This window comes from Ursus maritimus, unplaced genomic scaffold, assembly GCF_017311325.1.
Source record: "Ursus maritimus isolate PB19 unplaced genomic scaffold, ASM1731132v1 scaffold_31, whole genome shotgun sequence".
Taxonomy (NCBI): domain Eukaryota; kingdom Metazoa; phylum Chordata; class Mammalia; order Carnivora; family Ursidae; genus Ursus; species Ursus maritimus.
Genome location: NW_024425675.1, coordinates 8,592,758 through 8,731,049, shown reverse-complemented (window position 1 = coordinate 8,731,049; position 138,292 = coordinate 8,592,758). Strand labels below are relative to the sequence as shown.

The 138,292-nt window shown below is 39.5% G+C and overlaps 1 protein-coding gene and 1 long non-coding RNA gene across 2 annotated transcripts; both read right to left on the bottom strand.

Moving 5' to 3' along the window:
- Positions 1-16,611: 16,611 nt before the first annotated feature.
- On the bottom strand, positions 16,612-77,906 carry MKX (mohawk homeobox). Its single transcript, XM_040645300.1, has 6 exons — positions 77,719-77,906; positions 75,801-75,960; positions 67,399-67,552; positions 66,636-66,974; positions 19,244-19,277; positions 16,612-19,138 (listed from the first exon to the last, which is right to left on the bottom strand). Exons 1-6 carry the CDS (start codon positions 77,904-77,906, stop codon positions 18,952-18,954), a joined length of 1,062 nt encoding a protein of 353 aa, XP_040501234.1. The 3' UTR covers positions 16,612-18,951.
- Positions 77,907-128,135: 50,229 nt separating this feature from the next.
- LOC103656485 lies at positions 128,136-135,589 on the bottom strand. Its single transcript, XR_005838909.1, has 2 exons — positions 134,781-135,589; positions 128,136-128,940 (listed from the first exon to the last, which is right to left on the bottom strand). It is a non-coding gene; the product is annotated as an uncharacterized LOC103656485 (long non-coding RNA).
- Between the last annotated feature and the right edge of the window lie 2,703 nt (positions 135,590-138,292).

Here is a 138,292-nt window from a genome sequence, read left to right as displayed (position 1 = left end):
CCCCCCCCCCCCCCCCCCCGACAGGTCGTCCTCTCCTTCTGTGGTCCCAGCCCCCCGTGCGGCCGCTGCCCAGGAGCCTGGCTGCCGGGCTCCACGAGCGCCTCGGCTCTCAGCTCGTCCCTCACCCCTGCAGCCGGTTCCCGGTCTATAATGCCCCTGTTTAATATCCAGGGTGTTTATGCTTTCCTGCTTGACCCCTGACTCATACAGGCCTCGGAAGAAATTCTCCAACACAAGAAGGAAAACATAGCACTCAAAAGGCAGAGGAACATCATTTTGTAAACGGGTTTATTGCAGAAAAAGGAAGTCGTATTTAGGTAGCATCTGCTATGGACTCTATCAAATTTAAGAAAACACGGGCTTTATGAAATGGGACTGAAATCAGTCATCCAGCTAAGATTTCCTTTTTCTTTTTAAAGTTTTTATTTATTTATTTGAAAGAGAGAATGAGTGAGTGAGAGAGCAGCAGCGGGAAGGAGGAGTAGAGGCGAGGGAGAGGGAGAGGGAGAGGGAGAAGCAGGCTCCCCCCAGAGCAAGGAGCACCATGTCAGACTCCACCGCAGGACCCCAGGACTCTGGGATCATGACCTGAGCCAAAGGCAAATGCTTAACGGACTGAGCCACCCAGGCACCCCAAGATTTTCTTGAAAAGCTAAATGCGATAAGGAAAGAATGCTGTGAAATACAAAATGAAATAAAAGGTCTGAATTGCTATCTTGGAATACCAGCTTCATAATATGGAAGACAGGCTTTACAAAACACCCTCAGAAACTCAAGAGGAAAGGAGGAAAAAATATTCTGAGAGAAGAAAGCAGTTTTAGAAGCCATCTTTGTAAACTTAGGAAAGGGTTTTATATTTTGGTAAATACAAGATGGAACATTTATTATAAAGCCGAGGGACCTTTAGTTAAATTTTTTTAAAGCTGGATTTTGAACAAAATATAAATGTGTGTCATAGTTTGTATCAGAGTTCTAAAAACTTGTGAACCAAATTCACCTGAGAACTGTTAAACAAACAAAAATTTATGAACCCTGTCCTCAGACCTTTATTGAGTAGGCCTGGGACAGAGCCTGAGAATCTGCAATTTAAAAAATTATCTCAGTTCATTCTGACACAGCTGGTCCTGACCAAAAAGTTAAATTACTGCACCACTTGGCGGGGGGCAGATAGTATACCCTAATTGCAAATTCTATGTGTGGGGGATTTTGGGGGTGGTTGCTGGCTAGAATAGGACCTGATTTCTTTTTTTTTTTTTTAAAGATTTTATTTATTTATTTGACAGAGATAGAGACAGCCTGCGAGAGAGGGAACACAAGCAGGGGGAGTGGGAGAGGAAGAAGCAGGCTCATAGCGGAAGAGCCTGATGTGGGGCTCGATTCCAGAACGCCGGGATCACGTCCTGAGCCGAAGGCAGACGCTTAACCGCTGTGCCACCCAGGCGCCCCAGGACTTGATTTCTTATTATTCCTCTTCTTCTTCTTCTTTTTAAAGTTTATTTATTTATTTATTTATTTATTTATTTATTTTTAGTAACCTTTGCACCCAACATGGTGCTGGAACCCATGACCCGGAGACTAAGTGTCCCACCCTCATCGCACTTAGCCAGCCTGGTGCGCGGGGCCTGATTTTTAACTGAATTAAATCTACAGAGCAAAAATTAGTAACTGGCTGCAAATGTGGGAAGGAAGAAGGAGATTATTAAGTGAATTGGGCATGAAAAGGCAAAAGAAGTACCAACTGCCATAATGAATTAAGGCCCAAATACTCTTCAGTTGGTGTTAGGATGGGAATCTCTTTTTTGAGGGAAGTCCGAAGCCTGTCCCTGCCACAGACCCTCCTCCGTAGGGGCATGCTGGCCTCAGGGACTCATTGGATTTTTAAGACACTCAGACCTAAACAACGTCAAAGAGGTGTTTTCTTGACTCCCTGAGAATAATTCTTTAATCACGGACGGGGAGAGCCTGAGGCCCAAAAGTCACAGCCGCTGGTGGGATATCTATCGAATCCAGCCTTGTTTTGAGACTTTCTTTTCTAGGTGTCAGTTGGGAAATGCCATATTTAACAGCCACCATTCAGGAGTGGGTTCCCCTTCCCCCGCAGACGTTAGACCCTGTGATGTCCAGACCAAGAAAAGCTGAACCCTATTTCACACCTACCTAGGTCCATGCTCTTGGTTCCAACTTCCTTTTTGAAGCCCAAGCTTTTCCCCCAAAAAAGCTGGCCGAGGAATCGCTCCATCTTTCCAGTGAGACTCCACCTACCAACGTGGGTGCCGTCCAGCCCTTGTAGATTCAACAGTAAAACCGTGTTAAAACGCAACACGATCGTGTCATTTTCATTCTACAATATACCCAAATACCATAAAGAGCTGTTTCCAGAAAGCAGTTTTCACATCGGGGCTGTTGGTGCGTGCGTGTGTGTGTGTGTGTGTGTGTTAAGTTTGTTTTTAGTATCAGAACGTTGACTTCAACTCAGAGACAAATTACCAAGTAGCTACATAGAGGGAAAAAAGGAGAGAGAAAGAAAGGGAAAAGAATGAATTAGAGAGTGGTTAGACAGTAAAACAAAAGTGTGGGATCCGGTTAGAGAAATTGCGTGCTTGTCTAGGGTAATTCTGAGGACAACAATGGCAGAGGAGCGAAATGCGATTCCAGCTACGCTTTGAGCTGAGAGTGCAGTGCAGGAAGCAGTCAGCTCCGTTCTGGTTTAACGTGATCAGGAGCTTTCCCTCTGGGATGAGATGCTAAATCCACTGGCTCCTTTCTGAAAGGTCTTAATGAGCCAGCTTGAAGCTGAGGCTGTTTCTCCATTGGTCAATAGCAAAAGCATGGAAAATTCCAGACAGTGGATAAACAAAAACCTTCCAATGTATTTGGCTTTGGGGGTGCATGATATACGCTGGTAGAGTTTTCAGTAGCAGATTTCCTTCCTAATGATGTTTTTCTTAGGCTAATAAGGCAGTCCCCCTCTATGTGCCAGCACACTCGTGGCTGCACCAGCCTGCACTGCCTCAAAAGCTCTGCCACTCTGGTTTTTGCCACTGTCACCTGCTCATGTGCAAGTTCCTCTGATGATTCTTAACACATGTAAGCAGATAAATGCAGTTAAGCTCTGCTTCTCATGTTCCTGGGGACCTGGGATTGTCTGTGGGGACTAGGTGAAATAACTTAAATATTTGTTCTATATATTGGCATGTCATCTTTCTCTCCTGCTTGTGTCTGTGTGTCAAGTACTATTGTCTGAGAAATCTGAAAATACGCCTTTTTTAAAAAAAGATTTTATTTATTTATTTGAGAGACAGAGATAGTGACAGCATAAGTAAGGAAGAGAGGGAGAAGCAGTTTCCCTGCTGAACGGCAGCCGGATGCGGGACTTGATCCCAGGACCCCAGGATCATGACCTGAGCTGAAGACAGATCCTCAACTGACTGAGCCACCCAGGTGCCCCTGAAAATAAGCTTTATATGAACCAGCATTGGCTCTAACTGGAAATCACTGGGTAGAGACTCCCATGACCTGAAAGCAAATTCACTAAATATCAATTCACTTAATGACAATTTCCTCAATTAGTGAGGCTTTCTCCCCAAGTTCGGTTTTGCTTTGGCTTCTCCACAGGTCTCTGACCCTGCACACCTCTGTCCTTGTCCCTGCCATTTTGTATACGGATAGGTGACTTTTGGGTAACTACATAAGACACTTACTGTCTTCTAGGCCGACAGATTTTGCCCCTGGCCTGGTTTTTGCTTTTTTAGCAGGATCTGTCCCTGCCTCTACAGCATTTTAGAAAGAGGAGCCATCCTTCCTTAAACACTGTTAAGGGCCTTCTCATTTTTGCTGATTCAGCCATGCAGCCCCTCCTGAGGCCCTGCTCTTGCCAGGTGCCTGTCCCTGTCCCCTGCCTCCGGCAGTGAACCCACCACCTGTTGTCAGCAGCCCACTATGTTATTCGGAACACTGGTTCCATGCTTCCTAGCCCACCGCCTGCCTAGGCTGCTGCTCTTTCTGGTCACGGTCTCTCTGTGAGCCTATTCCAAAGGGGCTGCAGACGGACAGGAGCCCCTGTGGTGCCTGCCCATGTCTTGGTTCTCGCACAGACCTGGGAGTGTGCTTTTGTTAAATCTCAGCTGGTGTTGGTGGGAATTGTCACACCCACCTTCCACCACAGGGAGGACTGCTGAAGGGAGTGTCACAGCCTGCATGTTGTGCCGTGGCGAGGGACCTGGGGTCGGACTGTTCCGAGGAGGGGAGGGCGGGAGAGAAAGCAAGGTAGGCCCTCCAGGAGGGACGCCCAAGAATGGAGAAACGGGGAGTTGGGGGGCGGGGGATCCATCTGGACATAGTCAAAGGGCCTCCCATTCTGAGTGAGGAGAAATGATCCCGGGGCAGGACCCTAACCGCAGGCATTTATTTACTCAGGTTGGCTCAGAAGAGGTAAATGTGGAGGAAGTAGAAGTCCTGAAGTTCCTTTCTGATCTCTTCTTTAAAAACTAATACATATCTTTTTTTAAAAGCCACGTAAATACCATTTTTAAGGGTACAATTAAGTGGCATTAAGTACATTCACAGTGTTGGACAACCATCACCCCCCTCCATCTCCAGCATTTCATTACTCCCAAAAAGAAACTCTGTACCCACTAAGCAATAACTGTCCCCTGCCCCTTCCCCACCCCTGCTAACCTTTAATCTACTGTCTGTCTCTACGAATTCATCTCTTCTAGGTACCTCAGTTAGGTGGAATCATGCACTATTTATTCCTTGAGCGCTTGGCTTATGTCACTTAGCATAACTTCTTCAAGGTTCGTCTCTGTAGTAGCATGTGTCAGAATTTCATTCTGCTTTATGGCTGAATAATATTTGATGTCTCTTTTTCAACCACTGGATTTCTCCCACTTTGCAAAAACACAGAGTGTTCCGTGGCATATGTGAAGCCATGCGTCTCATCGAAGTCTTTGTCTTCAAAAAGACACCAGGGCAGGTAGAGAAGGGGCCCCTGGCAGCTTCGGCTGGGGAAGAAAAGAGTTGCCATCTTAATGAATCCGCTCTTTCTTTCCACGGATGGTTCCTCCCCTCAAGAACCGACCACACTTGACCTTTTTGAGTTGGGCAAAATTGGAAGAATGACCCGACAAGGAGTTAAATATATGGAGAAAGATGATTCAGAATCCATTTTAATCTTTGCCTACACCTTAAAGGAAAAGAAATGTTCCTAATTTGTGGTTATTTACAGCACTGTAAATCAAGCAAATGCCATGAAGTGCCAATAAAAATTTTTAAAAATCAGCCTTAAATAGCTAAACTCTCAACAGCAGCTCATAAAGTGAAGCTTGGCAGTTGTTAGGTAGTTATGGTTAAATTGACAGTCCTTTGGGGAGTTAAGATATCCAAAAAGCAGAGGTAGTTAAGACTATAGTGATAAATGGTTGGGCTTGTTGGTTGAAGAGATTTTATAGCACACATTTAAGCTTAACCGCCTGTGAGAAGGTGAACAGGAAATCGAGGTTATCGCTTCTTCATAGCCACTCCGTTCATTATGGACCTCAGGGGGTCTTGCAGCACACTGGGAAAGGCAAGACGGAGGCTACTTAAAGGAGGAAATCATTTCTAGGTAATATGATATTGTCAGGCAGACAGAGATAGGGAGGGAGGGAGGGAGAGAGAGGGGGGTGCAAATCTAGTAAAGGTACCAAAAAAAAAAAAAAAGGAATATCACAAAAGGAATTTGTAAGACCACAATAAAGAAAAATAACAGGAATGTAATTTCCTCTGAGACTTCTGACAGAAGATGGTGGTGCAGAGTTATACTCACTCCACTCCCTTTGCCAGAGCCTCCGCCAAGTACCAACAAGAAGAAAAGCAGAGGGCAAAGTTCCATATTTGATGAAACTTGGCTTGGGCTCAACCACAGAATATGATGAATATCTATTGTCGGCAGTGACATTTTGACCAAATGAGTTCTGCATCTCAGGCAGGGTATAGATTGCTTTAAAAGTAGGTGAAACAAAATCCTAAAATAGCCAACCGACAAACCCCTACTTAGAAAGACAAGGATTGGGTCAGGAGCAGACCACAGGAAAAGGGGTAAATCCTGACGGGCATTTATTTTCTTAACATAGAGTTAGAAAGGGGAGGGGGACTGTAGGACTTATTTTCTCCTATCCAGAAATGGATTAGAAGCGAGACAGACCTGAAAAAAAGACAGAAAACGTGATCTGGTTTGCAATTGCTGACCTGAGTCAGTTGAACGAAGAAGTAATCAGTGAGAGCTGCCGTATTTCACTCCGAGCTTTTTCAAGTCCCGCCTGGGAGACAAGCTCATCCTGGAGAGGGGAGTTATGCCCTCACGCAGACACAGCAGATTTGTTGAGAAATATGAGCATGCTGTTGCTTTGAAGCACGTACCTGGACTGAAGCTGCCAGGGACCCTGTGCCCTCCCTGGTCCCGCAACCATTTCTGAGCAAAGAGTAGCAGTAACTATAAAGGACAAAAGGTGGGACCCGAATGTTATTTTCAAAAAGGACAAAACCAAACATAACAAGCAAAAAGCAAATGAAGAACCTATATGAAAAGAAGTTTTCCAGGAAAAGAAGAATACTTATGACAAATATTACTCTATGTACTCTATCTAGAAGCTAAAAAGGAAATCGATTTTGAAAAGCAATCTCTAAGAGGACATATATGATTTAACTATCACAGCAGAGACAGTAATAAAAACATAAAAAGTGAGCCTTCTAAGGGCGAGAAAGAAATACAAGATAATTTAAAAAAACAAAACAAAACAAAAAGATGTGAAAACAACAAAACCCGATGCCACTAAACTTAGGTATGAAAGACTGATATAGGAGATTTACCTGGAACTCTGCTCTAGTCTGATAGTACTCATTACAGATACCCAACACCTAGTGGAGTGTCGGTGTAGTACGGGGGTATAACTGAACAAGCGAATAAGGGAAATGGCAATTTTGAAGAAGCAAACTGAAAAGGGAACGAAGAAATAATTTAGATATAAGAATTTTTTTTTTCCTGAAATAAATTCGATTTCAGTCTGTAGATCCAGAAGACATGGAATGCTCCACAATGCTTCAAATACATTCTGGATAAGTTAGTGGACATTAAGTATAAACAGAGAGTGTATGGGCATTCAGGCAAAAAAAACCAAAAACAAAGACAAGTAGTGTATTGGAGGGAATATAAGGCGGCATCAGAGTTTCCCACAACAATATCTAATGAGTCAGTTAGTAGTGGAGGAGTAACAAGAGTTCTAGGCGTGAAAGTAAGACTCAGACTTGTATGCTTTTCTAGGTATTTTGAATGTATGAAGGACAGCTTCGATCTCATGGAATATAACATTCATGAGCTCATCTTAAAAAAACAATAATAACAAAGTCTATCCAATCAGAAAGTAACCAAGAATAGAGAACTCAGGAAGGGGAAGTAGCATATGAAAGGACTCACAATAAGCATTAAACCCATTTCTGTGACAGTGGGGGTTATGATTTCAGAGAATAATTTAAGTAACACAAATATTGACAATGCAAAATTAATAAGAAAATTGTTTAAAAGGCATGTGAGAATGAAAGGATGTATAAGAATTTTAGGGACTTTATCTTTCATATTCAGGATTCAGCAGATAGTACTTAGAGTTTGTTTGTAGCTCGAAAAATAGAGATGGGGCAATGGCAGTCCACATGTGAGTCTCAGCTGCCCTGTCCCTCCCTGCCGGTTCCCATTCAATGTCTCAAGAAGCTGCTCTGAAGTCATTAGGCAGAACCTATGGAGTTAAGAGGAAATAGAGAGGAGAAGGGGGAGTGCAAGGAGGAGAGGAAGAGAAGAAAACCAAGAAAGAGTAGGAAAGGGAGTAGAGAAGGAAGGGTGGAGGGAAATTATTTATTTCCTTTTGTCCAGACTAGAACCTGGAGAGCTGCAGAGAAGAGCCCAAGGCGAGCATGGAGCTCTAAGTTTTTAGAGAAAGTAACTTGTGAAAATAGATCTCTGAGAAGAAGGCAGTTCAGCCAGGGTGAGGTCCTGACCCTCAAAGCACTGTGGGATTGCTAAGCAATTAGCCAAGGTCTTCCTACTTTTTGCAGTTCTGCAGGTCTGGAGAGCAGAAGGGATGACTCTAGGTGCCTTAACAGGGGATTATAGCTTGCCAGCTGGTCTATCTCCTGATCACAGGGGCTGAAAGTGTCTGCCCCACCCGCTCCCGACTCATAAGCTTTCCACTGCCTAAGATGAACTTGGGCTTCATGTTGAAGAAAATCTTGAGCACACAATGAAAATGGTGATTGAACAGCCAGAGAAAGAATAAAAAACAGAATAAAAGGAACAGGCAGTTTCTACTAAAATGATGGATGAAGAACTTTTACAACTGGATAATAAACAGACAAACAAATGCATTTAAAGAGATTTAAGCATGGTATTTTACAACCTATTTTCTGGAAGATACCTGCTGCATACACACACACATACGCCTGAGCACAAACATGTATACATCTGATAAAGGATTCATATCCAGAATGTATTAAGAAATACTTTGAAATCAAGAAGAAAAGAACAGACAACCCAATACAACAATGGGCAAAAAAGTTGAATAGGCACTCCACTATATCCAAAAAGTCCATACATATCAAAACCACAAATTACATATTAATTAAATATTAAATAGTATTAATACTAAATAATATAAATATATTTAATATATTTTGTTTTAATGTTAAAAACACAAATTAAAAGCACAGTGAGATGCCTCTGCAAATCTACCATAATGGCTAAAACATTAAAAACTGCCAAGTCTGCTTTGTGATTGAAAAGGAGCACCTGCACCCCAAGGTCCACAATAGCCAAACTATGGAAGGAGCCCAGATGTCCATCGACAGATGAATGGATAACGAAGATGTGGTATATATAATGGAATATTACTCAATAATCAAAAGAACGAAATCTTGCCATTTGCAACATGACGTGGATGGAACTAGAGGGTATTATGCTAAGTGAAATAAGTCAATCAGAGAAAGACAATTATCATATGATTCCACTCATATGTGGAATTTAAGAAACAAAGCAGATGATCATAGGGAAAGAGAGGGAAAAATAAGACAAAATTAGAGAGGGAGACAAACCATAAGAGACTCTTAACCAAAGGGAACAAACTGAGGGTTGCTGGAGGGGAGGTGGGTGGGGGAATGGAGTAACTGGGTGATGGGGATTAAGGAGAGCACTTAATATAACACTGGGTGTTATATGCAACTGATGAATCAGTAAACTCTACCTCAGAAATTAATAATACATTATATGTTAATTAACTGAATTTAAATAAAATCAAAATAATACATAAATTTTTTTTAAAAACTGGCAAGTTTGTAGAGCAAGTAAGTATCTCATATCCTGCTTTTGGAGATGTAAACTGGTATCACTATGATGGAAAATTGTTTGATAATATTCACTAAAACCAAAATATAACTCAATAAGTCCACTTCTACCTAGCAGAAATACATACATAAATTTATCAAAAGAAATGTATGAGAATGTGTTTACAGTAGCATTATTTGTCATAGCTCCCCAAATGGAAAACAATCCAAATGTCCACCAAGAGTAGATGTATTGGGGTGCCTGGGTGGCACAGCGGTTAAGCATCTGCCTTCGGCTCAGAGCGTGATCCCAGCGTTCTGGGTTCGAGCCCCACATCAGGCTCCTCCGCTATGAGCCTGCTTCTTCCTCTCCCACTCCCTCTACTTGTGTTCCCTCTCTCGCTGGCTGTCTCTATCTCTGTCAAATAAATAAATAAATAAAATCTTTAAAAAAAAAGAGTAGATGTATTAATAATTTGTGGTCTATTCTATAATGATGTAGTAGTATACAGCAATAAAAAAGAATGAATTGCTGCTATATGCAATAAGATGGATGAATCTCACCAATCCAATAGTGAGGAAAAGAAGACAAGAGCATAACTCTTTGACTCCATTTATTTAAATTTCAAAGGTAGGCAGAAGTCAGAAAAACGTTTACCTTTAGGGGGATTTCTGGAATACTTTTAATGCTTTTTATCTTTATTTCTGTGTTGGTTATACAATTATATTCTCATTGTAAAAGTTTGTTGAATTATACATCTATGATTTGTGAAGTATTGTTACAATTTAATTAAAAAATTTAGAAAAAATCATCATCTGTTTATAATAAAATCTTTTAGTAAATCAAGAACGAAAGAATATTGTTGTAAAATATAAAAACGGGTAACACCTCAAATCAGCATCTTTTATTACATATAATATTTAAAGACTAGAGGTGAGACCATTAATGTAAGAAAAAAATACAAGAAAGCTCACTAGCGCCTCTGTCATTAAAAAATTATTCTGGAAATGTTAGTCAATGCCACAGGGCAAGAGAAATAGAGTACAAATATCGGAAAGGGGTCAGTAAATTTCATTATTTAGAAATAATATGATTGTATCCTTGGAAATCCAAATGATAGATCTGGAAAATTAATTTAAAGAATAGAATCCTAATTGAGGTGGCTGACTAAGAAAAACAACATTTAAATATCAATAGTTTGCTTATAAAAATGATAATTAAGATTATAAAAGTGGAAAAATCCCATTCACAATGTAATTCAAGAATAAATACCAACAAATAAAAATTAAGATATATGAAGGAAAATAAAACTGTTGAGGATCAAATGAAAGAAGAAAATTGGACAATACTACTCAATATTGCAATATGTCAATTGACTATATATTCATGCAATCCACAAATGCCCACACAATTTTGGGGGGAGTGGGGATCTAGTAAAATAATTTATCATGTATATCTTTAAAAGTTAAGATGGAGAAAGAGCCAGGAAAATTATGAGAAGGAATAATAGAAATGAAGGATTTTATACTCATTACCATAATAAGAAATTGAATAAAGAATTCAAAAGCAACTATTTAGATCAGTGGATTATTTAGCAAATAATTTTGAGACCCCACTATGTTTCCTTTTGCAGGATGGGGGCGGAGGTGTTCAATGAAGAACCAGATAACTAGTTCGTTTTTTAAGATTAAAATTTTTATTTAGACTTTATCTTTTTATTTTTATTTTTTTAAATGATTTTATTTGTTTATTTGACAGAGAGAGAGCACAAGCAGGGGGAGTGGCAGGCATAGGGAGAGGGAGAAGCGGTTCCCTGCTGAGCAGGGAGCCCTAGATGCAGGCCTCTATCCCAGGATCTGAGCCTAAGCAGACGTTTAACCGACTGAACCATTCAGACACCCCATAAACTTTATCTTTTTAGAGCATTTTTAAGTTCACAGCAAAATTGGGGGGAAGATACAGAAGTTTCCCATATGCCCCATGTCCCTACACACGCATACCCTCCTTTATGTTCAAAATCCTCCACCAGAGTGGTATATTTGTTACAATTGATGAACTGGCATTGAGACATCATTACACCGAAGTCCATAGTTCACATTACAGTTCACTCTTGGTGGTGTGCATTCCGTGGGTTGGACAAATGTGCAATGACACGTGTCCATCATTATGGTATCGCACAGAATGTATTAACTGCCCTAAAACTCTCTGTGCACTGCCTATTCATCCCTCTTCCACCCCAGCTCCTGAAAACCACTCATCTTTTTGCTGTCTCTGTAGTTTTGCCTTTCCTAGAATATCATATTGCTGGAATCATACAGTAGGTAGCCTTTTCAGATTGGCTTCTTTCACTTAGTAATATGCATTGAAGTTTCCTCCATGTCTTTTCCTGTCTCGAAAGCTCATTTCTTTTTAGCACTGAATCATTCCACTGTCTCGTTGTCCCACAGCTTATCAATCCATTCACCTACTGAAGAATATTTTGGTTGCTTCCAAGTTTGGACAATTATGAATAAAGCTTCACCTTTGTGTATAAGTTTTTTGAGGACATAAGTTTTCAATTCCTCTAGGTAAATAACAAGGAGCATGATTACTGGTTCACATGGTATGCTTAGTTTTATAAGAAACTGTCAAACTGTCTTCCAAAGTGGCTATTATCATTTTGCATTTCCACTAGCAATGAATGAGACTTCCTGTTGCTCCACAGTCTTGCCAGCATTTGGTGTGGTCAGCATTCTGGACTCCAGCCATTCTAACAGCTATATAGTGGTATCCATTGCTGTTTTAATCTGAATTTCCTGATGACGTATGATGTGGAGCATCTTTCCCCATGTTTATTTGCCATGTGGGTATCTTCTTTGATGGGTTTTCTCTGAAGGTCTTTGTCCCATTGAAAAACAGATCAGGTTTTCCTATTGTGAAGTTTTAAGAGTTCATTGTATACTTTGGATAACATTTTTCAGATGTGTCTTTTGCAAATATTTTCTTCCAGTCTGTGGTTTGTCTTCTCGTTTTCTTGGCATTGTCTTTCAAAAGTTTTTAATTTTGATGAAGTACAGTTTACCTTTTGTTTCATGTATTATGCCTTTGGCGTTGTATTTAAAATGCCACTGTCATCCCCAAGGTCATCTTGATTTTCTTCTATGTTATCTTCTAGGAGTTTTACAGGTTTGCATTTTACATTTAGGTCTCTGGTCCATTTTGAATTAATTTTTGTGAATGATGTAGAGTTTGGGTCTAGATTCTTTTTTTTTTTGCATGTGGATGTCCAGTTGATCCAGTAATTCCAATTTTTGAATTTTATCTTTCTTTCAAAAATTCTTTTTGAATTTTACCATTTTATCTTTTCTCCATTGTATTGCCTTTGCTACTTTGTTAAATATCAGTTGTCTATATTTGTGTGGGCCCATTTCTGGGCTCTGTATTCTGCTTCGTTGTTGAATTTGTATATTCTTTCACCAATACTATGCTGCCTTGATTACTGTAGCCTTATAGTAGGTCTTAAAATTGGGTAATGTTGGTCCTCCAACTTTGTTGTTCTTCTTCAACGTTGTATTGGCTATTTTGGGTCTTTTGTCTCTCCATATAAACTTTAGAATCAGATTGTTGATATCCACAAACTAACCTGCTGGGATTTTGAGTGGGATTGCACTGGATCTATAGACCAAGTCGGGAAGAACTGACATCTGAGCAGTATTAAGTCTTCCCATCCGTGAACATGGACTCTCTCTCCATTTACATAGTTCTTTAATTTCATTAATCAGAATTTTGTCGTTTTTCTCATATGGATCTTGTACATATTCTATTAGGTTTATACATAAAGATTTCATTTTTGGGGGGGTGCCTAGGTCATCTTTTATGGCAAAATAAATTACCAACGGATATAAGGTTTACACATACAAAAATAAACCACAATACTAACAGTAGAAAAGATGGATGGGATTTTTTTTATAATCTTGGCACTAAGTAAGAGGTACTATGATTACAAGTGCTTTATATATAATAACTAATTTAATCATCACAACCCTACCATTTATTATAATCCATATTTTACAGATAAGGAAACTGAGGCTAGATAGGTTGAATGTCTTGTCCAAGATTGTAGAACTAGTAAGCAAGAGAGATAAGATTTGAATCTCAGAAGTCTAGCTCTAGAGTTTGTGTTCTGAACTACTATACTACAAATACATGCAGTACCCTCCTAGACATTCTATGTATATGTACAGATGACATTTAACCTTCTGAATTTAAAAATATCATAAGTAAAAAATATATATAAAAACAGCTGTTGAAAATATTTACAGCATATATTATAGACAGAATAGAATAGATTTTAAAATATGCAAATAATGTACAAATCACTAACAAATGGATGAAAGGAAGGAAAGAAGGAAAAAGAAAGAAATAAAGAAACAACAAAAAAAAGAGAAAGACATGAACGAGTTCATTGAAAACAAATACCAATGGCCAATAAGCTTATGTGTGCCACTCATCCTGAAAAAGTACCAGTTAAAACAATGCCAAAATATCACTTTCCCCAACCACATTGTCTAGTATTGAAAACTTTATTAATACTCAATGTTTTGAACAATTTGAAGAAAAACAGACACTCACATCCCGTTGAAAGTGTTAATTGGTAGAGATTTTACTTGGTAATTTGGCAGTATCCACCAAAAAATTTAATTTACCTATCACTTGACCCATTAATTCCACTTTTAGGTACTTGTTCCATAGATGTATAAGTGGCTGAAGACACATATACACAAGAATGTTCACCGTATCAGCATTTATATCAGTGATGTTGAAATACGGTCATTATGATGATGACGATTCACCATTTGTTTATTACTAGTCTGTGAGGAGATAAGGAGTCAGAATATAAATCAACTAAGAGCACTGTGAGTTCAGGTGATAATTTTTTTTCATAGAAGTTTTTCTTGCAGTATGCTAATTTATATTCTGGTGTAAGCTCCTTATCTCAATGTAAAACAGCACTTTGAATAGCACTAGTTTATAATAACTAAAAATTGTAAATAATCCAAAAGTCCACCAAGGAGGTATTTGCTAAGTAAATTACAAAAGATCCAAAATAAAATCCTATGCATTCATTTAAATAATGAAATCTAGATATATAGATACAGATATGATACATATACATTCATACACATAGTAGAATGGAAAAAAATATTGCAGAATAGTATGACTATAGTAAGAAGTGCAAGATGAAAAAGTACAAGTTTGTATATGCATCGAGTTTCTGGAAATAGACACAAGATATTGTTAACCATGGTTATCTTTGGGATGTGGGCTGGGGATTGTGGAGAGATAGGGTACGGGGTTTTTATCTTATGCCCTCCTACACTGCTTAAATGTTTCTACAGCTAGCATACGTTATGTTTATACTTTTTCAAAACATGAATTAAAATTTTAAATTTTGTTTAAAAGTCATGAATACAAGTCAGATTAGACTCACTGCAGATCAAATTTCCAGAAACTGGCTTTGGGCTGAAATTTATTTCAGAAGACTTACTGAGACAAACTTTACATGACTTTCCATGGAGTCATCCGTGTAAAGATGTAAAAAGCACATCAGCTTGTTTGTCCAAACTCAGAAATTGGTTTTTCTCACCTTAAAAAAAAAGAGTTTATTATGGGCAATGCATAAACTTCTCAAACCAAATTTTTAGTCCATCTCTAAGAGGTGCCTCAAACCTAGGAAGTGATGAAGTTAGAATTCTCTCCTTGCAGTGCGACAATCAGTCACCTAATTCTGACCACAACTGTTAAAAAAAAGTAGAAGACCGGAAGACTCTGCTCAACAAGGCTCAAAGATGGTAGATCACAATATGAACTTGACAAAATCTGGGGGTCTTATATGCTTCATGGAAACCACAGTTTATATTGCCAAAAATTATGGGATATTAGGTCTTTCAGAGTCATCTGGAACACATTAATAATCATTAACATTTGTACAGTGCAAGCAGTTTGCAAAGTACTTTTATATTCACTGCCCTATTTAATCCTCACAATAGATCTTTGGAGTAGGTAAATTTCATAGATCAAATTTTATAGATGCAAACACTGGGTACACAAGGCTTATGCTTATTCCCCAAAGTCACTAAGCAGTGAAGAGGCAAAACCAGGTTATGCCAGTCCAAGGCCTTACCACCACCCCACACTGCTTTCCAAAGCATGGCCGACCTAAGCCGCCCCAGGGAGAAGAGTCTGGGCGGCTTGCTTACTCCCTCTGTTTATTTGCATGATGTTATGCTGTTGAGCTGGATGAGTTTAAAAGCAGACCATGGCTGTTGCCACTGTTTGTTAAACATTGCTACTTGGAGCAGGCATGAATACAGACAGCAGCTTGAGTTCTTAGTCATCTTGAACAGGATCAAGCAGGATGAATAGAGGGAAAAGCAATTCTAGGTGATATGGATGAAGGAAGCTCTCCCACATGCTATGTTTTCTGTTGGCATGTCTGTTCTTTCCTACCTTTGTTATACTTTATTCTTTTATCTGGGACATTCAAGGTAATAATAGTAAAATGATCTTTCTTGAAGTTCTCTCCAACTCTGATCCCAACTATTACTACTCCACAACAGTCTTTCAGGTCAGACATCTTTCCTTTCCCAAGGCTCTTCACTAAACATTCCGTATCTCATACGCTATGTGTATTTCTGCTTTCTTGCACACAAACTCTATATAGAGAATTATAATTATGTGATAATACCTTCCATTTATTAAGCACCTGTTAAATGCCAAGCACTGTGGTAGGCACATATATATTGTATGTGGTCTCTAAACCTTGTAGCAAATCTACAAGGTATGACTCATTCCTCTCACTTTGCAGATGAAGAAAGCCAAGCCCAGAGTGACTGAGTCTGGATCTTATGTAGTGAATGGCAGAGCGGAGATTCAAACATAGATCTGTCTAACTGCAAGGCCAAGATTCTCTCCAGTACATAACACACAGGAATAATGCTTGTTGTGTTAGCTACTGAAAGAAGGTATTTAGTGAAAATGTTCATTTTAAAGTTACGCATTTTAACAGTTAGCATCATACTCTCTTTTCCTCGGCTCTTAAAAGGTAGGTTGGTGGTCTAAGGTGATGAAAATCAAACCTAATACAAATGCAGTGCTCCCATATCATATCCCTTACCAACCTAAAGAGACTTGCAGCATATAATGGACCCTTCTGTTCTACTTCTTTCTCCACCTGGTCAACTCTCAAAGGAAAACAAAATTCATATGATCATTGAGGTCTAGAAATTAACTTTTATTTTCAATCTGTCAAGAACTCCTGGCAGTTATTAATTTTATTAAAATGATTACATATGGCAAAACAAAGAATAGAGGTAATTCTATTTCTCTACAACATAAATTATGAGTTAGATTCTTAGCTGCTGGCTCAGCATTGTTCAAGATTCTTTAAAAGGATTGGGGGGACTTTAATTTCCAGAAAATGTTAAAGCAGCAAAAGAAAAAATAAATTAAAAGTAATTGCAATTGGAGATATTGCCAAGGATGTGCTAATTATAAAATCTTCTTGATGTGTTTATAGGCCAGATTCCAAGCTTTGGTATTTAAAAAAAAAAAATCATGTGAAAGCTCTGCTATATTGGCTTTTCATCCATAGTTTATAACATAGGACAAATTTGCTGATTATTTTTAAAAAGATGGCAAAAATGAATTATGACTAACTCAAATAAAAAACAACCAGCATCTATTCATCTAACTGAAATACGTCAAACAAAATCAATTTTATTAAAATATTTAATACCAGAATAACTTATAATAGTATGAAAAAGAGTGAAGTACTTGTCCTTAGTTTTCTCTGACATGATCACATTTTGACAAAATTAATTTATAAAGATTCCGAAGTTTTTAGAATGGATCTGTGTCTATTTAAGGATGTAAACCAAAAGAACTCATACTTCATCTGATCATACAGTCATAACTTAACATATCTTGCTTTGCACTTACTGTTACTGCAAACAGCAATTTAGAAAACAAAGTAAAAATATATATATACAAAATATTTTTATATCAAATTATTTTCATTACACTAAATAAACCCAATCCCCAAATGCTATGTTACATGAAAAAAGTGTCCTACAATTCATATCAAGATTGATACTGTCTGCATATCAACTAGAGCAGCCTTTGGTTTTAAAAGTGTTTTGCAAAATAAAGAAAAATATCACCACATGGCTGCACTACTGGCTCTCATTCACACTCACAAAAAAGCTTTCCAGTTTAAAAAAAAAATTACAAAATAGATTACATACCCAGAAAAAACATCCCACCATAAGAGAGTCAAATCCTTTTTACTTCTCTGCAGCACATATACTCTGTTATATTTGGCATCTCCACTGTTTATTCAAGTTTCAAGTCTCCCCAAGCTGATTAGAATATTATTGTTTGATTGAAAACTATACTCTTCTTTCTTGATATTGATTATTCTCACTCAATGATAGTCTAATTTAGAAACAAAGTGTTCTTTCTTTTAATGCACGATTTCACTTAATTCTTACTTTAAATGTCCTACTTGGCAAAATTCAAAGACTGTCCATGTTTTGTTTTCCATATGTTTTAAATTTAAAAACCAATTTTAAGTGTGTATATGTATATTCACATAGAGATACATTTCTTTCATTGTCTTGTTCTCGTTGCAATGCAAATTGTCCATCAGCAATTAGATTTTGAAATGAACCAACTAAAAGGTTTTTTAACCATTCCATATGAAAAAGTTTCCATCACAAAAAGCACTGAACTCTAATGCAAACAGGATTACGTGTGAAAACTAAACTATAGGTTTAGTTCTACACGGGAACATTTTGAGTCATTTACATAATAAAATTTTTAAAAACTTCAGCGAAACTTAAGAAAAAGAAAATCCAAATTAATTCTAAAAGGGCATTGTGGTATTTTCCAGCAATGCTTGGAAAAAGTTTTTCAGATCACCACATGTGCACTGGGATTCTTCTTACGTGTACATATTACGTGATCGCCGCTCCTTTCATTTTGGAACTTTGTAGTGTGTCAGATAGGCAGGCAAGATGCATGCATGAAATTCTCACTGTCACTCTGAAAAGCATGCTGAACAACTTTAAAGGCTGCAGAAGTTTTTTTTAGAGGAATGTTTCATTTGGGCTGAATAGATTTCCAAGTTTCAACATGTGAATTACTGAATACATTGTGAGGGCTTTCAGCGATCGTGGTTTTAGTCCTGGAATGGTTACGGGCCCATCTGGAGGGACACACACAGACTAACAAGCGTTGTGGTGCTGTCGTTTGAGGCATAGCAGCTCCACTATGCCCACGTTGTTGCTGAGTTTGGGGAAGCAAGGCACTTACTGTAATGGCAATGCAGACACTTGATGCATAGTTTGAGTAACATAAAATAAGTTACTATTTTTGATTAAAGTGAGGTTTTTATAATTTATATGTCTTTTATAGAAGCAACTAAATGATATATTTAGGATAATTAAAAACAAGAAGAGGTTCGAAAGGGAGTCATTTTCACTTCTGCTTCGGCTCTTAGGAGGAGGATTTATGGGAAAACACTGACGTGAAGAACAGCCGTTGGTCTGAAAAGCAACAAACCCTTAAAACTGCTGGGCCAGTGGCACTTTGACGGTCTTTACTTCTGCTATATGGGACGACTTCTGGATGATGCAGCTGGTAGTTCCCTGCAGTGTGTCTTTGCCCTGTGCAAGATTCGTTAAGGCCATAGCTGCATTAATCTCCTTCCAGTACGTGTCATCCTTGCTTGGTCCCTTCCTGTTGGCTGCACTGGATTTAAGCAAAAAAAGAAAGAAAACGATCAAAGGCACTGCAATGTACACAGAAAATGGCATCAGTGGAAAGCACAACGGCGGATAAAAACATATTTCTCACCTGTCGCCCTTATTGGATCCATTTTCCAGAGCGTCTGTAAAAACAAGCAAATATTCAATTATTTTTCTTTTCTTCTTTGTTTTTTTGTTTAAAAAAATTTTTTTTAATTTAAATTTTTTTAAAAAGCTTTTATTTATTCATTCGACAGAGAGAGACAGTGAGAGAGGGAACACAAGCACGGGGGAGCTAGAGAGGGAGAAGCAGGCTCCCTGCCAAACAGGGAGCCCGATGCAGGGCTGGGCTCCATCCTAGGACGCTGGGATCACGACCTGAGCTGAAGGCAGAAGCTTAACCGACTGAGCCACCCAGGCGCCCCTTTTCTTTATTTTTTGATCTCCGGAGTTGCATCATTAATGACCAGGAATAGAAGCTCATCAGGAAATCTGGTTGAAAATCAGTTAATTTTTTTTCTTTTTACCAAGATAAAGTAGTTTAAATTAAGACACAAAAGAAATCTCTTTGCAAAGAAGCAGGAATAAGATGAGAACAGGAAATAAAAAATACAAAATAGCTTCCATAAATAAACAAAACTCTGACGTTGATTTATTCTGAGAAATTGGGCCTTTTCATGAGGAGGCAAACAGAAGGTTAACTCTTCCAGAGGGACAAGAACACTAACTCTTCCTGAGGCCAGGTTCTGGTCTCACCCCTCCACTCACCTCCTGTGCATCTCTGGACAGGCTATGATGCTCCCACAGTCTGGGATGCAGTTTCCTCAACTATAAAATAAGGGAGTTCCTAGAATTTCAGAATGCCTCTGATTCAATATTCTATGACTTCATGGGAATCGAACCTTCATCTCGGAAAAAGGACTGACAAATAGCTCCCTCTGGCTAGCTAGCAAATGAGTGACCGATTCAATGCAGCAGCACAGGACTTTGGCCATATTGGAATAAGCAGGCACGAGTTTTCTAGCTGCAAAGGAACCCCTCATGCTGCAGGAAATGAGCATTACGGTGTGAGCTTTGCTTATGCACTCTCTCTTTTGGTGTAGATTTCCTCCCTCTCTCGGGTACTGATGTCTACCAATGCAAATATCAATATCAAGAAAGATGAAATGAACTATTGATCTTGATTAAATCTCCCTAGGTAGCTTTGAGGCTAAAAGAATATGGTATTGGGAACACAAAAATAGACGTGCTGGACAGAAAATGTACAGAGGGTAAAGAGGATCTGCTAGCATGGCATGGGAAGTGGGGACAAAGGAACGGGATTGGGACTCCCCATCAGCCTATGAGACTCCAAAACTAGGCTAAGTCACAACCACCACCACCACCATCATCAACAACAATAAATATTACCAAGTAGTTACAAAATGAGGCACTTTGCCCTACACAGGAAACATGAAAAGCACAATATTTACTCAAGGCCTTCTGGTTCTATGGCTTTTGGAAAGCTGTCTTTTCCTGCCCTCCATCCTCTCCCTTTGTTTTACCTCCCCCAACCCAATATTTTTGAGGGCATTTTTTTTTTTCCCCTCTGCAATGCTCAAGGCTAGTAAGGCCAGGCAGCATAATTTTCCAGTTCTGGGCTCTAGGACAGTAATGGGACTTGAGAATAGGACTCAACATGATCATAATATGGTAAATTTTCCAGGGTAAAATTTTCCAAGGAAGATATGGTCAAGAGAAAATGATTATATGTCCATGGAGATGAGGCAGCTAAACTCCTGTGTCCTCTAGGAAGGAAAAGAATTAGGAAAACCTGTTAGTGTCTCCCGAGTCAGGCCTCCTGGTGTGGACCTGGGGACAATAATGGGTCACTATGGGCTCCTTGTACAACCCTTCCCAGGGACCCCGGGAGCTTAAAAAAAAAAAAAAAGAAAAGAAAAGAAAAGAAAGAAGGCAAGCAAACAAAACAAAAACACGTAGTGCATAAATGACAAGGTTGTTATGAGGAATAAATGAGATGCTATGTGTCTGGCCCAAAACAGAACAACAAACATTAGTCCCTTTCTTTGATCTCCTTTCATTTAGGGATCCTTTGGGGAAATAGCTCCATCTGTTAGCAGCTAGATGGTCACCTTCTAGATCTTCTGGTCCCTTCTAAGTTGGCCTGGATGCTCAGCTATATTTCTGCTGCTTTTGGTATTTTTGGAACTATACAATTACTTACGTAATTGAAGGAAGAGGATGACAATTTTTAATTCACAGAACTCCAATAATCCTAGTTTACAGATCACTTCCTATGGGCCTGGAACTATTCTAAGCACTTTGTGTCTTAGCTTATTCCATATTAGTGACTCTGTACGTGGACAGCATGTCTCTGTTATGTCTGTTAAGTCATTCTTTGTTTCGTACTACTATCTGTAAATCTCTACTCAGGAATGACAGAGACAAGGCACTACCAAAACAGAGACCAAGTCAAGGCCTTTGTTTAGGAGGAGGAAAGCCAGCAACATTGGATATTTTACAGAGAAAAAAAAAAAAGAGTTAAGCCTTTGCTCAATTTTGCCCACAAATTGCAACAATTCTGTTGCCAAAGTGAAGCAATAGGTTATGGAGATATTTATTCAATGGAAAGACTTGGCAAAAGCAGAATAAGTTCCATGAAGCTTAAATAACATTAGGGAAATAACAAAACATAATTTAGAAAAGACCATGTAACTGATGCCCTGGCTTACAAACAAAGCAGCCTCACATATTCAAAGGGGACCCGAGTCGGATTCCCTACCTGAACGGTCAACCCGAGAGTGATTACTGCACAGAAGGAAGCCTGTGGCTATCAAATATGTAATGGGTTACAGAACCCAGAAATGCCATAAATGAGCGGAGCCTGCATGCAAAAGGAGAACATGTAATTCACTCTTAAGGTCCACGGAGAGCTTCTCTTTAAGAGGAAGAATGAACTTGGATGTCCTGCAGCCAGTCAATGGCTAGAGGCTGCTAGCACTCGCTGTGGCTGCCTCCCTGAACTTGTTCCACTGAGAAACCAGCTTACTACAGCCAGCTGTGCAATTATAAAATTCTGCCTACTCTCTGGGTGTACGTGTGTTACAGTTTGGTGCCTATGAAAATACCTTTTAAGTGTAAAACATAGATTCCAATCCCCGTTGGGTATTCTTAATTAGTTTCACGAATTCCAACAATGTCCCCAGCAGCATTCAAAAGACTGCATCCTGCATTTTATTTCTAAAGCTGATGGGTACGTTCAGTGTCCTTAGGTATGGATTCAGGTTCTTCTCCCAGCAACAGAAAAAGGTCTTCATAAAAAGTAATGAATAGAAGAGACCTTCTGCTTCTCTATCAATAGCAATGCGAAAACAGTGTGTAACAAAGCTCAATGTCAAACATTTCAAACCAACAAGAAGGAGGTGACTTACTACTATTTGGGGCGGGGGGGCGGGGGAGGGGAGAGTCTCTGTGTCCAGGGTGCTTTTGGTTCAAAACATAAATTGGTGTTAGAAGGGCATGTTTTTTCTATTGCTGTTATTGGTGGGTTGCCCGGTGTCACTAGGATATTATGCGTCCAAGAGCCATCTCCTGCAGGGCAGTGTGTTCTAGTTCCCAGAAGAACTCACAGAAGGAAGATAGCAAACAGGGGTCCTTTTACTCTGAAACATTTGTGCTTTTGTAGGAAAGCAAATGACAATACAGTTCTGGTGGCTTGGGAAGATTGTTTTTCTAGTCCTTTTGCTGAGATGAAATCTGGGGAAATACCCCAGCTATTTTAGGGAACTGATATCATTTGAGGGGAACTCAGAAAATGTACAATCTACTCATTATATGAAGTGACTCTATTAAATGTGAAGATGTTTTTTTCTTCTGCTTTTTTCTTTTGAAGTGTAAACTTGCTGGCTCTTATCTGATTCAAGTATTTTGTGTCTTTTCAGCCAATAGATAGGTGTGGTGGGTCTACTGACCCAATACCAGTGCTCAGGGGGCTCACACCACTTCTGCCCACTGCAGACAGGTCGTCTCACGGGCTCCTGTCCAAGAGTGGCATCCTGTCACAATCGGACAGGGGAAGGAAGGATTCTGAATGCTGCTGAAAAGACAGAAATCTTAAGTGAGCCAGAGTAGACGTTTCACTGCTGGTAATTAACATGCACAGACTTAGGGTCTGACTGCCCTACATTCAGCTCAGCTGTATCTCTCACTCTGCAAGTAGCTTGGCTCGGCCTCTCCGAAGTCTGGGCTAAAATGCCTTTTTAGATTCTAAGGTTCCAAAAATCAGCTACGCTGTCAATTACCATAAAAGCAACTGGTTGGCAGGAACAACCTACTGAACCAGCCAAAAGAGCGTGTTTTAAGACCAAAAAAGAAAAGGAAAGGAAAAAAAAGAGGTGTGTAGTTAGGAAAATCTTGGATGCCGTAAAACCCAAACCATGTTGAAACTTAAAGTGGGGCTATCCTCAGTTTGGACATGTGTTTCCTTATAAAGTTACGTAGAGAAACAATTATACTGAAAACCACTTCTATTGCAATCCGAGATGTGTAAGCACCAAGCTCTGTGGGCAAAGTGTCCACTCGACTTTGATAAATGCAATTTAGAAACGTATTAGTTCTGATATATATTCCTGAAGTAAGAGTTACGGTCATAAAAAGAGACGAAAATATGGCCAAATCTGTTTCTCTGAGATTTTTTTTCAAATTTAATCAATAAGCCCTAAAGTTAGGAATGTTTAAAAATATTCCACAAATGTGGAGCAGTAAATCACATCACTGAAATGTAAATAAAGAATATGAGAATTTAAAAAAATTAAATAATCTGAAAATCATGGACTACATATTTCCCTAAATTGAAATGGAGTGAGTCAGAGTTCCAGATGCTTGACAACTGTGCCCCCTCCCACTGTGTCCGTTTGGGGCCATCACTGGGGACAGCTGATGTGGACAGCCAGGGGTTGGTGTGCTTCTGATCTCAGAGGTCCCAAGAGCCCCCAGGATACCAGATCAGTTTCTGGAGTTATTTACATACTTGGAAGAGTTGAGATAAAGAACAAGACTCTGGCAAACCGGGCAGATGGAAAACCTCTCTGACGATTATGAAACGCCGACGGCTCTAAATCTACAGGACCTTATCCCAAATGGACGGAGCGATCCCTGGGTCTCCCTGCTCCCCGCTCCACAGTCTCTATCTTTACTTCCCTACATACTGGGTCCAGGCGGGGGTCACACACACCTACAGATTGGTTCCACTGTGACTCAACACTTTCCTTTTAAAAATAGCATATGGTGTGTTTCTCTAAGAAAGTCATACAGGTTCACTGTAGAAAATCTGGGGAAAAGTATAAAAGAGAAAATAAAGGAAGTTTAGGGATAACTAGTATATTCTTTGAATATATGGCTTTCCAAGCAAGTTTATACATGTTTTCAAAAATGGGGTCATTCTATACATGTTTGCTTTTTCCACTGAACCTCTACTTTTGCCTTATTAATAAATAAGATAGTAATCTTGTTAATAAATAAGAGAGTAATCTACCATGTGGCAGTGGTTTTTGCCTGTGAAATATAAACAGATTGGAAGAATTCAAAATCCAGCTTCATCCAGTTTAAACTTGAATATTGAGAGACTCAAATGTTAGGAGAAGGGGTTATCTTTAAAATAACAATTACTAACATTGATTGGATGCTTATTCTTATGCCAGGCACTCTAAAATGTTATCTAGTTAAATGCTTACAATAACCCTGTGAAATAGCACCATGGGCCTTATTTCCAAATGACACTGCAGCTTAGAGGGGTCCAGAAACTTGCAAAGGACTCAGTTTGGCAATGGGGGTGGTGAGTCTCAGCTCCACGTCAGCCGACTCTGAAAGTCATGTTTTTAACTATGGCATTCAATTATTCGAGTGGTCTCTGTCGATAAAGCCACCTTTGAAGACCATGACAAGGCTTAATGTACTGTTGACACAGAAAGCCCGTCGAATGACAACCTATTAAAAATCTATTAAGCACCTTTTCTGTTCTTTCTGTTAGTATTTTAGACCACAGAGATGCAAAAAGAGGCTTTTTTTCCTGCTGATTTGATCTATAATATATATATTAAAAAATCTGTCCAAATCACAGAATAGGGACTCTAAGCTCTCTTGAGCTGTCTCCCATGCTTTAATTGGATTGACATTTTAACAGACGTGATATCCTTATAATCACTCTTCCATTGCACAAAGTGAATTACTGCTCAATAACTCCTAGACAGCTGTGGCTGCATCACTTTTAGAGGAAATTTTTGTGGTTAGCCTCTCTTTGGGGTAGTCAGAGCTTCTGAATGAGTAACGATAAATCATTCTAAGTGATGTTTGCCCCAGCACGAAGGAAAAAAGTACCCAACAACCTGCAACACATATTTGTTGATGACGGAACTGCTTCTTCAAGTTCCACTACAACCAAAAGTGAGTTCTACTTTAAAACTTCAGCATGGCAGGAAGACTGCATGTGAGCCTGTTGAGTACCAAGGACACTGCTTGCGAAGTGTTACTGGAGCCCGAGGTTTGACAGCCTGGAGACGGTGGTTGGGGGTAGAGTTTTCAGGCTTTCTGAATAGTAAGAATTATAAATGAAACCCACCTCATATTCATGGACAGAGTTAGTATTTTTTTTTTCCTTTTTGCAATATACTAGCTCAATTATTTATCCCGAGGCCTAAAAGAATGAGTGGCTTCCAAAATCATTTCAGAGTTTAAAGAAAAATCTTTTCCAAAAATTAAGCCAGTGTTTCCTCCAGCCATGACTTCGACCATCTGGCCAAAGATTCTTTTCCTTCCTGCTACCTCTCATGTGGGCTGGCCCCTCACTATGGCTAATGATGCCCAGATGTCCTGGATCCACAGGATCCCCACCTTCGGCTGCCTCTCTGTCAATGCATCATCTCCTCTAACTCCTGCCAGGAAATAAAAATTAGAAACCACACCCCTCTCTTCTGAACCAATAGCGAAGAGCTCCTTGGTCAGGGTGGGGGTAAGCTGACATCTCAAAGCTTTCGGGATAGGTTATATTTCCATTAACAACGATAGAACATCTTTATTGTTCCAGCAGTACCCATGTGTGTGTGCAAACCTGTGAAAGTGTTGCTTGGCTCCCTAACAGTTAGGGAGTAGTGGGCTTGATGGCTTTCCTTATTAGGCAGAGCATAAGACCTTGAGACTAATGGCTCCTTGTGAATTCCAGGTGGTACCTTTGTTACTGTAAAATGCACAGGTACTCCGACCTCATCAATCTAGGCTGGAGGACTAAAGGCGTAGGAAGCGGGATTTATTACTTGAAAGTAACTTTTCAAACAAGCAGAGTACCACCCAGTTATAATGGCTCTACTTCACTTTCAATCTTTTTCACTAAATACATTAAATATTCTTGATGCTAAGTTGTTCTGCATGATCCCATCTACCAAGATTGCTCCTCTGTGATCTCAAAGGCTCCACCTTCCCAAAGTCTAAAACTTTCAGTCTGAAACTTCACTTTGAAAATTAGAACGCAGTCTGTGGGGAGGAAATTGTTGGTGAGTGACCAGAAAGGGGGTCTGGAAATGTTAAATATTCTCATTTCTGTTCTTAGCTCATCGTTATTAACTACGAGGGTGGTCTGGTATGAGACACAGAGGCAGCCTAGTGCAATGGTTGGAGCCCAGACCCTGGAACCAGACAGCAGGAGTTGGACCCCTGCTCCACCAATTACTATCTGTTTGACAGCTGACAAGCTGCTTGACTTTAACTTTCTCACCTACATAATGGGGCTAATGGTACTATAATAATACGCTTCTTCTGAGGACCACCACGTGATTAAATATTTTCTAAAACAGAAGAGAACTTGAGCATGTATACCAAGCACTATATGAACCGTCGTAAAATTAAAAAAAAAATTAACCTCCTCTCTCACTTTACTTTTTACATCTAGACTATGGGGTTGAATATAGTCACCAGAAAAATTAGTATTGTTCAGAGATTTAATAAGAAAACCATTATGTAAGAACAAAATATTTCAACTCTGGGCAAAGCCCATCATCTCAGATTAATGGATTAAGTGTGCAGAATCTATCATCCTCAAGGACAAAATGGCTTTTCTGATGCTCTTCTGTGCCAAACTATCACAACAGGCCAAGACAAAGAATACTGGAGCCACATGAAAGAAGAGCTGCAAACTTTAAGTGTCTAATGGATTTCGTTACTTCATTTTTCTCAAGGGGAATATTGGAGATGTTACCCAGAATGTTTCATCCATGAAAGCTAGGTTTCCAGCCAAAGTCTCAGAAAATGACTTCCTAACTATGCATGAATAACTTCTGTGTGTGTCTGTGTGTTGCAAGGAGCATTAATTGTTTATAAAAGCGCTCCTTTTGCATGTCAGTTGGGCTACTAGTTTTGAAAACTGGATGGACTTACCAATTCTTAGCTAAACCGTAATTTTGGCCCAAAGTTGATATCGATAGTCATCCCCTAAGTTCTTCAATAGCACCAGAACTCATTCTCCTGAGATCGGTTTTATAGTCGCTACCCTACCTTTCTAGAAGGTTGACTTGTTTAATGAATATATATCTGTATAGTGTTAGGTTATGAAGTATTAATATGTCCTTCTTCAGCAACAAGAAATGGAAAAATATGCATTTGTAATAACCTAGAAACTGGCTGGAGAGTCTGGCTCCATCTATGTATTTTCAAGCTCTTCAGTATCTCTGAAAAACCATCAAAAAGTATTTTTCCTTTGATATATGAACCGTAGTGTATCTTTGAGTTGGCTCACATTTTTGCCATGCTTTTCAAATTCCTCAAATTACCATCTCCAGAAATGGCACTTGAGACGAGGAGACCTTGCTGTTAAACCTGTCTGACTGCATTAACACCAGAAATGACACAATAAAAGAGATGACGCTCACAAACTTCTTGGATCTTTCCGAGGAGTAGGAAATGACAGCTTCTCTACTCACAGTTCATCTGCTGTATTTATTAATAGAAAAGAAACATATTTTAGACATAAGATGAACAGGATTTCCAGTCCTTCTACTTTTCAAATACATTTCAATGTTCTTAATACACTTAAAGTGTTAAAACTGTACTTGGCATGTCAGCATTCTATGTTCACACATTTCTACATTTAAAGGTTCTGTGATTTTCTGCTTTTCATCTCAGAAACAGTCATTTAAAGTCTAAAGTAGGTTGGGGAGGGGCTTTGAAATGAAGACTGGGAAGATTTTTGCTGATGATATTGAAGGGCATGCAAATTTTAAAAAGGAACTAGGTGTAAAGGGGAGATAAAATGCCTTCTGGGGACTTGGTTGCTGCTGGAGGTCTCAGAGTACTCCTAGTCCAAAGGTCTTCTGATGACCCTTTGGGTCAAGGGCATACTAAATCTCCCCTCCCCCCTCATTTAAATCTTGTCAGAGGTATCCACTTTAAATTTTGTCCAGGAATCTACATCCCAAAGCATTTATTAAATTCCAATAGTGTAGAGATTCTAATCCACTGTTATCGCCTAAATTTAGAATACAAGAGACATCCAGGAAAAAAAAGATGCGGGACAAATGGCTGAATAGTAACAAGCTGATCTGTTTGGAGGCAAAACAAAAACATTTTATAAATCAACAACCATCTTCTTGTACCATAATTTGTAGAAGCACAGGATGTATCCAAATAGCCAATTCACTTGGGCAGGATATTTATGCACTCTGCATCTACGTGTCTTCCCTACAGAATGGGGACAACAGTAACACCTACTTCCCTGGGTTGCTGTGAGGGCTAAACGAGGTGGTGAGTGTTGAACTCTTGGAACGGTGCCTGGCCCATAGTAAAGGCTATGGCGTTGCGATTCCTGAAGTAAAGAAGCAACGTTGTCAGTCATCCTTCACCAGTCACAGGGGCTGCTCCAAGTGCCACAGAGATGCTGGCCTCATGTGAGGTTCCCGCTATCACACCCTAGCCTCTAACCCATCTTCTTGAAATGCTGTAGAGAGGAGAATAACGTACACAGGGGAACTTCTCAAAAGGGCAGGCTCCTGGATCCCATCTCAGACTGTGATTCTGTAGGTCACAGAGTTGCTAAGGAATGTGCCTTTGAATGAGCTCCCCAGGTGCTCTAATGTAGATGGGGAAAGGGTTGCCCCCACGGAAAAACTGCTGTGGAACATTCAGAAGTGGTTGTGTTTAGTGCTGGAATTCCTGGGGGTTCACTCCAGTGTTGCAGCATAAGGCAGAATTTCTTCAGTATGTTTCAAAAATCATTATGGATTCTTAGTATTCCAACAAGGGTCAAATAACAAGGCTGTATTTAACAAACCAAGTTCTTGAGTCTACCTTCATGTGAATAGGAGATATAACATTATTGTTGGAAAATATTGTTCAGAAATGGGCTTCAGAGATACTTTCCATTGTCTTTTTGCTGAAACATGAATATAATACCACTAAAAATGTCTTTTTTGGGGAGGATAAAACATTTCACTTTACTTGCATTGCTTTTCCCCAGTTATTATAATTTTTAATATATTATATAATTCAGGGACAGTCATTATAAATACAAACTGGAGAATAAAGAAACCCAAGATTTTCACTGTAATATATTACAGAATACTTCAGAATAATCAAATCATCCTCCTTCTAATTGGAACAGTGATGGTAACAATATACTGTTATAAGATCTGTGTTTTTTGTTTTGAAAATAAACATATTGGCCCAGCTCTATATTGCTGTGATGGTGGGCCTTTTATTTTTGAAACTCTTGTATTTTTTTAATCTTTCCTTTGGGAAAATAGGGTGACAGATAGTAATCCACATGGGGTCATCAAAAACTAATTATTCAACCTAACATAGAATTTCTTCTTTCTAGGGTAGGATAACAAGCTTTTTTAAACTAAAGTAAACTTAGTTTCTGCTGCCCTTAGTAGAATGTTTTATTCAGGCCTGCCTCAAAAAGAACAGAGCATTGTTTTATTATACAGCAACATGGTGATGAGGTTTTACAAACAGTTTTTGGCTATTTTTAATGTTATTTTTACAGCAGCCCTGAGACATAGCTGGAGCTATATGATCTCTAAAGAGGAACAAGGAATAAGGGGTACAGAACCACCATGCAAAAAGTAGGTCACCACCAAGGCCAAAATCTCTAAAATTGAATGCAGTGGTCATGATGTTGAATACAGTTGTGAAGAAGGATTGAGAGGGTTCTGTCCAGGCCTGCCAATGGCTCTTAAACAGTGGCAGAATGTCAGAGCATCTTGGACCAAAGGATTGAAGAGAACCAAAGTCCTAACTGTGATCACCTCAAAGCCACCTAATGGTCGATGGGCAGGCTGAGAACTGAGAACAACTCTTGGCTGGGTGTCTGCAGGAGGGTGGGCTGATAATGTTCTTTTCCCAGAGCACACAGACTCATTCTATGCTGAGACCACCACTGCCAACGGCCTACCAAATTAGATGTAGCAATTCTAAAATAATAAGATCCCACACCAGGGCTTAAGAAATGTAATATTAAAAAAAATGTAATATTCAGGAAGGGTACTTCTGTGAGCATCAAAAGATATTAAAAATATAGTACTTAAGCGCAGAAACAAAGAAATGATAAAGAGAAAGCAAGCACCCTTATTCATGCAACTAATCATGCGTCAAACAAAACAAAACAAAACAAAACAAAACAAAACAAAACACCAGAGCTCAATGACTACCAGGAAAGAAGGAGAGAACAAGTATAATATACAGAAAAATTCTTGCAAAGCCATTTCATGAAAATGTAAACACAAAAGAATGGCATGTTTTCATGATTTAAATATATTTAAATGCAAGCAGCTGCCATACATATTGTCTTATAAGTGTCATATGCTGTTATAAGTAAATAAGGCACCTTAAAAATAAAAAAGAAAACATTTATTTTAGTCATTAAAAAATTATTTATTTGGAGAAAGGAACAATGAACCTAATACTTTTTCCAGGCTAAAAGTAATCCTCTGCTCTTCTATTTTCTACCATTTCCCATACTTTTTGAGACATTGGAAAGAAATGTACTATTTTAACAATCAGTAATATAAGCCAATTTTAAACAAAAGAGAGAAAGGGAGGGAAAAGGCAGAAGGCTGTGCAAAAAGGAAAAGAGAGCAAAAGTTACATTTCCAGAACAAACTAGATGCACTTATTCACATTTTTGTTTCTGGTGATGGAATACACTATACATTCTCAAAAATAATTTAAAAATTAAATTCTCTAATTCTAAATTCTCTCCAGACATCCAGAAATAGATTGTGAATCAGCAATGAGAAAAAGATAGTAATTATTGCCTTGAATCAAAGTATTATATAAAAGAGCCTGGCTCTCATAATAAGCTATACATTTTCATCATGAAAGCAAAAAAAAAAAAAAAAAAATCATCCTTTTCGGGGGTGGGAGTAAGGAAGGCTAATAATTGCCAGGAAAACCATACATTCCTTATAAGAGTCCCAAGCTCTTGTAGGTAAGTAGCTCTCTCCCCTTCCTAACAGGATGTGGTAGTTCTAGTCGCTTTTCCACACTCAGGAGGTGGAAGCCAAGAGGGGTCGGCATTCAGGGGCAGACTAGTTTTTCACAAGAAACCAAGAGCTGTGAAGGGCCCTGACCCTAGAAAAGTGCCACAGCACCACTGTTCATGACATCTTCTATTATTTCAGATGTCTGTCTACTTAGACGCACACCCAGTTAATGCCCAGCATGAGCGCACCACTCTCTGTTATGCATACCGTTCACATATGGGAGCTGAGGGCATCTACTGAGCATAGGAGGAGTAACCATCCTTCCCAGGCCACCCACAAAGGGAGCTGAACACAAGACATTACAAAACACACATGAAGAAGTGAGCCATTGTTTCAGGCTTCGGGGCAGCAGTAAGACGAGAATAGGAGGGGAAAAGGTGGAGTTGGCCAGCAAGGCTTTTTAGAAAAAGTATTTCTCTTATTTTCCAAACTTGAAGTAGCTGGATACATTATCCAGTTGATTTTCAGCCTACGTTAGGAGGTTTATAAAAGCCATTCTATAGGATAGTTTATTAGACAACATAATATATTGATTCTCACTTGGACAAGAAGATGGCCAATACTCTCACAGTGAAAGAAGCAAGAAATCTGTATTTCAGTTGACTTATAGGAGCTCCTAGGAGAAGAATAAAGAAATGAAAGATGAGCAGTGATAATGAGCCCTAGGTGAAAATGCATTTAATTAATTATTCACACAACTAATCCTTATAATAATAAAAATTGGCATGGCTAGGAAAAGCAGAAAGTGGGCCCAGAAATAGAAAAGAGATTGTTTTTACACTGAAGAAAAGAGGAAGTAATGGGCGTTTCATGGGGCAAGTGTTGGAAACATCTATCAAAAGTTGCTTTAGAAACGGGAGTCAGAGTTTATGATTAATTGAAGAATTTTTCAAGTGGAATTCCAAGCTAATTTTAGCAGTCTTTGAGGCACAGAGAGAATAAACAATTAGTTACTCAATTCCTCCAGCTGCTTTTAATGGGCTTCGTGTCTTTGTTTTGGTTTATCATGAATTGAGTACACCTGTTCTCTGCTAATCAGTGCAAACTGTGAAGGGTACATTCACTTAACCACACTCGATTCCCCCAAGAGTAAGGTACACTGGAAAGAGAGTAGATTTGGAAGCAGAGAGCTTGGGGTCTGAATCCCAGCTCTGCTACACATTAGCATGTGGCAAGTTACCTAATCTCTCTGAGCCTCATTTTTTTCATCTGTAAAATAGATACCAAAAATATTGAACAATGAGGACTATTCTAGAAATTAGAAATAATCACTATAAGACACAAGGCACCCAGTAATCCTCAATACACAGCAGCTACAATTATTCCACAATTGGAAATACTGTGTAGTGGCAGCAACCTTTAACGAATGTGGAAGATTTACCCTGAAGTGGAGCAGATAACAAATAACACAACAATCCCAAATAGCTTTTGTATTTGAATTATCTAAGCTGGGTCAAGGGCAGCCATGTTATGTCTATGATGCACGAGTGTGGAGAATTCTCACAGGAGCAAGACTGCATGTTATGAAGGCTTCGGTTTTGCAATGGCTTGGAGAATATCACTTCTGTTGCTTGGTAGCCATAATATGCAAAATAATGAGGACCGAATCTTTGGTGAGACTGAGAATGAGCATACCAAGGCGAATTCCAGGATTATGTCAGCAACTGGTCTTTTGCTGCTCATTTTGGGGCTGGCACATGTCATAGCTATTGGACATGTCATAGCTATTGGCACACATGTGTCACCCACGCAATCATATAGGTATGTTGGACTGTTTACTCTTAAATGCTTGGAGAAAGTTTTACATGTGAAGGCCCTTACTCGAGATAGAATATAGCGCTTGAATTTGGGGAAACAGCTTCGGAAATTCCCAATTCTTATAAGCTACTTCTCTAATATTTGTTATTAAGAATTTTCTATGAAGATCTAACTAACTGGTATACCTGTCCTTTTCACAAGGAATAAAATAACGACTTAAATCATATTTAAAAGACCTTAACTGTATCACGGCTTCATCTTAAACAACTGTATGTGATTTCCTTAAATTCTTGATTGACTGGAGCAAGGATGTATAGATTATTTTAAATACTCCTGATATTTTACAAAGAGACTGATAATTTTTAAAAAGTTCTTCCCACTGCATGGCAGAATGGGAGAAATACTTATTTTCTCTTGAAAGATTTTTTTGCCATCTTTGGATGGCTGGCACTTAGATTGAGAATGTACAACTACATTACAGTGAGTCCGAACTTATCCGGGTGAAAACCGAATTATCTTTTTGTGTTAAATGGAAAAGTATCTTTACATATATCATTTCATCCCCCCAAACCCTCCCTGCCTGTTTTGGGGCATAATTAAGGGCTAGGTCAAGTTAACACAATTCAGATGATGATAATATTTATTGAACATTTGCAAGTCATAAGTGTGTAATTTACCTCATTTCCTTTTTGTATACACCTATCATTTCCCCCATTTTCCAATATGGAAATTGAGACTCAGAAAAAAAGACTGACAGGTCCAAGGCCAAATTGTTAGTAAACAACAGGACTAGTACTAGAAGCCAGACCTTTGAATTTTAAGTGCAACAGAATTTGTTCTTCTCCAAGTTGTCTTTATTTACTTATTCACAAGTCCATGGGTCACACAGCAAACATAACTGACCGCATCTTATATGACAGGCAAATGTGGTAGGCCCTAGAAATACAAATCACAAATGCATCTCGTCCCTAAGCAACTCACACTTTGATAGAGAAATGACAACAGCTCCTTATGGGAAGTACTGTGGGAGGGAGCAAAGGCAAGGGCAGCGGGTGGGGGTCCTGAAAGGAGAAGATATCCCTGAGCAGCAGGCAGAGGCTCTGGGCAGTTGCTTCCAGCTGCAAGCAGCCTCCCCCACTCATGCCAGCATGCCCAGCCAATGTTATCATTATCTGAGTGCCAAGTCCTGGAAAAGATGGGAAAGCACAGGCCTGGGGTAAAGATAAGCAGGAGTTACTCAGGTGAAGAAGGTGCGGAGAAGCATCCCAAGGAAAGGGAACGGCTGACTGTGTGAAAGCACAATGTCATGACATGGTACAGCTCCTTTGGGAAACTTTTTGGCGTAGCCGAAATGAATGAGGTGTGTGACAGGGCAGTTGGGAAAGAAACCAAGAGAGATTAGCAGAGGCCAGGCACCGAGGGGTTTATGGTTTCGTGTGCAAGGTAAGGAGTGGGAACTCGGTCCTGCAAGGTATGGGAAGCAAGCAGAAGATATTTAGCAGTGGTATGATCAGATGTGGATCTTAGAAAGCTCCCTCTTGCCCTAGTGGAAGACTAGGAGGAGCCAGGTGGGATCATGGCAGGGACCTAAGGCAGAAACGAGGAGTCCTGGGATTAAGGAGGGAACAGTGGAGATGGCGAGCCAAGATTTGAGAGATAAGGGGGCAGTCTTGTTGAATGACTAGATGGGTGCAGGGATGGGAGGCAGGAGACTAAGTTGCCCCTTAAATTTCTGCCTAGGATGACGGGTGGGCAGTGGTGACATTCTCTGAGTGAGGGAAGAAAGGAAGAAAAACAAATTTCCCTTTGGTGGAGGCAGGCCATAATGAGTGATTCTGACATGTACAGAGTCTGAGGTGTTTGAGGACCTTCAAGTGTGGACGTTGATGTACTCTTAGAGATGTATGACACCACCCTTAACATAAAGAGCAGACTGTTTCTGAATTACTTTTAGAAATTTTTTGATATTTGCTCCTCAAAGCATTTATTTTAACACGGAAATTCATCAGCATATAGGAAAAGCAGGTATACAAATAAATACAGATGGGTCTTATATGAATCTCACTACGGAGTAATATTTTAGTGATAGATCTAAATATTTTCCCATATGCTCCGTTAATATTATTCAACGTGATTTAAAAAAGTGTAAAATACCAAAGTCTTGAAAGATGAATTATTTAAAGATCTTTATTAGTCACACACCCTTAATACATACTGCATTGCTCTGAGAAGGAAATGTACACCCAAGGGTGAAGGGGAAAAAATAGTTTCCTTAAGTGAAGGAACGGGAAGAGCAGAGGACCTATCTGGCCGCTCGCCAGTCTGAGAATATTGAAAAGCTAGACGTTTCAAGACAAATCTCCAGTAATCCATCTTTTACCAAAGTTCTCACTTAAAGTCCACTTTTTGACATGAAATATTTAATAGGAACTTATTTTAGCCACAAAGTGCCCTTAAAAAAAATGTAATATTGGACCCCATACTAGGCTAAAAGAGGAAGGTATTAGGTGACTGAAACGAAACTTGCTAAAAAAAAAAAAAAGGTAAAAAGGGACTTGTAGAAAGCTTAAAGCAGTTAATGAGAGCTTCTCCTGAAAACTGAAAGTAATGACAACACAAAGTTTCTTTGCTATTGAGGACAGGTGCTTCTTAAAGAACGGATAAATCAATAAAGTTCGTTTTCTAGTGGCATCTGGAACCACAATTTTAATCTGTTGAAATGGCAGAAGGACAAAGAACAAAATACAAATAAACACAAAAAGATTTCCTTTTAGAAAGAAGCCCCATTTAATTGGCTTCCACCCTCGCAGTTTATATTCAGCTCCCTGGCGAGGAATAATTCCCTCACGAAGGTAGCTTTTTGTTGGGTGACTGATGATGTTCATTCGTCTGGCATCTAAAAATTAGAACATAACAAGCTTCTAATCACCACTTGTTAATTCAAAACGAAAAGAATTCTTTTTTTTTTTCCCATTGAAAGCAGATTGTAGTAAAAAAGCAGCATTCTCCAAGGTCATATGCTGTTGGCAAAGCTCAAAAAAACCTTGTAGTCCAACTTGCTCATGTTCAGCTGTGTTTACTTAGACTTAACATGACAAAGTCTGCCTCTGATTATGCTGTGCAGTCATCTGCCCACAGATAAATAGATATTACACAAACTTTTGGAGAGAATGACATTTGGCCTCCATAATTTTGGAATAATTTACTTTGTACCTTCAACTTAAAACGCCAAAATGATCCACAATATGTTTTGGGAATGAAACATAAATATTTCATTTTACAAAGGGAGCAGTCTCCATGACCTTTATGGATTTTAGGTGATTTACTAACAAAGCATGGTACTGGTTTGGAAGGTGTGGGGTAGTTCTGCAACAGGCAGTTTGAGGCAACATTTATTTCAGCCTTTTCAATAACCATCAAGATTTCAAGGAATTTCTGTAAACAAACTGTCACTTAAAGAAAATAACTTTCCATCAATTTTTGCAACAAGTCTCCAGAACAGAACATGCATATAAAAATAAGAGTTAACTAAATTATTTCCAGAGACTGCATCTTGGAGTAATGTTTACACTATCGGTAGAAAGCAAAAGCTCAATGTTTTACCACCATATCTTACACTAAATGCAAAATTTTGCTTTTGGAGTAATGTAAACCATTTCCACAGCATACAGTCTGTTCCTGATTACCAAAAAATTGATTCTGGCCCATCTTATTTACTTTGCTTGTTGTTGTATTTACATAATAAGAGATACACATACTTTCCTCTCCAAACTGAGATTGTTTCAAAGGTGGAAGTACTTATTATATTCCCCAGCTATCAATCAATAAACCAATCAATCAACAGATCTTTACTGCATTTTGCTAACAGCTGGTAACACAGTAGTGAATGAGGGGGAGGTGGTTCTGTCTTCTGAAGTTTATCTAATGAGAAAAATGATAAATGGAACACATGCTGTCACTTTCTGGGTTACTCAGCTTAATGTGAAGAATTATGAGTTTTCCTCCATGGAAATGAATATATTTTCAACCCTGAGTCTTGTTTTAGTATTGAATTAACTTAGCGACGGAGCCCTTCATTAGGAGTGGTGGTGCTCTGTGAAGGGAGCCATGACTATTCTGCTGTGCCAGGTCACTTTACCAGTTCAGACCACATCTGTAAAAGGGTTAGTTTTTGACTGATTCCTTTAATGCTTTCCAGGGTGGCCTTTATTCTAATTTACTGAATTTGCTTTGATAAGCGCTCTGTAAAGTGAACTAACGTAAAGGATGGCACTGTTGCTGTTCTAGCAACTGTCACTTATATTTAATAAGCAAAGATTTCCAAAAGCCTTTCCCTCTAAACAACTGAACTGATCCATGTACCTTATGCCACATTCCCCCATTGTTTTCTCTTACTGACATTGAGATCTATAAAAGATGGTTTTAGGTATATATATATATATATATGAATATGTTTTCAAATGTACGTGCCTTTAAGGTCAGCAAACAAATCCATGACATGTGCCGGAGACTAGTGTCCTGCTCATACCAGTCTCTGCAAGAGCATACATGTAGGCCTCATTAGCTTTTAATGTAAAACTGCATCCGCAGTCATTCTAGAAAGGGCAGATTCCTCAGATTCGACATGTAGTCAGAGAACTGAATCCAGGAAAATGAAAGAGTATGAAATTTTCTGCTGAAGCCCAGCCACATGCCCAAGTCACTGGTGAGACAGCAAGCCCAGTGAGGAAGGCTGTTGCTGCTCGAAAGAAATTACTTTCACAGCTTGATTCCGCGGTCCTGTGACGGCTGCCTCAAAGAGGAAGGTAAGTGGTGTTAGAAAACATGGGGGACAAACAGATGACCACACAGTCTACTTTCTGAGCATGGGGCTGTGGGACCGGTTGATATATTAAAGTAATGAAAACCCTTTAAGGTATGGAGCCAGTTGCTGGGGGATTTCTTACAAAGGAAAAGTAAATTTACCAATCTTATTAGATTGGATCAAGACATAACCCTGCACAAAAACTAGTACAGAAGCTCATTTTAAAAAAGGAATACAAAAACCCTATATGCACAAATTATCTGAAGTTCAGTCAGGGCTATCAGGCAGCAATGTTATGTCTAAGAAAGGAATGGCATCTCCAGACACACAGTTCACGCTCTAAAACACAGAATTTAACACGGAAGAAAATGTTATTTAGCGGATCACTTGATGGGAATTAGCTCGCAGAAGATATGTAGTTGAATCAAGTTTATATGGCTCTCTCAGTGTTAACCAAAGTTGGAAGAAGAAAAAAAAAGGAAAGCTTTCACAACCAAAAATCTTGAAAAATTTCCTATATTTTTTGGTTTCATTTTTCCCAGAACTGAAACACCACAAAATAACACCACCTCAGTGCACTCACTTCCAGCTCAGTCAGGAAGTGCTGAGGTACATAAACATTTTTTATTTCACTTTTTTACAAGAAGGTGACCAACATTTTCTTAGCCTTCCAAAAAGCTTCAGGTTTGGAATACATTTTGGTTAAATGTCAGCAAAGGAATTTGCTCATCGTTCAAAAAGCACATTTTCTTTCCAACCTTGGAATATATGTAGAAACTGTGTTGTGAATGGAATTACAAAAAGGGCTCGGAGCCACAAAGGGAAATCCAGTTTTACAATTCTGAAAAGAGTTGTGTAGGGAAGCATTCTCTACAGGAGGAAACAGGAATAGCAAGGGACATTCATATCGCACAGCCTGTCAAGGGCTTTCAAGACTGTTATCAACAGCTCTGAGAGGTGGGTAATTTTCTTTCCCTCATTTTACATATATGGAAATAAGTCAGAGAAGTTAGATGACTTATCTAATGTTTTTCAGTTAGTTAGTGGTAGAGAGAAAAATATCTGAACCCAGATCTTCAAAATCTAAAGCCATAATTTGAAGTCATGGATTGAAAAGCAAAAGCCAGCATCGTGCATGATGGGAGAAAACTAGAAGTGTTGCCATGAAGGTCAGAAGCAAGATAAGAATGTGCTCTGTCATCACTATTATTTAACACTGTACGTGGAGGTACAAGTCAATGCAATAAGCCAGGGAAAGAACTCATGGCAAAAATTTCAACAGGAGGTAAAGCCATCACTGTTTGCACGTCCTGTTACTAGAAAACACAAGGAAGTCAACTAAAAAACTGCCAAAAATAATTAAGCAAATTTATGGTGGTAGCAGCGTATAATATTAACATATAGAAATCAATGGCATTCTCATATAAAAAACAACTAGTTAGAAAAATGTGATGGAAGAAAGGATTCTACTTACAACAATAAAACAGCAAAAAGATAAAATACCTTCAACTAAGTTTAACAAGAAATATGCAAGACCTATTTAGAACATTTTAGAACCCTACTAATGGCCTCAAAAGAAGACGTGGACAGACATACCAAGCTTTTGGATAAGATGATTCTACATCCTAAAGATATCAATTTTCTGTAATTAATTTGTAAATATAACACAATTCCAAGAAAACTAACAAAATGATTTTTTTAGTAGGCAAGTTGATCCTAAAATTAATACGGAAAAATAATCAAGCAACAATAGCTAGAAAAACTATGAAAAAAAATGAATGAGAATAAACACAGCCAGCTATTAAACATATTCTAAAGGCTCAATAATTAAAACAGTGTGGGACTGGGACATGAGTAAAAACAGAAGTCAGTAGTGGAGAATAGAATGATAAGATAGGCTCAGTTTAAAATGTGGTTTATTAAAACTAATGATGTACTATACAGTGGCTATATGAACATAATAAAAAAATAAAATAAAATGTGGTTTCTTTCCACCAGGGAAGAAGGAGAAGGATCGATCACTAAGCGGTATTAGGATAACTGAGTAGCTACGTGGGAAAAAAAAGTTGAATATATTTTTCACATCATCTGATACCATATGTCAAACGAAGATGCATTCCAAATAGATTAAAGATTGAAGGTAAAAATTGAGACCCATAGAAATATCAGAAGAAAACTTGTGACGCCCCCTTTAAAGTTGTGAAGTAAGGGAGTTCTAGCACTTAAAATCTAGAAGCCATACAGAGAAAGATTATTAAATATAATTACATTTTTAAAAAGGCTACATGGGGAAAAATCAAAAGGAAAATCAGAACATACATAGTTAATCGAGACAAAATATTTGTTATTCACAAGTATCTCCCTTCTCCATAAAGTGTTCTTCAAATTAATAAAACGTTATCTACAAGAGAGTCCCGTAGCAAAAAGAATATGAATATATATACACACAGGGAGAATGAAATTTTGTGACTGTCTTATTTTACTTAAAATAATGTCTTTAAGGTTCATCCATTTTGTAGCATGTGTCAGAATTTCCTTCCTTCTTAAGGCTGAGTACTATTCCATTGTATGTATATACCACATTTTCTTTATCCACTCATCTGTCAGCAGACACTGCGTGGCTTCCCCCTCTTGGCTATTGTAAACAAGGCTACTATGAATGTGGGTGTTACACACAGCTGTTCGAGTCCGTTTTCTGTTCTTTTGCATATATCCAGGAGCGAAATTGCTGGATCATATGGTAATTCTATTTTTGCTTTTCTGAGGAACTAGCATACTGTTTTCTATAGCGGCTGCACTATTTTATATTCCTACCAGCAGTGTACAAAGGTTCCAATTTTTCCACATCCTTGACAACACTTGTTAATTTGTTTTTGTTTTGTTTTGTTTTTTTAATAGTAGCCATCCGAATGGATGTGAAGCAGTATCTCATTCTGGTTTTGATTTGCAATTCTCTAATAATTAGTAATGTTGAGCATCTTTTCATGTGTTTATTGTCCATTTGTGTATCTTCTATGGGGAAATGTCTGTTTAAGTCCTTTGCCCAATTTTTTTTTTAAAGATTTTATTTATTTATGTGACAGAGAGACAGCCAGCGAGAGAGGGAACTCAGCAGGGGGAGTGGGAGAGGAAGAAGCAGGCTCCCAGTGGAGCAGCCCGATGTGGGACTCGATCCCGGAACGCCGGGATCACGCCCTGAGCCAAAGGCAGATGCTTAACGACTGCGCCACCCAGGCACCCCCCCTTTGCCCAATTTTTAATTGAGTTGGTTTTTGTTGTTGAGTTGAATAGTCTAACTTTTATATAAAATAGGGAAAATAATAATTTACATTCGCATTTGCTTTTTAATATTAAGGAATCTCTGTAAGGGTACATTGAAAGTTAAATATTTAAAAAATGTACTTAGATGACATTCCTCCGTTCCATATTTATAGTATCCTGTATTTCTTTGTAGTATTTGGCATACTTCTTTGTTCGGTGCTTGTCTCCCACAATATGCTGTCTGTCATGTTCATTGTTTTAGCTCCAATGCATAGCAGAAAGGATTCTCAATGATTATTTGTTACCAGACTCACTAACCGATGAAGAGAGAATAATTTATCAAGTTAGAACGTATTATGTTATTAGGATGCTAGACTGTCAGATTACAAAACAGTAGTCATGCCTGAAAGCATAAAGAACTACCCGAGGGAATTAAGCAGTAGGCTCAGGGCTGCATTATGATTTTTGCATGCTCTAGGTACTTCTGTCTTTGCATGCTCTTTCCTACATTAAAAAATATTAAAATTATATTTTATGACTACATCAATGTATAGATGTATATAATCCATGTTTGCTACGTATTCATTGCTATTATGTTCATTTTTCTTTTGATTTTAAAAGAAATTAAGATGGAAGTATTTCCATGTGTCCTGGGAATTGTGCTACTGAGGGAAGTTGGCCCTCAGGGAGGTAACCAAGGAAAAAGCAGTGGATGTGAGGTATTTCTTAAAGAAAGCAGGCCTAAGATGCCAAAGACTCGGTCCCAGCACGCATGAAGAGAAGTAAAAGGAACATACAAATTCAACCATTTTGAGGCTCACCTTCTCTGCTTCCACACCACTGTTCCTCTGCCCTCTTTGACAATTATTTGCCACAGTAGTTGGCATCCATTGGCACTAACTAGGGGTTAATTCTGCAAAACTAAGTTTTGAATTTCAAAGACAGTGAAAAATAGAACTTTCTTCCCACCCTACTCTAAAATCTTCCTCTAGTTAATTCACTTGAAATTTCAAGAGAAATTTATTAAGAAAAAAACAACTCTGCTTTTCTAAATGGAAGCTTATAGTCTATAAGAAAAATTCTATTTGAAAGCCCAGTGACTCATGTCGTACATGTGCAGATTAAGTTAAACTGGCCTGTGTGTTATTCTGTCAGAAATAAGCAGCAACAAACCAAGGTCAACTTTGTACCCTTAAAAAACTGGAAAAGTGGATAATGTTAGCTTTTGTAAATTTTCTAAATAATTTTCTCCTACAATCTATCCATGAAGAGGGAAACTAACCCCCTTCATTGATTTAAAGAATTTTTTAAGCCTAATTCTTCCAACCAGAGAGTATTAAAGTATTTAACAGCTGGTATGGCATGTATGCCAACCACTTAGAAGACAGGTTGGCTATAAAGACAGGGACCACTGGTGTGCCCTACTGAGTGTTTTGCACTTCGTTGTAGAAAAAACTTTGCTTCCAACTTCACATGCTTTCCTCTGATTTGGTCCACTCACCATCGTAAAGTCTTTGATCCTTTACCTGAACCTATATTTTTCTTGTGCACCATTCATTTATTTAGTCATTCATTCATCTATGCATTTTCTTTATACCTTAACACACACAAAAATAAACTACAGACCAGCTTGTTGCGTGCAGGGATGAAAGACTGCACCTTCAGAATCTGTATTTTAGGGAAGTCATAGTCTAATGAGGGCAACAAACTAGTTCTTTTCTTCACACTGATTTCTGGCAGCTCTGGTGACAATAACAAAACAAAGGCGAGCTGATACAGATGTGGCTCTATGCCATAAGCAGGAGTGACCATGAAGATGGCAGGGTTTCCTTAAGAGTAGGATTTGCCGCTCTTCTGGAGTGGGACTGGAGGTGTATCAGCCAGTTTTCAGCCAAACAGAACTTTGACTTCCTTCTCCCTGATGCTTCTTCCTTGACATTGGCAAGTTGTAATAAGAAGCTCTTTCCCTAACTTGCCTCTTACCACAACCACTAAGGAACTCTTGTCCAAAAGAATCACAATGTGAGCCACACATGCAAACCATATAAGCAATTTTAAATTTTCTAGTAGACACACTTAAAAAATTAAAAGATAAAATTATATAATAATATATATATATAATTTTATCTTTTAATTTTTTAAATTAATATATAATATATATATATAATTTTTTAGAGAGAGAGTGTGTGTGCATGCAAGTGGGGTAGGATGGGATTGGGGGAGGGGCAGAAGGAAAGGGAGAGAGAGAATACCAAGCAAGGCTCGATGTCCATCGCGGAGCCTGACATGGGGCTCGATCTCATGACTCTGAGATCATGACCTGAGCTGAAATCAAGAGTCGGACGCTTAACTGACTGAGCCATCCAGGCATCCCAAAGATGAAATTATTTTAATATTTTCTTTATCTCAATATAGCCAAAATATTACCATTTCAACATCTAATCAATAAAAAAATTAATGAAATATTTTCCATGCTTTTTTCCCCCCATACATTTAAACACATCTCAATTCGGACTAGTCACATTTTAAGTGTTCAGTGGCCTCAGGTGACTAGAGGCTACCATATTGGATGGCACAGTTCTAAGTGACTCTAGATAAAATAAACCCATGAACCACTCTATGAGCTATTCCTCAACTCTCATAGTGATATAGTGAATTCTTAGGAATCTTCTAAAGTACTGAAAATGTCCATAGTTTCCTACAACATTCCTAGAGATTTCTAGAATTGCCCTACAATGAAAAAGTTGAAGATAAGACAGGGCTTGACTGTGGCCATGTATTTTGCTTTCTATTCTTAGTCCCTGGTTTAAAGAAACCTCTTATTCCAGATTCATTGCTAATTGGTCACGATGACCAGTTCCCCGGTCTACCAGCTCGTCTTCAGTTTCCGCATTAGCACAAGAAAGAAAGAATCCTTGATGTTGCTGACTCCATGCACACTTTAACACAGTCTTTCCCCCTTAACAGTATCTTTTTATCTTATTTATGAGACACTGGGAGAAGACTGAACGAGGCTTATAAAAAGTTTACACGTAAGTCCCACAGTACTCAATAAAGAAAGAATACCAGTTTAAAGACTCACCCCACACTACTCAACATGGAATCCACGAATTCCTTCAAGACCCCATTCAGGCCTAACTTGTCAATAATTCCTGCTTTTTAAAAATTCTCTGATCCTTTGGCATGCGGACCCTGATCTGAAAAATCTGGAAATAAGAGTCATTCCTCTGTTCCATTCTGATTTTCCTTTCTACCTCTAGCTCTCTCCTTTCTCAATCCAACTAACTTTTCAACGTTCTTTCTCCCACGTCACTATGAAGTGGTTTTTTTGATGTTTCTCCTCTAGATTTTCTTTCCTATTACACATTTCTTCTATTTCTGATATCATTATTTCTTACACCTGGCATGTAATCATATTTATACTTTCTATCTTTCTAGATGATTCTCTCTCAAAATCAGATTCTCCAGCTCTTTATCAAGATAGTTATCTGATCCATAGTCAAATATTAAAACAGCTCTTCTTTCCGAGGAAAGAAATTTATATATAATTTACCTCAAGTGCCCGAGTTTAAATGATTGGTGGTTAAAACAGAGGTGAATGAAGTGACTTTTGACCCCGGCTGAGTCTTTTTATGATGGCAGAAAGCACTTGAAGAGCACAGTCTAATTGTGATGAGCTGGTTAAAGAAGGTAAATAAAATGTATCTAAAGTTGCTCCTTTGATTTAACATCCTCCCAGCTTTCCTCTGGTTGATAAATCAGAGAGTAAGCTAAGGGTTGGGGATCACAGAAGGTACTCCAGTGCTGGAGGGAAGCATGGACAGGGTCTAATTTTCACTTTGAGGATTTCTACCTCTTCAACACAACTTCAGAACTCTAGGGGTTATAATGACATTTCTGGTCGATCCCTAACTCCATACCTCTGCCAGCTTCTCAACATGTGTTTACCAGTGATATTTCTAAGTCATATCATGGAACTGAATGGAAAGCTTCCCTGAGAAATATGAGAAACTGTAGCCCAAACATATCACTGCTTTCAAGTAAGATGAAAATCTTTTTGTCCTGCTCAATCGCAGGTAAGAACAAAACTATACATGTTAGAATACCCTAGAAATGGAAATAGAATGAAAGCAGCAGTGCTTTGAAATCACAGACCATCACCAAGGAGGGAAACTCCATCACCGGGGAAAAGAATGTATCTCTTAGAATAAGGTAGTTGCAAATTTAAATCAAATGGAAGAAATTACCTAATCGATTCTTTTCCTGAAATCATTATCCACTTTTTCTTACCAATTTCTATTCCTATTTCATGTTCCTCACTTTTTACGATAATACATGTATCATTTTCTTAATAGAACATAAACATGAATGAAAGTGTTTTCTGTTGGATTCATTGATTTGTTTTCTTTTTTCCCAGAAACTTTAATGCCATCCTCAGTTTCCAGACTGGCCAGGAAGGCGGAATGGGCAAATCCATCAGTACGGGCTCCTGAGTCCAGAGGTGACCTCCACGCCAGCTGTCCTGACCTGGATTCAACCCTGCAGAGGTTATGAGAGCACTCTGTGCCTAACCACCAACTCTGCTCCAAAGAAGAACCCCAAGAAAGTTCTAAACTCACAGTCCCAAGAAGACTAGAAACTCCAGAACTATTTCCAAACCTAGGGGGAATGATGGTTGGGTTTTAGGGAATCCTTGAAACTCCTAAAATTATAAACACATATAACTGAAGCAAATAAGGTTTCACTTAATATCATAAATACCTTATAAGGAAAGTGAAGGTAATGAACCACAAGGCCCCATAGGTTTGCTTGGCATCTTGGTGGGTGGGTTTGAGCATGCAAAGGTAGGCTTGGAGCAGAGTTTGGGAGCTGATGCTGGAAAGAGCTGGATTCTACTACACTGAATGAAAAGAACTTGGAGATTTTGAGACAACTGGGGAAATAGGGAGTGAGCAAGAAAGGGAGGAAGGCGGAAACATGGAACTAGTGACATGCTGTGAGGCTGGGGGCCACATCAGGCATAGCAGGAAGAGTCCCATGTGGGATGTCTAAAGGACATGTAAGAACAGGGAAATATAGCGTTCCATATGAAGCTATGTGAACTGCTATGATATAAGGTCCTCTTTTGTTCCTTCCAAATTTTCCATAATCTACTACATGTCTGCATTTTCGGAGTGGAAGGACACACTGGCATTTGAGAAAGGGAGTACGTTTCATATATGAATCAATGTGATGCAGAACGGGGACCACATATGTGAGATGGCAATGCAACCCATAAGCTGAACGCAGTTTGGAAAGTGCACAGTGGCATATGCTTTGAAGACAGAACCCTCAGGCATAGTCAGGAATCCTCAGAAGGGCCCAACCTTCCACAGCATGAATAAAGTGTCCAAGAGAATCCTTTTTAGATCTGAAGAACCAAAGATACCCCTTCTACCATCTGGGTTACACTAAAGTGTGGGGTGGGGAGAATGGATGTGCGTTCCTCTGCACAAGGATCCAAAGCTTTTTATCCAGTTTTCAAAGCAGCCCATGTACAAAAGGAGGAAGAGCTCCAAGAGTTAAGAGTCACTGTTCTGGAGAGTTCTACTCCATACATGATTTTTTTATTTTGAGTATACTTAACCAGGATGGAAAACACCGTAAAATCGAGTGGAAAAAGCCTGAACGAGTTGCTGAGAGACTCAACTTCTCTTTCTGGCTCTGTCATTAAGTAGTTGTGCCTCAGTGGGTCACTCCCTCCCACCCTGCGAGAAAGCAGGAATAATTATCCTTATTTTTACCTCACAGAGTTGTAATGACGATCAAATAAAGTAACAGATGTTCATGTACTTTCTAAAGTACATACAGCAACACAATATATTATTAGATCTAATCTGGCGTTAGATTTGCTAACCTAATACCAGAATAGTAAGTACAAAAATGACCTTAGCAAAAATATTTTTACAATTCAATCATGGATATTATCCCCTTTTCTTGCCATCATAAACAACAGCATTCTGCTTTAAGGGATATTTTTATCGGTCATCCAACTTTTGGAGTCTCACTGTGTTCTAGCCTCACTTCACAACTTCTATTTTGTGACTCTTGCTACCTACTGCCTCGCTCCTTTGCAGGCGAGCACGGCAAACCTGTGCACGGTGGGGGGGAAAAGAGCCTTTGCTTGCTTCTTCTATGCACGGCCACGGGCATGACATTTGATCTTAACACGGGGACTAAGTCATTCATGAGTAGAGCCCAAAGGGAGGAACAATTCCAAAAAAACAACCAGCCTCGCTGGTACTACAACATCCAGAAATTCACAGTCGCTTCTGCTACAGTTATAATTTGTAGTCTGTCTGGCACTGAGAAATCCAACTGCAGTCTCTGTGGTTTAAATAAAATGTATCTACGGCAGCTTGGAGCCATGTTTTAAAATGTTCCATGTTATTTTAGTTCAAGGACAAACTTTTAAAATTAAAAGAAAACTTTGGCTTTAATTATAGATTAAAAGTGAGGGGTTTGTTTTGTTTTGTTTTGTTTTAAGGAATGCTATTGAGTCCAGCTTTTGGAGAAAGCATCTAAAATAAAAAAAAATTAATTCTTCCCCTAAAGTAATGATCTTCGTTAATATAGGAAGATCAAAAAGCTGAGAGCATATACTCACACATAAAGACAACATTCTTGTGGTTTTAAAACTATGATAGTCACAGTTCATCTACTCAGTATGATATTTTCCAGTAATTTCAGTTACATTTTATGACCAGGATGCAATACTTTAATAGGCATTACTGCTGACACAATGACAGGCCTAATAAAAGGCAGTTAATATTGTTGTTTAACCATAAATGTAAGAAAAACCCAGTATCTTAGAATATAAATTTATGAAACACAGAAGTTGAGTTATATTGTTCATGTAACCAAAGGATTCAACGCAGGAGTATTTGAAGACACCAAGGGTTTACACTGTTCTTAAAACTCGATTCAATTTAAATCTAAGTTTGTGGAATGTATCTATTCTGCAATTCAAGGCACAACTGTATTTCCTGTGGATTTCTACAGAGTGGCTTGAAGTAGAAGCCTGAAGTCAAATACACTAGCAGGGGCTGTAAGTGAAGCCTTAGACCCCAGGCCCCAGGCAAGTGCCGGCTCCTTGCCTGCCCTCAGTGCTCTGGGGTGCTCAGGATGCTACAGGAAGGAATCTGACTGTAGTCCTGCTTTTTTTCTCAACAGATTTGTTGCCCCTTTCAAGGGAACAGCTCCCCCTGATAAAGGGCCCCATCACCCTGGTTCGGCGTGATTGCTTTATTTACTTTCTCCACGTTTGGACTCCATAGCTCTCAGGAAGATTGCTTCAGGCAGGTGCTTGCTTCCCTCTGGCTGCTGTTGCGTCCCTGGATTCTTTCTCCTCTCTACAGAGATGCTCTATGCTTCCTCTTGGAAGGCTTATGGCTTGTGTGCCATTGAACTAATGGCATCATCTCAAGCCTTACATGCCCATACTGGATTATGACAAAGGAAGTGATGAAATAAATTCTGGACTGAAGGTTGTAATCAAAGATGAAGGACCCACAAGACTGATAATAATCTTCCGGAATGGGGAAATGATTAGGATGGCCCAGAGTAGCCAAGTGGGCTCCTCTGATACTCTCACACATTCAATCTTAGAGACTTGCAAGTTCTGCTTTCAAAATACTGTTTGGGAAATGGGGATGATAATGGTACCTACTTCATGGGGTTGTTATGAGGATTAAGTAAGAAAATGCATGTCAAGTACTTGGCACAGTGCCCAGCACTTGATAAATGCTCAATAATTACCAGCTACTATTATCGTCATTATTATGCCCTAAACTATTTTGACCATGCTGTTTTCATCACCTCACAGATACCAGCTGTCCTGAGATAAAGGCCTGCAGTTTTTGATGGAGAACTGTTAACTCTGGAGGACTGAAGGGCTAGACAGAGTACTTATAATGATAGGTGGGGGACTGAGCACAGCACAAGGACATAGACTCCTTAGGAGCCAGGAGGTAGAAGAAAGCTTAGAAGAGGAGGTGGGAGGGGACACCTGGTGGCTCGGTCAGTTAAGTGTCTGCTTTCAGCTCAGGTCCCACATTGGGCTCCGTGCTCAGCAGGGAGCCTGCTTCTCCCTCTGCCTGCTGCTCCCCTTGCTTATGCTCTTTCCCTCTCATTCTCTGACAAAGAAAGAAATAAAATCTTTAAAACAAAAAAGAAAAGAAAAGGAGGTGGGAGGATCTCTCAAAGATAAACTACCATCTTTGTAACTTTTCCCAGGTTTGGGAAAAAGTAAAAGATAGTGGTCCAGAGCAAGATTTTAGAGTCAAACAGATCTGAGCTTGAATCCTGGCTCTGCAACATCACAGGTTTATGTGGGAAAATTCTATATAACTCTGTTCTCTCATCCTCCAAAGAAGGACAGTAAGACATACATCATAGAGTTATTGTGGAGGCTAAACAAAATAGCACATAGTAAGTGCTCAGTAAATGGCAGCTCTTGTTACTACGTGTAGTAAACATTCATCAACCCACGGGGAACCATCTAGGAATCTACCTTGGAAATACACTTGTCAATTCTCTGATGATTGTCTGCATGTTAAGATGCCAGCTTCAGGGCACCTGGATGACTCAGATGGTTGAATGTCCAACGTGCGGTTTCTGCTCATGATTTCAGGGAGGCTGCTTAGGATTCTCTCTCTCTCTCTGACCTCCCCCTGCTTGCATTCTCTCTTTCTTTCTCTCTCTCTCTTTCAAAATAAATAAACAAAATCTTTAAAAGAAAAATGCCAGCCTCATGTTATCAGATAGAATGTATACTCTTAAGGAAAGTAAGACTAACGCATGTACAAAGAGAATACCTAACGTGTGATTTTTGTGCTCATATGTAACTAATCATGTAAATGTCAACGATTTTGTTTGGACAAAATTTGATTTCCCAGTTTAAAGGCTATCCATAACAAAGCAGTATATTTTTTATACTCTATAATGAAAAGATCGCACTAATGATACTGATTATTTTCTTTTTTTTTTTTTTAAAGATTTTATTTATTTATTCGACAGAGAGACAGACAGACAGCGAGAGAGGGAACACAAGCAGGGGGAGTGGGAGAGGAAGAAGCAGGCTCATAGCAGAGGAGCCTGATGTGGGGCTCGATCCCAGAACGCCGGGATCACGCCCTGAACCGAAGGCAGACGCTTAACCGCTGTGCCACCCAGGCGCCCCTGATACTGCTTATTTTCTAAACTTTTGAGACTGAATGGGCAAAACCTTATCTAAATCCCCCTAAGGGATCTCTGCTGGGATAGGCAGAATTTTGCCCTCCTGACTTTTTCCCCACTGTCACATCTGTGAATATGTTATGTTACATGTTTAAAGTGGCACTGCAGAGGTAATTAAGATTACCAATCAGCTGACCTTAAAATATGGAGTTTATCCTGGGTTATCTGAGTGGGTGCAATTTAATCATATGCACCTTTAAACTCGGAGCTTTCTCCTGTGGGGGTGCAGGACAGAGAGATTCAAGTGTTAGAGGGAATCCATGTGCTGTTGCCGGTTTGAAAAGGCAGGGAAGGAATGGGGCAGCTTCTAGAAGCTGAGAGGCAAGGAAGCGGGGACCTCAGTCCCAAAATCACGAGGAAATGAATTATGCAATAGCTTAAATGAGCTTGTGAGTGGGTTCTTCCCCAGAGCCCCCAGATAAGAGCCCAGTGTGACTGACACCTTGATGTCAGCCTAGTGAGACTCGGAGCAGAGAATCCAGTCACGAGCGCCAGACTTCTGGCTTCCAAAGCTCAGAGATAATAAATGGTGTTACTGTTTGTGGGAATTCCTTATGCACCAATATAAAACCAATACATAGGCATATGAACTGTTCTTCCCTTTATAGCCACAGTTGTCCCTTTCAAATCTGTCATGGTTCAGTAACTAAAACAGATTCCTTTCTGGACTGTGGCATATAAGCAACGTATGTGCCATGATCTCAAGCTGGCTTTCTGCTATTTCTCTTCTCCTTCTTAGTTTCAAGGCCTTCACTGAATATTTTCTTCGAGTAAGTGCTTGGATATACTGCTGCCCGTGAGCATCTCCAACAGAGGGTATGCAGGCTCACTGGAAAAGAAAGCCCTTCAAATCCCTATATTCCAGGAAAACCCTTGTGAAGGGATCTGCTGCAATGTCTGGCTAAGAATTCGTTCTGATATTTACTGTTAATTCGTATCAACCAGTGATAATACGTAAAGCCCTTGGCCTCATCGGAATGATTCTAGTGCTTCAAAGCATTTGCTCTATAATCCAGGGAAAGACCCACCCAGTATAACAGATACTGCCTAACGCAATGACAATAAAGTCACCACAAGCAAAAGACTCTGGAAATGTTGGGTGCTCTAAAGAAGAGAAGGTGCTGCTCTAGAAAAGACATTAGAAACGGTGGCCTATTTTAAATTAATTACTCTATAAATAGCACAGTTTCCACATGTTGACAGCTGGACAATCAAGCATATCCCTGAGGGAAGAAAGAAAATTCCTAGAAAAGTACTCTGTGGTCAGTCCACTATTGCCCAGAGACATGGGAATGTGGCAAAATACGCAGCTCAGCCACAGTCAAAGAATCTGGATAGCAGGGCCCTGAACAAAGACCATGCACTTTACTGTTTAAAAAAAGAGAGAGGGAGAGGAGAGACAGAGGGAAGAAGGACGGGGAGGGAAGGAAGAAGGAAGGGAAGAAAAGAAGGAAGGAAGAGAGGAAGGAAAAGAGAGATATTAGAGAAAGCCAAGATATTCTGACATGTTCAAAATAAATCAAATATGCAAATTCTAATATACAATTCATTAATATGATATTTTTGAAATATAACCCTCTTCCTCCCATGGTATCTATTTTGATGTATAACTTTAGTCAGTTACATTTATAGCACTAGCTAAAAATTATTAAAGTAATCCAAGTACAAAAGGGTAAAAAAAAAACACCAAAACCCAAACAACCTGAAGCATATGATTATTTAATGCTCCATTAGTTAAAAATTTTGCTTGAAGGAAAGATTGGAAAAAAGGAATGGAATTCTTAGCTCCTCGTTTTTACTTAAAAATTCCCAATAGTACTTACTCAAACAAAGAACTTAAGTTTTCCACTGGAAGGGTGAAAAGAAAAGTTAGTTCTAGCATGCGCTGCCCCATGCTTAACTACAGGGTAAAATGTATCCATTCAGATTCTAATCACTTTGCAAAAGTGTAGTATTTATTAGGCCTATGACTGCCAAGTACTACTATATCATATTATAATTACAGGCATTTTTTAATTTAAATTATATTTAGCTCTTTATTTCGAGCACTGTCGTTTGGAAAGAGTTACCATCATAATGTGTCATGTTTACATACGAAATCTAGCAAAATTTTCCAGGAGTTCCCATGTTCCATTCTGTATATACTCTTCATTTATTATTCCTTTGATATTCAGAATCTGTGCCTAATTCTGAATGTGTGCAAATTCCCACTAAGAACTAACAGCAACAAACATCTTCTCTGATAAAATCATTTACTGACAACAGTTTATATTACAGAGTTCCCTTCAAGATGGTACACTGAATAAGCTTTATTTACTTCTCTCTCAAAAGCCCATTAAAATTACAGATTGTAAATTTTAAAACAAATAAGTGCCTAGCAATGCTTGAAAACAATAAAGGGTACCATAGTCAAATCAAAAAAGTCGGGAAATTCATGAAAGATGAAATGCATGTGGCATTAAATTGACGAGGAAATCTAAACAGAGAACCACAACTCAAAACAGGTGGAGGCCCAGACTGTGACAGAGTGTGAGCTGCTTTCCCACCAGGGAAGACACTGCAAATTAGCAGTTCACAGAGAATAAAGTAGGCCATGGGGAGAATCATGAAGGTTACCAGTTAAAACACAGGCACCAAATGAGCTAGGCCATGCTCTTCCTTCCTGAGCCTACAGAGCACCTCTAGGTCACCTGAACCCAGGACACAGTTTCTACGAATGTTCTTTAAACAAGTTAGGGGGCCTATACAAAGACAACTCCTAGCAAAGGCATTAGGCCATAAAGAGATGCAGAGTAGACATTCAGGTAACTTCTGATCTCCACAGGGGTCATGACTGCTATGAAAAAGGAGCCGTAAGAAAAAAAATGATGTTCTTGGAAAATAATAACAAGACACCAAAATTAAAAGAAAGACTACAGTAGAAAGGTTGGTCAATAGAATGGACAGGGCAGAGGTGAAGACCAAATGAGTGATCTGGAAAGGAAAGCTGAGATGACTATTCATGACATGAGAGGGAAAGATGAAGAGTGTGAGAGGGAGAGTAGAAAACCAAGGGATCCCAGGCCAAGATGATTTCACAGGTGAACTCTTTCCAACCCTCAAGATATGCAGGAAAGCTAATCCTTACATTGTTTAAACTTTTCCAGAGTAGAAAAAGATGAAGTCATTTCTTGCTCATTCCCTAAGACTGGCATACCTCTAATATCAAAATTGTGCAAGGAGAGCATTAGAAAAAAAGAAAATTATAGACAAATCTCACTTGAGAATTTTGATATAAAATGATTAAATAAAATGTTAATAAATCAAATCCAGAAATATATTAAAATAATGATATATTGTGATGGAGTAGAATTTTTCCCAAGAATTCAAGGAAAGTTAAACATTAGGAAACTTACTTTATGCGAGTAAATTAAAAGAGGACAGTCAAATGGTCTTAAAAATTGTGGAATTAGCATCTGATAATTATAATAACCTATTTGTTATGTGTGCATTTTGGGAGGAGGGAGAATCTCTTACTAAATAATCTACGAATGGAAAGAGAATCCCTTACCTTGATAAAGTCATTATATCAGAAATTTTCTGCAAACATTATACTCATAGTAAAATATACGAAAAATTCCCTTTAATGCCTGCCATCACTACTATTATCCAACATTGTTTTGGAAAATTTGGTCAATGGAATGTAATAACTGGAGGGAGGGAGAGAAATAGAGAAAAGAGGAGAATAAATACATAAAACTATTACTATTTGAAGGTTGTATGTTTGTGCATACTCTGACAATCCAATAAAAGAAAACATAAGACAATATAAGAAAAATACACAAAACCCAATAGATTTCCTATTTATCAGTGATAACTATGATAAAATGTAATAGATAGGAACTCATCCACAATGGAAACAATAAGAATGACAAAATAAAACATCTAAAAATTTAATGAGAAGTATGCAAACCTTATGTAAAGAAAACGGTAAAAATTTGCTGAATGTCCTGAAAAATAATCAGAATAAGTGGAAAAATATGCTATGCTCCTGAGGGGAAACACTTGACATAAGAAGGATAAAAATATTCCCCAAATTAATACATAAATTCAGTGCAATCCCAGATGAATTTTCAATGAAATTTTTAAAATGGAACTTGTCAATCTTACCCAAAGTTCAACTGGAAAAGCAAATTCAAGAGCCTTGATGAGAATATTTTGAAAAAATTGAGAGCAGACATACCCTGCTATATGTCAAAATGCACAATAAGGCTACAGTCATGAAAACAGTGTGCTACTGATGTAGGAGTATTTTAAAAGTTTGGTGGAATACATTAGAGTCTAGAAATAGACACATAGGAAGGTAGCGTATAAGGGTAGCATTTCAAATCAGTAAGGAAATGTGGAACTACTCAATAAATTGTGTTGGGACAAATTGTGTTGGGGAAAAAACAGAAGTCAGATCATTACTTCATATAATTTACAAAAAAAATTTAGGTCCATTTTAAGTATATAAATGTACAATTAAAATAAGGACAGTAGTAGAAGAAAATGTAAAAGCAAACTTTTCTAATCTTGGGATAGGTCTTCCCAAAAATGACACAAGACATAAAGAACAGATCGACATATTTAATTACAAGCCCTCGCCCCTCTTGGGCTCCTAACCTACTCTCAGGGCCCGACATCCTCCCTGGGCAAAGTCCTTTACCTGCTACCATGGGGACTTACTGTTGCCATGCTCCCTGAAGCTTTTTGGAAATGTTCCTGAGCTCAGAGCCCAAGCTGGGAGTGATAAAATGATAGGCACTTAACTATGACTTTCTGTCAACCTTAGGCTTCCTTTTCTCCCTATACTTTTTCACAGAATCTCAGATTATCAAAGGCAGAAGGTACTTATGCACCCCTATTTTACAGATGAAGGAACCAAGGCGCTGGCTAATAAAGGGACTTGCCTTGGAACGCATACCTAACTGCTAACAGTTCCAGCTGAATATGGTGCTCCTGGTTTCAAAGGCAATGCTCTCTGCTCTTTCTACATTATAACTTCCTGTGGCCTAATCTACAGGTGGGTAATTTCAGGTCAAGTAAGGAGGCTCACTACAGAGAAAATTTAAACCCAGCAAAGTCATTTTCCAAACCATATATGAAACAGCAGGAATTTAACTACAGTCAAAATACAGATTAAACTCGTATTGCTTCCACAGAGCCCTACTCAGACCTTTACACTATCATTTTAGTTAGAGCACTTGAGAGACAGGATGAGGTCGAATAGAACATAGATAGATCATTTGCCTTTATCTTTCTGTTCTGAGCTTCCTATTAGCATTTCACTGAGTGTGTATGTCGGGGGTGGGGACTAGGAACGGTATTTGGGGGTTGGTAATATGTCACGAAATCATAAAGTTGAGCTTTTTTATATTTTCCTAATGAGAGGAAAGTTATTGTAACTATAAACTAAATTTTACTGCTTCAATCATAGTAACCATGAAATAGTCCTCAAACACCTTTCAAGATAGTTGAAAATTACTATTCCAGATGATTTGTGTTTATACTTTTTAAAGCACATTTTAAGAAAAAAATATAAACAAAAAAATCTTCCAAAGGAAAAAAGTACCCAGGTTAGATAAACCGGAGGCCCCATGGGTTATGAGTAAATCTGAATTGGTGTCATATTTCTGAAAAGGTCTGAAGTAAAGGAACCCAGGAGACCCAAAACAAACTAAGACAAGACCAGTTGCACTACTGACAAGGTTGTGAAAAAACTCCTTGATCCAGCTGGATAGACTTAGCAGCTCAGAAAGCATTAAAGGAGAGGGGGAAGGGGGGTGGGGTACAAACAAAAAACAAAAAGCAAAAAAACACCAAGAGAGAAAAAATGCGGTCAAGACAACGATAAAAGAAAATGCAAAACAACAATGGCACTCAACCTCAGTTGCAAACTAGCAAAAGCTATGTGGGTTCTCAAGCAGCCACAATATTGCAACCATCTAGCTTTGTGCTCTGCGAAGACATCACACCAAAGGCACTTGGCACCAAATAACTTCTGGCCAGGGATTTTACATTTAGAAATGTAAGACCCAGTAACATTTAAGGAATTCTCCCTCTTGCCAGATAGCCATCCTCTTGCCCTGAAGCCATGTGACAAATGACCCCGAATACCACGTTGCCTTTTATGCATCTGTTGTCTAAATCAGTGTAGAAACTGGAAGGAGAGACTGAATTCTGGCCCTTAGCAAAAGGGTACATTTTAGTGTCATAATGACAGTCTTGGCAGAACAGGGCATTCTTACTTGAAATGTCTCTGCCATACTGAGAGCTTTGTCCACCATAACCTGAGTCTGGCTCAGTCAAAGGGACTATCAGTTCTAAGTTTTGAATACACAAGCAACGATGTGAAAATTTAAAGACCAAACTCTTTCTTGGAAATCCCACTTCATGAATGATTGTCTCTGACCACCTTTTCGGCACTTGAAAAGGTTTCATTTTCATTTGTGTTGTTTTCTGTTTAATTTTATATTAACAAAATATATCTCCCAAAATCACCATTTAAAACTTTCTTGTTCTCTTTTTATTTCATGACACTGATCAAAGGCAAAATTGCTTGTGTGTACTACGTGGTGTGTGTGTGTGTGTGTGTGGGCAGTGTATATAATGGCACCAAAAAGGGAACGCATTCTTTTTGTCAAAGATGTTCACCTTGGTCACTGTATCAAAGATGCACTGGAGCAGGTGGGCAAGAGATTGTTTTTAACCTTTTCTGCAGTTCAGGGACAGTGGGAGACACAACACGTGCTGGAGAGCATCCTGGCCACAGTGACATCACTATGGGGCTGCCCAAATCTGAGAGACAGAGAAGTCCAAACTTTAGTTTTGTTTTTTTTTTTTAGGTTCATCTAGCGATGTGCCTGGCCCGAGGAAATGCTGGAGGTGAATTCGACTCTGTAGTAACTCAGCCTATCTTGCACCACAGTGTCCTACTTGCCTGAGAAAAAGAGTTCATGGCTCACTTTTCAGACGGGGAAGACCTCAAATTGTTGGAAGTGGATGAGCAATGTGGCTGCTTCAGCCTGAGACTAAACCATTTCCCCCCCAAACCATTTTCCATTTGGGTTGTTATTATCACTCAAGTTTTTTCTGACCATTATCAGGTAAGGACTCAATGTCTCCAGTGTTCATACAAGGCAGAGGGAAGATACCACCGGTCAGTTTCAAAAGACACTTTATTTTCCTAACTACACTCAGTTTCTATTACACACACATGCAGAGAAACACACAAACCAGCCATATTAACTTTTAAGCATTTTCTGGAAACTACTCATGCTTCCCTTAGCAACCAAAGGATGACCCCTAGGTAACGATGTCTATTACCATCTGCAGTCCATAAACCTATGTAAGGATCTTTCCACTGCAGCCATTAAAATAGAGAAAATTTTTAAAAAGCACACATACCTAGCCTAAGTTCTCAAAAGTTCAACACCAATGACTTAGGTATTTACTTTTATTTAAAAGTAGAAGTCAATTAAGTACCTGAAATTGCCCAAAGCAATTAGACTTATTGTGCCAAGATCTGGATCATATCTCCAAGCAACCAAGCAACTCACTTCCAAAAAACTAACAATTTCAACGCCTAGGATAGTGCCTAAAGCAATTTTCTAACCTGCAAATTCAAGAATTGAACTAGAGGATCCTTTAAATTTCACTGTTAGATTTATAAAAATCCTTGACTATTTCCTTCTTTAGTATAATGAAAATGAGAGAAATTGGGTAATAACGTTGTTAAAGCAGAAGAGGAGAAAAGGACCACTATGCAGCTGTACCTTAAACGTGCCATCCTTCACCCAAACTGAAAACTAAGAGAAAATTCATAATTTGTGAAAGAACGATTTCTTTTGTGTGTGAACAAAATTGTTACTTTTTTGCTTCCCCAAAACTCACAATTATAAATGATATAATTTCTAATAGAAAACAAGAACAGAAGCTTCCAAAATTTAAAAGTACCAAAATTCTAGTCTGGAAGAAAACACGTATTTATTCTGAGTACAAATTCTGTTACATCAACAAGACACATTTTGACATAGAAAAATACCTGTTTAATTTTAGAAACAAAGTAGGGAGGCAGAAGGGAAAAACTCACTGCAGCTAACCAAAAAAGAAAGAAAGAAAAGAAACCACTTCCATATTCATTAAATAGAATGTCTTGTTATTTTCACAGACAGTACAAACTTTTTGACATCCTTTTTAGTCCCAGACTGGAGAGGTGTCAATGGACCTTATTCGGTCTCTCCAGTGTGTAAAGAGTTTACAAACCTACCAAATTTAGAATTAGTGGGAGTTACGTACTTATGTTCCTTATACATAAGAGAAGAAAAAAAGGCCCTTTTATGCCAGCTTTGAGTTGGGCTTGAATTTTTATGACTTATTTAGAAGCCCTAGGGAATGAAAAAAAAAAGTTTCTTAATGGAAATACTGACACAGGCTTAAATATAGTGACATGAGCAAGCACTCTATGGAACAGCACCAGGAGGTGACTGACCACTCCAGCAAGTTTGAAATGCAGACAGTTTCAGACAGTCGATGACAACTGACCGAATGGCAGTAGAAAGGTAACGGCAAGTTAGAGAATCAAAATTTCAGGTTGATAAACTTGTTTTTAACAGGAAAAGTTGTAAAATGTACAGGATCTTTACTCCAATATACGGAAGAAAAAGGAAACGTAAAATGTAAAATTTCTGCCTAGACTTTCTCCAATTCTGTTACTGGATTAAAAACAGTCATTCTTAAAAAGTCAAAGCTGTCCTATCGATCCTGAGAGACGTGGCAGAAGAGTTGAAGTCAGTGGGATCTAAATCTGTGCTTTGATTCTCAGATCTGACTTACAAGGCTATGTGCTAGATAGAGACAGACAACAAATATTTGCTTTTATTTGTCTATCTGCTACACTTTTTATTCTTTGGCGGATTTTTAAAAACTAGGTCATCTTTTCCACTTATCATCATCCTTGCATTTTCCTGAAAGTCGCTTTTTTTGTTTGTTTGCAAAGCGGGTTAGTTTCATTTTACACTTTCTAAATTATTGTTTTGAATCTCTTAAACATCTCATAGTTTTCAGCTACATTTTGTTTAATACTTACCTCTGGCTTTCACTTTTTTGCAATTGCCTTTTTTGTAAAGCTGTTTAAACTGATTTGAGATCATTTTCTTTCTCTTGTCATGTTCACGGACACAGATCAACATATATCTGTGTATATTAAAATGTCTTTTATGGTTTGGAAGGCAAACAGACCAAATCATTAAAACACTAACTCATTTAAGGAACAGTTATGGGGCAAATATGGGCAAGACACTGTACTAAGTGCTAAGGGGGCTATAAAATGAATAAAACGCCACTTCAGGGCCTCAAGGAACTTTTAATACACATAAGGCAGTGAGTAGCAGCACAAAAGAGAGACAGAATGCAGCTGTATTTCAGAAAAATAGCATGTCTAACCTTCACACACATGTGATATTAGTGTTGCCATCATTCTTGGTACTGCATGGAAGAAAGACAATGTGAAAGGACAGAAAGCATCGGGACCAAACCTAGTCCTAAAAAATGTGTACATTTTCTAAACTAAGCTGCCATATACTTTCGATTTGTTTGTAAGCCATGCTGTTTGTAGGGGCTGTAAGTCTCAATATTTACATTCAGGTTTTTCAGACTCTCATATGATACCAAATAACAAAGAAAAGTGAAGGAAAATCTACCCCTGAACAGTTGTTCTTTTTTTCTATTTTTGTTTGCCATTACTCTCTCAATTTTTAACAGTAGGTGGAACACTTATGCAATTTCATTTAAATTTTGCAAGTGAATCCGTTAGGGAAATTTAATTTTAAAAATCAAGCTACTTTTAAATAGTCCATATAAATGTGTTTGGTCTTCATTATCACTGATAAATATTTAAAAATCTATGGTGTTTAGAATATCATGCTTAAGTTTTAATAATTCTAGAGAAACCCCACACCTACCCAAAAGTCAGAACTTCTATAGATCTTATTTATAAGATTACTGCTTTGGAATCAGTAATTAGGAAAGAACCCCTTTCAACAGGCTATCAGAAAGACATCATTCTTTATTCAAAGGTGTTAGGGGCCAGTTTAGGATTGTGGCTAATCCTAAAATTACTGATTTGAAAGGGTAGAATATCATATAAAAAGCAATAGGAGGAGGTAGTTGAGAGAAGAGAGGATATTGAAGTACACCCCACATGCTGTGTTTAATATTATAAGCTTAAGAGAGCAGAAAATGCTATATTTTTAAAATCAGTACTTAAGTTTCTATCTGGAAATTTCACTTATGTGGAATACCTCATTCCCAGATGGTGTTTGATAGGTGAGGTATTATTGTAGTAAGGATACAAGACAAGAAATTGGATAACCTTTCAAGTATCCTTTAAATGTCACTAACTGGGCTGGTGATAGAGGGTTTTATTATTCTCTGTTGGAGTACATCAGCAATCATTTGCATGCCAGGAAAAGAATGTCTGGAATAATCCAAAAGGGCAAAGCTTAGTTCTTTCACTAAAAACAAGGAAGTGACAGGCACAAAAAGGGAAATAAAAGAAGATAAAAGTATCCAAAGCAGACTTACTGGTCAACAAAATCCCACAGAGAAACTAGCATGTACACAGAAACACATACTATTTTAACAGCTGGCTCTTGACAAAGCCTTCTTTTGACCATGAAGCTTTTTTTAAGCTACCCACAAACACAAAACCTAAAATTGATGAAACATATAAATTAGTAGTGATTATTCACTGTTCAAAAAGATCTGCCAAGACAGCCGTTTAAATCTTTCTTCTGCTTCATTTAACTATGGTTTCTTTGATGAGCAGCCTAACACAAAACACAGGGCTCCAGTGAGCCTAGCACAGGGCCTGTGTAGAGTGGCTCTTAATAAACATTTCTGTATGTGGAATGAATGCATGAAAGAGTATGTCGTGTATGAGTGGATTGTATCTCAGAAATGCACCTGTGAAGTCAGCTTTTAGAACTGAGAGTGCACTTCTCCAAAGAAGTCTTGCTATAAATTAAGGTTAAATCCCAGGGTAATCCAATGCTTTATTGAACTCATGTGCATACCTGGGTTTTACCACTGATAATGCCAGCTTAGATTCTAAAGTACATGCATATGCAGGAAGAGAGAGAAAAAAAGAACAGCTCTCTCCTCTTGGGGGGCATCCTTTTTTTTTTTTTGGTGTATTTATTTTTGCTTTTTTGAGATTGTTATCTTTTTTTTTTTTAATGATTTTTTTATTATATTATGTTAGTCACCATACAGTACATCCCCGGTTTCCGATGTAAGGCTCGATGATTCATTAGTTGTGTATAACACCCAGTGCACCATGCAATACGTGCCCTCCTTACTACCCATCACCAGCCTATCCCATTCCCCCACCCCCCTCCCCTCTGAAGTCCTCAGTTTGTTTCTCATAGTCCATAGTCTCTCATGTTTCATTCCTTGGGGGGCATCCTTAGCCGAGAAAAAATGTTTGGAAATGGCATTTACCCTCTGCCATCTTCCCAAATTTACTTTCTACTTCCTAGCTCCTCTTTCCTTAGTCACCAAAATCCCTAGTTCTGTCATTTTGCTCCAACTGTGGCAGGCCATCCAAATGGACTCTACCTTCCAAAGAATTCCATGCACCAAATAAGTGACTTCTTTCTTCTCTCAGTCAAAATCTCCATTTCTTCAGGGATATTCACCTCAGTCAAGTAGAGGGGAAGCTAATCTAATTAATTCACACTAACATAGAAAAGAGTTCTATCCGCCTATATGTTTTTGCCACACCAGATGTGTCTAATTAAGAGGGATTTTAGACAGTTTAACAAGATGAAGTTTAAACATTCTGCCTGTGGGAGCCGGTTAAATTTATGAATTATATACTAGCAGAGCAGTGGGGCTCAGAGAATAACCATTCAAATGTACTAGCCATTTATAAGTTGATCATTTGTGAGCTGCAAAAAGAAAGAACATAACAGGGACTTGTCCTCAAGCCAAGCAAAAGAAGGGGGGGAAGTCCACACGTTTTATTTCAAGACTTGCCTGACTTTCCCCTCGTCAGTACACTTCTAAGAAACCTCCCCTCTCCCCTTCAGTAAAGAAAATTTGATAGGCTTTTGAGGGTAAATCAAACTTGAATGCAAGTTAGGAAAGGCTCCAGTGAGGACTCACTCTGTAAGGTGGCCCAGATGGCAGATGGCTCCTTCACGGATGGTCCCATCTGGAGAATATCAGTACTGATTCAGTAGAAATGGAGGTGGATATTAAAGCTAGAGTCCTCATCCTGATACCTCAGAGAGCAGACCCACCTAAGGACTAGAGGACTTGAGGTTGGTTTATAATGGGAATTCGCTCCATCAAACATCTGAAAATTGTCATCCATTAACCTAACATAATGAAAAGTATTGTAATTTTAATTTAGACAGCTTAATTGAACAGACAACACTGAGTGACTAACTTTTCTCGAGTTTTTTCAAATTGTATTTAGAAGCAATAACCTTAAAAATTCTAATCAATTCTGTTATTATAATTTCTGCTGTCAGAAATGCTTTAGCCAATATTTATTGAAAGCCTCGTATGCCCCCTGAAAAGAGAGCTTCTTTTTTTCTTTCTGCATGATTGGGAGACTGCAGATTACAGAGAAATATTTAATGTCTACATAAAATCAATAAAAACAGGTTTGTATCTACTTTGATGTTGTCAGTCAAGTGGAGAGGAAGCTAATCTGATTAATTCACACTAACATAGAAAAGAGTTCTATCGCCTGTATGGTTCAATTAGGATTACTACTTTATAATCTAGCAGGTTTCGCCCTCCTAGAATTTAACAAGAACAAGTGAAATGAAATTCAGTGATATATTATCTTTCCACACACCAACTCTTTCATTTGGCTTTTTGATTCCTATCATTAATGAAATGCATCGTAAGATAGCAAAAATGGGTGGAAAAATGGATACAGTTGTTTTTAGCATAGATAAACTAATAAAGTGTGTTTAAAGGCGATCTATTCTTGAAAAAGAATTTAAAAGATGAAATTCTTGCACTACAATAAAACTGGATTGGGGGAGGGGAGTAGCATTTAATACCAGATTTAGAGGATTTCTATTTAGGTGAAAAAAGAAAGATATAACCAGAAGGAATTGAAGGAATTCAGAATAAGCCTGTATGCCAGAGGAAACCATAGCAGTTGCTCAGAAAGTATTTATTGAAATCCCCTGTTCTACTATTTATGCATGAGTGGTAACCCAGCTACAACTGCAACAACGTTGTTGCTTGGTTTCCCCAGAAGACAGCCATTTATTGTTTCAGGCTGAGATTTAGCAGAACCAGTCTTAGACCACCAGTCTTTCTCAATTCTCTATCCACAAAACCAAAAAAATTTATTCTGTTCTTTTTAAAGTTTATACACATGCATGCAAAACCAGAAGTTTACGTGTCTAGGCTGCTTTCTCATTGCTTGCATAACTAAAAAATAGGTTTTTATTTAAAAATAGAACTTGGCAAATGAATAGGCCATTGGATACTTTAATAAAAATAAATGGCCAAGATACTTAACTTCAAGAAGCACCAACTATATAGGCATGCTATTCCCTCCTCGGTTTTCTATTTTATCACCTTTGAAAAAAGCATGCATTTTCAGAAGACTCATCACAACTGGGTAAATTTCAAAGTTGTTTTTACTGGGCAGAATAAAGAAATGTGTAAAAAAATTAAAAAAAAAAACAGACCTTCAATTATTCCACCTATTCAAAATTAATTTCCATTGTTTCCAAAAGTCTTCCTTGTTTTTGTCTATACATACTTGTACTGTCATAACTGCATTCAATGTTTCCACAATTTTAAATTGTTTTTTACTTAACCTTATGTTACCAATATTTCTCATGCTGCTTCAAAGTCAGTATCAGTATCATAAATAAAAATGTTGATTTTTATACTATTCTAATCTGGTTTTGGATTAGGAGAACATTTACATTTTTAAAAACTGACATACTTTCCACATTTTTGCATGTTCCAGAAAAATGCATAAAGCATGAGAATTAATTATTTCTTCAAAGTTTGGAAAAAAATCCAATGACTCTATCAAATCATGTGTTTTCGGAATGGACTTTACTAAAAACTGTGACTTTTCCTGAATTAGTGGTCATTTACAACATTTCTCATTATAATTTCCTAATTTAATTTGTGTGAATAATACCAATTCATGTACACATTCGCATATAGCATATTGTCAAACAACTGTGCATAGTACACCATAATCTAAAAAAATATTTTTAATGACTATGTATTGATTGCTGTATCTCCTTTCTCACTTCCAACTTTAATCTGTGCCAATTTTTACTTGTTTCTTTCAGTATTGCTTTCAAAGAATCAATTCTTTATTTATTTTTCAGCTTTCCATTTTAATTTGTTTTATTTTTGTTCTTTTTCAATTACCTGTACTTGAATGACTTGATTTCCTATCTTTTCCTATCTCCGTAAATAAAACTCATGAAGCTCTGAATTATCTCCAAGTTCTGCTCTGGTCACATTAGCTAGACATTACGTATGCAGTTTTAAAATTTTTGTTATAGCTTAATAGTCTTTTATTTCATCTTTTACTTCTTCCTAGACCCAATTATTATTTACAAGACTAATTTTGTATCTCAGAGCGTTTGGAGTTGTTTTTATTCTCGAAGTTGGAGATGCAAACAGATATGAGGTTCAGTCTTTAAAACTGTATTGAGATTTTCTCTCAATCCTCACAGATAATATACCCTGCACACATTTGTAGACCCTTGAAAAGAAGATTTCTAGTTAAATAATCTGAAAGGTATATTAAATAGACCAAATTTAAATTCTTTTATAAAGCCCCCCTGTTCACATATCAAGCTCCTTACAAGGACTACATGCAGGATCATTTGTGTAGTATTTAGTAGAGGGCCTAGCATATCCTAACTACTGAATAAGTGAGTGGTGTCGGTATATGTAATAATTAAGAGTTATCATAGTCTGGTAGTAGGTACATTCCCCCTGCCCCTTATGCAGGCTAAGCTGCACTACTGATCCAGGAAGAGTAACTAGCTATGCGTTCTTGGTCTGGGTTTTCTTATCTATGATACAACATGGCTGGACTAGATGCTTTCTGAAGTTATTTCCAACTCTAACATTTCTAAATCTCATTTGTTGGCATTTTCAGGACCTGGACTCTATCTACACCAGATGTAGGTCACACATATCCTTTGTTCTGAAGCAACTTGCTCAAACACTCTTTACGAGAAAAACTCTCTGGAAACTGAAGTGCAGATAGAAATTTTACCAAACTCACTACTCCATCAGAAAGTTTTGGACAGGCAGAAATCGATTCATTATTTTTGGAATAAAAGTAAAAATTTCAAAGCTATTTACCAGCCCTACTTGTGCTTTCCAGGAATAAAAGTAAAATTTCCAAAGCAACTTAAGCCAGACCTACACTTTTCCTTCATAAGAGTCTCGGCACCCACGCTAATTCGTGCTCATTTTCTGTCACTATTAGCAATCAAAGAATTTAAGAGAAAAGATGAAATACAAAGTGTTCGTATGGTTGGCTATAATTCAGGGCATTCCTCCTCCAAGAATGTATATCATTGAGATTAAAAATGAGTATTAAGGATGAAAATTCTCATCTTTATTATTAAGGGTGAAAGTCCCTAGTAGACATCATCTACTAACAAGCACGTTTGGTAATTAAAAACAAAAGCTTTCAAATTAAATCATGGGCTATATGTGAATAATCTCATACAAAAGCAATAAAAATTATGCCTTTATACCTGTTGAAATAGACCCCTTGCTGCAGTTTTAGTTCTGTTTTAAACAAGGTATCATGAAAAGCGCAGACTTACCTGTACGATAGACGAAGTTGCCTTCGGTTTCTGATGATGAGGGAGACACCAATTCTTCCTCAAATTCGTTGGAACTAAAAGATCCTGAATGGTTTCTTTGCCTTGTCTTTCCCATCATGGCAGCGTTTGTGGCCATGACATGTCTCAAAGAGTCGTTAAGGTAACGATTCAATAGGCTGCTCTTGTATTTGGGGGGTGATACGTAGTCCTCACTGGCCCGTGACTCTGGCCTGATCACTCCAGCTTTTATGACCGAGCTTTCACTTTTAATCACAGGATGGTGAACTGGATTATTATAGCCCCCTTCATTTATGTGGTTTCTTGGAGGATTTTCTCCGTCTAAGGGAGAAAAATATCAGTAGGTAGTACTTACATATAACTTTTCCCCAGCCACCAAACTGTTATAGTTAATCATTAAATATATACATAAAGACAGAATATTTAAAGTGTATAAAATTATCTTTGATACTCAAGATTAATTTTTAGGCAAGGGAAGCAGGAATCTATGTAATCTCTCCCTATGGTATTTTAATATTAATGAATTTCACAGAAAATGTTATTCTGACACATGATAAATCTATAAACAAGAGGAAATAGCCATAATTCTGTTGGTCATTTATGGTATTGTAAAAGTGAAGTTACCTCATGCAGTAAAAAAGAACCATTATGGCACCATCATGTTTTGTGGAATCAACCTTAAAAATAGCAAATGGGGTGAACTTTTTATTAACAGAGGTAAAGCAAAATAAAAATATTAACCAACCTTCAGAACATGAATCATCGCTGCTTACACTAAGCCGCTCAGCATTTCCTTGAACATACTTGTTGTACAATTTTATTCTTAAAGCCCAGCTTAAATCTGGCTGTCGAACAGTATTCTTAAGCCGACGTCTTGCATTAGCAAACCAATTTGACACCTAAAAAAGTTGTATTTTTCAATTAACAAAACATAAAATATTACCCATCACATAATTACTTTCCCACAAAGGACCTAAGCCTCTCTCAGTATCTCTGATCATTAAATATTTTCAGAAGGTAATAGTACTAGACAGTCATTCCATTCATTCACTCATTCATTCAACAAACATGCTGAGCACTTACTACAGAGACCGAGCACATACTGTATTCTGGGAATTAAAAAAAAAAAAAAGAACAGCCCTTGCCATCAAATGCTCAGTCTAGTAAGAAAGGTAGAGAGTGTACAAATAACTTTAATACAAGAAACAATGTGATGAATGGTTTAAGAGGCATTAAAATAAAACGATGCAGGAGTCCAAAGGAAGAAGGGGTTACTTCCAAGACCTCATGAGGAATCAAGCGAAGCGTTGAAGGAGTGTGTCAGGTAAAAGGGATAGGGAAGTGTGTTCCCTATAAAGAGGACATGGGAACAAATGTAAGTCCAATTCCAGAGACACCGTGGTGAGTGAGGAAGAGGGAAAAGTTAAAGATGACCCTGAGTCATCCCTGTGTAACCAAGAGAAGGATAGTGCCATTTTTTTTAAAGATTTTTATTTATTTATTTATTTGACAGAGATAGAGACAGCCAGCGAGAGAGGGAACACAAGCAGGGGGAGTGGGAGAGGAAGAAGCAGGCTCACAGTGGAGGAGCCTGATGTGGGGCTCGATCCCAGAACGCCGGGATCATGCCCTGAGCCGAAGGCAGACGCTTAACCGCTGTGCCACCCAGGCGCCCCAAGGATAGTGCCATTTTGAGAAAGAAAGTAGAACTGTTCAAGGGTGAAATAATGTGCTTGGTTGGGGAATGACTGGTTTGAGATACTAGAAAAGCATACAGGTGATATGTGCAGCAAGAAAATAAAATTGATAACTGAGACTCAAGGGAGAGGAAGAGCAGATGTGGGTTAAAGAGACAGAGGTGACAGCAGCAGCTGTGAGTAGGTAGAAAGAGAGATGGTTGAAGCCCAAACTCTGGAAACCTCCAGACATCAAGGAGGAGGACTGTAAAAGAGGAGCTAGCAGAACAATCAGACATAGAGCAATCAGACAAGGAGAGGGAGAAAAATGCCAATAACACCCAGCTTTAAGTTGAAAGTCAAGTGCTTCCAAAGCAAATAGGTGAAGGCAAAGAAACAAACACTGCAAAACAAAGGGCACTTACTTCCATTGTTTTTAAAATATGCTATTGGATTTTCAGAAGTTAAAATGGTGCTTGAGATTTCCTTTAAAATATCAGGCCATCATCAGAAAAAAAAATATGTAAATAACCCGAGGGGTCAATATTTGCTTTTAAAAAGATGAAATGTGGAAAGAGAATTACATCTTTCTGCCAATTTAGTCTAGAACATGACTCCATGTTACTATAATGGTTTGTGTGGCAACGCTTGCATTGGAAGTTTGTTTTTTCTTTTTTTATATTTATAATATAAATATACAATTTTTACACATTGCTCAAGACTTAATTATTGAATGGACCTATGGTGAATCCTACTTTTAAAAAAAACAAAACCACAATTCTTTTCCTCTTTGCCTCCACGGGTTTTTAAAACATGGTAATTTTCCCCAATTTATACACACACACACACACACACACACACACACACATAGACAATATATCATACGTTATATATATATTCAGTATTCATTACCTCCTTTGTGTCTTAAGTAATAACTATTTCTTAAATTTATGTGCATTGATGCAATAACTCACCATGGCATTCCAGAAGTCTTAATCAATCCCTCTTCCTATTCTGCTATTATAACAATGATTTAATCTGGCTTCAAATTCTAAGTCTTCTCCAACCTCTATAGACAGACAACTTCTGAGACTATTCATTCAATAAATACACATTGAGCAGCTCTTGTGCTCTAGCCATGGTAGTTAGTGCTAGAAGTTTTTGTTAGGATAAACTTTGTCCCTGCACACACGGAAGGATTAGCATAGAACTATGTATTAACTGTGATACACAGGTGAACATTCACTATGGAAGCATGAAATGCCTGGTCCAGTCCCCAAACCTCCCTCTATTCTCCAAGTCATGGCCAAAGTATTCATTCATGTCGTTGATAGTAGTAATCGGGAATTTTAGAACATTCTTTTTCTGAAGCTCCCTATCTTTCATTCTATGCACTTGAATGAATCTGAACCATCACCATCAAATTCAAGTGTTGATGCACCATTACAATTTAATTGCTTAACTTCTTCAAATCCTCATTAATGTCCTGTTATCCTGTAACGGGTATAGTGGAAAGAGACCTAGTTTCCTGTTCTCAATTTGCCAAAAACGTGTGTGAATTTAGAGAAGTCACTCAACTTTCTGAACTTTAAGCCCTTCATCTATAAAATGCATTAGATGGTCCCTAACAACCTTGCCAATTCTAAAAATGAAGATCTGCGAATATAGTCTATGCTCTCCTACAAAATTGTTAATTTATTCCCTTTATAGCTGGTGCTAACCTACCTTCTGCCCTTGACCACCACCCTTTTGAGCAACCAGACATGTGTGTTTATGTCCCCTGACTGGCAACTTCTCCTAACCTATGTCACTTATATTTATTAGAATTCAACTTCAAAATGTTTTTATTATTTTCTTTACTAAATATTATATAATTGAGAGTACCCTTAAATCATAACTAACCTTAAACTTCAGCACAAGCATCACATAGTACAGTGTAAAATCCAATTCTTATACAATTCTTCGTATTTTTATTAAAATGCAATAGTCTCTAATTTCCAAAAACATTAACACACTGTAATTCTAACATACAAAAATGGGGATGTTTAAATGTCATTGTGGGATTACAGTTTTTCATATATAGGGGTCATATCCTTTTTTATGTTTTATATACTCAGTTCTTACCATAGTACATCAACTACAAATTAGATAATTTTCCAGAAAGGTTTGCTGATATTTAACATGGGCTGTCTCTAACCTGATTTCGTAAGTTTGACTGGCAAGCAATCTGCAAATATATTTACTCTGCCAGTATTTTATCACCAGAAATTTACTGTACAATTTAAGGGCTAGATATAGTCCAAGGTAGTTTAATATCTGCTTGCATTAAGCCATGTAAACAGCAAACAATTGGTTAACAAATTTGCATAAATACTGTTTTGCAATTTTTTTGTCCTGATGAACTAATAATGCAAACTCCATCTGTTTCACAGAAGGTAAAAATACCAGTTCAGATTTTCTACCTTCAACTTACTATGGATTTCTTCAGGTTGTCATGCAAATCTCATTAAATTCTATTTTACATGAAACAGGCCTCCTTACCATGGATAGGCTCTGCAACAGTATGTTGATGTCAAACTCAGAGCTTAAGAAGCACTATATTTTACAGTGAAAACTTGGAGAAGCAAATATCTAGAAGTTGGAAAAGAAAACTAAGTAATTTTCATCCCTACTCTAACCGAGGTGTTTACATTCATCGTATTGACAGAGCAATCATTATAGTAAACCCAAAGGGATAAGCTGGCATCTGTCCATCTTTGAACATACAGAATTAACAAACTTATTCTGAGTTACTCAACTGAAATATTGAGAACCTCATTTCTACACCATGTAGTATAACACTTGGAATAATGTAGAAAGACCAATCTGAGATTTTGTTGAATATTTAACAGTTGCTATAATCCTTGCAGTTGATAACTGCACATATATCTCAGCAGAATCACTCACCCAACAAAAATGGAGCTATGTTAACAGAGGGGGCAAAATCTTAGAACAAGTAGTTTTAACCAATGGTACATAGACATTATCATAAGAATGTGAAACTTCTATAAGTAAGGGAAGCATTAACATCCAATCATTAAATGTAATCTCAAACTCCATGTGAATTGCACTCTGCATTGTGATCATGAAAGAAATCATCCCAAGGAGACATTGCACTCTTTTAATCCAGGAAAAATATAAATATACTAAAAAAGACATACACATGAACAATGGGGACCACTGAAACCAGATACAGCACCCATCTGCCCTTCTTTGAAAAACTTCTTCCAAGGCAATTACTCTGCAGTAAGCTGTATATCCTACAATAATACAAACCCCCAACTGCATACCACTTTATGTTATTCCACAATAAAGCTGTTCAAAAAATATACAGAGTATATTTTTTATAATGTTTAAGCAATGGTCAGCCATAGAAATTAAGCACAATGGAATATTTTGGTTGGTTAAAGTACACACACACACACACACACACACACACACACACAAGTCATTACCTGTTAATTTTATGAAAAGTCTGTATCTCTTTAGGACATAAGATGCCAGGTTAACAATAAATAACTCTTTCTGCTTCATTTTTTAGGGATAAATAAAATGCACGTGTGGATTAACGTCCTTAGGGCTTCTAATTATCAGAAAAAGTACCTTTTGTGGTCCTAAAAATATTTCTTTCACTAAAGTTTCAGTTCCTTCCTTCTAGGTTTAGTGGAGATTGCTGACCAGGTTTTAGGTCATTCCTTATCAATTTAAGAGTAACAAAACAAGGCAAACGTACATTTTACGAAAAGTTTAACAGTTTGACACACAGCCAAAAGGAAAATGTTACGTGTAAAAGAAATTCTCAAAATACAAGATACTCTCACAGTTAAGGAATAAAAGTTATGTTAACCGCTTATTAACATCAGTCATGAGAAACAGAGATAGGAGGGACTGCAATAAATAGGAAATAGGACTTTAGAACTAGAAATAAGGGGAACACTCCATAGTTGTCCACAGACATAAAAATATGACATATTTCCAGCTGTACTGAAGATAGTAAAATGAGTTATATTCATGCTGTTCTATAGAACCATCACAGAGCATTAAGGATACATTGAACACACCTCTGTGTGTTCAATGGAATGGATTTTAAAACTAGAATATCTTAGCCAGATTTCAAGACATTCTCTAGTTTTCAGAACAGTGTTTTGGAAAGCCACATGGTTATTATAATGGTATTCCCCAATTAGAACCTATTCACTTTGCAAAATGTACACATAGTTTACGGAAAGTACGGTGCTGGGATGATATGGGGCTATGAAGATGAAAAAGACATGATCGCTCTTCTCAAGAAGCCTGACTCCACAGGAGAAATTTATTTACTGGGAGAACTTGACTCATTAAGTAGGGGTCTACTTTGCAGGGATCAAAAGTTTTATTTAGCTCATAGCTTTATATTTTTTCCTCCAGAAGTGTAAAGTTTATTTGGTTTCCCATAGAGTCAGAATTTGCTTAGATGTTTAATGTATGTCTGACTTTCACAAACTCTCCCACATATATCAACATAAGTGCAGTTGAACCTTGAACAACACAGGTTTAAACTGCATGGGACCACTTATATGTGGATTTTTTTCACCAAATACAGTACAATAAATGTATTTTCTCTTCCTTATAATTTTCTTTTTTTTTTTTTAAGATTTTATTTATTTATTTGAGAGAGAGAAAGAGCACAAGCAAGGGGAGCAGCAGGCAGAGGGAGAAGGAGAAGCTGACTCCCTGCTGAGCAGGGAGCCCAATGCAGGACTAGCTCCCAGGACCCTGGGATCATGACCTAAGCCAAAGGCAGACGCTTAATCCACCAAGACACCCAGGAGCCCTCTTCCTTATAATTTTCTTAATAACATTTTCATTTCTCTAGCTTACTTTATTGTAAAAGTACAGTATTGACTTCCAATCAACAATAGGCTATTAGTAGTTAAGTTTTGGGGAAGTCAAAGTTATATGTAGAATTTTGACTTGCAGGGAGGGTTGGCCCCTGTAACTCTGTGTTGTTCAAGGGTCAGCTGCAGATATGTGTATATATATATATATATATGCATACATGTATACACACACATACACACATATATATATGTACATATATATATGTATATTCTTACATAGATATCCTAATATGCCTAATTGGATGATTATATTTAAAGTCCCTTGGCTATTCTATACATTTTGATTTTTTGCATTTATCACTATAATGTTCCAGAAACCAACTTCATTTACTATAAAGATTTGGAAATCATTAAGCAGGTATTTAATTATTATAAATAATTATGTTTACTCCATTTAAAAATTAAATAATTCTGTGCATTTTTTTAAAGATTTTATTTACTTATTTGACAGAGAAAGACAGCCAGCGAGAGAGAGAACACAAGCAGGGGAAGTGGGAGAGAAAGAAGCAGACTCCCAGCGGAGGAGCCTGATGCGGGGCTCGATCCCAGAATGCCGGGGTCACACCCTGAGCCAAAGGCAGACGCTTAATGACTGAGCCACCCGGGCACCCCTAAATAATTCTGTGCATTTTTATTTGCTAATGACTGGTGTAAGAGAAAATATAATGAGAATATAAAATATAATTAGAAAATCGTAATAGCATTACAAAGATCTTAATGCAGAGAGAATGGTTATTTGTATTTGAACTATTACAGGTAGGAAATAATTTGGTTCTGTATTAAAATTACAACTACTTGTATTGCATTTCAACAAAACTACTGTACACAAAAATTTAAATGTCTCTAATGACAATGTTACTTTTTATAATTAAAAAAATGTTCTAAATATGTCATTTTTTTGCTTTCTGAATGAAAGAATTGCAAGCATTAAGTATGGAACTGTATGATATACCAAAATTAATCTAATGTTTTATTGCTGACATCACTGTGAAACATTCAAATAGCTCTATAAACTAGTGTATTTTCAAAATAAATAGCATACCTGTTTAAACTGAAATTTGAACATATGCATTTATTTTCACAAGTCAAGTTTTTCTGACTGGAATCACTGAAAATTCATAGTTTTATGTTAAACAGATATTAAGCCAAGAACACTAAATAAATTTTCCCCTCCAGTGCTGCAGCAAATCACTATTAATACTATTGCCTGTTAACATGAAGCAAAACAGATGTTTTTCTCTACAATTGTATTCTGAATATAAGCAGACAAATGCATATTATAGTTTTAATAAGCTCGAATACAAGTCAACTTTTAGGCTTTGTCAAACTTTCTGGCAATTCCTAAAATGTCAACCTTAAATACTCTGGAAAGCAAGTTTTATTTTATCTAGGAGTTAAATACTATCTTTTATTTGGGGCCTCCCTCACTATAAATTTAATGGAATGACCAAAACTTCACAAACGCAGTAATGTAGTGCTACCATAATATATGAAACTTCTCAAATTATTTAGCTCCTCCTCCGCTTTCTGAATAAATTTGTTGTTTGCATGTATAAAAGTTCATGTCACCAAATTTATTAAAGAAGTCTGTGGTGGCATTTGATCTGGAATTACATTATTTCCAGGCCTACCTCTACCCCGTACTAATACTTAACTGCCACAGTGCCTTGGTCACATCATCTATAAAATGCTCACGGCTGCTCTACCTCACCACGTTTTTGTGAATACCAAATAAGACCATGCAGGGAAAAAGCTAGTCAGATATGGAGTTGGTTCACTAGAGAAGAAACAAACTTGCACTCTTTCTCTGCACTTGACGAAATAAAACAATCACTTGAAATTGGCCTCTTCACTAGCAGCAAAACTGTGTGGATTCTAGCTAATGCTGAGGATGCCTCTTACTTAAAAAGAAATTAGAAAAAAAAAAAAAATCAAAACTACTTCTTGCCCTTCCACCCTAAGTCCTAGCTCTGTCAGTAAAGGTAATTTTTACGTTACCCTGTACTTGATCTTTAATATGGATACCTAATGTAGAGTGCCTTTCTGCATGGTTCTCCACGTTTCATCCAGGGCCAGCCGCTTTACTATGATCCTGAGAACTTGTTAGAAATGCAAAATATTGACCCCACCCCAAACCTACGACTGAATCAGAAACTCCGTGTGCGGCCCGGCAACGTGAGTCTGAACAACCTCCAGGCGATTCTGATGCACACTCAGGTTTGAAAATCACTGCGGGGAGTCCCATCTGTACCCACCAACATAGGGCACAGGAGTCCAGATTCCCAGACACCTTTTCACAACTCGCAGTTGACTTTTCACTGCCTGCCCCCCAACAAAACACCATGCAACCCCTCCTGAACCGAGCGCGAGCGCTGAATTGATAGGTAAGATGGAGAGGAAAGCCAGACGCTTCCTGCAAGCCCTCAGCATCCTCTGAGGCGGGAGCGGGAGCACCAGGACCGGCCTGCACCCGCCCCATCCTTCCCCAGCCGGAGGCGCCAGGTGTAGATCCGCGCGCACACGACGCGGGCCGGCGCGTCCGCCGCGGTTACCTGCACCAGCGTCATCTGCGAGCCGAGCGCCAAGAGGATCTTCTCGGTCTTGGTGGGGTACGGGTTGTCGCGGTGCTTGTAAAGCCACTGCTTGAGGGGCCGCGCCATGTCTTGCAGAGCCTGCCGCTTGTGCCTCACCTTCCCGCCATTCTGCCTGGCCCTGGACACGGGGAGAGGGGGAGGCCGGGGTGAGCGGTGCCGCCGGGCCCCTGCCCCCGGGATTCCCCGCGGCCGGACACCTTCTCGCCGCAGCCCCGCGCTCCCCCGCCCCCCGGGAACGGCCGCCGCGCCCGCGTCCCGCTCTGCAGGGCACCGGCTCCACAGACACGTCCGCCCCGCGCCCCCGGACTGAGGTGAGGCGGGGACCGGGGCCACACGACTTCCGGGCGCGAATACCCTTCCCTGGGCGTCTTTGAAATGGCCTGGTTGTCGCAGGTGTCATGTGGCGGTGACGGACACTAAGTTTATCTGGAAAGGGGGGTAGCCTGAAGCCAGTAGCCGGGTGAGAGGTTTAGGGGACGATGGGGACGCGATCTGAGGGAAAATGTTACTCAGGCTATGGATCTGCGCAGCAGGGCTGTCGCCCTCTCCCAGCCCGTCTGCACCCGCGCCTTTGAGAGGCTCTGGCTTCGTGGGCCGGGTCAGGCTGCTGCCAGCTCTCGAACGTTCTGTCAGGGGCACTCATGTCTGCCGCTGGGGGCTTCCCGTCGCCGGTGGTCAAAGCAAAGGTCGCCCACTGGTCGGCGGGAATAAAGCAAGGGATGATGGCCCTCCCGCCGCCCTGGTTCTTTCTCTGCGAGCTGTTTCCTTTGATCCTCTGGAAAAAGGGGAAACTTTCCCAGCAAGCGTTTGTGGAGGAAGGACGCAGAACCTAAAAAAAACCACTCTAGGGGCCTTTTCCCGACTGAAGGGAGAGTTTTAAAAGTATGGAAAACTCCGTGCGTGAAGAAAAGCACATTCAAAGGGGGAAGGGGCCGAAGCAGCCCGCAGCCGGATGCTGGGCGCTGCGCTCCCCGGCGCCTCCGGGAGGTGTCGCCGCGCCGCCGCCCACGCGCCCCGCCACTCAGGGAAGCTCGCGCGCCTGCGCCGCAGCTTCCAGGACTTTCGCCTCTTTAAACACTTTGAAATGCAACTCCATCCGAAAGGGCTGGTAGTAACATTTTGAAGAAACCTAATCTCTATTTTACTAACCAACAACGCCGCAGAACAAGCAGCTGATGCAATCTTTCAGGTGGAGACGGCCAGGACGGCCGCCCCTCCCCCCGCGGGGCGCTCAGGGAGCCGCAGCGACGCATCTGCAGCCGGAGCTGCTGGCCCACCCGCGAGTTCTCGCTCCCCAGCAGCCCCTCGCCCGGCTAAACCGAAACCCGGCCCGGCAGGCCCCCGGGCTCGCAGCGGGCCCTGCCGAGCCGCGCGCGCGTCCGGGGCGCCCTGCGGAGAGCCGACCTTGCCAACACCTTGGCGGCGGCGGGGCGAGCTTCGAGGCCGTGGCTAGGCCCTGTCGTGACCTAAGAGGGGAAGCCCACGGGGCTGGCTTGACCTGGGAAGCCCCGACTGCTTAGCCCTGCCCTGTTCCTGGGCATCCCGCTCTCAGCCGCGCGTCCGCAGCCGTGGTCCGGATAGGGGCAGGTAGCCCCCTACCCTGAGGTCCGGGTATCAGGGGACTGGGGGGCCGTTCCAGGTGTCCTCAGCTTCCAACAAGCCTCTTTGGGGCTATCTTGATGAACCGATTCCCCTATATTTTGAGAAACTAATGCCTTCAAAGGACAATCCGCGAGACCGGGGTGGAGACCCGCCCTCCCGGGAACTCTGGGCCCCTAACCCACGCGCCCCGGCTGCCACTTGCACTCCCGCGCCGCTCACCGCTCCCACCCGACCGGGCTGCAGGCGGGCAGGGGTCCCGGGAGGGTGAGCGTACCCGGTCCTCCGGTGTCTCAGGCCGAGGTTGTCCTTGAGGGGCGGGCCGTCCGGAATGCCCACCTCAGGGCGGGCGTGGGTACTGTCCAGGACGCCACCGTAGGGTCGGCTGCCCCGTTCCCGTTCCGGAGCGCCGCGGTCCTCAAAAAGAACGGTGCCGCTGAGCTTGTTGAAGACGATGGTGTTCATGGTGCCGGCTGGCTGGGGCTCGCTGGGCGGCCGCAGCTCGAGGCCTGGCCGCCGGGAGCTCCGCAGGGCTCGGGTTCTAGGAGAAGATGCATCACATTACTCGCTCAGTGCTCGCATCCCTGTGCCTCCCGAGCCCCGGACTCGGCCGAGGCTCTGGGCTGGGGAGCCGAGGGGAGGAGCGGCGCCGCGGCACCTGGACAAGGGAACCCTTGCCTCTCCGCACCTGGTTACACCGCTTCCCCCCTCCCCCAACTCCCCGCACGCTCCCGGGACAGGTCCCTACCCTCCTCCTTGCCCTGGCGATTTAGTTCGCAAGGAACCTCAACCAGGAATAATTTACCTGCGTAGGCAAAGGAAAGTAATTCTTAAACGAGTTCTTCTCTTGGTTTTAATCTGGAAGAACTGCACTCGGGTTAGCGGAGCGGGATAGGCGCGGGGGAGGGGGAGTTGTTCTTCAGTCACAACGGAAGTCTAAAGCATCTCGGAGCTCCCACTGGGGTTTTAAGGAGGGGTTGGAAGGAAGGGAAATTTTTGGGTAATATGAACAACTGCATCTGCAAGTCCCGGTTAATGAGTCCCAGGCCACACCGGGATTCCGGGGATTTTCATGTTTTCTCGATTCTGGATGGTTTGGCTGAAACCCCTGCATTCTAATTCCGGTTAAGGTCCCTGGGGGTAGGGGGTGAGGGCAGGGAAAGTTAGTTGACTCCAGAGCTAGAAAGTTAAGTGGCGTCAGGGACAAATGCACCACGTTGTCTCCCTCCCCCGGAGTCTTCCTACTATCCCCCAGCCCGCTCCAGGATGCGCAGGGTCCCGACAGGTCAAAGGCGCCGGAGTCCCGGGCCTCCCGGAGCCCGCTGTCAGTGCTGCCCTCTTCCGCACCACGGCGGTGAGCCTCGAGCTCGGAGCCCTTCCTCACCCGCCCCTTTCTGGGGTCTGGGGGAACCATTTGAGGTTGCACAGGTGTTAGCCAAAAGAGGCATCGCGGTCCGCGCACCACCGAGCCTGAGGCTGCCGTGGTTGAAGAAAGCTTTCAGCTCACCTCCCGGGTCGCGGCGGCCGGGAGCCTCTGGCCGCAGAGCGCGGGCCTCAGGTTCAAGTCCGCGCCGCCGAACAGTCGAGTTACCGCCCCCATCACCCCGCCTTGCGCCTCGGGGTAGCTCCTGTTTCTTCCCAGCCGCCTCCGCACTGCTGCCAGCGCCCCCTCACCCCGCCCCGCCCCGGCGCAGGCTGCCACACCAACACAGACAGATCTTCTGCCTCGCAGAGCGCCCACATTTGCCAACGCCCCCTGCCCCGCCCTCCAGCCACCACAGCAGCGGCCACGCGTGACATTCAGGGCCGTGACCATAGCGATTAAGCGACAGCTACCGTGAGTATTCGTGGGGAGGTGAAGTCAGACTTCTGGCTGCCGCGTGTACCGTAAGCCTGAGTCCTCCCACGCAGACAGGTACGTGTCTGGAGTGTGCACACAGCCTCGACAAAAAAAAATTTGTCAAAGCAAATTTCCGTGCTCGGAGCCCCTGTTCTAAGGTCAGGACTAGCCTTGTTTTTGTTTTTTTGTTTTTCTTTTTAAATCAGTGCACTTAGTGCTTTGCGTTCACTCTGCGTTATTTGTAAAACACCCTTTTCCAGTCCCACAGTGTTTCCCCACCCCAGTCCTGTCCTCCCATATTCAACGGCGAGTTTTTCTTAGCGACTCCGCTGAAAGGTTTGCCATACCGGACCCTTCCCGGCTGTCCCAAGCCCACACAAGAGATTGCAACCACAGACACCCGGCGCGGTCTGGGTCTGCAGGCAGCAGGCGAGGTGGGAGGGGGCTGCAAAGGTCCGAGAGCTGGGTCCCGACGGGCGGGGTTGGGGGGGGGCGTGCGAAGCGTGGTTCCTGGCCTTCACCCGGGGCCCAAGCGCAGCCCCCAGTGCCTCTTCTCTGCTCCTGTATTCCCCACTTACCCTTACCCTGACTCACTCCAAACTATCTTGGGGAGCGAGCTCCCTGAGGAACTACCCCGCGCAACGCCCGCGAACAATTTTAAAGCCAAGGAGGAACCGCCAGGTGGGCTCCCAGGCTCCTCGCAGACCCTCGGGCCAGCCTCGGCCACCACCAGGGCGCGTGACCACTGGACCTAGGAGAGGGGTGGGGGAAGGGCGGGGAGAGCGGAGGCGCCCGGGGCAAAAGGAACGAGCAGCTCCGGAGGAAGAGCGAGCCTCGCGGCCCGCGGCCCGGGGTAGGGACGCCGAGACCCGAGGGCTGTACCTGTGGCGGTGGGGCCGGCGGCCGGCGGCAGGGCGGCTGGCTCTCCCGCGTCGAGGCTAGGCGCACTCCCATCCCCGCCGCATGTTCTCGGCGCGGGCTCCAGCGCGCTCACCGCAGCCACCGCCGTCGTCTCGGCTTTATTTACCCAGACGGGCGCGCGCGGCCCGGGAACAGGAATACCAAGGCCTTCTCATGTTTCTTGACTGCCCGGCCCAGCCGGCGAACATCCTGCGGGCGCGGTATCCACGTTCCCGGGCCGGCGAGAGGAAGCCTCAGCACCCTCCCGGCCTCGGGGACTGCTGTTAACCCTCGCAGACGAGCCGCCGCTGCAGGCGCCGCCGGGGAGCCCCCCGGCCCGCCGAGTCCTCGCCAGCGGGGCCCGGCTTGCAGATCCGCCGGCCTCGCAGGCGTAGAGCAAAAGGGGCTATTTCCTTCGCACTTAGGGGAGAAATGGGAGAAGCCGCAAGTAGCTCCTGGCTCCGGCTCTGGGACTTGAGAGGCTGCGGCGCAAATCCCGCGTCTTAGCTGGCCCGAGAGCCGGAAATTTAACCACGCGGCTAGGCAGGAGAGAGCATTGAGACGCGCCCTTTATTTTCTTTGCGATTAGCGGGAGTGAAGTTAGAGCTCGGGTTTGTGCCTATAACGCGTGAGCATATTACAGGATGTGCTTGCGCCCCTGGAGCTTCTTTTCTGGTATCACTGGGCTTCTGGGGTCCGGGCTGTCTCAAATCCAGGCACACGTTCACCGTCCGAGGCCAGCGCTGGAGAGGCTGCGCTCGCAGCGGGACATAGGGGTGGAGGGAGGCAAGGCTGAGGCGAGGCGAGCCCAGGTGCCCAACCCACTGTGACCCAGGTAGGGAAGAGAAGGCGAGCTCTGGGCCAGAGAGCTGCGTGGAGGAAGGGGGATGGAACTTGGAAGAATCCCGAGCTGGGACACAGTGCAAGGAGAGAGAATGCCTCTCAGATTCTCTTATTGATGATAGTTCCCTTTCCTCCATCACCCCAAAAATGAGAGTAGCGAAAGCTGTGATTTAGGTGCAGCTGTAACCTCAGAGCTTCTGCTGCCTTCAAGATCCTCAGGCCGCCGAGCACCCAGCCGCCCGCGTTCTCGCCGCGGGCCTTGCCGCCGCAGCTACACCTTTATCATTTAGTAAGAGCGAAAGTAGATTTTCCCAAACCTGAACGTTGTGGCATCATTTGTTCTTTTCTTCTTCAAGGTGGCAGGCCAGCTCTGGGGCAAGGGCCCACCTCAGCATCTTCCTTTTATGTGGCCTGGAAGTGGTTAAATATTTATGTATATTAAAGCTATTATGTCCAAGACTAATCACATCTTCGAATTTTCCATTATGTTATCTCCCAAAATACGCGAAGGCAAGCTGGGCAGTGGCACAATCTAAAGTAGAAAAGGACGAAGGTTTAAGTTTTTGCGCATTAGGCAGGTAAATATTGTCATTTGATCACATTGCCCAATGTCCTTGTGTTCCTTTATCGTATAATTTGCGGTTGGAGCGTTTGCATTTTGTCTTTGGCGCTGCACTTGACTTGCAGTAGTGTGAATTCAATATCCACATCAGTCTGCAGTCCACGCTGTGGGATTTAAAGTCAGGGATACATCATAAAATTTCAGCCACAGACTTGCAGTCACTAAATTTCACAAGAATTGATAATTGGTAATTCAGAGGACGAAAGAGACAGATTCTCTCCTATGGTCTCTGTGACTGATGGTGGTCACCAGACATTATAATGAAATCAGCTGTAAAACGCCCCTCTGACATGTATTTTGGTCAGCTGTGCTGGGTAAAGCAATAGGCATGTGTGTAGTTGCTTGCGATTTCATAGTACAATACTGACTCATGGAGCAGTATGCTGTAATAGAAGCTAGGATAGGACAAATGCTGTTTTAGTCTTAACTGCATTTACAATTGTAAAATGCATTTACAGGACTTTGACTTGAGATATATTTTCACGTAAGATTTGTTTTCTTAAAATCTGATATAAAATACACAGCAAAAAATCTTTCTGCAAAACGTTTTTTATTTGGTATAGGAATAACATACACCTTAGTTTTAAGTCAATGGAAAAGTAATGCAGAATTACTTTAGATTGTAGTTTAATAATTAGAATCCATTTTAAAATAAAAAAAAAGCAGTGAAGGGTGGATTTTAAAATGAAATAGTATGGAGAATCCCTCTGTACTATACAAATGGACATGTATTTTATGATAGACCAAAATTTTATTTTTGCAAGTTTCATCCTCTCTGCAAGAGTAAAGTTTCTTCTTTATTTTAACCCACAGTTCAGACACAGTTATCATTATCTTAAATTTCACCTTTTCTGAAGATGAATTTTACTGAGCTTCTAATGCTATATTATAATCTCAGTATATGAAATGCTGTATTATAATCCTCAGAAGTATACCTTGAAGTTTTAGAAAACATCACAAGATTTCAGAGAGTGTGTAGTTTGTGGGAGATAGCCATATGCAGGGAGAAGAAAAAACAGCTTAGGCCAGAAGTCAGAAAATTTGAGTCCTAATCTTAATTCTGGTTAATTTGATCTTGGTTTAGCCTGAATTTACTAAACTATGAAATGAAGATATTAAGTTTTCTACAAATTTGCCATATGCTATTATTAAGATATATATATTTTTTAATGTGAAAGTAACGTGTTGCTATTGCTAAAGCTAGAAAAATGTTAAGTAGGAACATTTGGCAGAAATCTTAATTCATTCTATCAGACCTAGAGTGTAGTTATAAATATAAGTAATTTTTACTTTCTAATAAAAAAAGCAGCCTTTATTTAAACATTTTGATATTTTACCAAGGATCCTGACATTTCAGAACAAATATTGGTTAAAGTTTTTGAAAATAAGGATTGCTTTTAAAATCTCTTTTCTAGTTATTACTTATAGGCAATGAAATAAATTACAAAGCCAGGGAATGACTGTCGCTTCCCTTCCAAATGTTATAAAATAGTAAATTTATGAACAAATAGCAGGTTCACCTCACACTTGGCCAGTGTGACTTGTAGAGATACATGTCGAAGTTTGTAAGTGGAACAACCGAACAAGTAGTGAAAGCCACAGCTGCAGAAACATTGAGGGCGAACCAGGAGAATCGGGGGCCTCCCAATTTCTCATAAGGCATTTGTGTTTTATTTGTAATCTAACTCTAATTGCATAAATAATGCAGGATAAATTCTCTCTGAGAGGGTCTTCTCCATAAAATCACTCACAATCAAGGGGGAGAGTACAAGTGACTCCAGCCAATCACGTTCCTGGGAGGCAACCACCAAGAGGTGGCCCCTGCTGATTTGATGTGTCGCCTTTGGGTCTTTTTTTCACTGCATTCACATATGTGAATGCAAACAAAACATCGTAGTTTGTTTTATGACCTTTTGAAATAGATGAGACCATTCTTTATACCCTCATATAAATGTACACACACAGAGACACCCCGAATTAAACTAAAACTTGCTTTTTCCTTCAATTTCATAGAGAACTTTCATATTAGGATATATACATGTAATTCCGTATTTTGAACTGTTACATACTGCTCCATAATCCATTTAGCCATTCCCCATCCTTATTTGTGCCTTTTCAGTTTTCCCTATTATAAACATTAAACACCCTTGTTTAGGATTGTTTCTGCACATGTGTAAACATTTTTCCAGGAATGGCTGCACAGACATAGAATTGCTGGGTTGGGGACATGATTTTAAAATTTTGATAGATATTTCCAAATTTCCCTCCAATCTGTACCCCCACAAAGTCCCCATTTGCTGACATGCTACACAGCATTTCATATGTTTGGATTTCCTGTTTGCCAGTCTAATGAGTAAAATAATGTCTTATTGTTTGAGAACCTTTTCATTTGTTTATGAGCCATTTGTATTTCTTAATTGAAGAAACTTGCTTATATCTTTATCAGATGCCTTGTTAACTTTATAAAGTTCCTTTATTAATCATTTTTCCATGGTATATATGCTTTATATACTGCAAATATGTTACCTGGTCTGATGTCTGCCTTTTGCCTATTTTGTTTTTGTCTTACAGAAGGTTTAAAAGTGAATATAGGTCAATAGGTCTATATTTTCCTTTATGAATTCTGAGTTTTGTGTCTTCCTTACAAAGGCTTTTTTTTTTTTTGTATTTTCTTCTAATGCTTTTAAAAAATTGTTTTCACTTGGCCCTTTAATCCTCTTGGAATTAATCTGTATATGTTGTGAGGTAGAAATCTAATTTGATTTTTTTTCCCCTCTTCAATTGAATAGCCAGTTATTACTACGGTGTCTAATAAAGAGTTTTCCCCCATTGATTTGAAATTACTTTTCCGGTATACATGGCGAATTCCTTTCCACGTGTAGGTTGGTCTAAGAAGGCTTTAAGAGATGTTGCAAAACACCCAATAGACTGTAATAAATTTAATCTTCAAAATTTTAAAACCATCTTGCGCTCCAAAGACTTCCAATATTATTCTGTTTCTAATTTCGGAGCATGTCAAGTATCGAAATAGTAATATGCATGGCCTGGTTATGGTTCTAATTTAGAAGGCTAATTCAATACTGTTCTAGGGCGAAGTTGCCGTTTATTTTGTCGCCGTCCTGCTCGAAGCAGGAGAGCAGTTTCAGGCAGCCATATTCTCCAGAGTGGAGTACGGCTGCACAGAGCTTTGAAAACGCATCACGTAACCAATTGGTAACTGACCACGAGCAATATAAAGTTATTTGTAAAAGGGATGAGTCCCTGCCATCCATGACTTGAAAAAGTAAAATGCATCTTTTTTTCCTTGCTCAATTCTTTATGGAAAGCGAATCACTTTTTTTTCACAAAGCAACCAGTCAAGATGAGAACCTTCAATCTGATTGCATACTAGTCAAATTCACTCTGGACAAAAATGCAAATATTTTGTTGTCACCATTTCCTCAAAACAGTAGCTATGTAAAAGTACAGAACTACAAATACTAAACAGTCAGAAGAGCTGAGATCCAGGTGGGTTAATGTTTTTTCTCTGCTTCACAGAGCTTGAGACAGGACCTGAAGTAACCTTGGAGCACTAGTACCTCATCTTTTTGCTTGATTCCAAAATATCTCTAGTAGCCACCAATAATCACGGAGTCTCTACTCCATTACACACATGAAAATATACTATGTACTGGGATCCTGAGGGGAATCTGGAGAACATTTTGTCCTCCAAATGTGCATTGAAATACAAGAATTTCTCCCAGGAGACTATTCTATCTTGAAAATCAATTTGTTTGCACATCAAAACATGGCCATTTAAATTATAGTGAAGACTTTTGATCACAAGCTAGTATGACTCGATGTTTGGAACCTAATGGACTTCAGGTACTCAATAGAATTTTAGATTTAATTACTGTATGTACTGCATGCTGTATCAAGCTTTTGGCTGACCCCCCACCCCATCCATCCTCCCTGCTTTCATTTTTATCCTGTTTTCACCTCTGTGTAGGATATTTGAATAAGTTCATCAAGGGAATGCATGTGAGCAAAAGTGATGTGTTCAACTTTTGCTTAACCTGCTTAAAAAGAAATTGCTGTCCTCCTCTTTAACTCTTCCGTGTTACCAAGGACTGCAACACGGATGTGGCAGTGACCCACATCTATTGATCAGATAACAACACAAAGAACAGCAGAGCCACAAGATGAAAGGAACATGGGGCCTCAAATGGACGAGAGCTTCTGGGCCTGGGCTCAGCTAACTCTTTCTGGAAAGGGCTGGACAGTAAATGTTTTAGGTTTTATGGGTCATAAAGTCTGCATTCAACTCTGCCATTGCAGTGTGAAAGCAGCCATAGATAATGCTTGACTATGAATGAGTCAATAAATGAGTGTTGCTGTGTTTCAATACAACTATTTAATGGACATTGAAGACTGAATTTTATGTAATTTTCATGTGCCACACAATATGCTTCCTCTGACTTTTTTTCAGCCATTTGAATATGTACAAACTGTTCTTACCTCAGAAACGAAACAGACAGCAGGCTAGATTTGACTGGAGGTTGTATTCGCTGGCCCCCTGGGCCTGGGTACTCAGCTCTGGACTCTTATGAGAGACAAATAGACTTCTCCTTCTTGAAGTCACCTTATTTTGGGGTTTCCTGGCCAAGGGAACTTAGCCTATACCTTCCATAGTGCACACCTGTACAAAGTTACCACCAGCGGGCTTAAGCAAAGCACTTTTTAGATGACTAGAGGCTTTCACAAACAAGGAGAACTGGAAAGGGGACGTAAAGAAAGCATGCTTTCTCCTCTCTCCTCCTCAGAATGTGTTGCATGTGTTTAGAGAATTAGCCTAATTATTTTTACAATATTTTTGATTCTGTTCTTTTTTCATTTTAACCCCTTTTTGACATACCTTTAGACACAGTATCGGTGTTTGGGTTTTGATGCTTATGTTTTTTTAAGTCATGGAAAATGGTGATTATAAGGATTACTGTTTTTTGGCTCACTTCCTCCTGCCTCTCCCCAAAACCCCCACAAAATTCAAACTATTTTTTTCATTGTTTTCTTTTTAAATAATCAACAGTAAATATTTATGGGACACCTGCATGCAAAATCCTGTGCCAAGAATTGCATCGAATTTGATTTAAAAGACGTGATCCTTGCCTAGCTTACAAACTTGTTAAGAAAGCCCCGGAAAACAAACATACCCCATCTAAAGCGTTCTGAGGTGTCTGATATAAAGATTCCTTGAATCCAGTAAATCAGTAAATCATCTGTAGAAATGCATGAGGGAGCTTGAAGACGATAGAAGAGCCATTTTATGTGTCTGCTAAAAATTTTGTAACCATATTACCAACATCCTTCCCGAAAACATGCAAAAAGATCATTATTTCAGAAATTTGAGCCTGATTGAAAAACAGCATTTTCACCTCTTACATCAGAGTTTTTCAAGTTTTATGCCAAAAACCTCTGGGTTTCAAGAAAGATTTTTAGGGCTTCCATTGAAAAAAAAAAACGGCAAGAGTAAACACACGGGTTAGCTTATGATCTGTCCTTCCTCTTTCCCTTGTCCAGGCCTTCCTGCAACCCGCTTCTGGCCCTCCACCTTTATACGCCTTTGGAAAACTGTTGAAGGGAGAGGGGGATTGGAGGAGAGGAGTTTTGTGAATAAACTTGTCATATGTGGCAGTGAGGTAATTCTTGTGGCTTGGAGAGAGAAGCCCCCACTGCTCCTCAGTTTGAGGAGCAATTCTTGCCCAAGTATCTGGGCCCCAGAGCTCCCCTGGTAGCCAACTGTTTGTGGGGGCACAGTCAGGTCTGCACCTAGAACTATGCAGTGATCCTAAGTCATTGATCAGCCATCCGTTTGCTTTGATATTCATTGATCTTTGCTAAGTGTGCTTTGATGCCATCGGCTATCACAAACCCTGTTTGGAAGGGAGTGGGAGCTCTACAAGAAAGGGAAAAGGAAAAAAGGTGTTTATGCCAGTGAATTGTGCAGTTTAAATAGCCCAAAGTCTAGAATAAGAGAAGTCTTGCAATAGTCAAATGTCACATTTTTTTTCTTGGACCCGCAGTAGCAGTCAGCTCAAGACAGAATGTCCTCATACGGCTCTTCTGGACTCTTATAAATGGGGATATCATTACGGATTTAAAAAAAAAAATTACATAATACGCATACAGCACTCAACTACACGCCCATGTACTATTCTAGGCACTTAACTCATGTGATTCGCACAGCCACCCTTTGGGGTAAGTAACCATTAGTGCCCGTTTTGTAGAAGAGGACACGTAGGCATAGAATTGCCCTAAGTCACAAGTTGATCGCTGGTGGAGCCAGGATTTGAATGCAGTCAGGCAGGTGCCAGAGCTTGTGTGCTGAATCACGTAACTATAACCGCCTCGTTGAAGGTACCTAGGAAGGGTAGAGAGGAAGAACTGTAAATACTTGACTGAGTAACTGTAAGCACAACTAAATACGTAGTTGCACACTTTTGGCTCCCCACGTAACAGCAGAAAATTCCATGTCAATGAGTTTGCTTCTCTCTTTGTAAGTGACCTTTTTAGGAAAAAGGTGGGGAGCAGGTGGGGAGCACACCTAGAATGTGACGACTTCCCACAGCTCCGACATCAGGGTGAAAGGCTGTACTTCCTGTTCATTTTCATGTGTGTGTTCACACTCAAAAGCCAGTAAGTGCTGACTCTTCTGTGGGTTCTCTAAATCTGGAGAACATTCTTCTTACCAGGCAGTGAAGTGATTCAGCAATGAAAAAAAACAACATAGTTTGGAACAGCCCCAGCAATTTGGAATCGTTGCTTTGTTACAGGAGTAGACACAGCACGATTGTAAGTGGCATATCTCAAGTGGGGTGAAAACCAGTAGCTTTGAGTGAGAAGCCTGCAGAGATGATAGTGGCTCTTACAACATCGTGAGCTTCTTCTTGCTGTTTTGTCTGTTTTGTTTTGTTTTGTCTTGTTTTCATTTGTGATAGTTTTTAGGCCTGCCTCTAACATTTGTGTAGTCCAAGGCGAGAGTACAAATGAACGCCTACACACCATATGTCTAAATATTTAAAAGTTACAAATCAAGCTAAACCACTGTTAAATAAAATATGTCACATCCCTCTACCTTGACAGCTGTACTATCATCAGGAAAACTGGAAAACTATGTAAAGTTATGATTTTTGTTGGGAAAGTATCAAAGACAAGTTGGTTTAATTGTTACTGCACATGTCTGGATGTTTGGTTGTTGGGCTGGCAATGATGAAAGAGACATAATTCGTAATTTATTGTGTATTTATTTAATTAAATTTATTTTTCTGGTCTTCATGTCAGTAAAAATCACTGTATTATCATAATGAATATTCTCTCATAATTTGTGTCCCAAAAGAATTCAAATAAAGTGTAATTCTACCAAAAGTGTCCAAACTCGATTGAATATATGAAGCATATGAATATGTTTTCATCAAGAACGCACATTAAAATACAGAAAAGTTTAGTTAAATTTATTTAAATATATATTATTATGAAGTGCTATTTTTATTCTAAAATACATATATAACATTCAAATAGAAAAGAAAAATGAATAATTATTGAATATAGGGTTTTAAATAAAGCTGAAATTTTATTTAATATTTTGAAAAATTAATTTAGAATATTTTATATGAATGAAATTATTTTTTAATGCTAGTGTTCAAGGCACAGCTGGTTGTCAGTGTAAAGCACTGGTATGTGATTTCGTGAATGATTTGACTAGATCTACACACTTACCAATCTTTGAGTGATATGAATTGTTTAATATTGCAAAATGTTCTTTCGCTGCCAGGTGCAACCATTGCGAAGGTTTGCTAAACATTGAATACCTGCAGAACCATGTACTGGAAAAGCAAGAAAACGATAAGGCTAGATTGCATTCATGGGATTGGCTGAGGTGATTAATTTGTCTTTTCTCCCTGCTCAGAAGCAATGCTCGACTCCAATGTTCTTAGAAGGATAACCCAAACCTTTACAATTTTGGAATGTGATCACCTTTTGCTTTGAGGACGTACAGCAAACGATGTGTAGAAGCAATTCTATGGGCCCTGAATGGTGTTGGTCATGACGGCAGATTTTTGGGTTTGAAATTGCGCTGTGTTCTAGTGAGTGCTAAGTCCTATACAACAGAGGCTCCCTGTGTTCTTTAGTACAGTTACCTGCACACATGTGTGTGATGGAGGACCTTTAAAAGAAAGGTTCTGGGCAGTGGCCTTTTGCCTCGGTCTAAGGGTGATACTGGTTGTTTCGAGTGCTTTTCAATTTTTACGTACTTATTTATATACTTGCTTATTTACTTATCTTTTTTTGCTTTATTAAACTTGGGCCCTCTAATGAATCAAAATGAAATCACACTTACCGAAGCCTTTCCACCAGTGTATCCTCTGATGACCTACAATGATTAACACATAGGACAACACCTGAAGTGACAGAAAGCAGGGTCATTTTTAAAGCCCTGCCAGAGAAACATACATTTTTAGCAGGGGCGATTATTACAGAGCCATCCTTTAGGGAATAATGTCATCACTGAGGGTCGGAGGATAATGCACTTGAGCAGAAGGCAGCTTTGCAAATTATTTCCCTAAAGATGAACGAGGAGATAGCTGATTCTGGGCACTGCCTCTGGCTACCACTTGCCTTATTCACCGGCAATCGTGAGCTCCAGAAAATGCTTTTTATTTCCTTCAACACCATGTTTTTCAACATGTAGCCTATGAACTCCCTTAAGCAGGGGTGCTTCTTAAAAATGCTCATTCCAGATCCCAACTGTACATGCGGAAAGTCAGGTTTTCTGGGCTTAGGCCGCATGGTGATGCTGACATAGATGTTTCTCAAACCATGCTTCGAGGAAAAAAATGATCTAGGGCAATGGTGCTTACGCTTTTTAAATTATACACCTTGATTAGTAAAAATATTTTGGGCAGGTGTCTCTGATATATAATCATTTATTTGTAAATAGTGTATGTGCACTATTGTGCTGCTATATCATGTAAATTGTAAAACACAAAAAAACAGAAATTTTTTTTAAAAGGCCAAGGTAAACAATATTTTAAAATAACTGTTTTATCTCTCAGTGATACAAAAATCTATTTTAGCTTCCAGCAAAATATAATTGTTAATAAATAAATATTTATTAATATGATCACCAGGCTATTTTTAGTGAAAGCATTATAATTTGAATTGCTTCATACTTTATTTTTTTTATTTTTTTTTAAAGATTTTATTTATTTATTCAACAGAGATAGAGACAGCCAGCGAGAGAGGGAACACAAGGGGGAAGTGGGAGAGGAAGAAGCAGGCTCATAGCAGAGGAGCCTGATGTGGGGCTCGATCCCATAACGCCGGGATCACGCCCTGAGCCGAAGGCAGACGCTTAACTGCTGTGCCACCCAGGCGCCCCTGAATTGCCTCATACTTTAAAAAAATCTTGGCTTAATAATAATTTAAGGGTTGGGACTCAAGTTCAGGTTAATCAGAGACTTGTTTGCCATGTTATCTCTAAAAAAAGATACTTCAAGACAAGACAGGTTCACACAGAACAGGTCGATTTCTGACTGTATTTACCATTTGTTTTTAGCCCATCCACGTATTATAGAAAGAGTTTGCTTTAAATTATGCTTACAAGTCTTCTTTGATATCAATCAGTTCTTGTAAATTAATCACGTTACATTTTTATTTTCAAGAACTGACTTTAATAATTCACTGAAGCTCTTTGAGAGATTTTTAAATAGATGTGAAAATTCCTTTTTCAAGTTTTTCAAGTATGATAGGCGTTTCAATAGGCTCCTGTTTTCAGGAACAAAATCACACAATGGTGGGTAGGTTTCTAAATCACGAGTGTCTTTTGGAAAGCAGTTACTTTCTCAATTATTGTTAAATGTCATCTTTACCTGAAGGGGGCAGATGAAGAGTGTTTTATGTTTTTTGTTTTAAAATAACAGGAAGGTAGACTTCCATTGAAAGTCCTATCCTCAAGAAGATAAACAAATGACCGTGGCTTTAAGCTACAGTTTCAGAGGTGGAAGGGAAATGGTGAAAATCATGAGCCTGCCAAGAAATGGGTGAAGGGTAGATACCGAGAGGCCTGTATTTTATGCCCACTGCCTTCATTTGTATCCTGTAAAAATGGAGCAGTCATAAATGCTAATTGTGGGTATCACCAATTCACTGTGGGAGGGGCGGGGAGGCCTCTGGGATGACTCTCAGCCCTGAGTAACTGAGTGTGTAGTGGAGTCCTTCACTGCGAGAGACAGTAGTAACAGTAGCAAGAGCTGATAAATTACGGAACTCTTCCGTGCCAGGCACTGTCCAGGGTTTTATGTGAATCACTTCATTTCTTACTCACACAATGTCCTGGGCACAGTCCTAGTATCAGGCTTTTATGGATGAGGACTCTACATTCGAGGTCATATAGCTACTAAATAATAGAACCAGGAGTCTGGCAAGTTTGGGGACTTCATTTGTGGACCCGAGGAGTTGAAATGCAGGTCTGGCCCTGGACCTATGATTATGACTCAACTCTGGCTTCCCAGTAAAATGGAGCAGGTAGGTACTGGAGGGTGCCTGGGGGCTGCATGCTACACACTCAGGGGGCAGACCTCCCTCCCGCTGAAGGTGCCCTCTGCAATCTTCAATCTGCAAACAGAGCAGAGGCTAGAATCTCTGGAATCATCAGCTGATCTCATGGAACATTGATTTCCTGAAGTCTACAGCCTTCTTGGCAGGAATTCTCTGTCTGGTTGTTTTGGGTATCATTCACTTCAGAATGTGTTTCTTTAATTTCTGTGACATATAGAGATGTAGTATTAGTGGCTGGGGCATTGTCTTGGACCATTATAAATATTAGTTTGTGTTTTCTTGGAGGGCTTCCTCTGAATGAGTCTGTGTTTTCAAAAATCAGCCCCTTACTCTCAGTCTAGAGAGAAAGAGGTGAGTGGGTAGGTAGTGAATATAGTGTACTGAGATTGTTTATAGGGCTAAGACAGCTGTGCACAGACTTGGGAAGACATAAGGCTTCCCAAAGCAATGCTAGGAAGTTAGCTAGGTGAAGTGGTAGGGGCTGCAGAGGATGCTTCATTCATGTGTGTATCATAGTACTTGAAAATAGATATCAAGTGCTTCCTCTTTCATTTCTCACCTCTGTCCTTCCCTGTCCCCCTCTTCACAAATTTCCTCTCATTGCCCTTCTGCTTTTTTTTTTTAATTCCTTCCTTTAAAACAGAATCACTTTCTTATGCTCAGAAGACATATTATCAGCAATAAACAAAAGGAAGATAAGCAAATCTTCACCGATAGTCCTTACCTAGGATTAAAGGTTCTCTGCTTAAAGTCATCGAAAACTTTTGCAGTTATCAGTGCTCTGTACCAGAACAGTCTAAAACTCTAAGGGCATTGAATCATGGCACTCCTACCTTCAGTGCATAATCCTTATAGTTTTTTAATAAATAAATGTCTTATGGTTACAAACACTGCATAAGTTCCTTGAGAAAGCTAGAAAATTTAGATAAGCAAAAATTAAGAAAAGAAAAGCACTATATTCCTAGTACTGGAGATTATCTTTTATATCTTTTTGATTTGCTTTCAGATACTTTATACTTATGGATGTATTTTTATTAAAATGAGATAATACTTTGCAAGTTGTTTTGTGTCCTGATTTTCCAATGATCTTTCCCTTTATGAGTCAAATTTTAATCTTATCTAATAGTCTATCCCCAATTAGATTTTCTCACTTAGCCTCATGTTACCCTTTAGAGCTAGTTAGTCCTACATATTGAATCTAGTTTTTATGGCTCTCAGTTTTCTTCTATTCTAGCATCATCCTTAATTTTTTTCCCCATTGTACACTGACTTGTTGAATAGACCAGACCAAGGATCCTAACAGAATGATTCATCTTAATTTTGTCTGGGTGCCTTCGGTGCTATCATTGAACTTCCCCTCTCCACACTATTTTCTTATGCTGAAAGTTAGGTCTGAACTTTTGCTGGATTCATGTTAAACATTTTGGCTAGGATATGCCGTAGGTGATGGTTTGTAGTTTATTGTGTCACATCAGGTGACATAATATTTGATGGCTCCACCATTCATGGGGCTAAATTTGTGCACTGGATTCGGGTGATGAAAATCTGATCCCCCGACGAACGTACACTTATGTTTTTTTCCTGTGACTAGAAAGAAATCTTTGTGGTATTACTTTGGCACTCTGTGAAAGTCAGATTCCTCATAAATCATGCACCTAATGCTTTTAACACTACTTGACAATCCTTGCCTGGGTCAATAATCTCATTAGGGATCAACAATGATTAAAATCTAATTCAGTCCTTCCTTTTCTCTTAGTTTGTGACATTCTTCTATGAGATAGAGCTTTCCCTCATCAAGTGGGGTTTTGTTTTGTTTTGGTTACTCTGTAATATAGTCTAACTGGAACAGCAGAATAAACGTTTAATATTCCCTATTAGAGGAAAAACTTACTAATAACTGCCTCATATGATGACATCTGGGGGGAGGGCTTTTTTTTTTTTTAAGTATCATTCTCGATTCATGGATTTTCATTGATTCAATCAATGTTCCTATATTCTCGAAACATTTTTTGGTCTAAAAAGTTTTAAGTTGAATAATTCAGCATCAGTTGTTTCACACTGCAGTGCTATTTAAAAGAAACAGATACAGCCAAATCTACCATTTTATGAATATTTTGAAAAAATGAGATTGACAAGATGGTGAAATCCCTTTCGTTACACATGACGAGCCACCTGGCTCAGAGAATGCCCTCCACCCGTTGCAGTGTGTGAAGTTCAGTCTGTCAGCCTTGCAAGATGAAAATGAACTCACTCTTGGAAAAATGGATTTACCAAGGCCGAAAGGGAAGCACCATTTCAATAACTGTTCACTTGTACCATAGTCAAGATAAGATGTCTCTATTCGGGGAATTTTTCTTTTTTCTTTCACAATACAGATATTGAACTTCAGATTCTTTTCTTACCCTTTCTAAAAATGAGTTGATAAACAGCCAACTACTGGCTTCATGGCACAGTCATTGCATAGCCCATACATTGAAAAGAAGTATATATGTATTTGCTTGTTATTCTGTCTTCTAAAGTGAAGTTAAACCCAGAAGAATATGAAAATGATGAATGTGTATGAGCAGGTGCAAATGAGGATGTACCGATGCACACACACACAGGAAGATGTATTATTAAATTATAGAGTTACCAACTGCCTTGCCTTCAGCACTGAAAGTCCCGTCCCGGGAAACACTCCATCCCAGGCAAAACGGGATGGTTGGTCACCCTATAGTTGCCAGATAGAAACTGCATGGGATTCGGCAACAGTCTGTAATGAATCTTCCTGTTTTTGACTCAGACGTTTAATAAGGCCTTTAATTCAGACATGAATTGATATGTCAAACTGGCAGGAAAAGAACTTATTACGTACATAAGAATATGAATTCAAAGAAGTATCAGGAATGCACTAAAAGTCTTTAAAACTGCCAGTATGAAAGGGATCAAGAATCTTATTACTACTTATTTTTTCTTCAGAAGAGGTAATATAGCTGCCAGTATTTCGGAATATTTCAGCCAAAGCTTAGAAAATGGAATGGCGGAAGGTACAAGGTGCTTGAGTTGATTTTCACTATGGAATTTTATTTATACAGAGACTATTCATTGAATGTTAACTTGAAAAAGACCTTGAGGAGTTACAGAATCTATCTTTCCGCATCTAGTCAAGGCCACAATTAGATCATGATGGGATTCTACCCAATATATTTTTAAATACTCTCAAAGAAAGAGATATTCCATTATTAATTTTATGCCTTACCGAAATTCTCATCCTTTATATGGAACTAATTTTTTTTCTGGATGCTAGAGATTGTGAACAGCCAGAAACCATTCTTTGACAAAGGTTAGAAGATTATTTTTCAATTTCCTTTAAGTATTCTAATTCTAGAAGCTTTTAACTTTTCTTCAAAGTTTTTACTTTTAAACCTTTAGTTACATCTGTGCTCTCCTCTGAATCCCTAAAGCATACATTTGGGAATGTTAGCCAGTACTAAAAAAAATACAAGATTTAAATTCTTTCATTTATAGCACTCATGAAACTGACGTATTTGTAGTGAAAATAGTATTATACAATAGCCTATGTATCAGGATCTTAATACATTGATGCTTCAAGAAATGAAACCACTAGTTTAATTATCAGAGTTTAATAGACTCTGTAGGATCGCCAAATGGCTTTACAGATATGGCATCTTATTGTTAAGGATTTATGACTAAAATCTCATTCTTTGTCCTCAAGACCTGAGATAAGCCTAATCCTAGGCGCATTCTAGTAAAAAGAAGTGCTTTGAGATCACAAAAGGGAAAGAATGTGATCCTATGAGACATATATTTTAATTTTAGTTCTTTTTCTGTTTTCCTGATATTTGACCTGAGTTATTGTGTTTGGTGGGTAGTTTAGGAATACTGAAGTATTTTACTTAGGTTGTTGGCGTTTTTTTGAGATTGAAAGAGCTAACAAGTTAAAGGATATTTGCTACTGGATGTCAGTGCAGAAGAATTAAAAAGCAGCATTTTAAACTTGAACATGCATACAAAGTCACCTGGGGGATCTTATTAAAAATCAGCTTATGATGCAGTGTGGCCCAGGATTCTGCATTCCTAACTAGCTATGGTGCTGATGGTCCAAGGACCATACGCTTGCTTGTTTGCTTGCTTGCTCGCTTAATTGAAGTGTAGTAGACACACAATGTTACATTACTTTCAGGTGTACAACATAGTGATTCCGCAACTGTATATGTTACAACATAGTGATTCCGCAACTCCATGCTTACCACAAGAGTAACTACCATCTGTCACCACACAACACTATTACAATCCCACCGACTATATTCCCTATGCTCTAACTTTCATTCCTGTGATTTATTCATTCCGTAACCGGAAGCCTATACCCCCCACTCCCCTTCACCCATTTTGCCCATCCCCCACTGCCCTCTCCTCTGGCAACCACCAGTTTGTTTTCTATATTTATGGGTCTCTTTTTCTCTCTTGTTTGTTTGCTTTTGTTTTGTTTTTTTTTAAGGACCACACGTTGAATAGCAAGGTTGTAAAGAGCGTAGTTAGAGCTTACTTCAGACTGTTTTTTCTTAACCTAGAAAGACAAATAGTACCCAATGAGATACTCTCTTTATAGGAAGTCGTGAGGAGATGGATAGAGATGGAAAAACAATTTTAATGGTATTATTGGCATAGAGAAATATTTGTAAAAACTAATTAAGGAAGCTATTTCTGTAGCACAGTGACTAAACTGTGATATAAATATAAATACTATATGTAATGGCAGCTTATACTGTAATTGGTGAATGTTTCAGTTATGAATTTTTAACTTACACTTTATAACTAGATTTAGACTTGTTTTACTCCCTTTTGATGAAATTAATTTTTCTCCATTTCATATCATGAATATATGAAATTACTTTCTACAAAGAAAGTTCATATATAAAAATGTGGTATTACAAATACCAAAAACTAAATACATTTTTACATTTTGTAATTAATATTAACATTTAGATTGGGGCGCCTGGGTGGCTCAGTTGGTTGAGCGCCCGACCCTTGATTTTGGCTCAGGTCATGATCTTAGGGTTGTGGTTGAGCCCTGTGTTGGGCTACACCCTGAGCATGGAGTCTGCTTAGATTGTCTCTCTCCTTCTGCCCTGCCCCCTCCCCTGTCACTACCCTCACCCTTCTTGCCTGTGCTCACTCTCTCTTTCTCAAAAAAAAAAAAAAAAAAAGTTGACATTTAGATAGTTTGAGCCAACCCCTGATAGCCGCATTTCATGTAGTGGCGACTTCAATTCATGGTCATTTATTATTTTAATAAAAATTATTTATTGAGCAGCTCCTTATTTATTTACTGTGCTTTTTGAATTCTTGCCTGATCTGTTAGGATTGTTTGTGATTAACAGAAAAAAAACCCCAAATCAAAGTGGTTTAAACTAGGTAATGGTTTACCTCTTTCTTATATATTCAAGAGTCTACCTGACATTCCAAGATGTCAAGGATCTAGTCACTTTCTGTCTTGTTAATTCTGTAAGGCATGGCTTTCTTTCTTTTTTTTTTTTTATTTTTTTTATTATATTATGTTAGTCACCATACAGTATATCCCTAGTTTCTGATGTAAAGTTCGATGATTCATTAGTTGCGTATAACACCCAGTGCACCATACAATACGTGCCCTCCTTACTACCCATCACCAGCCTATCCCATTCCCCTATCCCCCTCCCCTCTGAAGCCCTCAGTTTGTTTCTCAGAGTCCATAATCTCTCATGCTTCATTCCCCCTTCGATTACCCCCCCTTTCTTTATCCCTTTCTTCCCCTACTGATCTTCCTAGTTCTTATGTTCCATAGATGAGAGAAATCGTATGATAATTGTCTTTCTCTACTTGACTTATTTCACTTAGCATTATCTCCTCCAGTGCCGTCCATGTTGCAGCAAATGTTGAGAACTCGTTCTTTCTGATAGCTGAGTAATATTCCATTGTATATATGAACCACAACTTCTTAATCCAGTCACCTGTTGAAGGGCATCTCGGTTCCTTCCACGATTTAGCTATTGTGGACAATGCTGCTATGAACATTGGGGTGCATATGTCCCTTCTCTTCACTACGTCTGTATCTTTGGGGTAAATACCCAGTAGTGCAATGGCTGGGTCATAGGGTAGCTCAATTTTTAACTTTTTAAGGGACCTCCACACTGTTTTCCAGAGTGGCTGTACCAACTTGCATTCCCACCAACAATGTAGGAGGGATCCCCTTTCTCCACATCCTCTCCAACAATTGTTGTTTCTTACCTTGTCAATTTTTGTAAGGCATGGCTTTCTGTCCTGAGATTATTATCTGGTCCAAGACGGCTGCTGAAGTTTTTAGCCGTTGTGACCACATTCCCGTCAGCAGAAAGGGAGAACAGGAGACAGAAATGCATGCTTCTTCCACCCCCACACTACTTTTTGTATCCCTCTCATCATATTTAATCACATGACCACCCTTAGCCGCAAGGAAGGCTGAGAAATGCAGTCTTTATTCCAAGTAGCCGTGGTGTACATCTATAAAATTTAGGATACTATTACTATGGAAGAAGGATTGGCAAACTAATGACCTGCAAGTCAAATCTGGCTGCTGCCTATTTTTGTAAATAAAGTTTTATTAGGCCATAACCACACCCATTCATTTACATAATGTCTTTTGCTCCTTTCACACTGCAATGGCAGAGCTGAGTAACTGTGAAAGAGAGCATATGGGCCACAAAACCTAAAATATTTTCTGTCTGGCCCTTTACAGAAAATGTTTGCTGAGCCCTGCTATGAAAGAAAAGTAAGGATAACCTGCAGTTTCTGTTACTTTTTTTAGGCTATTTTCCCCTCCTTTCTCATCCTTAGTCAATTTTTAGCTCATTTATTTATTTATTTTTAAAGATTTTATTTAAGAAAGAAAGGGATAGAGCAGGAGCATAGGGTGAGAGGCAGAAGGAAGAGAAGCAGAGGGGGGAAAGGCAGAGGGAAAAGCAGACTCCTTGCTGAGCTATAAGCCCTACATGGGGCTCCATCCCAGGACTGGAGATCACGACCTGAGCTAAAGGCAGACACTTAACTGTCTGAGCCACCCAGGTGCCCCAAGTTTTAGCTCATTTATAAAAACCAGTAGTGCTTACAAAATGCTAAGAAAATAGGATTTGAGTGAGAATTGCACTTATCCTCGTACAGGACATTAGGGAGACTGTTTGAATAAGTTACTAAAATGTTCCCACATGGTACTATCTTTTTCTTTATTTCATTAAGATAAGATTTATAATTGTTCCACATTTGGGTCTTGTATCAGTCAGGACTTAATTGATGTAAACAGAATCTACTCTAGCTTGTTTAATCAGGAAGGAATTAAATGACATAGAAAATCATTAAGAGCTGAAGAGTGGGCAGGAGAGGTGCTCAATAAGTAAATTCTACGCAGATTTTTAAGAAATGACTCTCCAAGTTCACTTTAAAGCAGGACCACCAAAAGAGCTTGCATCTCGTCCCTGACCAGGGAGCTCCTAGGTCCAGAACACCACCAGCTCTGTGTCATAGTCAGGAATTGCCACAATCAAAAAGCCACCACTTTTGCTGGCTCCAGAACTCTGATTCACACCAACAGCATCAAGGTCCTGCATGGTGCCTCTGGACACACTGGACCCATGGAACTTATGTGTGGACACTTGGAATATCTGCTGAGGGTGGCGTGATAAACTTCAAATGTCACTGGGAGGAGGCCCGTCAGAAGAAATGGCAAAACTGCAGAGGTAAGGCCTCTGCTTTACTTCCACATGCCAAATCTCATGCAGAGTGCATCTGATTTGTCAAATCTAAATCACATTCAGAATCCAAGCTGCGAAGTAGTCTGGAAAATGTAGGTCTTAAGTTTCTAGTCTCTGTAGCCTGAGAAGGCCAACTAGAAAAAAAGATGGAATGAATGGTGGGTGCCAATACTTCATGCCCTGTTCTGGAACTATTGTTCTAGAATAGAAGCTCAACATCTATATGGGAGGATGTCCTTTTTTTGATTCCGACAAGTCAGTTCATCAATCAATCAACACTCTTCCTGAACTTGGTCAACCATAAATGTTTTATATTCTCAGAAGCATACCACAATGAGGCAATCTTAGATTTGAAATAATCATTCCTATTTTTGGATCAGTGCCTTCATATATTTTTTTAAGCCAGAAAACGTGTTCTTCAGGTTAAATATCCCTTGGAAACATTATACGTAAGTAAATAAATAGATAGCTGCTCTCATCAAAGCAGCGTAGGGCCTGTGGCAGAAATATTTTGTGCTCCCTCTATATTCCGGGGGCTTGCTTATGTTTTCCAGATTCCTTTGAAGTTAGGTTGAGACCATGTGACGGCATTCCTGCCGATGAAACATGTCACTTAACTGGCCCTAAGGCCCCTGTGGACCCTCTGTTTCTTTCTTCCTGTTACAGCAACAGTGGAGTCCGTATATTGATATAGTAGCATCAACCATGATGACAGCTGGACCCCAGACTTACCAGAGGAAATGAGAAGGCCTTTTGCCCTACACTGGTGTTTGTGGGGAGAGAGATAAACTTTTGTGGTATGATGCCATGGAGATCATATGCCATCACAACATAGCCTGTCTTTCTTGACAAATATGGGCCCAAAATCCTGCAGTCACCACTTCTCATGCCTTCAGTGCCAGCCTCTGTGCCTGCCTCTCCTTTTCTGTCTGCTTTCTACCCACCTCCCAAGGCAACTCCACATAGCTACTTCTGGGGGCACAGTTTGTAAACCATTACTCTAGGCTTTTCAAGTACCCTCTTCTCTGGTTTTGGAATGTAAACAGCTGTATAAAAAACGAGTGTTACTTTCTGGATAAATGGGGGTAGGGGAAGGCAGGTGCTGATCTCTCATTGCGCTTCACTGAGAACAGCCCTGAATTTATGTTTTACACATAGAACTTGCACTGCTCGGAAAGAATGTGAAAACCATTGTTTTCAGTTTAGAAATTATTATATACAGAATCCAGCTTTTTCTGGAAACAGCATTGTTTGTCCAAGTGATACAGTTTGATATCATTTGAATCTGACTTTTCAATAGAAACAATGTTAAAATAGGCACAAAGGGTCCTGATTGAAAGCCCAATTTCTAAAATAAAAATTACTACAGACACTACATTTAACCAGCTGGAAATAGTATATTTGATTAGCAATAGAAATAAAGTTATATTAGTCAAATAAATGGGGGTTGTATTAACCAATCACAGAACATTTTTTACACTGTAACTAATTAATTTGCCCATGAAAAGTAGTCTCAACAAATCGTTCACAAAATCCAGAAGGGCTTCTCTGAAAGATTGACAGGTTTTGGGGGGAACAGACCTATGGCATGCCTCATCCAGGAATTTGATGACTTTCTTTTCATCATCAAACATTTCCCTGTAATAATCTTAGGATCAGAGATCAAGCAGTTGACCTTACTGATACATTGGAGGTCAGGCTGTTTCTGTCAGCTTCTCTCTGGGATCTTTGGTGTCCAAGCATGTCTAGAAGGTCAGGAAGAAAAGTGTGAGTGGACTGAATATAGATCTCTCTGCTTTTACAAAGCGAGGTTCTAACCCATTCAGACCTCAGCTCACCTCTGAAGGGAGATCTTCCCTGACCCCCTATCTGAAATAGCTACACCTTCCTCCTCCATTACTTTCCAGGCCTTGCTTTACCGTGTTTTCTTCATACTACTTATCACTAATTGAAATTATGTTGTTTATTGTCCTGTTTCTTTTTTTTTTTTTTAGGTTTTATTTATTTATTTGACAGAGATAGAGACAGCCAGCGAGAGAGGGAACACAAGCAGGGGGAGTGGGAGAGGAAGAAGCAGGCTCCCAGCAGAGGAGCCTGATGCGGGGCTGGATCCCATAACGTTAGGATCATGCCCTGAGCCGAAGGCAGACACCCAACCGCTGTGCCACCCAGGCGCCCCTTTTGTCCTATTTCTTTACTAGCATATAAACTCCACAAACGGAGGGTGCCTGAATGGCTCAATTGGCTGAGCTTCCAACTCTTGGTTTCAGCTCAAGTCATGATCTCAAGGCCTTGAGACTGAGCCCACGTCAGGCTCCATGCTCAGCACAGAATTTGCTTGAAATTCTCTCCCTCTCCATCTCCATCAGCCCCTCCCCTCTCTTGTACACTTTCTCTCTCTCAAATAAATACATTAAAAAAAAAAAAAAAAGCTCCACAAAGGGAGAGCTTTTGTTTAACACCACTGTAATTCCAACAAATACATTGCCTGGTACCTTACATAGTAAGCATTCAATACTTTTTAGGTTTCTCTGCCAGACACAAGAGGGGAGTTTTCTCTGATATTTGCTAGGAGAACCTGGTAGGGCTCTTGGAGGTAAAGTTCATAAAAGTGCTCCCCACCTTCCCAGGGCCCGATCCCACTCTGGAGTTTTTAATTCTCAAACTTGTCCACACAGAGCCTCCAGCAATTTGTCAATTACAATTTAGGTTTCCTACCCCATTGCTGGGTCTCTAGGAAGTTTTTCCTGGTGGGATTCACCTGTCTCTATAATTTTGGGGGCAGAAGTTTGCCCTGTGACCTCAGTTCCCTAATGAATTCCAGAATTGTTGTTGATTTCAGTTCATTCGGGGTTTTTGGGGTGGATAGGAGAGGATTTCCATGCTCCTTGTGTGCTGGACTGGACACTGGAAATCATTCAACATTTTTAATAAATGAGTGAATAATGCTATAAGAATGTACATCTATCAGGGGCGCCTGGGTGGCACAGTCGTTAAGCGTCTGCCTTCGGCTCAGGGCATGATCCCAGAGTCCTGGGATCGAGCCCCACATCAGGCTCCTCCGCTGGGAGCCTACTTCTTCCTCTCCCACTGCCCTTGCCTGTGTTCCCTCTCTCGCTGGCTGTCTCTCTCTCTGTCTAAAAAAAAAAAAAAAAAAAAGAATGTACATCTATCAGCTGGCTCACTACAATCGTTTGCTCTAGTTTTATAAATCTGAACTTTAATCAATCACAACATTGTACAGAAAGAGAAGGATTTTCATACCAGTGAATGGCACTCCTCTGATGATTGAAATTTTTTACTACATTGGATTGTTTGCATAATACAGAGAGTGGTGTATAAGTTACATTACCCATTAATCAATAATTCCTTAAGCTGAAAGCAACATATTCTAAATGTATTGATTATGGTATAGGTCAAGCTGCAATAACCGATAGTTTCATGAATCATTGGTTCAAATATAATAGAAGTGTATTTCTTTCTCCCACAGTCTGGAAGGAGGAGGTGGTGGCCCGGGTTGGGTGGGCAAAAGATCAGGTAGAGACCCTGGCTGAGTTTAAAGAATATGTAATCCGGATGCTGGCTGTTTAGTTAAAGAAGGACTGCATATGATCCAAATATAAAGTGTGTATATGTGTGTGTATATTGAGTTCAGATGAATCAATTGCATTCCATTTGATGAAATATACTCCAGCAGCCCAATATAAATTAAAAGACATTTAATATTTTATGTGCATTTCTCAAGAACTGTTAGGGAGATCTGTGCCATAACCCACAACAATACTTTAAAAAATATCATCTCTCTTCCACACTTCTTTCATACTCCGTATTTGTTCCAGAATCTTCTTACAATCCCCCAATTCCCCTGACACCCACCTTTTATGGCTTTTCTGTCTTCTTCCTCTTGCCTCCACCTCAATCTCTTTCTTATTTAGATCAATTTAGAATTGAACTTTTTATGGTTTCATTTCTGCTTTGCTCATTACCTGATTTCTCCATAAGAAAGAACCCAGGGCTGACCCAGAAAGCAAATATCCTTTCCCATTTCTTCACACAGCTCTGGCCCAGTTGCTCTCCCTGTCTTCTAATTTTGCATTACAAAAACACCAAGAACTAGACTGGCAAAGAAAGACCTGCTTAAGGTGGTGGGGGAAGGGTAGAATCTGCAGACAGGAATGGGGGGGCAATGAATACTTACACGTTAAAACGTCTTGTTTCCATCACACATATATCATTAAGAGCTCAAGTGAGGATAATGTGGACTGCTATAACTCCAAAACAGATGGAAAACCTCTCAGTTTAAAAATATTCACAAAGCTGGATTTATGCAGATGTTCCACCTGAAGGCTGAACAAATTAATGCTCACAGTGGACTATGAAAGTCTAATCTATAAAGTGTAAAGGGAAGAGAAGGAAACTGAAAATTACTGAGCACTTACTCAGTATTGTGTTAAGCTCTTTAAACAATGTCATGTCATTTAAACCCCCCACAACCCTTCAGATCAGTGTTCTCGGCTTGGGGATCTGCAGACCATATTCTCGGTAGTACATGAGTGCCGAGATTGAAAAATGCTTGTGTTTTCCTACCAAAAATAACATGAAAATGTTTAACACGATATCCTGACATTAAGCTTTTTTGATTGTAATATAAGTGCTTGACATTAAGCTTTTGATTGCTGAGGGATCCATTTCAAATACGTCCATCTCAAATAAACATATTGCCAGCTGTATGACACAGCTACTAGCCAAACAACTAAGGGAAGAAGTTAGGTTGCCCCCACCTACGAAAGTCCCTTTTAAGAAAGCTCTGCGTCACCTAGATAACTGGCTGCTTGAGCCACCCGGCTTTTTCCTTCTTACACCCCAGTTCCCGCCCTTATATTCTAAATTCACCAATAAAGAGTGAACCCAAGACACTAGGGACCCACACTTGGACATCAATAAAGTCAAATCCCCAGGTCCACATTCCTTCCCTCTCTACATATGCCCTCACTATGTGGCTCTTGGATATACTGTGTACCCTCCAGGACCCCCACAGTCCCCTTATGGTTGTTACTGAGGTGTGTCTTGCAATTGTAGAACACAAGGGCTGGTACCATTGGCTCTGGTCAAGGAAACTGTCTATAGGAGCTTGCCGTAAGTAGTATGGGCCCAGGTAATTGGCCTTGGGCTTCCTGGCCCAACTCATTATTAATGATTAGCTGACACTGACAGGAACACAGGGGCATGTTCTAGATCATCAGAAGGATCATCTTATAATCAAATAATTATAACCAAAGAGTCGCACAGTATCTCATTGCTACCTTAATTGAGGTAGACTAATGAGAAAGCACAAAGTCAGACTTGATATATAAATGACATGTGTCTGACAAGTAGAGGCCAAAAGACCTTGTACTGTATGAAATGAATGATGACTTTGCAGTTCAAATTCAGAACTGGGCTAAGACATTTGAGTCATCACCTGGCAGATGGTGGTAAAGTCATATTCTAAAGAACATGCATCATAGCAGTATTAACATTTGAGCTGTGATTTGGAATAAACAAGAAAATGTCATCACATTGTTAATGCCGTTTCCTTGAGTTTTGTTGTTTTTATGAGTATTTGAAGAAATTTACAAATATGTGCTGATTTATATCAGTGTGGTAAATTGGATTATTCCTCCCAATTTTTCACTCTTTCGCTATTCTACCATTATATAGCCATCCTTGTGGCCTGTGACTTTGGAGCACTTCTCGCTAGAGAAGGTAGAATGTTATAGGAGGCTGGAAAAAAGGCAACCTGTTTATGTGGCAGCAAAACATTGGCAAAACTGTCGCTTTCAATAGCACAAAGATTAAAAAAAAAAAAAAAAAAAAGGACCTGGCAAACCTGTGGCATTGGACAGGGAGGTTCTCAATCAGAATGTTGATGTGAACAGGCTGCAATCTGCTGCATTTAAAAAGGTACAACAAGAAAGCCATGAGCTCAGGAAAATTGGCCAGTTTGTAGGCAAAATTGAGAGGGACTGTAGAGAGCCTAGAAATTCCAGAAGCTGTAAGGTTGATAAATAAAATTGTTTCTCATTTCTATTCAGTAAAAGATAATATTGAAAAATACCTTGTATTTGAAAGGCCTACTAAAGTAGCCTCATGGAAATGACAAAAATCCAGGCACAACCTCGTTAAGACAAACCTTAAGGCCATGTCTGGCAGTAGATACTTTCACCTGGACAAAATGACTTTGAGAAAAGTGGTTATGAACCCAAAGTACTTGTAATTAAGTCTAGAGAGAGACAAGCCTCACAAAAATTACAGTGTGGATTTTGGCACATGGATTGGCTGTAATTAACTGCGTCAAAAATGCAGTTGAGAGCTGTGTTTGCAAAAGCTCCGCCATGCTAGATTAAGAGACTGACTCTGAGATGGATAAAAGAGCTCCGGGCTCCCAACTTTCTACAGGTAGCAAGTAGGTGAGAGCTGCTCATATTCCGCAATACTATTTTAGATGTGGCCCAGAAGGTGGAAAAGGAAGGTCATGCCTGGGCCATGGAGAACAATGGACTGGGGCGTTATTCCCAGGGAGTGGAGCCAGGACCCAATAAAGGACTGTTCCCTACCCTAGTGGGGAAACTGGCTAATACTGTCCTGTTTCGGAGTGTCTATGGATCAGTTGACCCTTATATGCCTGCCAATGTTCCCGTTTTCAAATAGGACCAAACTTGGGACCATCCACCAGTAAGGCTGATACTAACATCAAAGTGTGCAGCCTGAATAAAAGAGAATCCTGCAGAATTAGACCAGGAATGAGAGGCCCTTGGGGAATAGAGATGCAGATTATAAAACCAGTAGAATCTCTTAATGTTCAAGAGAGATTTTCTTGAAGAGAAAGTTGAAGTTTTCCAGAGAGTTGAAGTTTTCCTCATAAAACATAATTTGAGTAGCTTCAGACATTAATCACATCATGGAGGGGTGAAACCCCCCCCCAACCAGAGATTTATGTTTTTATGTGGCTCACTGTTAACAAGCCTTCTTATACATAGAAGAAACATGAAAGCTCCTTGGGGGTTTGCACGAACTGTCCCTAAGATGGGCCATCTGGAACCCTGTGGTCAGTCACGCCATGATGAAAGCCCTCACTTCCTTAAGTCATTGCCTCCTTTGGGTGAATAGAGACTGAAAGGCCACAGACGCTAGAGCAGCTCCAGCGCCTCCCTGTCTGTCTGTCTGGAGCTATGGCAACTACACGGGTTGCTCTCACACAGGGAAGTGGATCCAAGAATGTGTTGTTTATGAGCATTACTCCCTCAAGGAATGTTGTGGGGACACTAAAGTGGTAAAAAAATAAGAAAAGGGAAACCTAATAAGGAAAAGAGGTTAAATCCTCTACCTCCAGCCACTGGCAGCCAATTTTCTCACTTCAGAATACTTCGTTTCTAAAAGCTGTCAAAACATGCCCACTTCTGAATTCTGTGGCCATCTCTTAGGTAAAAGAACTCACCTCCTTCATATGACATGCTGGGACACAGTTGCTCTGGAAGCAGTTTGGAATCAGAGAAGGATGGTTACCCCATAAATGCCGGGTCTCTTTCAGGAAATAACACAGGGTGGTTCAGGTTCAGGAGGTGACACTTCTTAGAAAGGTCGCCCTTGCAGACTCATGGTCCTGGGAAGGTCACTCTGGTTTGGAGGTTCTCAGCAGGTGCCTGTGTCCAGGCTTCTTTGTCATTGATGGCATTGGGGACAAAGAGAGGAGCTGTTTAGCAAGGTCAAACTCCATTCTGCAACACTGTGAGGAAAATAATACTGCAGACAAATCACATTCACATCAAAAAAATCCATGGACTTTTGGTTAAATGGAGACTTGCACGGTTATCTTTATTATTGGTTGATTGCTCTTTCCATGATCATAGGTGAGAACAGTTTATTTCCATCTTGTCTTATTCTACATTCCCCCCAGCTCCTTTTTTAGGGGGTGCTAATCCAATTCTTTGCATTGTGGTGGGGGGGGGTGTGGAAGAAGAGAGTGGTGGAACTTTGGAAGGAGTGAGGGTATGGATCTTATTCTCAGTGCAGTTTTTGCAGTAGACTTTCTTTAAAAGCCACATTGAGCTAAGATGTTCAAAACAAACTGATGTGAGCAAGATGGATATACACACTGATTTTTGGCAATTTTTAAGAATATTTGAATTTATTAATTAAATGGTATATCAAAATACTCCCAAAAGCCTAAAGTGACGTATCTAATTTTTTTAATCGAATTAGACTTTTTGTTCTAATCCTAAAGTTAGATGTGGATTGATTATAGTAACTGTCAGATACCTGATGAGATATGACATATTACTAATACATAAATCTGAAATTAGATATAGTTATGTCTTATGTACAACCACTGTACATATCCTTAATCTTTAGCAATTAATTTTGGATAGATGTATTAAATTCTTTTTATTTTAAAATTTCTTTAAAATCAGGAAAATGAATCTATTTTAAGACATTTATTTTTTATCCAAAAATAAAACTTTCTAAATAAAACATAGGCAGTAATTTATTTGACATTGGCCATAGATACAATTTTCTATGAAACAAAAGCAAAAATAAACTATTGGGACTACATCAAAATAAAAAGCTTTTGCACAGTGAAGGAAACCATCAAAAAAACAAGGCAACCTACTGAATAGGAGAAGATATTTGCAAATGATATATCCAATAAAGGGTTAATATCCAAAATATATAAAGAAGTTATACAACTTATGACAAAAAAAAAAAAACAACCCACAAATAATCTCATTAAAATGGGCAAAGGACCTGAGTGGACATTTTTCCAAGGAAGACATACAAATGGCCAAAAGATACATGAGAAGATGCTTTAAATCACTAATCATCAGGGAAATGCAAATCAAAACTACAATGAGATGTCACCTTATACCTGTCAGAATGGCTAGAATCAAAAAGACAGTAAGTGTTGGCGAGGATACAGAGACAAAGGGATCCTCTTGCATTGTTGGTGGGAATGCAAATTGGTGCAGCCACTGTGGAAAACAGTATGGAGGCTCCTCAAAAAATTAAAAAGGATAGTACCATATGATCCAGTAATTCCACTACTGGGTATTTACCCAAAGAAAATGAAAACACTCATTTGAAAAGATACATACACCCCTGTGTTTTTTGCAGCATTATTTATAATAGCCAAACTATGGATACAACCTACATATCCATCCATAGATGAATGGATAAAGAAGATGAAATATATATATATATATATATATATATATACACACACACACACACACACACACACACACACAATGGAATATTACTCAGCTACAAAAAAATGAATCTTGCCATTTGCAACAACACGGATAGACCTAGAGGGTATTATGCTAAGTGAAATAAGGCAGACAGAGAAAGACAAATACCATATTATTTCACTCATATGTGGAATTTAATAAACAAAACAAATGAACAAAGAAAGAAAACAAATAAAAAAACAGACTCTTAAATATAGAGAACCAATTGGTGGTTGCCAGAGGGGAGGTGGGTGGGGGAAAGGGGATTAAGAATATGGATTTACCATGATGAGCCCTGAGAAATGTATAAAACTGCTGGATCATTATATTGCATATCTGAAACTAATATAACATTATATGTTAATTATACTTCAATAAATTTTTTTAAACCTTTTTTGTTGAAATATTTCGAATTATTTAGAGATGCACAAAAAATCTCTGATTTCTCTGATAACAGTTTAATACTTTAGTGTATATCCTCCCAGACATTACACATACCTCCATACATAAATGGACTTTTTTTTAAGACTTTATTTATTTATTTGAGATATATATAGACAGCGTGCATGCATGCACACGAGCAGGGGGAGGGGCAGGGCAAGAGGGAGAAGCAGACTCTTCACTGAACAGGGAGCCTGATGTGGGGCTCTATCCCAGGACCCTGGGATCAAGACCTGAGCCAAAGGCAGATGCTTAATTGACTGAGCCACCCAGGTGCCCCCATAAATGGACTTTTAACAAGATTTTCTCCCCCTACTTTTCATTGACATTGTTTCCATGTCAGTTTATGTAATTTAATTCATTATTCTAAATAATTATATAGTATTGTATATACTAGAATTTATTTAACCATTCCTCTATCAATTGTTTTGTAGAAGATTATTACTTCTAATTAAATTTATATTATAAACAATGTTGAAAAACAACTATGTAGAAATACATTTGTACTCACTTAGAAAATTCTCTATGGGAAGGATTGCTGGAAATGATATACCTGATTAGACTCTGTGCTTTTAAAATTTTCATAGACACTATCTAATTATTTTCCAAAAACCTTTACTAGTTTACAATTGCATCAAAAATAGCTAAAAATTTTTTCCAAAATTCCTTTGGATTTTAAAACAAATTTTTATTTATTCATTTGAGAGAGATGGAGTGTGTGTGCACAAGCTGGGCAAGGGACAGAGGGAGAGGGAGAAGCAGAAAGGAACCCAACCTGGGGCTTGATCCCAGGACCCTGAGATCATGACCTGAGTTGAAGACAGACATTTAATTGACTGAGCAACCCAGGCACCCAATGGATTTTTATACAATCATAGAATTCATCAAAAAAAGGACATTTACATACTTCCTTTCCAGTTCTTATACAATTTTTTTCCTCCTCCCATTTACTCAGACTCCTGGTCAAATATTGAATGGAACGGTGATATCAATCATCTTCGTCTTGACCTTTAGTGGGATTGTTTCTATAGTTTACCAGTAAATGTGATACATACTGTGTGTTTTTTGATGGATATCCTTTATCAAATTAAAAGAGTTGTTATGGACTGAATGTTTGTGCCCCCACCCCCATTCATGTGTTGAAGCCCTAATCTCCAAGGTAATGATATTTGGAGGTAGGGCCTTTGGGAGGTAATTAAGTTTAGAAGATGTCATAAGTGTGAGGTTCCCATGATGAGATTAGTATCCTTGTAAGAAAAGGAAGAGAACACCTCTCTCTCTGTCCCTCTTTCTTCTCCCTGCCTTTCTCTCTGCTGTGTGGGGACACTGTGAGAAGGTGGGTGTCTGCAAACTACAAGAAAGATTCTCATTACACCCTGAACATACTTGACACCCTGATCCCCAACTTTTATCCTCAAGAACTGGGAGAAACAGATTTCCATTGTTTGTCACCCAGTCTATAGTATTTGTTATGGCAGTGCCTGTTGCCTAATACAAGAGTCTTCTTTTGAATCATTTAGGGTGCTCTCAGCTGCAAGTGATGGAAAGCCTAATTAGGTGGGGCTTAAACGTTAAAGGTATTTGTTAACCCCCTTAAGAACTTCAGGGTTTCAGGGAACTCCAGGGCTGGGTAACCTCACAAATCCATCAGGGGCCTGGGTTCCTTCATCTTTTCACTTCAGTGTTCAGCACACTGTGTTTCTACACACATGGTAGGAATTCCCACCTTTTCTCATAATCTTGAAATTGCTGCCACAGTTCCAGGTGTCATATTGAGACGACAACTTTTTGAGGCAGAAATGGGAATATGTGTGACTTTTTCAAAGGGAGGAAACCTTGCCAGCCGTCTATAGCATATTTACACTAATGTCTCACTGTTCAAAATGGAGTCCTAAACCATGAGATCGCCATGATTAGCTTGCTTCAGTGGAGACTTACCCTCTGGGCGGGGGAGAAGCCTACCTGCCCGTCCTGCAAGATTGATCGCTTTAGTTCTGTATTGCTGGATAACAAATTACCTCCTGAATTTGACAGCTTAAAATAACACACATTTATTATCTCACAGAGTTTGTGAGAGTTGGAATCTGGAAATGGCTTTGCAGAGTGGTGGTGATGGTGGTTGAACGCCTTTCATGAGGTTACAGTGAAGTTGTCAGACTGGGTGGCTGTCGTCTGAAGTCTTGACTAGAACTGGAGGATCTGCTTCCAGAACGGCTCTGCAACATGGCTGTTGGGGGTGAGGGGAGCTCAGTTCCTGGTTGGCTTTGGCTGGGGTATCAGTTCCTTGCTGGATGTTGGCTGGGGCTTTCAGGTCCATGCCATCTGAGCCTGTCCTCAGGGCTACTCATGACTCAGGAGCTAACTTCCCCCAGGGCCAGCACCGCAAGAGGGAGCAAGGAGGAAGCTGCACCGCCTTCGGTGACCTAGTCCCCTGAGTCACACACTGTCGTTTCTACTTTATTCTATTCATCAGAAGTGAGTCACTATTAGGCTTGATCTCTTGCAGAAACCAGTATCAAAAAATTTGTGGACGTATTTCAAAACCATCACAACTGCAGAGAGGAGTGAATAAAGGTGGCGGTTCTTTAAGGAGGGAAGAAATGAGGGAGACTGATGAGGAGACAGCTAATTATTTTTTCTACCTTCTGCTCTTGGTTTGCTAGATTATTGAAAATTATATACGCTTGAATTTTATCAAATATCATTTCAATTATAGAAACAAATGTAACTTTTTTCCCTTTGAATGTGTTGGGGTACATTCCTAGATTTTTCTAATGCTGACACGCATTGTTATTAGTAGGATATATCTTTACTGTCATTATAGGTTATTGTTTTTTTGTATATTGCTTATTTGATTTTGTACCTGTGTTCAGAAATGAGATGGATTTCTTCTTTATTCTTCTATTGTCTTGCCTAGTTCTGGAATTAAAGCTATGCTAATCTCATAAAATGATTTGGGTAGCCTTTCCTCTTTTTCTATTTTCTGAAAAATAAGCTATGCCTAGCTGTCTCTCTTGCTCTCCTTTTTGCTATCCCTGCTCAGCACTTTTTTTGGCCCAGGGATGTCTTTTTATTCTGAAAATTTGTGTTTCTTAAGTGTGTGGTGTTTTCTACCACTTTTTTTTTTAAAGATTTTATTTATTTGAGAGAGAGAGAGACAGCCAGCGAGAGAGGGAACACAAGCAGGGGGAGTGGGAGAGGAAGAAGCAGGCTCCCCGTGGAGGAGCCTGATGTGGGGCTCAATCCCATAACGCCGGGATCACGCCCTGAGCCGAAGGCAGATGCTTAACGACTGAGCCACCCAGGCGCCCCCCTTTTTTCCCCCCTAATAATCTTATTTTGCCTCTGGCTCCACAAGGATCCCACAGCTGCAGTCCCTCTGCTTTATTTAGGGAATGGGTTTTCAGGTTTATTCTGCTGAAAATGCCACAGTTTCTGTGGAGCACTAGCCTAGTATATCTTCAAAGTTTTAAGTAGGCATCTCTCTACCAGTGCATGACTCCCTTTGGCTCCTTGGGTTTACTGACTCTAGCCGAGGTGGCTGAGAGGGTTCTTGATGGGAGGATGATGATGTGCTTCTCTGGCAGGCTTCTCCTATATGTGCTTGGACTTACGGGCACTCACTTGGCACTGGTTTCTTTATAAATCTGACCTCATTTGCTTTTGTACTCCAAAAACTCTTCACAATATCTGCTTTACTGGTGATACTAGTCCTTGGTTTCTAGCACTTAATGGATTTATTTTTATTTTTTTGAATTTATTTTTTATGTTCAATTTGCCAACATATAGTACATCATTAGTTTTTGACATAGTGTTCAACGATTCATTAGTTGCATATAACACCCAGTGCTTATCACAACACGTGGGATTTATTTCTTTCACTCTTCATCTCCTTGGAAATTTCAGTGAGATTTTGGGAAGAAGGGTAATCCTTTTGGGAGGAGGGGTAGTCTGTTCAGCCTGCCATTTAGATTGCAAGTCTGTTGCTACTATGCACTGTGCACAAAGAACTTGACCCCCACACAAGCATGTCCACAGCTGTGGCATTTAGAAACCATTATCTTTTAAGATATACATTATAAAAATATCATATGCATACTATAGACAACTTCGAAAATGCAAAAACACGAAAAGAAGGAAAAAGATCCATTGCCCAAGCACCTCAAAACAATTATCATTATCAGACCTGGGTATTTTCTTGTAATCCTATTATCAGTAATCATATATATATTTATATATCCTTTTTTGAGAGAGAGAGAAAGACAGAGAGAGCTCAGGGGGTGGAGGCAGGAGCAGAGCTAGAGGGATAAGCAGACTCCCCACTGAGTGCGGAGCCCTAAGTGGGGCTAGATCCCACGATCGTGAGATCATGACCTGAGCTGAAATCAAGAATTGTATGCTTAGGGGCGCCTGGGTGGCACAGCGGTTAAGCGTCTGCCTTCGGCTCAGGGCGTGATCCCGGCGTTAGGGGATCAAGCCCCACGTCAGGCTCCTCCACTGTGAGCCTGCTTCTTCCTCTCCCACTCCCCCTGCTTGTGTTCCCTCTCTCGCTGGCTGTCTCTATCTCTGTCAAATAAATAAATAAAATCTTTAAAAAAAAAAAAAAAAGAATTGTATGCTTAACAGACTGAGCCACCCAGGTGCCCCTGTATATCTTTTTTATTTAGCATTATACCAGAATTCTCTTTTTGTGTTATTGCTTGCTTTGTAATGGTAGTGTCATTTTTTTGGCCACAATTTTCATGATTCTAAAATCTAATTTTTTTTTAAAGATTTTATTCATTTATTTGACAGAGATAGAGACAGCCAGCGAGAGAGGGAACACAAGCAGGGGGAGTGGGAGAGGAAGAAGCAGGCTCATAGCGGAGGAGCCTGATGTGGGGCTCGATCCCAGAACGCCGGGATCACACCCTGAGCCGAAGGCAGACGCTTAACCGCTGTGCCACCCAGGCGCCCCTAAAATCTAATTTTTTAAATCGTTATGGCCTTTGATCTTATTTATAGCATATCATTTTTCTGTTTTTATGGGATTTTCTACTAGTCCTTGGGTTGTGCTTTCTATAAGTAACGATTGCTCACCTTTTATCTTTGTATGATATTTTCCATTATTTTCCTTACTGTAGTGTATTTATGTATACTTGATATGTTATTTTGTTACCATAGGCAGCTCTACCAAGATGTTCTCTCTTATCTGAATGTGAGTGAATCATCTTGATTCGCTTCTCATTTATCTAAAACCTCAGAATTCAAGGGCTGGGTGCTGGTGTTCCAAATGCTTTTGGAAGCCTGGTTCTGATCTCAGTGAATGGGTCCTGATCTTTCTTCTATAATTTAAAGCCTTGTAATGGGATTCATTACATTTAGGCAGTAGCATTTCTTACTCCCTTAGGTAATTTCCTCAACCTTCACATCCTTCCCTCAACTCAGGCTATAGCACCTCAGCTAAGAGTCACTTCCTTCACTTCCCCCAGTTATCCCCAGCAGCTGGTCACACTCTTCTCTGGCTTCTTTTTTCAAATAATAGTTTTTTAAGATAAAATTCACATACCATAAAATTCTTCATTTTAAAGCATCCAATTCAGTGTTTTTTAAGTATATTCACAGTGTTGTGCAACCATCAGCACTATCTAATTTTAGCACACTTTTATTACCCCAAAAAAGAACCCCCCTACCCATTAGCAATCCTTTCTCATTATCCTCTTCCTCCCTGATCCCCCTAGTTTCCTGGGAATTGCCAATCCACTGTCTATGGATTTGCCTGTTCCTGACATTGCATACACATGGAATCATACTCTATGTGACCTCTTGTCACTTAGCACGATATTTTCAAGGTTTATCCATGTACTATTTATTTATTTGTGTATTTGGGGGGAGAGAGAGAGAGAGAGAAAGAGACAGAGGAGGGGCAGGGAGAGAGGGAGAGAGAGAGTCTTAAGCAGGCTCTACCTCCAGTGTGGAGCCCACATGGGGTTCAATCTCACAACCCCAAGATCCTGACCTGAGCCAAAATCAAGAGTTGGACGCTTAACTGACCGAGCCACTCAGGTGCCCCTGTGTACTTTTTGAAAATTGTGGTAAGAATACTTAATATGAAAGCTACATCCTTAATAAAATTCTAAGTGTACAATACAGCATTGTTGTCTACAGGCATGATGTTGCACAGCAGATCTCTAGAACTTATTCATCTTTTACAATTGAAAATCTATACACATTGATTAGCAACTCCCATTTCCCCCTCCCCGAGCCCCTGGCACCCGCCATTCTATTATTTGTTTCTAAGAGTTCCATTATATTAGATTCTTCTTAGAAATGGAATCATGCAATATTTGTCCTTCTGTGACTGGCTTATTGAACTTAGCATAATGTCCTTAAATTTCATCCATTTTGTCACACATTATGGGATTTCCCTCTTTTTAAAGGCTGAATAATATTCCATTGTACTTATATACCACATTTTCTTTATTCAAGTTGTTTCTTTATTCTGTTGTATGGGTAGGCCACATTTTGCATCATCAGTTAATGAACTTTTGGATTGTTTCTACTTTTTGGCTATTATGAATAATGCCACTATGTCTCAGGGGTTTTAAGAGGGGTAAGATCCCACGGGTTTTGATGCAGGCATTCTTAGATGGGGGTATGGGAGGGGAGGTGTGGTGGGAATCTCCTTAGACCTCTCTGCCCCATGCTCTCACTCGAACAGTGGATTTGCCTTCTTTCTCCTTGGCTTCTTTCTTTCTTTCTTTCTTTCTTTCTTTCTTTCTTTCTTTCTTTCTTCTTTCTTTCTCTCTTTTTTTTCTCCTCCTCCTCCTCCTCCTCCTCCTCCTCCTCTTCTTCTTCTTCTTCTTCTTCTTCTTCTTCTTCTTCTTCTTCTTCTTCCCCTTCTTCCCCTTCTTCCCCTTCTTCTCCTCCTCCTCCTCCTCTTCCTTCTTCTTCTTTTAGAGAGAGTGCTTTAGCGAGAGAGAGAACATGAGGTGGGGGTAGGGGCTGAGGAAGAGGGAAAGAGAATCTTAAGCAGGCTCCACACCCAGCATAGAGCCTGATGTGGGGCTCCATCACACAACACCGAGATCATGACCTGAGCCAAAATCAAGTATCGGATGCTTAACCAACTGAGACACCCAGGTGCCCCTCTCCTTTGGTTTCTGTTCCCACAAATCTTTGTTTATCATTGAGCTATTTGTCTGTGCCTTGCAAGGGACTGCTCTGCAGAGCCCGCTTTCTCTTCAAGTCTAGAAGAACAGGAATGGTGAGCCACCATTTTTTGTTACTGGTGAGACACCGGCTTGGGTGAAAGGGTTCTCCCTTCTACAAGAGTTTGCTGCTTTTCTTCGTCCATACTGCTTCCCTCTGTCCCAAATAAGCCTCTCCCCAAACTGAGTAGGAGTCACAAGAATATTTAGGATTTCATGTACTCACCTTCTTCCTCCTTCTCACTTCCCACTGTTCTAGAATGGAAAGTTAGGAGCTTATCCAAATGACATAATTTACTGGTCTCTTTCTTGCCCAGACTGCCACTTTTCAAGCATTATTATATGAAGTTGGCCTTCTCTCTGAGCATTGCTTTTTTCCTTCTGTTTGTAACCTATTTTTGCTCATTTTATTAGTTTAAAGGGGAGGGACATTTTGTGATTTGGCTTTCTTTTTTTTTTTCAGAAAGTCTTCAGGTGATTCTCCAAAAACTGTTACAAACTATTTCCTTAATTACTATTTAATAGTCCATGGAGTGAATGGAACATGATTTATTCCAGAATTCCCTTATTTTTGGACATTAAGTTTGTTTCCCTTTTTGGCCGTTATAAATAATGCTTGGAGGAGCAATTTTTGCATAAATCTTTTTGTTTTGAGATCATTTTCTTAGGTTAAACTGCCAGATATGTAATTATCTCACCAAAGAATAAGTTGGTTTTTAAGGTCCTTGAAACATCTATGCCAAATTTTGTCCCCAAAAGATTGTTTTTACTTGAACTCCCAGCAGCATGGGTTAAGTGTGCCTCTTTGATTGAATTTTTGCTCTTATTTAAGCAAAACAAACAACAAAACACATAACTAACTTCTTGTTAGAATTTATAGCACTACGAGTTAGAAAAAGCATAAAATTAATTGCAATTGCCTTAAAAGGCATAAAGGTGTGACAATGCTATTGTTATTTTGTTTTGTATTTCTGTGTACTTTTTGATGACTACTGTGTATATTTCAATGAAAAAAGTAGAAAGATGCATGTTGGATCAGCCTGATCTAGCAAGTTTGGGTATACACACGTAGATTTTTCAGAATCTTATCACTTTTTGTTCTCAACAGTTTTCTTTTCTTTTTTTTTTTTTTTTAAAGATTTTATTTATTTATTTGACAGAGAGAGAGACAGCCAGCGAGAGAGGGAACACAAGCAGGGGGAGTGGGAGAGGAAGAAGCAGGCTCATAGCGGAGGAGCCTGATGTGGGGCTCGATCCCGTAACGCCGGGATCACGCCCTGAGCCGAAGGCAGCTGCTCAACCGCTGTGCCACCCAGGCGCCCCTCTCAACAGTTTTCTTGAGGTAGATATCCATACTGAAACATATAGTACACTGGATTTTTTAAAGTGCACGATTTGATAAATTTGACATATGTATATGCCCATGAAACCTCAGCACAATCAAGATAAAGAATATTTCCATCATTTCTAAGTTTCTTCTTGGCCTTTGTATTCTTTCCAGATCTTTCCAGCACTCCCACCCCCATCTGCTTTTTTGTCACTGGAGATTAGTTTGAATTTTGTAGAGTTTTAAAATTAAATCATAAGTTACATGCTCTTTTTTTGTCTGGTTCTTTCAATCAGTGTAACTATTTTGAGAATCATCTTGTTGTGTTTCCAGTTTGAGGCCATCATCAAAGAGTTGCTATGAACATTTGTATACAAGACTTTGCATTGACATAGGCTTTCTCTTCTTTAGGGTAAATACCTAGAAGTGAAAAGTCTGGGTCATATGGTAGGTGTATGCTTAACTTCTAAAAAAATTGCCAAACTGTTATCCCAAATGTCTATATCATGTCACATCCTACCAGCACAGTATGAGAGCTCCATTTCCCCCACATCATCACCAGCTCTTGGTATGGTCAGTTTTTTTTGAGTTCAGACATTCTGATTCTAATGGGTGTATAGTGGCATCCCACTGTGGTTTTAACTGGCATTTCCAACTGGGCTACTTTGGTGCTCTAAGGATACACAGTGATACAGTGGAATCATTGTGTCCCTTTATATAGTTTTGTGATACTGGATAAATTATTTAATCTCTCTGTGCCTTGGTTAACTCATCTAAAAAAAACAAAGATGAAAACCGTACTATACTATATACTATAATAAAGTTGTTATTAAAATTCATGGACGTCGTGAATGTAAAATGCTTTGTAAACTACGTAAGTAATAGATATTATCATGATGATGGTTAAATTGCTGTGTGATTTTGGGCAAATCACTTCAACTTATTTGAGGATTATTTCCAGTTCTATAAATTGAGGCTAAATAAGGTGACCTCTAAGTTTCCTTCAAGTACAAAAATGTTCTTGTCTAAAATATATACCGATGTTCCAATACCACATATATATATAACACATTTATGGAAAAGTACTCCTTACTCTGGAAAAAATGATAGCTAAACATTAAAAAACTATGCATACTTTATAATTTCTTATTATCTTAGCTATGCCAAATTTTAAAATTTTAGCACAGTTTTCTATTTTTCTGTGTCTTATGTGGAGGTGGTTACTAATAAGTCCTTCCTTTGTTTCTGCAATTGCTCTGATCCAGAGAGAAAGAAGTTTTTGCATTTATACACAAGTTCATCCTCTGTATTCTAAATCTTCAAAATAATATGATCATTTCACTAAATATCATGCAGTCAGTTAAGGCATTTTTGTAAAGTTTAAGAAACTCTATCTGCTTATTCAGAACAAGAGCCACTGGGGCGCCTGGGTGGCACAGCGGTTAAGCGTCTGCCTTCGGCTCAGGGCATGATCCCGGCGTTCCGGGATCGAGTCCCACATCGGGCTCCTCCGCTATGAGCCTGCTTTTTCCTCTCCCACTCCCCTGCTTGTGTTCCCTCTCTCGCTGGCTGTCTCTATCTCTGTCAAATAAATAAATAAATAAATCTTTAAAAAAAAAAAGAGCCAGGACAAATTTTGAGATGATAAAAGGCCTAAGAACCACTTCTATTTGGATTTGTATATAAATGAAATCATTTAAAGGAACACCTAATTGGAATTGAGAAAATCAAGGGAACTGTGGTATGGAGCTGTTGGAAGGTTCCAGGCTCCCTATTTTGATAATGTTCTGCCAAACATCTGTTTTATTGCTTAAAATCAGGTAAACAAATAATAAGAAATTTGATAGGATAGAATCTCAAAGTTGATTTTCAAATTATTAAGAGATTTAAGAATATGGCTTGTTGTACCTCATTAATGTATACCTTAGTTGACTCAAACATATTTATTCCCGGATAATTTTAGTGACTTCATCGATATATTTTGATGCAATTTAACTGCTTGGTTTGAAATATACTCAGGGTGACATGTTTTTTTCTTCAAGTTTTCTTAAATACATTTTAATTTGTCCATATTCCATAGAGTTTAACAGCCATCTCTTAGATTGGAGAGAAATAGCAGCGAGCAGGAGCCAATTCCTTCCTTCATATTCTCTGGTATTTAGCGGATTGAAAGCTGACAAAGTTACACCACTGGTCTCCCATTTCTGCTTGAAAATTCTGTTTTTCCAATATTTTATTTCATCATTTCACTGTCTTTAGTTCCAGTATTCCATTTCAGGGCTTGATATCATTGGATTTGTATTTCCAACAGTTGTAGAATTACAATGATGGCTCTAGTTCTTTCTCCCTGCCTATATTCACACCCTTGGCCATCTCACTGCAAGTGAGTGGAGTGACTGCCCATCCCTTAACACGGGGCTCAGCCGCTGATTTGCTTTGGCTAATGGGATGTTAGCTGACCTGACACAAGCGAAGTCTTGAAAAGGGCGTCTGTGGCTTGCTCCTGACACCTTGGACATCACCATGAGAATATCTTTGGGCCAGCCTGCTGGAGGATGTGAGAAATGAGGGCAGAGCCAGAATCACCCTGGTCATGTCCAGTCATCTGGATCAGGCAATGGCCAGCTGACCCCCCAGTTGTGTGAACTGGTCCAGCGAAGATCAGCAGAACTGCTAAGCCGATCCTCAAGTCACCCCCAGACACGTGAGCAATGAACCCAACATTCTCTGCCAGCGACAGTCTGTGACTGTTTCTTGTGCAGTTATTGTCACAATAGATAAGGACACATTAACCAAGTCCTATTTCTAAGCAACTTCCCTTCACATACATAACATTTTCTTTTTCAACTAAACAGACTATAAAGGTAGAATGGTCTAGAACAAAAAGGTATGGACATCGTTTGGTCAAATTTTGCAAGTATGCTAGGAATCTCCTGTGCTGTTGATAATGAATGAGAAAAAGTTTTATACCCACATTGTTTGACAAGATGGATTGATTAATACCATTGGAACTTTTATTAGGATAAAAAGGTTAAAAGCCAGAGACAGGGTCTGATGTTTTTCTGACTTAAATAAATTCAGGCAGGTGTCTGAAAGAAAAGTTGAGTTTCACTGTTAGTCTGAAGAGCCGTTAGATGATACAGTTACAAGGCAGTGGTTCTCAACCCTGGCTGCATATCAGAAGCACAGGGGGAGAGTTCCAAAAATACCCAGGCCCATCCCAGACCAACTGCATTGCCATTTCTGGGAACGAGGCCCAGGTTTACACATTGTTTAATAGCTCTCTGGGTTTTCTAATGTGCAGCCCAGGCTGGCAGATGTTACCCCAAGAGGAATGATTACATTATATAGGAGATAATGCTAAACATTTCAGTCTGACCTCAAAAAGTAGGCTCTTCACAAAAAAGGTAGTGCTCGGTTAATTCTGTGGTGACGAGGTGCAGAGCAGAATGGTTGTAAGACATGAAACATATGGACATTGACTGGAAGGCCTTTTCTTCCAGCATATGTGGGAGCTCACTATCTTGTGAACATTGTCGGTATGTGGGTTTCTTTAAAAAGTTTTTATTTAAATTCCAGTTAGTTAACATACAGTGTAATATTAGTTTCAGGTGTAGAATATAGTCATTCAACAATTCCACACGTCATCTGGTGCTCATCACAAGTGCCCTCCTTGATCCCCATCATCTATTTCACCCATTCTCCCCCTCTGGTAACCATTAATGTATTCTCTATAGTGAAGAGTCTGTTTCTTGCTTGGCCTCTCTCTTTTTTTTTCCACAAAAGGAGTGAAATCATATGGCGTTTGTCTTTCTCTGACTGACTTATTTCACTGAGCATAATACTCTCTAGCTGCACCCACATCACTGCAAATGGCAAGATTTCATTCTTTTTTATGGCTAAGTAATATTTCACTCTGTGTGTGTATATCTGCCCATTTTGTTAATTGGTTTATTTGTTTTTGGGGGTGTCGAGTTTTATAACTTCTTTATATGTTTTGGATACTAATCCTTTATCAGATATGTCATTTGCAAATACCTTCTTCCATTCTGTAGGTTGCCTTTTAGTTTGGTTGATTGTTCCCTTCACTGTGCAGAAGCTTATTTTGATAAAGTCCCAAAAGTTAATTTTTGCTCTTGTTTCCCTTGCCTCAGGAGACATATCTAGAAAGAAGTTGCTACAGCCGATGTCTAAGATGTTACTGCCTGAATTCTCCTCTAGGAGTTTGATGATTTCCAGTCTCATGTTTAGGTCTTTAATCCATTTTGAATTTATTTTTGTGTGTGATGTAAGAAAGTGGTCCAGTTTTATTCTTCTGCATGTTGCTGTCCAGTTTTCCCAACACCATTTGTTGAAGAGACTGTTTCCCATTGGATATTTTTTCCTGCTTTGTCAAGGATTAACTGACCATACAGTTGTGGGTTCATTTCTGGGTTTTCTCTTCTGTTCCATTGATCTGTGTGTCTGTTTTTGTGCCAGTACCATACTGTCTTGATGATTACAGCTTTGTAATATAGTTTGAGGTCCGGAATTGTGATACCTCCAGGTTTGCTTTTCTTTTTCAAGGTTGTTTCAGCTATTCAAGTGTCTTTTAGGGTTCCATACACATTTTAGGATTATTTATTTTAGCTCTGTGAAAAATGCTGTTGGTATTTGATAGGGATTACATTAAAAGTGTAGATTTCTTTAGCTAGTATATTCTTCCAACCCATGAACGTGGAATGTCTTTCCATTTCTTTGCATCATCTTGAATTTCTTTCATCAGTGTTTTATAGTTTTCAGAGTAAAGGTCTTTCTTTCACCTCTTTGGTTAGGTTTATTCCTAGGTATCTTAGGATTTTTGGTGCAATTGTAAATGGGATTGATTCCTTAATGTCTCTTTCTGCTATCAGCATGTGTTTTGATTGAACAGTTTCTACCTGTCTTGTTCAGTGGAGCACATGGTTTAACAATCTCTTAACTTTCCAAAGATTTTCATTAACAGTTGCTCCTTGAGCCCCTCAGTCTACTTCCCCCAAGAATGTCCTAACAAGAGCTGAAACAAAGAAAAGTATAGTGCCTCTAGAAATCAAGAAGTGCAACAAAGATTATGGGTTTGGAAAATGGCAATTATGATTTCTGTCTCCTTAGCAGGTTGAGCTGGTGTTTGAATACTTCTAATGGTTGTATTACTTGCTAGGATAAGAATTCTAGCTCTAAATTCAGATAGGCCTGGATTCAAAAGCTGGTTTTATCACTTACTAATTTTAGTTTCATCATTTTAAAAATAGGGATAATAATGGTCACTTACTCAAGAGGTTGATGGGTGTATTAAATAACATGACGCAGACAAGTGTCCCTCACAGTTCTTGGCACATGGTAGTACTCAATAAATGTTACTTATAATAATGATAATAGTTGTTTTAATTACTATTATAAGGCAAATGATTCTATTTTATACTGTTGGGCATCTCTGTATGATACTTAAGCCATTATATATTTTCTCAGAACTTCCTAAAACTATAGTCATATTCTAAAGTATTGGGGGTTAGGACTTCAACCTATGAATCTGGGGCAGGGCACACTAAGCCCATAACAAAAAGCTTCAGAATCTCCTCCCAGAGTCTGAATCCAGAGCACAGTGACCAAGGCCAGAACATGTCAAAAGGTGATTCACTATGGCAGGGTGTCTTGGCGGGTCTTTCCATTGGTACCCAGGGCTGCCCTGACTTGACTTCTGTCCTTCATGAGACCCAGTCCTTTGCTTTCTCTTCTTTTCTATGAGCAATCCCCATTTCATTGTGATACATTTGTTTCTTTTCCCTTTAAGCTAGCCAGAGTCAACTTCTATTGCTTGCAATAAAACAACAACAACAACAACAACAAAAAACCCCTCTCACGGACACATACTCCCAAGTCTGTTCCCCAGATGTGACTCTAGACAACTTGTGCTGAAAGCCGGCATCATCCCTTTGAAGTCTTTGCTACAAGAACCAACAAATTCACAATTTGAGTTGGACTGAAAAAAACCTCCCTAATTGTGTATGTGTGCCTGCATATATAATCTGTTCAAAGAGTATGTGCTGTGAAAGGATTAGGAGAAAGTGCTCATTTAAAAAAAAAATTCTGTTTATCACTGAAAACCCTTAATTTTTTTGGTTTAGTTAACAGTTGTGAAAATTCCCATGATGAAGACCAGGAAAAAAGTCAGGTTATGGAAAAGTTGGGTTAAGCTGATGAAGCACAAGTTCTGTGTGCAAGAAACACGTTGCTTGGGAATAAAAGGTTTCAACTGAAAGTCAAACCCATAATGCTTGATTCACAGGGTAGTGACTCTGACAGAGACTACTATTTATACTCAATGTCCATTCCCCCCACCCCTTTTTATGGTATTAGACTATTTTAGCTGGGCACCTGGCCACCCGGAATAAAGACATTTCCCAGCCTCTCTTACAGCCAGGTGTGGCCGTAAGACTATATGCTATTGGATGGGGTACAGTACAGTGATATGGGCAGCTTTTAAGCTTTGTACCCTGCCCTTCCCTTTTATTTCTTGCCATGGCTAATTATGGATCTGGTGGGCTCTCTTAGATGATGCAGACAGGGGCAACACTCCAGAACAGCCAAGAGAGAAGGAACATGGCCATCTGCTGATTTTATGGGGCAGACGCTTGGTACCAGCTTGGATAAGGGTGTCCTTGTGTGACGGAGAAAAATAAGCTTCTCTCTTGTTTTGGACTCTGTATTTTGGTTTAACCTGCAGAGTATTGTGTCCTATCTGATACAGGGGCCATTAGTATGCTTTCTATTCTTGATTAAGTATGGGGGTAATAGTGGAAAATGGGAATATAACCAAATTAGAACTGTTGGTAATGAGTTGTATTCAATGTGCTCAGTGAACAATGAACATGTATGATACTCAGTTTTATCACATGTTGAAAGTGAGAGGAAGGCCCTCAACTTCAGTAAAAATGTTATATTATATATTTCAAGTTCTCTTAAAAAATGCCAGTAAAGACTGTTTCCGTGATTTCAAGAGGTTTGCCAGAGTAGTTTGTATTGCAGTCGAGTGGGTTTTGTTAATGGCCTGATCCTATTGCTCCAGAGCCAAAAACAACTTAATTTTTTAATGTTGAAGAGAAGAAAAGAGAGTTTCTTAAGAAAATCAAACTCTGGTGCAAACAGCTCTATCACAGTGTATATAACTACTTTCAAACATCAAATACTCTATTTTCTTCCGTCTTCAGAAGAAAAAAAATAATGACATCATATTGGGTGCATTTTAAAACCACATACATATGCTGTAACAGAAGTGGGAATGCTTTCCAGAGTCAAATGGAACCAAAGAATGGAAACCATTTGCCCCTAACTTCCAACTCGAAGCATACAACAGTCCAGCTCTTGAGTGTGGTATGTTCCGTGATTTAGTCTTTGACAGAATGCTGAAAGTTGTCCTCAATTGGAAGTTTCTCCATAATTTCAATCCAAATATCTAGAGCCATTTGTCAGGGCCATAAAACATTTTCTTCCAGTTCTGATGACCTATAATTGTGAGTTTGAATTTTCTTATCTAGCAGAACAAAGAATGAAAAACAAAACCATTTGAACTTGGAACCTAATCTAATACTTTAGCTATCCATTTTTGAAGTTGATGTAGATTTTTGGTGAAAAGATGGCAAATGTTAAAGTCTTTCTCACAATTACATATATTCTCTTTAATATTCTCACGTTTGCTTTTTAAAAAATTACCTAAAATGGACGGCCCCTATCTCCATCCAGTGTCTAATAAAAGGAACTTGTGTTCCAAAAGTTAAAGAAAAACTACTTCTTTTCTCCAGAGCTTACATTTTCAGATTCCTTAGGGTTAAGATTCTTAACTGGGGCCCATGAGTGAATTTATGAGTCTGTGAGTTCACTCGCTGAAACGAAGGTCAAAATTTTGAGGAGGCAGATCCATACTTTTCATCGGATGCACACAAGCGTCCGCAACCCCGAAATAGATTAAGAGCCTATAAGGTGTTGGATAATAGATACTAAATCAGAGTTTAATATAACCGGACTCTGTACCATTAAAAGATTAAAACAGCTTAATCCTTTTGGAATGACAAAAGCAGAACATCTATTGCAACAGCCCACGGTTTTCAAAACCTTGCTATTTTTCCTCAATTGTACAAAGCCTTGCTTGCTCTCCGTGATACTGAAGCCAGCGCCTTGCAGCGGCTGCTTAATGGAGAGTAAAACTCAAGATTGAAAGAAGAGTTTGATGTTTACTGCATTAGTTTCGAAGTCCAGCTGTAAATATACTATAGTTGAGAAATGGAGCAATATAATCTTTTCAAGCTTGAAAAAACAGTGATGCAGAGCCAAAGACTTTGAACTGTTTGCTTGTTTAAGAAGAAATCTATTTCAAGATTTGATTACCACTAACTCAGACAACTTTTTCATCACTAAGTCCTTTCAATTCCATATCATGTGTTTCAAATTTTGTCTGCATAACTTATTTTTGTTCTACTTCTCTGTCAAAAACAATGTGGAAATCCCAGGTTATATAATTGAGGACTTGGAGAGGCAATATACATCTAGCCAACCAAAATAAAATGAAAGCTATTATCATGAAACATGCTTAAGGAAGTCTATCCTTTGTTCGGGTAAGAGTGCCAACATTGGTGATCTTAGAATGAAGTCAAAGGAAACTAAAATGGGTTTTCCTTAATGCAAGCATGTGCAAAATCACTCTTTACCATACAGACGAGCCGTAAAAATATTTGTACGTTTTTAGATACCCATGAGCACAAATCAATTTTAAGTAAATAATAATGTATTGTATTTATAATATACCTAGAAGCTGAAATCATTCTATTCATCTTCCTTATTTGGGTTTATTATCATACCCATTTGACAAGTCAAGTGAAAGCCTCTCTGCATACCCTATCTGTATATAGAGCATACACTGAAGTGCTAATTTCTTTCTTCTTGGTATCAGGTTGATCATGCAATTCTTTTGAGTTACTGTTAGAAGGGAAATGTTGCATGGCTTTGAACTAATGTCTCTTCTGTCTATAGAGTTCTAAATTCACATGTGGGTGTTCTAGGAAGAGGAGGTTACCAATGTGCAGAGCTGTGAAGAGTCCACAAGAAGATAAGGCAATTTATATATATATTTTTAAGTTTTTTATTTTTATTTATTTTTTTAGATTTTATTTATTTATTTAACAGAGAGAGCGAGAGAGGGAACATAAGCACGGAGGAGTTAGAGAGGGAGAAGCAGGCCCCCTGCTGAGCAGAGAGCCCGATGTGGGGCTCGATCCCAGGACCCTGAGATCATGACCTGAGCCGAAGGCAGACGCTTAACAACTGAGCCACCCAGGTGTCCCGGCAATTTAGATTTCTTTGTGAAGGGGACAAGAGAGGAGTAGGAGACTCTTTTGATAGCCACTGGATAGAATAAGGAAAACATTCCTCTGTGGGGTGGCAATGCAGAAAGGCTGACCATTACTGGACTGGCTATTGTATAAAATTGCCACAAAAATGCTTAATAAAGAGAAAATGAACAGCATATGGACTCTGGTTGAGGCTTCATGAAAACACTCAGGGAAAGAAAGAACAAAGGGCAATCTTTCCAATGTATATGGAAGAAGAAAGATGTTTTTCTAAATTTTTCTATCACTGTCAGCGTTTTGGATGGAAATATGCTGTAGGAAAAAGATTAGCTCCAGTTTGCTCTGAAAGAATTTTCCCTGCAAATAATCCTGTGTGTTTTTAATATGTCGGGTTACATTGCCAATCAGTTCTATTTGGTAATTTTCAATATGATTTCTTTTTAACCCATGAATTATTTAGAAGTGGGTTTTAAAATTTCTGAATTTATTGATTTCTTGGCTCTCTTTAGCTATTGATTGCATCTGTAGTTTTCATTGTTTTTTTTTGTTGTTGTTGAGTTGTGCTTTGTGATCAAGTGTTGATCAATTTTTGAAAATGTTTAATGTGTGCTTGAAATTAATATCTATATACCATATTTATTTGTAGGACTGTATACATATACAGTGTATATATACACATATGTATCAGTTATGTCGAGCTTAATAATTCTGTTCAGATTTTCTCTATTTCTACTTAATTTTTATCTACTCAGTCTGTCTCTGAGGAACGTATGTTAACCTTTTTCCACTGTGATCTATATGATTTTCCACTATGATCTAAATTGTTACCCACTTCACTGCCTACCACCCCTTGTTTTTCTGCTTATTTTTTGTTGCATGTATTTTGAAGTTATGTTTTCAAGTGGATACAGACTCACCCTGGTAAATTTATCACTAAGTAGCTCTTGATCCTTAATAACACCGTTTTATGCTTAAATCTGTTCAGAATATAAGCTTGTCTTTGGTTAATATTTATCCAGTGTTGTGATCATCACTGGTAGCTCAACCAGCATCTATTTATCCCGCATCTAGTAGAACCAGAACCTCAGTTTTGTTCAGGTAGCCACCTCTTTCTCACACAGCTAAGAGTCTCAGGTGAAGGTTTGATTGGCTTAAGGGTGAGTCCATTCTGTTTTTCAGTTGATTGATTATTGGGCATGAGATCCAATGCTGGCCAAAATGAAGCATGTGGGTAGGTAGGGAGTCTTTGGGAAAGTGTCCTTCTTCTGAGCAAGAGCCATGGTCTCTTATTTCCACCTGGATATTGCTGTTTCTGGTATGACACCCAGAATTGCTGCAACCATCTTGTTATAAGCCTGTAATCCAACACAGGGATGTCAGAGCAGAGAGATGGAAAGGACCCGTGTCCTTCATTCAACCATTTGCCTAATTTCTTTTTGTGTATCCTTTTAATTTTTTAAAAAGATTTTATTTATTTATTTATTTATTTATTTATTTGACAGAGAGAGAGCGAGAGAGAGAGAGCACAAGCAGGGGGAGTGGGAGAGGGAGAAGCAGGCTTTCTGCTGAGCAGGGAGCCCGATGCAGGACTTGATCCCAGGACTCTGGGATCATGACCTGAGCTGAAGGCAGATTCTTAACTGACTGAGCCACCCAGGTGCCCTCATCCTTTTAATTTTTATGTGTTACTGTTAATTTAAGAATAAATGTATAACACACAGTTATTCTCACCAGTTACATTTCATCGAAATGAAAATAGAATTTATTGAGATGGTAATTTCATATAAGACAACTGTTTGCATTGAAATGTTTTCAGCTTTATTTTGAACTGAGCTGGAAGCAAAAGAACATTTGAGCAGGTGAAGATCCATTGTGAGAGGTGGGATTCACACCCTTACACATTTAGTGGTACAATAACTAAGAAGAGTAGAAGGCTGTGTAGCACATATTATGTTTTCTAATACACAGAACTGTTGCTTTTCTTTAAGGCAGAAGTAAGAAAGATCCAGGCTAAGGTTTATCCCCAGAGAATGTTCTCTAACCTAACATGATAGCCTTGTTTCCTACTATTTGCCTACTCATTCATCCAAACCAGAACAGACCAGTAGAGGACAATCTATTCCTGCTACCCTTCTGTTACCCGTACTACCAGAGGCACGCTCTACTGCACACTTCCCCACTGAGTACTAGCTACATGGGGTGGGTACGATGGAGCCCCCATACTGTAGTCTCCATAGGACCCAAGGAAATCAGCATAAATCTGTCCCTTACTTAGTTCCTCAGGGATGGATACAGTTAAGCCTAAGACAGTCTATATTGTCATTACCTGAGTCAGTTCAATCAACGGGAAGCCCAGACAGTTTACTCAGTGGCTTGTGGAAGTGAAACTCTTCCAAATGGAGTGGTGTGAGGATCAGACCTTTGGAATTCCTGCAGCTGTTTTGCAGCCATGAGGGAACCCAGTGGACAATAAAGCCAACATACAGTAGAGGGACAGCCAACATAATTTCAAACACTAATTCAATTAGTGTTTGAATTTCAAAATTCAAATTTCAAAATTCAAACACTAATGAAAGTTTACTTGAAGAGCACTCTACCTTTGGACTTTGGTTACATGGCCCAATAAATTCCCTTTATTTTAAATGCTATTTTGAATTAGGGTTTCTGCTCCACAACTAAATGCATCTTAGTTGGTGCTGACTGTGGTGCCAGGCAACAGGCTTGCAGAGAAATGTATGAAGTCCAGGACTGGTTATTTAGCCACATGGTAACATAGTCAATAATTACTTGGTTTTTATTATTGCAGCTGATTAACTGCTTCCTGATGTCTTTTGTGTCTACCCTACATTGTATTATCTTTCTTACTTTTGATGTGGTCCCTACACATTTGTGCTCCTTCTTTTTGTTCATCCTTGGTGATCTGGCCAGACATCTTTCCTTGGTTCTCTAAATTGCCTTTCAGAACTTTGCACAGTTCTGCTTCGCCAGTTTGGCAGGCTGTTCCCTGTCCTGCACTTCCCATATAGTTTGTTCACCTGCCAAAATTGTTTGTTTAAAGAGCATCCAGCTCTTCTGGACTCCTTTCTTCCCATCAGGTCTTTTTTTTTTTTTTTCCTTGTCAGTGCCCTACACTTGTTGAAATTTGCTTTCCCAGAACTGATTATTTTTCCCTCATCAGCTTCTTTCCTTTTCCTTAGGAAAGGAATTTTTTTTTTTTATTACTTTCACAGAAGTCTCAATGCCCTTTTAGGTCTTTATTAACTCTGCCATTATTGAAAATTGAATTAAAAAGGATTTTTGCCTTATGATGCATTTTTTAACAAATAATTATCTCCAGTGTATTTTAAATCTATTTCACAGTTTGTGGTTGACCCATTTTCTACAGCAAATATCAGGGAAGTTAGAAACCTGTCTGATCACCACATTGGGATATTAGGATTCCTGTCCTCGTATAATTCTGTGAGGGGTAAAATAAAGCAGATGTAAATATGTGTTTATATTGTTTGCTTATCTTAAAGTCACTCTAGTAACACATCTCAAAAATTAAAAATTAAATTATTACTATAATACCAGGAGCCAAAGCAACGACTTTTATTTTTTACACATCTTCTCCCCTGCCTCCCCCCACCTATACCCCATACACACACACTCACACACTGACATTATTTCTGTGTGTTCTTGGGGGGAAAAACCCAGCTGTTTAAGAGGTGGTTGCAAAATTCTTCTGAGGGGAGAGAAATATCTTTTTAGTAAAAACAATTTAAGGATCATTTTGATTGTGGAAAGATAGTCCTTAGGATTTGTCCTAGATGGGTTCAGAATGAGGCAAAGAAAATTAAATGGCTCTATATAAGAGAAATAAGAAATTTTAAGTTATCTGCTAAAGTAGCTATAATTATTCCCTACCCCATCCCTGGCCTGCCACATGCATACCTCTTTGCCACGTTGACTTTGTCACTCACTCTGTCTAGTGGAGACCCACGACTTGCTTTGAATGCAGCAGAAGAGATGGTGTAGTAGTTTTTTCTAGAGTTCAAGAACTCTTGTGTACATGTGCTTGTGCTCTTAGACCCCAGCCCAACCTCCATGTGAACAAACACTGGCTAGCTTGCTGAAGGATGAGAGATTGCATGGCAGATTCAAGTCAGCCCATTTGTCCCAGCTGAGGCCCTAGACATATGAGAGCCCAGCTACTACAAGCAAAACTAACCTCCCTCTGACAGCAGAGGCATGAGGGTGCCAGCTGAGTCTAGTCCAAACTGCTGACCAGAAGAATCACTACCTAAATAAATGGTTGTTCAGAATAGTTTGTTAAACAACAAAAGCTAATTGATACGGAAATATTTAAATCTCTGAGGATAGCGTCATGGGAAGAGGTGCTGGGAATGGGGAGAGCCTATGGAAAAGGAAAATCGGTGGTGAGGAAGAAAGAGTCCAACAGAGCAGACGACATCAGTGAGAGGTTGACTGTGAGAATGGCTGGGAAGCAGAGCTGAGGTTGGTATTACAGAGTAAGTTTTCTTTAGTCCTGCCCTAACCCCAGAATCTTCCGCAAACGACTCCTACTCATGTTTGCCTTGGATGAGTGGTATTTTTCAGAATCAAAGAAAATGGGTTGTGTTTCATATCTGTGATCATAAGGGTATGAAGGGAGGAAGGGAAGGGGAGTACTTGTCAGAAGTGAGACTTGGGTGAACTGAACGTGTAGAGGAACCAAGCAATGACTAGAATCATGCAGTAACTCGGAAAGATATGTCACACCCAAGAATTCCTGGAAATATTGAAAGTGTTGAGGTGTTTTTGCTCTATGTAGGACCAAGCCGATTTTACCTAATTAGTGCATAAGATCATCCCCACAAACCAGAGAACTTTCAGCTACCAGGATCCATCAAGTTATAGATAGTTTCTGTCTGCCATATATAATGTTGTGTCTTTTCATTTGTTTCAAAAGCATAAGGTGGCTGCCAAAAACATTGTATGGCACACCAGTGCAGCTCTGGCATTGGTAAGAAGTCATTTGCATTTAATACATCAACCACTGTAAAAAGCCAGGCAACAGCAAAACAAGTGAAGTTAAAACGGAATTCCTGGATATATTTGAGGTAAAGGGAACAATGCAGGCGAGATGCAGAAGCAGGACAGCCCAGCATATTTGGGGAAGACAAACAGTTTAGTTTGGCTGATTATAGTGGGCAGTTGTTTGAAATACCATATGATGTATTTTTCCTCCCTATTATTTCCAGAGTCGGGTTTTTTTTTACTTGTTTGTTCGGCCAGTTGGTTGTTTTGAAAACCCTGCAGCCTTCCCTCCATTAAACGAAGAAGCTGAAGATAATTTTTTACAGGGAAAGGGAGACTGAACACTATCCAGAACAAAGTCCTTGCTCAGCTTTGAGTTTCAAACTAGATTTTTAAAATAAAGTCTGTAGATAAATAACAGTCTCAAAAAATTAGACTTTCAAATACTTTGCGGTGCTAGAAAGTCAAAAGAGTGGTGGCTTTTGTGCAGTGACTGGGACGGGGTCTGAGAGGGACTTCTGGGGTCCTGGTGATGCCCATTCATTGAACTGTGTGGTCTTGATCTTATATGGATGTGTTTGCTCTGAGAATATTCACTGAGCTATACATTAATATTTGTATAAATAAATAACTGAATGAATAACCAATAGAAAAAAATGGAGTTTCAAGCAGTAGAAGAATGTTTTCTCAAACTTCTTGGAGCAGAGTTTTTATTTAAGGAACCAAAGTTTGGAGAGGTGGCCTCAGAAAGATGAAGAATACCATTAGAAAAAGGGCCTGCCCCACAGAGGAGAATGAAACCCCTCTACTTTGGGAGGAGATGCCTGGGAATACAAGGAAGAGAAGGGGAAGAGGTTGCCCATGAGCGCTTGGCCCACTTGGGATTTTGAGGGAAACAAAAAAATATTAGAGATAGCCTGGGTGGGAGCAAGGCTCAGAGATGTTCCAGTGTCAGCAGAGCACTCTAGACGAAGACGCCCCTGCACACCTGGCTGGAGGGGACGTCAGGGCAGCCTCACAAGACCCCCTCCCAGCTCTATGGTGCTGGGAAAGTTGCCAGCACATCCCAGCCCTCCAGGAGGGCCCAGCAGTCTCAGAAGAGGCCAGATGCCAAAAGAGGCTGGGGGTCCTCAAGAGAAGCTGCTGAGATGGTGGGCTCTTGACTAGGATCCATGAAGGACTCCAGGCATCAGCACAGTTGTCAGCACAACACCCCATACCCCAACCACACGTCAGCCACCAACACAAGATGCCCAGCAACCATGACAGCCCCAACTCCCTGCAGTATGATAGGGAGGCAGATTGATGATGAGACAAACAGGGCAACATAACTTGGGAGGTTCCTCACCTGGCGCCTCCCAGGAATCCCTCTGCCTACAAGGTGACAATGAGGGAGGGAGATTTGAAAGTGGGGGAGCACTCAAGAAGGGGGCAAACCCTGAAAGATGGAGGAGCTATTCTAAATCAAGAGAGGCTGGACACTTTTAATTGCAGAGTCAAGTTTTTCAACCATCAGTAGAAAGACATGTAAAAAATCAAAGGAAGTTACGTAAATTTTTGCAGATCTGAGTCAACATATGTGGATTTTTTTTTTTTGTACCAGAGTACATATAGAATATATTTGAAAGAGAATAGTGGGAGAGAAGACTGGGGAGGTAGGTTGAAATTAGAACATTAAAGTATTCTTTAAAGGAAGGGAAATCAAAGACATTTATGTCAGTTTCCCTGGTCTCTGAACAGAAGTGCCAGGACTATATCTAATAATCTAAGAATTTATTTAGAAGGTTATTATTAAGAAGGTTTTCTCCTGGAGGACATTTTGCTAAGTGAAATAAGTCAGTCACAGAAGGACAAATGCTAAATGATTCCACTTCGATGAGGTTTTCCCTGACTATTCTAAAACAGTCAAACTCATAGGAGAAAACCCAATAGTAGTTGCCAGGAGCTGGGGCTGGGAGGGAATGGGGAGATGGTCAATGGGTATAAAGTTTCATTTATACTACATGAATAAGATCTAGAAACTGCTGTACAACATACTGCCTATAGTTAATAATACTATAATGCACAATTCAAATTTGTTAAGAGGGTAGGTCTAATGTTAAGTGTTCTTACCACACACACATGCACGCACGCACAACACAAGAAAACTTTGGAAGATGTTAGGTATGTGTCTTACCTTGACCGTGGTGCTGGTATCATGAATGTTCGCATATGTCCAAATTCATCAAATGGTACACATTAAATATGTGCAATTATTTTGCATATTAATTAAAACTCAATAGAGTTGTTTTTTTAAAAAAAGAATAAACTGAGGGTTTTCCAATGCTCACAAGGGATTCCTCATTCCTTCTTTGGAACATCAGTCTTTTGCCCAAAGGGCATAAATAGAAATGTTCTTTCTCAGGAAATTATTAACAGTATTATCCCAAAACAAAAATCTCACACAGATACATCCAGGGCAGGCCCGTCTGAGCTCCGCTGGGCTCACAAGCAGAATTTGGAGAGCTCTGAGAAGATGGACCGCAAATCTTGGCACGACCACATCTGTCTTGCACATTTCTCTGAGGCATTCATTGGCAGAGAAGAAAAGACTCTCCTTTACACCTTCAAGTTTATTGTTTTAGCTCATAATTAGTTCGGATTAAGAGAATAACCCAAATAAACTGACCTCAGAGATTACAGTGTGTTAGCTTGTCTTCTGTTTTAAATCGGCCTCAGCAGATGTTTATTGCTTCAATAAGACGGTATAATGAAGATGATCCCTTTATGTTCTACACCTTGCAAGTGAAGGTTGGGAACAGCCACCAAAGCTTTAAAAGTGACACATTTCCTTCAAGTCAAAACCTGGGTCTAACTGTGAGATCTCCCGATGTGTGCACAACACGCCAGCACGAAGAGGTTTAGTTGGTGCTACCATTGCCCTGCAGTGGAGGGGCATAAAGCGGGAGGGGAAGCGGGCGCAGAAGCAGATAGCGGCATTTGCAAGCAGTCAGGAAACTGGTCTGGCTTTACACGCCTATTTGTTTCTAAGTTTGGACTGCGTCCACAATGCAAATTGCACAAATTCTCCCACCGAAGAAAGCGTTCTGATAGCTCCAGCACAAACTTTTCAGAGGCCTTCAGCCTCCTTTTCTCTCTGAAAGTACAGTATTGTACACGGTGGTTGCAGAAAAGACACATTTGCCCTTTAGCACAACCTAAACATCACACAGTGGAACTTATGAGAGTTATGTTCATTTTTTAGGCCATTTTGGTACTATTAGTGGCACAGTTGCAAGGCCTTACTGTTTTTCCAAAAGTATGACTATACGTTCTTAAATGCCTAATTTGCACTCACTGAATCACACACTGGGAGAACTTGGCTCATTCAGAATTTAAAATATACTGAACCTACTGAAGCAGCTTGAGGGGATTCTTTGTCTATGAGTCAGTGACCGTGAAGCTGTTGGAATGTTTAGGGAACAGAGGTCCTTCTAGAGAGATGATGTGAGTGTACCTCTAGTCCACTGACTCTGCTGGTAAGGATGCCTCAAACCACCTTTTCTAATTATAGATTTGAATAGTTAGGTCTTAAAAATCACTGTATCTAATTCAGCAATTCCACTCCTGCATCTATACCCAAAAGAACTCAAAGCAAGGACTTGAACATGTATTTGTACACGCATGTTCAGAGCAGTAGCCAAATGACGGGAACGACCCGAGTGCCCATCAGTGGGCGAATGGTTAAACAAATGTGGTATACACATACAATGAAATAGTATTCATCCATGAAATGGAACGCAATTCTGACACATGCTACAACATGGATAAACCTTGAAGACACGCTGAGTGAAATAAACCAGACACAGCAGACCAAATACTGTATGATTCCACCTATATGATGTTCGTAGAGCTGTCAAATTCATAGAGACAGAAAGTAGAATGGCGGTTCCCAGGAGCTGGGGCGGGGGAGGAGAACGAGGAGTTACTGTTTCATGGGGGCAGAGTTTCGGTTTGAGGTTCTGGAGATGGATGGTGGTGATGGTTACACAACAATGTGAACGAACTTAATGCCACTGAACTATGCATCGAAAATGGCCACACTGGTACACTTTATGTCATGTACCTTTAACCACTATAAAAAACGTTAAAAAGTAACTGTACCAAGGGCGTCTGGGTGGCTCAGTCAGTTAAGCATCTGCCTTTGGCTCAGGTCATGATCCCAGGCTGTTGGGATTGAATCCCACATTGGGTTCCTTGCTCAGCAGGGAGTCTGCTTCTCCCTCTCCCTCTGCCCCTCTGTTCCCCATCCCCGCATGCTCTCTCTCAAATAAATAAAAATCTTAAAAAAAATAACTGTACCCCAAATATAATGCTGACTATAGCCTTCTAGATAAATTGCATTGAAATTCACACAAATTTGAATTTAAAAAGTCATCATGCCAGTAGAAAGAGCATGACTCTCAGAGATCTGTCAGGAGGGAAAAAAGCATTCAGACAAGATGGCTGATGATCTGACATAACCCAAAGAAATAATGAACACTCATATCAATTAAAGCAACAGTATTGATGAAAGAAACCTCTTACCCTAACCAAGTGGATAGACTAAGACTTATCCAACATGGTACCCTCTGGCTATATGGGACTAGTGAACCCTTGAATTGTGGCTGGTCTGAATTGAACTGTGCTGTAAGTGTAAAATACACATTGACCGCAAAGATTTAGTGAAAAAGAAAATGTAATGTATCAATAATGTTTATATTGATTAAATATTTAAATGAGAATATCTTGGATGCATTGGGTTAAACATCAAATTTAATTTACCTGTTTTAACACTTTCTAATAGGGCTACTAGAAATTTTATTTTATTTATGTTTCTATGTATTTGTTACTTTTTAAAAAAGCTTAGGTATTTACTTATTTAAGTAATCACTACACCCAGTGTGAGGCATGAATTTGCCACCCTGAGATCAAGAGTGACATGCTCTTCTGACTGAGCCAGCCAGGCACCCCTGCATTTGTTGCTTTTTAATTGAGATATACTTGACATACATTTATTAGTCTCAGGTGTACAACATAATGATTCAATATTTGTATATATTGTGAAATGATCACCTCAATAAGTCTGGTTAACATTTCACCATACATGGTTACAAAAAAGTTTTTCTTGTGATGAGAACTTTTAATATCTTCTCTCTTAGCAACTTTCAAATATACAACACAGTATTTTTAACTATAGTTACTATGTTGTACTTACATCCTTATGACTTATTTATTTTATAACTGAAAGTGTGCTTTTTGACTCCCTTCACCCATTTGACCCACATCCTACCCTCCGCTTATAGAAACCACCAGTCTGTTCTCTATCTATAAGTGTGGGTTTTTGTTTTGTTGTTTAGAGTCCACATATAAGTGAAAGCATATGGTAGCTGTCCTTGTCCATCTGTCTTGCTTCACTTAGTGTGATGCCTTCAAGGTCCATCCGTATTGTCACAAATGGCAAGATTTCACTGGTTTTTTTGGCTGAATAGTATTCCATTACACACACACACACACACACACACACACACACACACACCATTTTCTTTATCCATTCATCCAACAATGGACAACTTAGGTTGCTTCCATATCTTGGCTATTATAAATAATGCTGAAATGAACATGGGGTTGTATTTATCTTTTTGAATTAGTGTTTTTGCTTTCTTCAGA

Excerpts from the sequence above, each read along its gene's own strand:
- MKX (XM_040645300.1), bottom strand. The coding sequence starts at position 77,906 with ATGAACACCATCGTCTTCAACAAGCTCAGCGGCACCGTTCTTTTTGAG. Across the intron at positions 67,553-75,800 it reads CGCAGATGACGCTGGTGCAG|GTGTCAAATTGGTTTGCTAA; the intron begins GTAACCGCGGCG and ends CAACTTTTTTAG. Across the intron at positions 19,139-19,243 it reads GGATCCAATAAGGGCGACAG|TGCAGCCAACAGGAAGGGAC; the intron begins GTGAGAAATATG and ends GCTTAAATCCAG.